The sequence below is a fragment of the Centruroides vittatus genome, unplaced genomic scaffold, assembly GCF_030686945.1.
Source record: "Centruroides vittatus isolate TY-2023 unplaced genomic scaffold, ASM3068694v2 contig_377, whole genome shotgun sequence".
Lineage (NCBI taxonomy): Eukaryota > Metazoa > Arthropoda > Arachnida > Scorpiones > Buthidae > Centruroides > Centruroides vittatus.
The window spans coordinates 220,979-333,888 of record NW_027122198.1 but is presented as its reverse complement, the minus strand read 5'-3'; the positions used below and the strand labels follow the sequence as shown (position 1 = coordinate 333,888).

Below are 112,910 nucleotides of genomic sequence, written 5' to 3'. Positions count from 1 at the left end.
TTACAAAAAAAAACAAAAAATAGATTTAAATCTGACGAAAGGTGTTAAATGTTTGATAATTATGAGTTCGTCGGGAGCACGAACAGTCAAACGCCGCCTAGTGGAAAACTATAAAATCGCGTAGAATGTATTGTGAAAAGCAAGAAATCATAAATGATAACTTTCTTATTTTTCGTCTCTGGTCCAAAAGGGTACCGTTGAACTCGTCCCCTGCGTTCAAGTATATATTAAAAGTCCCGAAATTTCATAGGGAGTAAACTATACAACAGCCCAGCAAACTTATCATGAATTCGACCAGACCCACAACGTAACGGATGAATGGTGATAGATCTAGACATATTCGGACTAACCATCCCCGAAAAATTCCCGAGGTTTTTCAACTTCGTCTGGATTCGATCATCCTGGTCATCAGAGCGGTAGGGCGCCACCTTAACCGTTCGAACATCCGGCAGTCTTTCTTGGTGGTGGTTCATATGAAGTTTTGTGGCTATTGTCTTTTACTCCGAGAGACTTGTGGGTGATCGCTAGGCGACCGAAGAGCCGGCCTTATAGAATGGCCTAATCGCGCGCGGGAAAAAAAATGCCTTCCCGGATGCTTTTTTAAATGGGAAACTGGCCTTTATTCAGACGTCATCGACATGGAGGAAACCCGGAAAACTCCATGCTGCCAGGCCGTCCGAGCAAGGCGCGAACTCCCGACCCTGAGTGGACTAGACCCTGAACTCCCAGTGTTCCGGGGTCTCGTCCACTCAAGTGCGGGGACGAAGACCGTTCGGCCACCGGTGGGCCTCCGGCAGTCTAATAGTAATGTAAAACGTAATATTTTGTTTTTCCTGAACAGATCTGATTTTGATTATTTTATAATCGAGTAATAACACACAAACACAATTAATAAATAGATAATTGTACAATTATTTTTAATTTATGAAAAAAATAATTTGGAATTTTTGAATATTCGACCATGGTGGAAAACCGAAACTAACTCGAGCATTCGTCACCGATCCACCCGGCGGTCGATAAGCGAACTAAACGTTATGATTTAAAGGGAAGAGAGATGGACGTACGGACGGAGGTGAACGTAATACATTTATAAACAGAAAAGTATTTTATCTGGAAATTGGAATAACGGTATTTATTTTTGAACACGCGCAGAATACGACGACGTAGGGTCTCAGATGTAACGATAAAATGATGTCGAATGTCGTCTCGATGACTATGGTGGAGACTCTGCGAGCGAATGAATCGACGAAGGAGAAATTGCTCACATCGATACAAACCAACCTAAAAAAGGTAAATTTGTTTAATTATTTAAAATTTCGTTAGTTAATCGTCACCGGAATCGAGTATCCGGAAGGAAATTGTTGTTTATCAATGACTCACCAATGACTTAAGTCTCCTTGGCCTTGAGAATCATTTGAGAGAAGTATTTCTTCGTCATTTTCCTATTTTTAACGCTTTTATATTCACGTTTACATTCATTTCTACCACACAAAACCGTAATCTGTAAACACAAAATGCAAATCACACTCCACTAATCAAAATAAATGCACTCGGTAATTGTAGCTGCAGTTCAATTTAATGTAAACATTGCAACAAAAAAAATCATTGAGTTACAATCTTGTTTTTGAATTAGGAAACTTTAAAAATATTCTCTCGGTTTTGTAATTTAATATTTAATAATTTTACACCTACGCCAAAATTTCCATTTGTCTTGTTTTGTAACAAATGAAATCATTTAGATTTGATATATTAAGCTGCCTGATGCCTTCAGATTCTTTTGAGTTTGATTTTTCGGATGATTTGTCTTGCAAAAGATAACGACGGACCGATACGAATCGTTTCGTTCTCTTATCGCTTGCGGTTAAAGTCGAGTCATTTTTGAAGACCGCGTCGAAAACAATCGAATTTGTCACTCGATTGTTCAATTTGCCGTATTTAAATAGAGATTTTGATTTTTATTTAAAATCTCCTTTAATGTGATAAATGATACAACTCAAACTATTTTTAGCTCCCGTATTTTTTTAATATCTAAATATGAATAATAATTATCAGAATGAGAGATTAAATTGCCATATCTGTTTGATGTGTTGGTGTTCGGTTAAAGTATTACCATTGGATGTCATGGTTGTTTAATTTAAATGCAGATTAGAGTGATGTTGCCTTTGCCAAATTTGATTTTGATGCAAAATTAATGCGTAAAACAAATTTTGGGTGATGTGCATTAATCTACATTCACGTGCATATTCATTATCTTGTATTTTATCATTAATCAATTGTTATACTTATTAAGTTTCTATTTACTTACAGATTATGATTTTAATTTTATGTTGAATGAATTAAATAAATTTTGGTATGAATTTTGTAAAAGACTGGCAGTTAATAGATTTACTTTAATTAATTTCATTTTAAATAAACATTTAAATTATGACATAAAGAATAACTAAGCTATGACAAGAGATCAGTGGCGTGCCGTCATTGGAAGCGATGGAAGTGCCGCTTCCACCTTCCAATGACCTTCCCTTGTATTTTATAAAATATAAATTTTCATATTTTAACGTACTTTGAATTAATTAAAATTAATATTTTATTATAACTGCATTATGTATCTTTTACAAATTTCTATACTACAGTGTGAAAAAAAACGATAAGATTGCTATTGTATATTCGAATAATTCAGTGGCGGAAGGAATGTCGAAACCGGGTCAGTTTCTAATCAGCAAGATTATATAGGCATTAGCACATGCGGTTTACAGTGCACCAACCTCACCCGGTTTAGCTGGTAGAAGCGACACACGCGTAAAGAGTCCGACTTTATATCCCGGAGCGGTTGTGGGCTGTTAGCCACCTGCCTGTCAACTTCCAAGCAGCCAGATTAATAGGCATTAGCACATGCGGTTTACAGTGCACCAACCTCACCCGGTTTAGCTGGTAGAAGCGACACACGCGTAAAGAGTACGCGACTTTATATCCCGGAGCGGTTGTGGGCTGTTAGCCGCCTGCTAGATATTCGGCTACCCTCGCCTGATTATGTGAATTATGAGCAGACTAGATCAACGGCGGGCAACCCCCGGCCCGCGGCCAGCTACGGCTGCCGAAAAGTTTCTATCCGGCCCGCGAGATCTTTAATAGATTATTAAATTGGAAAAATAACTAATTAATAGTTATTTTTCCAATTCTTTGTAATTTTCAAAAACGATAAGAGAAATAAATGTAGTAATTAACTTTTTATTTATTTATTTCATATTTGCAGACTAAAAAAATTACGAGTCACAAGAAGGCGTCAATTAACTACTACGGCCCGCGGAAAAAAACGTAAAATTTATTCTGGCCCATGTTATAAAAACAGTTGCTCACCCTAGACTAGATTTATAACTTAACCCAACTGATAGGAATTTACTGGCATGTTTTTATGATAGTTCTGTATAGTTGACAGGAGTTTTAAAAAAATCCATTAAAATATTTGATATATTTATTCTGCATTTATTCCGCTCTCCCATCTTATATTACTTATGGATTTCAATGTTAAACCGGTGATATTACAATTTAGTATGTCTCATCTGTAAAGGGATGCAGAAAAAAGCGTGTACAATTCTAGTACAGTGTTAAAAAATTAACTGTTACTTTGGCAGCATCATTTACAATCAAATTTAATGAATGAGACGTACAATGGTACAAAAAAAGCTCTAGAATTTATTTTCCTTAAATTTACAATTTATGTATCGGTTGTCATAAAAATTTCTTTCCACTTCTTTCCCAAGACTACAGATATTCAAATACAAAGTAACCGGTTTCAACTTATTTCTGCTTAAGAAGTAGTTAAATAATTAAGCGATTAGGGAATTAGAAACATAAATAAAACCCTGATGAAAGAGCCGAAATTTTACTTAAACAGAAGCTTAACCGAACCAATCTCTTCCCGAGTACAGTGGGGTCTGATCTCTTCATAATATTAGATGTAATAAAGACAGAAATTTTTCCCGTTCAATGAGAGTGACCGAAAAGTTGTAAATTTTGGAAATTTCCGTGAACACTCGGTCCTAAAACGAATTAGTTAGAAAACAAATGACGGACAATCTGTTAAGTTTAACATATTTAGATTTTTACAGCTATGGTGAGAAACGTTTAAAATCTACAACAGCCCTGTCACGTCCTTTGAGATATACTAGTGATGCGACAAAAGAGGCATTTGACATTGACCGGTATCGGCACCCTCGGGATTTGGCAACCTGAGTGCATGCACGCGCCGCACACCTACCAGGACCAGTAGCGTAGCAAGGAGGGTGTAAAGGGGTGTATCATGCTCCGGGCGCCACTCGCAGAGGGGCGCCCAAACGGTTTCCAAGACAAATTATACGTGTTTCTGGAAGGGGGAGGAGGGCGCCAATAAAGTGTCGTGGCCCGGGCGCCAGTTATGTTCGCTACGCCACTGACCAGGATGTCTGATTCCATTCATTAGCCACTCGTAGGGAGCTATTTCACTAAGTGGATTGTTTTAAGATTTAAAAAGTAAAGAATATTTTGTTATTTTTACGTACGTTTCTTCACAAAGTTATATTTAATTATAAGTTTTTTTAAAAGTATATTCATACAATTGAAGAATTTTTTGTACTAGGTATGTATATTCATCACACATTTTGTTTTACCAAGTAAGTTTTTTTTATAATTTTAATTTTAGCCCTTATATCGTGGCTAGTGATTAAAAAATTTATTTCAAAAAATTTTGGCTCAAGACCATATAATGAAAAAGAAAACATTATTAAAAGAGAAAGACCAAGGCCTAAATTAAATATAAATACATCAACAAAAAAATTTTGACATTTTGACAATGAAATTTATGACGAATGATGATTCTTTCGTAAAATTGAAGCAATTTGGAAGTCAAAGAATTTAACATTGGTAGACAATAGAAAATAAATATTGAAAATTATAACAAGATAATTACGATTAATAGATATATCTAAATTAATAGATGTTATATGTTTTTTCTCAAAGCAAGAATTGGTATTTAGAGGGCATAGGGAATTTATTGAATCTAATAAGAAAGTTCAATATAATTACCTCTGTTATTTATTAAGTACATCAGATAATCTATTAAAAATACATTTAAAGAAGTATACGGTTTTTACTGGCTTATCGAACAAATGAATACGAACGGACCCTGACGCGCAATTGATTGCCCCTGTAAGTCGGCTTCTTACACAAACACAGCTTCCCTATCATCAAATGTCACGGCACGCCACTGCAAGAAATAACTAAAACTTGGTTCTATGGAGTTATTCTGAGTGACGGATTAGTAATTGTATTAATAAAAATCTACATGAACATTATAGCCTGATGAAATATGCAATAGTAGGCTTATTTATAAACATTAAATAAAGGCCGGATGGCTGAGCAGTCAAGGTGGCAGCCTACCACTCTGAGGAATCCGGGTTCGAATCCAGATGGGTTGATAAATCCCCAGGTATTTTTAGGTGTGGTCCGTCCAGATCTGTCGGGCGTCATCCCTCACCATCCAACCGCCCCATTGTGGGCCTGGCCGAACTCATAATGGGCTTGTTAAAAGAGGCCCTCTTAGTGCCCACAAGGAGGAAAAACTTTAAAAAAAAAAAAAATTAAATAAAATAAAATTTACCATTTCTGGAAACAAATTTGTTTTTGTATGTAATATAGAGAACAAGACTTAACAATAACTGGAATAACTTAATTCATAATAAAGTAATCTAACATTTCAATACTATGATTTTTCTGGAAAACTTCATATCTGTTATTTTATATAATTATTAAGAAATGAATATTGGAATAATCTATTTTTAATTAATTCTTTTTATTCTCTGTAGCTTGCTAATTGACACTTCATTATTAAAATGGTTTTATACATTCTAACATAAATGTCTTTTGTTTTTTTTTTTCAGATTAACATTTAAAAATTTATATTAATTGTTTGTTTTAATGCCGTAAGTGCTAATTAAACATACTTATCAAAGTAAATAACTAGGTAGGAACTATAACATTGAGATAAATATTTTACAAAGTATCTATCAAACTGTGACTAATGTCTTAGAAGATCAGTTTTCAGTTAGTAAATATATTTATAAACAGATTTAAGTTTAAATCAAAATGAAGCTTTATTTGAATTAATCAAATTTTGAAATTATTCAAAATCAGACATGAATCATTTTTATGAATTTATCTCTATTAGGGTTGGATGAAAAGGTTCTTACTTAACCAGGAAATACTTATCACAGCTGGTAGAAAATATACAACTATTTCAACATAGTTCCTGTGAAGTGTGATGCACCTGGTTTTCCATCTTTGTAAAAACCCCACATAAAAAAAGATTTACCTTGTGTGTCACACACTACTCTTGCAGGGTGTCATTTGGATAATGTTTCATATATCTTACCATTACTGGTAAAAGATAGTGCCAAATCTGGTGAATGTTCTAATTCAAAGGTATATTTTTTAATTGTCTGTATGACCCAGTCTGCTTTGTGACTAAGTGTGTTATCTTCATGGAAGATGATTCCTCTCTCATTTTTTCCAGGTGTTTCTCTTTAATTGCATTGGACAGTTGAGCAACAAGTGCTACATAGTAGTCACTGTTGCACCTTCTTTCTACCAAAACATCAATGAGCACCCTCACTTTCCATCTCCTAAAAAAATCAAGGCCATGATCTTGCTGGCTGATGGCTGAGTTCAGAATTTCTTTGCAAGTGAGGAGTCCTTGTGCTTCTATTGTTTTGATTGGGATTTTGTTCTGGATTAAGATGATGCACCCAGGTTTCATTTCGGATGATGAGATGGCCTAGAAAGTTTTCTTTGTTGACTTTCGGTCACTGAAAATAAAATTATGACAATGTTTCTTGAATGCATTTTTGATTGACTGGCAGTCTGTGAGGAAAAGCATGCTGAAACTTTTCTCGTGTCTAATTTATCAAGATAATGATCTTCATATGTTAGTTTGATATCCTTATTTCATCTGAAATGAATCAAAAATGTTTCATGGCAATCTTGCAGAATGATGTCCATGTACTTTTGTGACATTCTTATTGACATTTGCCATTCTCTGTTTCTAGAATGCAGCTCATTTTTCAAGTGATGAAAAATACTGCAAGCTGCAATTATAGTTCACATAGACCATTGATGGGCAACCTGTGGCCCGCATTAATATTTTTTGTGGTGCGTCGCATAAAATATTAGTAAATATATATCAATTTCCCAGCTTAAGGAAGTATGCAGCAAAAATTCAAACATTATTTTCTACTTTAAAGTAAAAACTCTAAAAAATTCTTTGTAAATTTCTTAAAATTAATGAGTTAAAATTAATCTTTTTTATCCGACTTCGAAAAAATTTAAAACACAGAAATGGATCAAAACTTGAAGTCAATAATCATTTCTTACTTTATTCACACTTTTAATCACCATATACATTTTGCTTTGTCAGCCTCATCAGTGGAACCACTGACAAAGCAAAATGCATATGGTGATGAAAAGTGTGAATAAAGTAAAAAATGATTATTGACTTCAAGTTTTGATCCATTTCTGTGTTTTAAATTTTTTCGAAGTCGGATAAAAAAGAGTAATTTTAACTCGTTAATTTTTAAAAATTTTTTTGTAAATTTGTTGTTTTTACTTTAAAGTTTATAATAACTGATCCCATTACTTTAATTTTTACTTTACAACTTATGTATGTGAATAGTTTTTCCTGCAATGAATTTAGTAAAAATTAAAACAAGAAACTGGCTAACAGACTTCCATCAAAACTTATTTAAAACTAGCAGTGATTAATATTTAACCAAATATTTTTGATATATTATGCTTACATCAGTTTCAGAAGCTAAATTAAGTATACTTATGCTAATTTATAATTATATATGAATAAATAATTGTGATTTACCAGCATTTTTCCTCTCTTTTCACTTTTATATGGTCCGTGTCATTTCAAAAGTTTCAAAATACGCCCTTACATAGAAAAAGGTCATCAGTTTTAAAGAAGAGAAACAACTATCAAGAGCATGGCAGGCGATTTATGATGAAATGCTGTAACAACTAGCACAAGTGCACATCTTTTGAATATTTAAATTTTAAAACATTCGAAAAATAAATTCGAGGATAGAAAACATCAGAAACTGGAAATTTCAAAAAATTAGAATAAAACCAGAAAATATTTGTAGAACACTTGAAGAAGGCCCTAAAAAGTGGGTCGAAAACGTTAGTGATACGTTCTGAGTTTTTACCTGCAAAACTATACGAGGTTAGTGAGACGTATTTGTGTTATCCCTTTGTTCATTGGAAGGAGTTGGTAACCACTTTGTAAAGGGTTTATCTTTAACCTCAACAACAACTAAAATATTTTTTCTATCACTGCAGGCTTGATCTACATCTGGTACACAAATCCTTACTGTATCACCAACATTAGCTGCTGTGTATTTGAAATTTGATGTATCAATCATTTTTTCTGCTTGCTTTTTAAGATTAAAGCCATTTCTCTTGTTATGGACACACTTCTTATTTTTTCTTCTAATTTTGGATCAACTGTTTGAATTTTTTCTTCTTCATTCATCAATTCTGTAATACTAATAACATTCTGGTTTAGATCTTTTTCATGTGAAGATGTAGATATATTGCTATATGAGGGTGGTATTATCAAATAATCTTTTCTTGGACAGTACCTTATCTTTCAGAGTTTGAGCAACTTTGACTTACTTTGTCGATAGTTTTAAAAAGTCTCAATAGATCCTCCTCTGTATTAACGTTAGTCAATGATTCATTGGGTATAAAATTCTTTAGTCCAACTTTTAACTTTGCTTCAAACATGGCCTCATAAGGGCTGCAGTTTATACCAGTATGATGTGCTCGATTTTTTTATCAGTTGTACAAAATGTAATCCTTCCAACCATTTGTTAGTATTGTTAGTCTCCAACCAAGAACTAAGCATATTTTCTACATCTTGATTACATCTTTCTACTGAACCCTGACTTTGTGAGTGCCTGGGCTTTCCAAGCATTATTTTTAACTCAGGCCAAATATTACACATTTCTTTGATGACATTATTGGCAAATTCTCTGCTGTTATTGCTTTGTAGAATACTTTGTGCACTGAAAATTGTAAAAATGTCTAAAAGAACATGTGCTACATCTTCAGCCTATTTGGTTTTTAACAGTTGTAGTTGAACAAATTTAGTTAGATGGTCTCGATACACAAGTATAAATTTATATTGCTCATTGGCTTGCGACTGCATATCTATAAGATCGACCTGACATCTTGAGTTCATTTCATTAGCCCTACATAAAATTGGTTTAACTACCAAAGCCTTTCTTAGGAATATTCTGTTTTTTATGACAGATTTCACGTAAGTTCAAATAAATTATGATCATCTCCCTTGTAATATTTTTTTTATATTTCGTACTTAATTCTTTTTCCATACGGTTTCTATCACCATGTCCAATAGCAATATGGGCATCATGCAATATCTGAAATATTTCTTCAGTGTGAACATAATATTTAATCATATTACCTTCTTTTACAGGTATAATTAATTTTTATAGATTTCTGATAGATACAACATCATATCTATGTAAACTCTGATATTCTTCTGGTAACTTAGAAGTAACTTTCATTTTTGACTCTCACTTTTTGTATCATTGACAAATTTGCTGATTTTGTAAAAATTTGATTGTTCTGACTTTTTTCTGCTATTAACTTGTTTAATCGGTGGTTGAAGTGATTATTCATATCACTTAATGATTGGTCCATGATCATTACTTATGTCAAAGAAGAAAACACTATTTTAAGAGACAAAAGTAAAATTAAAATGTCGCACAAGATTAACTACTGGTTGCATAAATTTAAAATTTGGTACTAAACGCAATACACATGTACTGTACAACTCAGATGCAAATGCTGATTGGCTAGCATATGTTGGATGATCACTCCTCAATGTATTATTATCACTTTGACTAGGTGATAGCAGTATTCATAATGACCGGTCATTTGATAAATTATGTGAAAACACCTGAAATTTATTACAGTGCCCAATTTTGTTTGTCATTGTTCATAATGCCCATATTAATCACTTAATCCATAACATATACATACATACACAATAAAGACCCTGACAAATGTCAATAAACTAGAATGCTAAATATACATAAAAATCCTGACGATATCAATAAAATAAAATACTACATACAATTCCCAACATTATCAATATTAAAATGCTAAATATACACATTCAACTTCAATACTTTGTGGCTGCTTGCCTTATTAATTATTTAAAATTTACATGTTTTGATTATTTTAATTTTCAATGTCTTTCCTTTGTTCTTGTCTTTCTTTTCTAGAACTTTCTATCCCTTTTTAATGCTTCTTTTGTCAATGTGGGGGAGGTCTGTTCTGAGAAACATCAAGAACAATAGAGAGAACAGCAACGGGCCCAAACGGGAAAGAAAAACCGGTCATTCTTAAGCTCAATTTTGGAGAAATTGAACTTAAGAATGAGGTTAAGAGAGGTTAAGTTTTGGTGAGTACCATGTAGCTCTACAGGATATAAATTTTATTAGTGCTCCTTTCTGAACAAAAGACTTTCGATCATCACAAAGTTGGATAAGCAACAGAACTATAATTGTGATGAAAGATGGAAAATCATAAAGCCAGAAGAATTCATTGTGGACCCCATCTCACAAGAAGGAACAGTATTCCTTGGTGAAATCATGAGTATTTTCATGATTGATCTTTCTACCTCTGTCCTTCTAATTTCTATATCCTGCTTTCCTCTTATTTAGATTGTAAGGTAGTTTTAAGGTAATATTACTTTTGGTTTACTTCTGTTATGCGCAAAACATTTTTCTTTTTGTTTGATCTGTAATCATGTGCACTCCTGACGCGGGGAAAATTCACTGGTATCCAACCTTAGTTGGGATCCCGACAAAAGATCCTCTAACACTTGTTTTGTTTTGTGTAAATAAAGTGTATTAATTGTATTTTGTTATTACACTCTGTATATTGCTTTTGTCAGCATTGTATAAACATTCAATCTTCCATGGATGAATCCTCATACACAACATGAATTTTCTCTCCTTAATTTCAACAGGAAGGAAAGTCCAAGATAGTCTTTACAGTGCAAAGTATGTATTAGATCAGCATATTTTTGGCACCTTACTTCCAATGAGATTCCTTCTCTTTGTCCTCAGTGAATGTGCTCACCTTCTTCGTTCATCAATCTCCTTCAGCTTGGTGGTCACTCCAGATGAAACAAAGTCCATCAAGAAGAAAAAAGAAAGATGTCATTCCCTCAGTTAATCTGTTTTTATATCCTTTTGACATGTCACAAACATCTTTCCCCAATCAGAATGCTCCATGAAGATGGCCTGGTTGACTTTCTTTGGACACCTGGCAAACCAAGACTGTTATCGCCTCTTGTAATAGTGTTGAAATGATACATAATAACAGCTCAGGATGGAGAAAGAAAAGAAAAGGAAAAAAAATGAACATGGAATGGGAGTACCACACACACAAATCTTTTTCTATAACAATAATAAACTATGCTATTACTTTTGATAAAAATTATTGTCCTGACTATTTTTTAAATTTACAAAATTTAAGAAAATTCTTAAAAAAGACAATATAAAAATGTGTCTTTTCACTTGCACACAAGGAAAATAAATTAAAAATTATTATCCTGGCAATTCTTTATCAAATATATTTATTTTTTAATATTGTGCCATTGCTAGAGGGATCTTTTAATGTTTTTACATATTAAGGCAGATGAGTAGTCTCAAATGAAAGGTCAACTCCCTGTAGAACTGTTATTTTCCTCGTGTGTGTGAAAGGAAAAGTGAGAAGACACATTTTTGTATTGTCTTTTTAAAGAATTTTCTTAAATTTTGTAAATTTATGCTATTACTGTTCAATTATTTCATTTTAAAGATTATACTTATACATTAATAATTAATTTTTGGATACTTGTAATGATTGTTTGTTTTTTCTTTTAACAGGTGCAAAATGTAGCAAGTGACTTACTTGTAGATCAAAAACTTCAAACAGATAAAAAAGAAGTGCAGCAGTTGTGTGAAAGTTTATTCAGAGTTTTTTCTCATGGGTAAATAGTTTTCAGATTTGTTTCATTCATTATAAATTTGTATTTTGTTTTCTTAGGTTCTGTTATAAATGAATTGATTCTATGAATAAATGTAGAGTTGAAAGACATTAAAATTAATTTTAAAATATGTTATAGAATAATACTTTAAGTATTGTTCTATGATTACACACATTTCCAAAACTTAAGGATGGATGATATTTGTACATGAATAGAGAGAAATTTAGAAGAATGCAGATAAATATGGCAAGAATTGTATTACTTAGTATCTAGTATAGGGTAATAAGAAACAACTTATAGATTTTTACAAATCGAAGCAATAAAAATAAATCTTTGGTGAATGGATGAAAAGTGCTTACCAATATCCAGGCAGAGAGACCTGCCAGTATGAAATATGTCTGCCTGAAACTGAATTATGGTACTCATAATGTGACAAGCTCATCACCAAGTGATTAAGTCACTTACCAGTGACTTTTTCTAGCAATTGCATTTGTCCTTAAGTTTTGGATATATATATCAAACATGGGTAAATGCAGCTCTTTCTGAAAGTGTTAATTTCTGCTTTTTATTATTATTTTTACAATTTTATTTCCACAATTTTGTGAAAATATGTAATTATATATACAGGGTGGGCCAATGAAAACGAAACGGCAGAGTGTTCGTGTTTGTCCAAGCAAATCGCTTGGACAGGTTGATTTTATTCTTGAGGGGACATCTTTTGCAATAAAGTTTTTGCGATTCTGAATACAACAGACAACAAAAAATTTAAGAACTCGTTTATTTTGTATTAACTAAACAAACATTTATTTCGAAAAAAAATGTTTGTTTAGTTAATATTCAGATTCGCAAAAACATTATTGCATAAGATGTCCCCTCGAGAATAAAATCGACCTGTCTGAGCGATTTGCTTGAACGAACACGAACACTCTGCCGTTTCGTTTTCGTTGGCCCACCCTGTATGTAATATTTAGTAATTTATTTCCAAGTTGGTGCAATAAATTAAATTGACATTTCAAATCTATTCTTTTAAAACAAGTTCTCGACCCGGATGGGGGACACCCTATCCTTCCCTGCCTTACCATACTATCCGCCACGACAGTACAGAATTGCAGCTCCCATGCATTTTGCAAAACCTACATTTTGGCTCCCATTGAACTCTTGCTTGCCCACCTCTGATATAAATATATATTACATTTTAAAATTTTTTTGTGAATAAGAATATTAAATATAATTACTAATATGCATTTTAAAAAATAATAGTGTACAATAATACAATATACAATAATTATGTGTATAAAAAATGATTTGCAGAAAATGTTATATTCACTTACTGTTTTGTGAATTTTTAGTTATATTTTTGGATAATTTTCGTCTTTAATAGGAATTGAGTTATATAAAGATTTTTAAGTGTATTATATTAATCTATAGTAGGTTTCTAACTATTATAGATTAATATATGCTTAAAAATCTTAACTGTGATAAAACAACTGCAATTTGTTGAACAGGGTTCTGAAAAGTTACTGTGCAGTGGAAAACATTGAAGTAAAGTTTTAATAAAAGTGAAGTTTTACATATGATATTGCAGTTTCTCCTTCAGCAAATGCCAGAAATGTCCCTTAGAAGTCCAAATTTGGGAGAGTGGGGTCCAGAGACCTAATGGGCCAGATTCCGCAGAAGATTATGCAGTCAGCAAAGAAGTCTTTTAAAAACCAGAACATCAGTGAGCAAGCAGCATTGCCATCTGTCACAAAGTGGAAATGCAGCATGTACTGTACAGCTAACGGGTCTCATATGCAAGATCATACACATAACTTTCATTATAAATTTCTCATTGCCTGGTAACTTTTTGGACAACCTGTGTTTGCAAATAAGATGTAAAAAATTGTCTAATGTAAATTTTTATATTTTAGTGCTTTATAAAAAATATTCTTTGATCAATTTTTAAATTTTTTTATAGTTTCCAAGAATTTTAAATGATTGTTAAATTTTTTAATTACTGTAAATTTCATTGAAATATTTTAATTATTATTTATTTTAGTTTTATTTAAAAAATTTTTAATTAACTATTCTTAGTTATTTTTAAGATTTCTTAGGCAGGATACTAGAGGATAAGCTAATTACATAGAACAAGGAATTAAAATGATGTTACAAATAATAGATAAATATAAATTAGAATATAGAAATGAATACTTTAGAAAGGGAACAAAGTAGAATTTTTTATGATAAATATTTTTTGCTAACTGAAAATATTTTATACAATCATCAGTGATATAAAGGATGCTTCGAAAGCTCCAATATATACATGCAAAGAGTTTGTTTTATTGTGCAGTCACTTAGAAGTTACAGAATATGATTTATGTAGATATTGTGGTCACTCCATACTTGTCTAGTGTTGTGCATGCACACATATATCATAAATGCATTCCTTCACCTATTTGTTTAGTATAGAGACTTTTAAATCAAGAGAAACAAAAACTTTTAAATAATCCTATTTAAGATTTTCATATTGATTTTTTTTCATTTTGTCAATGTTTTCATTTTATTCTGGGAACCTGACTTAGAAATAAATAAGACAGATACATACCTCAGAATATCTAAGTTTTGTTGAAAGTGTAGCTATTTTTTTTACAGAAATATATTTTAAATTATTATATTACACAAAAACAACAAAAGGACACTACAAAATTTTGTTAGTTAATGTTGTAATGCTATTAATGCTAATATATATATTATCATATTTACTCGCATATAAGAAGAGGTTTATATTCATTTATCACAGCTTCAAATTCCTAGATTGTCCTATGTGCACGACTGAAAAATTCTTTTGCATTTTTGCAAATAATTTTTGTGAACTGTGTATTTGCATTTTTTACCAGATGCTTACCCTCTTGTATTTAAAAACATATGTATTTTATCTGGATCGTTTGAATTGTTCTTGTATACAGTATTGCCAGGAGTAAAGACAAATAGCAATAGGAAAAGCAAAGCTTTTGAATTTGAATTCCAGATTGAAATTCCAAAATCACACAGGAGCATGATATAAGTTTTAATCCACTCCCATGTGGAAACATTATTATTTGGAAATCAGAATTCGGAGAAACTCATAAGTGTAATCGACGGAGAGTCAATTTGACTGTTAAGAATTGGCAGAAAAGGTTCCCGATTGTTCAGCTTTACATAAACAAATTAATGTTGTCAATTTTACAAGATTTTTCCTTAAAGTTTAAAATGCCAATAATTTTTGCAGGACATTGTATGCATTTACGTTTATTTGATATTTTACTTGTGATTAAATGAAGTAAAATTAGAATTGTATTAATAAAACTAATTTTCTTTATTTTGATTTTTAAAGTTACACCTCGTCCTATATGTGAGGTCATCTTATATGCGAGTAAATATGGTAATTTATAGAAAGAATAGAAATAACATGAAAACAATTTGGTATGAACAAACAATTGTGCTGAATTTGCAAACTTTAATTTCAGCAGCTTTGTTATTTTTACAAAACTAATGACATTGGAATTCAAAATAAAAATATTTTAGCAATTTAAATGTAACAAAATAAAGTGAAATTGAACAACTGCTATAATTTATAATTGATTTTTTTTTCTTCTATCAGAAATAGAATCAGACACAACACAAGTATATATTTTTAATCATTTGTCTAAAATTATCACTTTATTTCATTAATTAAATTTTTATGTTTTGATGAAATTTAAATCAAACTGTATAATGGACATATGTAGTATATATAATTTAATAATTAGCTTAAAACATCTTTGTTTAAATTAAACTTAAACAAGTCTCTATATAAATACACAATAGACATTATTTTACTTTTTAAGAACTTTGATAGAATAAAAATTGACTTTAAGATTGAGGAAAGTGAATTCTTTAAATAATTTACTTAAATTAATTGAAAGAACTATTTTTTCTTTTACAACTCAAGATGAAGTGAAATTCTGACACTAGACTTTCTGTACATCCATTTCTTTGCTTCTATATTATGTTTATTTATCTGTCAATACATGCATGGTTATAATAATGTAATAAAAATATATAAAAACATGTAAAAAATATATGTAAATTAAATAAAAAACATAAAACATAAATATAAGTTAAAATACAATAACTACTTATCAAATAATAAAAAATTAGTAAAATAAAAAAAATATCAATTAGTCAAGAAATTGAAATAAGAAGAAAAATAAATTAAATGAAATTATAAAACAGAGTATTGTATGTGTGTACAGATGATGTAAAAGTACAAGTGTCAATCAAATACTATGTAAAAACATAAGTGGAAAGTTATCATCTTTATGTCACAAAGTACAAGTTATTAAGGTATGTGAAATACTATATTAAAATGTACACTAAATAATTTAATAGTGTAAAATTTGCAGGAAATAGATGAATATAAATTTTAGATGATATTTAATGTAATTTAAAAAAAAAAAAATGCAACACAAAGCTGTACACTAAGGCAGTGTTTTGCAACCTTTTTCTACTCGCGGCACATCCATGACTCAACACGGCACACCAAAATGTTATTTCTCTCAAAATCATATGATATGATAATATTAATAGAATTACATAATGCCACTAACCTATTATTATTAAACAGACATCAACATCTGTGAGAAAATTTATTTTACATATAATTTCTTAGAATACATAAAAATGCCTGGCTTATAATAAAGAATAAACAAACATTTTATTTCATCAGTGTTGCAACAGAGAATGAAATACATGCATCAGAAACGAAACAACTGTGATAAAAATATATAAATAAAACTTGAAATTAACAGAACATGTAAAAGTTCACATCATATGGTTGCAGAACATTGCACTAAGATATGTCAGCACTTTTAAGGAAATTTTAATAATGTTTTAATAATAACTGTACAGTAAACTGAAAAGGAGTGAAGAATATTGACGAATGAATATAAACAAGATAAATAATTAAACAGTGTATGTACATAAAATCGTTTGTCTCAGAATATCACTTCATTGTGAATTTGAAAAGAAACAAAGAGACAGTTTCAACAAAAAGAATTGAAAGAATTACTATTAATATTCTAGAGCAACCTTTCTGGCTTGTCAACCAAAATTGTCTGTCCAAAATTAGATTTAATTTTTCAACTCCTTTTTTAAGCTGGTTCAAAATGAGAATAAATTATAAATGAGGATCTCGAAAGTAAAACGTGTTAAGTGGTATTACTATTGTTTCCAGTATTACAGCATGTAAAACCTGTTAATTGTAATTGGAGGAGAGTTTACTATTAAAATCAATGATATTTGGATAGAATTTATTGAAATTCATTGATTTTAATAGTGAACTCTGTCCAAATTATAGTTAACAGATTAAGCATGCTATAATACTGAAAATGATATTAGTGTCACTTAATTAACACATTTTACTTCCTAGATCCTCAAATAAGTTAAAGAAAAATATGAATTAATAATTTTTCTATTTCTATTTTTCTATAAACATAAATTAAGATTTAAAATTGTTTTGTACTATATTTTTAAATATAATAAAAATAAATTTATTCACTTATCCTAAATAACTCCTAGTATCAGCTCTTGATAAATTGACTGACTCCCATAGTATCATTAATGATCAGGTAACTCCTGTTCTAGAAGATCATTAGAAAAATTATATAGTGGAACCTCTCTTAATGAGTATATCCCATGATTAGTATTTCGCATAACAAACAAAACAAATTGTAAAAAATTGACTTGCTTAATGAGCAATGTTTCACATAACAAGTGACAAGGAGAGGGGAAATTCCCGATTATGTGCATGCTCCACTGGTCTGTGTTTAGCACTCGTTCCGCTAGCATCTAAGTTCGCTCGTGATCACACATTTTTCCAAACTTGTGTTCACACATATTATGTATAAACATCGACAATCATAGCCCATTATATAATAAACACACCATCTTGTACTAAATTTAATGACCAGTTCCAAATTAAATATTAAAAATGTCTAAATTAAAAATTAATTATTTATAATTATTAAATTTAATATGAGATGGCAGCATAACTGCCTACCTCTAGTCAAATTAATTAATCTCTAATACAGTAGACCCCCCTATAACACAGGTTCATATAACACGGATTCGTATAACATGGTGAAAAAATTGCAATTGCGTTCATACAACACACTAAAAGAGACTTGTATAACATAGTAAAACGTCATCGCCGACTCGTGTCGTGACAGAATTGGTCAAATCTGGACCAATAGCAGACATTGCACAAACCGTTGAGTTTAAACAAGCAGTAAACCTACTAAAAACCATTTATTACATTTAACAGCCATAAAAGTTATAATTATATTAATGATGTCTCCAAAGTTCAGCAAATTTTTCGCAGAATAACAACTTATCAGGAAATACGCGCAGCCGTTCAATGAGCCGCTCTGCGACAAAAACAAGCTTAAGCAATGGCATCGTTGAACGGTACACACCCGGTAAGTAATCCTACAATTTTTTGTTTATAGCATAGTTTATATGGATTACTCCCAAAAAAATTATACGTGATTTTGTAAATGTTGAGTCAAATTAGTCTAGAATCGGTTAATTTTATGGAAGAAAACCTTTCAAACAGCCATAGCCTTTAAACTGCACATGTGCTGGGCTGTGATTTGCTCATGTATTTAAGTGACTTGTACAACACAGAATTCATATAACATGGAACGTATTTACTGTGTTAGGGGACATCCATAAATTACGTAAGAGCGATTTCAGTCATTCTAGACATCCACCCACCCCTGTGTAAGAAACCGTAATGTTTTCTTTGATTCCCCTCCCCTTCCCTATCTTACGTAATATTTAGGCATAATTTTATAGAAAGATTTTAACAAAAATAAATTTATTTAATGAAAACCTAAAAACCTTAGGTCCAAAATATATAATTAATTATTAGTTAATTAATATGTACTATTATTTATAAAAGACTTTATGTGAACAAATTTAAAAATATAAAAATTTAATGAATTCGAATGAACAATTTATTTTAAGAACTTTATTTTTTTATTGTTAACAATCTTTTTATTATCATCATCATTAATCAACATCATAATATTCAGTTTTATATTAATTTTCACAAAAGGACGCAAAATACTTTGATAGATCAACTAGCATGTGTAAACAGAAACATCATACAAAATAAAACAAGAGAGAATAGAAACCACATTCTGTTACCATATTAATTACATCTTGGCTAAGGCCAAGAAAATAAACTACATGCTGCTAAAATGTGCTAGGTGCACTGGCAGACTAAATCATAAAGCTTATAAAACTCTATATAATGGGGCAATACAACCAATGCTACTTTACGCTGTCTCTACCTGGGGTCATGTAACTAGTAAAACTTCAGTAGCAAGTAAATTACTCTCTCTTCAAGGACAGTTTGCCATCAGAATTTCAAAGTGCTGCTGAACTGTTTCTACTAATGCCTCTCTGATTCTAGCAGAGCTCCTTCCTTTGCCACTATGTATTGTAGAAAAGGTGTCTAAACTACTACATCAGAACTACAAACATCAAGACTCAACAACAGTCTCTACTCCTATCTATGGCTGTTCAAATGCTACCATATTGCAATTACCCTATCTCTGATCATGACCCTGTAAATAAGGTTATCTCCAGGGTACATTTGGTGTCATCTGCTTCCTCCATGGATACCATGCAGACATTAATATTTACACAGATGGGTCCAAAAACCCCCCTTCATGTCTGCTCAAGTATCTGTATCTTTCTCCAAAATGACATATTTTGCCCAAAATATGTTAGAAGGTACAGATATCCCCACATATCAAGCTGAAGAAGATGCTGTCTACCAAGCTGTTCAGTGGGCCACTTCACTACCAAACAAAACTCTGTCTATCAACATTTACAGTGATTCTTAGTCTGTCTGTAAAGCTCTATTAAATCCCAATTACAATAGCAATAAAATCACACATATCCAGCACCATATTAAAAATTGTGTAAATAAGATAACTTTCATGTTTGTTCGTGGCCATACTGGCATACTAGGAAATGAAAAAGCCGACTTTGAGGCTAAGTCAGCTGCAAAGGACACTGACTTGGACTACACTCGCAACCCTCTCTCACGCAGCAGCCTTAAAAATTATATTTATGACAACGCTATGCAAAAGTGGAATCAACAATAGTTGAGCAGTAAAACTGGTAGAATAACTTTATTTTCCTAGTGTTGAATGCAGGTTCTCATCACTACTTAGAGATTTAACGTTTGCTACAGCTCAACTGCTTACTGAGCATGTATAACCGGGCAGAAACTGCCTCTTGCTTTTGCTCTACAGAAAACCTAGACACCGTCGACCATATGATCTATTATTGTCAAATTTACGATAAAGATAGATTCTGAAATTAGAAATCTTTATGCTTGGTTTCAGGTGGCCATATCCATTCGATAAGCTTGTTCAGAAGCCACTGTTTGATGATTTTTACAATTATGTTAAAAAAATATGGAAGATAAGACACTTTATAATTTCTAGTTTTACATTTTAGTTTTCACTAAAAACCGAATACTAATTTATGTTTACTTTGTAACATGTATTTTGGTTTATGTATTCTTAGTGTTATACACCCATAGGAATGGTGCACTTGTTTTAATAAAAAAAACGAGAGAGAAACCATCACATGGTCTTTCTCCCAATGTAAAAAATGTGTAGAGCGTAAGTCTGCTAGAATTATTATTTTATCATGTCACAGGAGATGGCGTTATTACAACGAGCATTCTTAATAGAAACCGCCAAATTGAAGTCAAATTGAAAACTCCACCACTCAACGAGATCAAAAAATACGAATAAAAATATTAAGTAAGACGAGATCTGTTACCCCCCTACTCCTGAGTAAGAAATCGTAAGAAATCCTTGATTCCCACCCACCCCAAAACACCTTATGTAATTTATGGATGGCCCCTTATAGGTATTTAATTATAGTCTTCACATAGACCAAGAATTTGGCATATCGTTTGGCATCTTCAGACATCTGTGGGTTTTTTTTTGTTTTTGTTCTCTGCAAATCGAATTTGCATTCCAAGTTGGTTCATTTCATGCTAGAAGAAAGGATGAAGATGATTCATACTTCTTAACAATGTATATTGTGTAATTTTCTTTGAATAAACATTATACATAAAATATTTGAGTATGTTTTCGGCATGAAACGCATTATCATATTTTACATTAATTTCCATGGGAAAAATTGTTTCGCATTACAAGTAAGATTCTGGAACAAATTATGCTCATTAAGCAAGGTTCCACTATATATGAAAAACTTTAGACATAAAAAAGATGTATTAAAATTTATTAGTAATTTCTGTTATACCAATAAAAACATAGTGGTAGAAACATAGTTTATACTTTAAATAGAAATTGTATATAGAGAATAATAAAAGTTATTAAAATGTTTCTTTATTCATAATTTTAGTAACTATTTATTATTTGAGCTATTTGTAAGGAATAATAGTTTGAAGGTTCAAAGCACTGGAGAAGAAAGTTGTCTAGAAGGATAATGTTAAGTTTTATTACAATGAAATATATATTTTCTCTACATTTTAAATTGCTTAAATTACATTTTGAAATTGATTTGATTGCTTTATGAATATTGATGTGCATTCTATAATGGCTACATATAATATATACGTTTCATTGCATTACCATATTTACAATTGAACCCATAGTCAGCAGAAAGAATTATTCATCAATAAACACCCTTGGCTGCTGAGAAACATTTATTTGCTTATACATTAGGATGGAAATGTTAGTGTATATGCCATCACCAGGTGACTGATTTTTGGAATATCAGTTATAAACTGTTCCAAAATAGAATAAATTATTTAATATTTTAAGTTCTATATTTATTCTATTCAAATATTTAATATTTTCTATCCTCATTTATAATTTATTCTTATTTTGAATCAGATTTAAAAAAGGAGTTGGAAAATTAAATCTAATTTTGGACAGACAATTTTGGTTGACAAGCAAGAAAGGTTGCTCTAGAATAGTAGTTCTTAAAGATGATGTAAAAATGCCTTGTGTCTATTAATGCACCTAGTCGTGAAGATAAAAAAGTAGTTATTTCATTATTCTTTTTGTTTTTATTTCTTTTCAAACTCACAATGAAGTGATATTCTGAGACAAAAGACTATGTACGTACATCCACTATTTAATTCTATATCTTGTTTACATTCATCTGTCAATACAGGATTTTAATTCTTCTCCTCTTCAGTTTACTGTACAAATATTATTAAAACATTATTAAAATTTCTTTAAAAGTGTTGACATCTTTTTAAGGAATTTTTGTGTCGCTTTGTGTCACTATTTTTGTTTTATTATTATATGAATATAAATTTTAGATGATATTTAATCTATTTTCTGCAAATTTTACACTATTAAATTATTCAGTCTTTTTCGTGTACATTTTAATCTAGTATTTCACATGCCTTAATAACTTGTACTTTGTGACATAAAGATGATAACTTTCCACTTATGTTTTTACATAGTATTTGATTGATGCTTGTACTTTGTCTTTTACATTATCTGTACACACATACATTAGGTTAGAAATGTTAGTGTATAAGCAAATAAATATTTCTTGGCAGCCAAAGGTGTTTATTAATGAATTGCCAGATATACAGTAACATTATCAGTATAGTGGCATTCAAATGCTGTATTTATCATGATTATATAATAGTTCCAAGTCTAGGCATTTTTTTTGTTTGGTATTCAATTTTACATTAGAATAAACAAAACAAACTAAAATGAAGTTATTTTGTGTAGTAGTAGTTATGTTATTTGACTATGAAACATTTACTAAAATAATATTGTGGAGACTTGTATGTATGCTGATTGATGATACTGAATATCATTTATTTATTTGAAATTTTCAAATTAAAATTTTATTATAATAAATATAATTCAGTTTTTCAAATAAACAACAAATGTGTTTGTTGCTGAGAAGATTTTTATAACATTAATACAATTGGTTGCTAAGATTATATCTACACAAAAAAATTTTATATTTTTGCATCACGTCTGCCAGCAGCCTTTTGTTGACATTAAATCAGCCATTCAATGACAATTAATCTTTAACTACTAAGATTAAATCTTACCAGTTAATTTTATTAATGTTACAATTTGTAATTTCTCATTACGTGTTGAATTAATTTAACAAAACTTATCTTTTTCTTTTATCTTGCTTCATTTTGGAACACTAATAATAACTTTAATGATCTCAACAAAAGTGAAACTGCAGTTCTAAAATAGTTCTGTTCACTTTAATGTAAAGTGTAGAGTGAATGGAACAAATTTAACAATAAAATTAATACTGCATCTCACTAGTTATTTTAATTGCATGTTTTCTGTTCTCACTTCTGTTCTTATGCACAGAAGTGAGAACAGAAGGATTTTATTTAGCATAATTATTATGTACACTGTTTGTTTGTTTATTGTTATATCTAATTATTTCTCAGTGAAACAAATTGGCACAAAATGGAAAAAATATTAAATAAGTAAAACTTACCTTGAAAAATAATAGATTCTAAATAATAATTAACAATGTTTGCATAAATTAGTATGAATACTTTTAATAATTGTTTAGAGTTAGTAGTTTAATAATTGCATAAAAAATTATCTTTTAATAAAAGGAGTGAAACTCAAGTACAAAAATAACATTGTAAAAAAAAATAAAGTAGTAATAGTTTTTTGAAGAAGCTACAAATTTTTGATGATGATATTGCTTTATCTAAGTTAAGACATATTTTTTATATTCATGTAATGTTATAAGCATAAAACAGTGTTTATGAAGTTGCATAAAATTGCAAAATGTGCTTATTGATTAAACTTTTTAAACTAACTTTTAAGTGATTTTTATTTTTATAATTTTTAGTTAATTTTTTCTGTTATTTGAAGATTTTTCCATAGATAGATTTTTAGTTTTCTTGGTTTTTTTTTCTTCAGTATAAATGATTAAACTAATCATAATTTTCTGAATTTTTGACACTAAAATTAAAATGCTTTTTCTTAAGATATGTTGAATTTTTTTTAAAATATTCTTTGTGATTATTTTTGGGGCCACTGCAAGTGGGCACCATTGTCAAGAGGTTGCCAAAAGACATTTCTAATTAAGTGCCTGATTTGAATTATGAATGACAAAAAATGGAACAAACACTGTGTTGAAAAAGTAAAATTGCAAGCTCCAACAGTCCAAGTGTTAATGCTTGCATTACATAGTTATAAAAATTTATAGTATTGCATGATCAAATGTGTGCAAAGTGGTCTGGGTAGTGAGTTTTTCATTCGTTGAGGAATAAACTTGTAGAAAGTAGTATATAACAATGTTACCAGATGTTTGTATTAACCAAATTCAATTCAACGGAGTTTTGATAGTGATTAAAAAATAAAAATAGAAATTTATAGTATATTTTAAAATTTACCTTTTTCATTTTTATTTTGGTTTCATGTGTATTTCTTTTAACAACGAAAATAACTCATTTTTACAAATTATTAAACTGGATCTTATTTTACAAAAAGTCTAGAAAATTATCATCTACCTACATTTTCATTTTATCTTAATGATAAGATGTTATAATTTTATTTTTTTTTGTCGTTTACCTCATTCTTAAACTATAATTACATTTTTATAAGAAATAATTTTAAAACAAAGAACTGAAATTCTGATATTATGCAAAAATTACTGAAGAATGTTTACTTTCATCATAATCTTTACATATGTAATTGTGTTAACTTATTTTTCAAAAATGAATCTAATTTATGAGCTGTGTAAGTTGCCTTATTTTTGTAATCTATTTTTATTAAAATCTCAAGTTTGTGTGCATAATTATTTAATCAAAATCTTACCTAAAATTTGGATTCTAGTATTCATTATATTTTTATTGTGATTTATAACAGACTATATTTAGCATATCTTATTTTTGTGCCCATATGTCTCGAATTTTATTGGTTAATGTAATTTATAAAAGAAATTTTAGTCCTGTTTATTGTAAATTACATAATTAGTTTCTTTGTTATTTTAATAGATTAATGGTATGTTGTTGGCTCATCATCTTATAGCATCATATTTCATGGAAAAAAATCATAGTGTCAATGTAATATGTCAAAAATTTAATAATTATTAGTCTTGAAATTCAACTATTTTTATTACAATATTTTGAAGAATTATTTTAGTAACCTCTGATGTAAAAGAACCCATTATCATCACTGTATTTAGTTAGACTTGTAATAATGTTGTTTAAGTAGCATTTTTTCTTTCTGAAAAATACAATCAAAATTTATCTTTTTTGTTTTATCTGTAAACAATTTGATTTTGAAATAAGATCAATATCTTTACAGTTTTGTTTACAGTTGATTTAAAATTACATGTGTAATTAAAAAATTAATGAGTACTTTTATTATTCAAAGCATCAAACATACAACTTCTGCAAAAAATCAAATATATTTAAATTTAAAATTATAAATCATTTATTTTTACAAACTGAACTTTGATGTTTGAAAGATTAAAAAATGCCTCATGACTATTAACCACCATATTATAAATGGACATTTGTGTTCATTAAAATATTTGGCATAGTATTTTTGAAAGACCGGCATTCCAATTAGAGGAGATCTGTTGAATGATCTGTCTGAAATTTGGTGTGATAAATTTGCTTATATTCATACTATGACAGTTAATTAACAGTCTTGCATAAAAGCATTTTTTAATTATTTGAACATTAAAGTCAAGCTTGAATAATTGAATTTTTAAAATTTGAATACAATAGAGTCTGCTTATATTTTAATTATTTTTGAAGTTGCTTATACCAATAAAGATAACTGACTGATAAAATGGGATAGGCAAATAAATTAGTTAGAGGAAATTCTGGTTTTATTCACTCTGACATTAAAATAACATGTTAAAACAATTAAAAAAGTGTGTAACTTTAAGAATAATTATAATAAAAATTTTCATTACGATATTTTACAGCATATAAGATGCAACTTTTGCCCAAAAGAAAGCTCAAAAAATTGCCCTGTGTCTTTTATATGTGAAGTTGTGATTGCCTATAGGATAATGAACCTAAATAGCCTTTGTTAGGCTACAAATAATCTTTACCTAGTCCAATTCTTGAATAAAAATATTTAGTTAAACATATTATTTCTAATTTTAATTACAGGTGTTCTCTACTTACAAACAAGTTCAGTTTTCAAGGTTTTACTCTTAGTCTATATCAATTAGAAGCATATACATGAGGGCTTATGATACTAGTGAATGAGAATTAAATTACAAAATCTTTAATGATTTTCTACAATTAGGTACAGTTCTTTTTTACAATATATTATACAGAACACTTAAAATGTATTTTGGACTCAATATGTCCTTCTTCAGTTAGTGTTCATAAAATTATAATCACAAACCATAAATTTATACAAATTATAAAAATAAATTGTAACATTATATAAATCATAAAAATTTACATTAAAGAGCCATTGTAAATATGAAATGTTTACAATTATCATGAGTTATGTCTCACAATTGTAATGGTTTTAGTAACATCACTTTCTTTATTTAGCCTCTGGGAACACTGTAAATACAATTTAAAAATAATTAGTATTTCTATAATTAAAATGTTATAAATGTAAAGTGATGGATATGTACTTACAAAAACACATTATTTGAACTGGCTCATCAAAAAGACACTGATATACATTACAACAGCTTGCTAATTTGTATATTTATACCCTCTCACATGTTACTCATTGTTATATCATTAATAATGTCATTAATTTTAAATTTATTTTTGTTTTTATCAATGAAATCATACCATTCTGCATCTAATTTTATTCCTAAATTGTCATTAATTCTTTTTTCTGTTTTAAGTTTTAATATTTCTATATGTTCATATTTTTTTTTAGTATTAGTTTTATATTTTATCTCCCTTATTGAATCTTTCACTATTTTACAACCTTTAAAATTGCAATGTTTAGCTACAGCTGAATTATGCATATTATATTTAATTGCATTTATAGGTTCCTTCACCCGTACTTTTAAAATTCTCTGTTTCCCCTATATATACCATTTTTTCTTCACAACTACAGCTAAATCTATAAATCACATTACTTTTTTCTAAATCATTTGTATTCTCTTATACTTTATTTTGGGCAATTTATTTTTGTATTGTGTTATTTTGGTCAGGTACTATTACTATATTAAACTTTCTTAATTCATTTTTTTAATTGTTGAAACATGTTTTGACATATGTTAGTTTAAACTATTTTACAGAACTTTGATTATTAACATCTTTGGTATTATCATTAGTATTTTCAAATATATGCTTTAATAGACAATTCCAAGCAATAGACCATTTCGAGGTTTTGTCGTAAGTTGAAATGTTCATAAGTTGAAAACTAATTTAGAAAGTACATTTATACATGGAATAACCATGTATTGTTAGCGTCTGATCCTTCAATGTACTTAATAGTTCATTTATCTGCTTGCTACTGCTTAGTACTGGGTGTTTCATATACAGTTTTTTTTTTATCTAACACACTTAGTTTTATAATGTCAAATTAAGTTTTCACAGTAATAGAGTGAGACTTTTTGCATTTAGTTTCTATTGTTAGATTTACTATTACATTTTGTACTTGATTCCTTTTTTGCAGCACTAATTGTAAAAGTTATTATAAATTATAAACAATAGTGAAAAAAGCCATTACTCTAATGTTACCAACTTCAATGCCACTGTGGCCGCCAGCGCCAGAGATCCCGAATACTGCCTGGCAACACTTGCCAACAAGAAGTTGGCTGGCAACGTGAAAAGGAGGCGCGAAAGTTCGCGGGTTTTTGCCTGGATGTTGGCCGAGAATGTCGATGACAGTTCTCACCTTTTTAATAAAGTTTTTTTGTTACTGTTCGTGTTTGTCTGCTTAGTTCTAAAGATCAGTAGGATCGAATGACAAAGTGGTGACCCGAACGTGATGCGATTAATGAACTACCTGGACTTTCGACTGAATTGGATAGTGAACAACTCTGTGTCTATGAAGGAACATTTTTAACAGGACATGCAGGTATGATCAGTTTCTGAATCATAAATTCAATAAGATGATTAAGAGTGCGTGACTCAGGCTAAGCCTAATCAAACACTATCCTGCTTTCCTTGTACCCGCATAGTTAGGCGCTCGAAATGGCGGAACAGAACGAGTTGGAAATCGGACGTGTACAGGCAAAAATGCCTATCTTTACTAAAACCAACATCAAATTATTTTTTGTGCAGCTAGACGCAGCTTTTGCCATTAATCGGATTATAAGTGAGAACACTAAGTACAACTATTTAATCAATTCCCTGGACGTGGAGATTCTATCTAACGTCAGTGACTTAGTATTTGACCGTCCAGCCGAGGCTCCGTTTACTAAACTCAAAGATCGACTCCTCGAAATTTTTCAGAACTCCGCTGCTAAAGAGGCTAAAATTCTGCTTGAAGATCTGGCGTTGGGGGATCAGAAACCCAGCGTTTTACTCCGTAAAATGAGGGAGCTTTCAGCGGGCAAGATTACCGAAGAATTTCTTAGAAACTTGTGGCTCCAACGTCTCCCCAAAAATATTCAGACAGTTCTGGCTGTTAGCGGTGATGAACTAGACAAGCTAGCCATCCTTGCTGACAAGGTTGCTGAACTTACAGAACCAACCCAACTGGCCAGCATCAACTTAGAAGCCGACAATCCCGTAATCAAAAATCTCGATATGCAGATTTTAGAACTCACAATGAAGGTTGCAGAACTTAATGTATCACGTACTGCTCGTCCCCGTTATCGTAGTAGAGAGAGAAACCGACTTGACCCGAATTTGAGGTATCGCATTAGTTTACGCCCTCGAGGAAGAAGCCTCAACCGTCGGATATTGTTACTACCATGATAAGTTTGGATCAGCTGCTAGGAAATGTCGTTCACCGTGTTCCTTCGACCGAACTGCTGATCAGGGAAACGAGCGCAGCCAGCCGCAGTAACGGCCTGTGGGTCCAGCCTGGCTCCTAAATATAGCCGTCTGTTTGTGTATGACATCAAAACTGGCCTAAATTTCTTAATTGATTCTGGAGCAGATTTATCGATCATTCCCAATCGCACTAAGAATCAGCCTACAAAGGTTGAATTGTATGCTGCCAACGACTCTAAAATCTCGACGTATGGAACAAAGGTGCCAGAACTTGACCTCAACTTAAGACGTTCTTTCAGATGGGAATTTACCATAGCTGATGTGCAGAAGCCTATAATTGGTGCAGACTTTTTGGCCAACTTTGGACTCATTCTCGACATCAGAAACAGATTACTGGTCGACCCCCTGACTTCACTTACTACACGAGGAAGATATTATACAGGACCACCTACTTCAGTCAAAACTATAATCAGCAATTCCCCAATGCAGGATATCCTCAAGGACTTTCCACATCTCACTCGTCCTCGACCATTTTCAGATAAAGTCAGGCACAACACAATGCATTATATCGAAACACACTGTCCACCCGTATTTGCTAAACCTCGTAGATTGCATCCGGCTCAGCTGCAAGTAGCAAAGCGAGAATTCCAGCACATGATGGAGTTAGGTATATGCAGACCATCAAAGTCCAACTGGGCTTCTCCCCTCCATATGGTGCCGAAGGGCCGTAACGATTGGAGACCTACTGGAGACTATCGTGCCCTGAATAGGATAACTGTTCCCGATCACTATCCAGTGCCACACATCCACGATTTTGGTCAAAGTCTACACGGAGCCCAAATATTTTCCAAGATCGATTTGGTTAGAGCCTTCCATCATATACCAGTGAACCCAGATGATGTGCCAAAGACAGCCATTACAACGCCATTTGGGCTATTTGAATTCGTTTTCCTTCCTTTTGGTCTCTGCAATGCAGCCCAATCATTCCAACGATTCATGCACGAAGTTCTGAAAGGCTTAAACTTTTGTTTTTCATACCTAGATGACATCCTCATTGCTAGCACTTCATGGGAGGAACATAAGATGCACATGCGGCAAGTGTTTCAACGCCTTGACAAGTACAGTCTGAAAATCAATGCATCCAAGTGTACTTTCGCTGCCCCACATGTATCATTCTTAGGATACATGGTGTCTCCCCACGGCGTTATGCCACTTCCAGAACATGTATCTGCCATAACTCAACAGAAGCGACCACAGACCCTCAAACAACTGAGAAGGTTCTTAGGCATCTTGAACTTCTATCATAGGTTCCTACCCCATGCAGCCCATCACCAAGCTCCTTTACACGACCTACTTAAAGGAGCAAAGAAAAACGACCAGCGCGAGATTAAATGGACTGACAATTCGATTCAGGCATTTGAGTCATGTAAGTCACAATTAGCAGATGCCACCTTACTACATCATCCTTCACCAAGTGCTACCCTTGCACTTCACGTCGATGCATCCGATTCTGCTGTGGGCGCTGCCCTTCATCAAGTTACAGCACAAGGCCTCCAGCCACTAGCGTTCTTTTCCCGCAAACTGAGTAACTCTCAGCGTCAGTATTCTGCATACGACCGAGAACTTTTGGCTGTGTATTTGGCTGTGAAACATTTCCGGTTTATGCTGGAAGCACGACAGTTCACCATTTACACAGATCATAAACCATTAACGTTTGCCTTCCAGCAATGACACGATAAGTGTACACCCTGTCAGCTGAGACATCTTGACTTTATAGGACAATTCTCAACACACATCAGACACATAAAGGGGATCGATAACATTCCAGCTGATGCTCTTTCCCGTATTGAGTCAATTAGTAGCCCATCTATAGATTATAGCAAAATTGCAAAAGACCAACAGCAAGATCCTGAGCTCCAGTCTCTCCTGACTTCAAGTGACTCATCACTTGTACTTAAGAAGTTTAAACTTCCTGATAGTGATGTCGAAATTTACTGTGATGTATCGACAGGTCGCATTCGTCCATACATTCCGCCTAGTTATCGTCGCACTGCTTTCAACACTGTCCATAACCTGTTCCATCCAGGTGTAAGGAGCTCAACAAGATTGGTAAAAGCAAAATTTGTTTGGCCATCCATCAGTAAAGACTGCCAGACATGGTCTCGCACCTGCATTTCTTGTCAACGATCGAAGATCCAGAGACATGTCGCTAGCCCTTTGGGAACCTTTCCTATTCCAGACGCTAGATTTTTAAATATTCATATTGACATTGTTGGTCCATTGCCACCTTCCAACGGCTCAACATATTGCCTCACAATCATCGATAGATTTTCTCGTTGGCCTGAAGCAATCCCGTTGCCAGATATAGCAGCTGAAACAGTAGCTTCAGCCCTGTACTCAGGCTGGATATCTCGCTTTGGAGTGCCTGCCCAAATAACATCTGATCAAGGACGGCAATTCGAATCTGGCTTATTTAAATCCCTCACTCAACTTTTTGGTACCCAAAGAGTTAGGACAACAGCATACCATCCAATTGCAAATGGCATTGTTGAACGCTTTCATCGTTCACTTAAAACTGCCATCAAGTGTCACTCTACTGAAAGATGGACAGAAGTGCTACCTACAGTCTTGTTAGGATTGCGAACTGCGCTCCGTGAAGACACCAATACTACCGCGGCTGAGATGCTCTATGGCACCAGCCTCTGACTGCCTGGAGAGTTTTTCGTCCCAGGTTCTCAGGACGTCAATCCATGTTCTTTCGTCGAAAAACTCAGGACGATGATGGCAAACTTAAAACCAGTGCCTGTAGTGCACCACTCCTACCGCAACCCATTTATCCACAAAGAACTGCAGTCATGTTCCCATGTATTTCTTCGCAATGATGCTGTACGGAAGCCCTTGCAGCCTCCATACGATGGACCCTACGAAGTCGTGTCACGTGGTAGCAAGACATTCACTCTATGCATAAAGGGAAAAGAAACTGTAGTTTCTATTGATCGACTGAAACCAGCTTTTATTCTCGCACCGAGTGAGTCGGACCAGTTACCCCCAACGTCTCTAATGCCAAGACCAGCGCCAACTAAACGTACCACAGACAATCCAGCCCCAACGCGACAAACTACCACACGCTCTGGCCGACATGTATCCTTTCCCGCTTGTTTCGTGTCGCAGACACTGGTGGGGGAGTAGCTGTGGCCGCCAGCGCCAGAGATCCCGAATACTGCCTGGCAACACTTGCCAACGAGAAGTTGGCTGGCAACGTGAAAAGGAGGCGTGAAAGTTCACGGGTTTTTGCCTGGATGTTGGCCGACAATGTCGATGACAGTTCTCACCTTTTTAATAAAGTTTTTTTATTACTGTTCGTGTTTGTCTGCTTAGTTCTAAAGATCAGTAGGATCGAATGACAAACCACCTTATGAGCGGCAATGGAACGTCAGAGTTCAGATCATTTTTTGATTTTATGTGAATTTATTTTTATTGCTTATCATTTAATTATTCATTAAAATTTATTATTTATTACTGGCTAAAGACTGCTTTCAACACTTGGCAAGAGAATTTAAAAATCTGCACGATATTTAAATTTTAGATGTTTGATCAAATTGTTCATAAGTTGAATGTTCATAAGTAAAGGAGCTCTTGTATTTAAAATGGAGTTATTGTAAATATTAGTTAGTTAATGTGAGATGATGTGATATCAATCAATCATTCATCATCCAAAGTTAAATAGTAACCTTTTCTCAACACTTATGTTATTATCTATTTATGTCATACAGTTACCTTGCTACAGTTACCTTATTATATGAGATGGCATAAAAAATACACTCGATACATTTTCGTAAATACTCTGTGCTGAAATGGGAGTGCTTCTTATGTGCTGTAAAATACTGTGGTGTTCTATAAGAGTGTGGCAGTATGGCCCGCGAATGAAATGTACAGAAAAGGACACTGCAACGACTACAATAATAAACAATGTTCCTTTATTCCACTTAGAACAAATAAGGTTCTTGTTGTTAAGGAATCCCAACTGATTTACAATTCGAGGTGTGTTAATTTTTAAGCGCGTAACAATCGGTCCCTCGTAAACGCGTGACTAACCTAACTTAAATCTAGCTTAAATCTAACTTAATATTAAGGAAAGATAAGAAAGATAGGACAGAAGAAAGGTAGAAGAAATGAAGGGATGATTCACCTGGGGTTTTCTCTTTTTCGGCGGATACGTATTGATACTTTGTGTAGAACCTGGATCCGACGATAGTGGCTTTCTTCACTATCCTTTCTTCTCTCAATTATCGGGGTTCTCCAATATGCCGGTCTCTATATTTTGGCTCTTCACTCGACTATCGCACTTCTTTCCTCTCTCGGAAATCACGATCGAGCCTTGCTCTTGCTGTCCATCTCTCTTCGTATCTAGTCGAAAAGTGACCCCTCTCTTAGCCACTTTTTCCCCAGGCCACACTACCTGCTATTGTCCCTACCGATTCTCAGAACTGCTAATCCAGCCCCACGGCAATAACGGTCATGGAAAGTTTAAGAAAGAATAGACAAAGGAAGGAGGAAATGGCAAAAATAAGATAGGATTACAACTATATACAATAAAATATATATATACAATATGGCCGACGGTCACAATACAGTATTATGTTATTCATGTAGTATTGTTTGCCTCTCCTGTCTTTAACAATAGCTAGTATATGCAGTGTTCAAAACTGAAATTGCAAAACAAGAAGGAATTGGCCTGTTTATGCAAAAATTGGACAGTCAAAGCAACTAATGGACATACGCAAGTGATGGCAGTTCTGCAACAATGGAAAATATACCATTGAATCTAGCAGTCTATAAATGGGGAGAGGCATATGTTTTGTAACAAAGCAGGGAAGCTGTGTGTGTTTTCTGCAGTGTTGAGTATGTTACCAGACCATTATCACATGTCAGACTGAGATGCTAAAGACTGTGATAACATCAAACAAGTAATAGCAATATTTGTAATTATTAAATTACAATAAGCAGAATCTGCTGTATTTTTGATTTCTTGTGTAAGTTAGGTAATTTAAATTTAAATACTTTTAATTCATTTCTGTGATCAATCTTTAAACAGATTGTAATCTGAAAATGCTTTAAATTCTAAAAGCAAATGTACTCTTTAGTTTTGGATTATTTGTATCTTGTGTTTTTAATAAAACTAAATATATTGTGCTAAATTTTTCAGAATGCTGTGAATGTAAGCAAATAATGATATTGTCTAATAAATAATGTCAGGCTTTAAATAATGATATTGTCTATTCCGATTTTATTCAATATTACACTGTTTTGTTCTATTTGAACAAACAGTTAACTTAAAATCACTCCAGAACTTTGAATCTTTATCTTGTTACTAAACATAGGACAGGTATCAAAAATCGTGTAACTACAGGCAAATCTTGATACAGCAATTATCGATATAATAAATCTTTCTGTAATGAAGAAATAATTCCTATGCAATTTGTATTAGCTTAATGTAAAGCTTCTCCTTATTGAATAATCTCTATTGCAATAAATCTCTGACAATAATTTTTTTTTTTTACTAGGCTTGTAAAATACACAATATTTTCCTTACTGCATTATCATCATTGTAGAAAAAGTTAAATTTTAATTTATTTTTCAGTTTTGGAATTAAAATACGGTCTTTCCTATCATGAATATTACCTTTAGTCCATAGGCATCAGTACAGATGATTGCAGGTTGCCAGATTTAGTGTTTTTTTTGTATTTTAGTCTGAAAGACTAAAATACAAAAAAAACACTAAATCTGGAAACCTGCAATCATTTTTCATTTTTTAGCTGAAATGTTAGCTTTTGAAAGAGATTTTTTTGATAATATTTAACACTAAATGACAAAGGAAACTAGTTTTTATTTTTTCAAGAGCAGTTCAGCACTGCAGTTCAGTACTTTTTGGCACTCAATTTTTTCAAGAGATTATAAATTATAGTAAACCTGTATATTACAATCAAAACCCGAAATCTATCAGAATCTGATCATATTAGGTAAAAATAATTGTAACAAAGCCCTCTTTTACTTTTAGAATTTGTGGAATTTTCAACACTAAGACATCCCTATATATTGATTATTTCTGGGGAACTTTGTTATGTTAAACTCATTTAAAATAATGTTTTATTAAAAAGTGTAAAGGCATGTCTTAGTATTGCAAATAACACTTATTAAATTATAACAAAAGGCATTCTCCTTGAGAAATTATATTTTAAAATTACTTTGTTCTATATTTGGGCTGCAAGTTGAAAAAAGACTTATAAATTTCCACTGTTGTTTGTCTGTTGTCTGTCCTTCCTTAATTTCAAGAACAGTGTTAGATAGATGAAAGTTGAGACCAGATATGGAAAACTTGGGGGCAGGAGGCGTGATTAACTGTATATGAATTTCCAGTATAAACCAGAAGTCATGTTATTTCAATTAAAAAAATTTTCTTCCAAATGGAGTTAGATACATGACTGGCATGATTTCATTGTTAATAGGAAAAGTATGATGTACAGGGGAAAGACACTACTAAATATAAGTTTAGTGACAAAAAATGGCAGAAAAAGTAAAATTATTGTGACGATGTCACAGTAATTTTACTTTTAACTTTACTTAGTTTATTTTTTATATGAAGATTAACTGATTTTGGATTTTTATGTTTAACATAATAATATGCAATAAAATCACTTAAATCTTATACTAGTGAGACTAATAATAATATATGCAGTAAAATCTATCCAAAATGAAACCTGTCTAAATGGAAAAATTTCTTCAGACAGTGATTTTTCTATGTTAGAAAAAATATGTTCAAAATGAAAACCAGAAAAAATATTCAGTACCATGTGATTCAACTTAGAACAGAAAAATACAGAGTAAAAACTTGTACAAACGTTTTCTAACTTTGTAGAAATAACTCAATTTGTAGCCCAACAATGTTAAATGAAGAAGGAAATACTTTTTTAAAAACTCTTATTATAACAATAAATCTTTCTGAAATAATATTTTTTCTTGTTTCAGAGGGCTTTGACTATATTTATGATTTTTAGAGCCTAGATATTCTAGCTCTATTTATTGTATACTACAAATGTTGAAAGAGTAATATCATGAAAGAACTGCAGTATCAAGAATTTAACTTTTCATTTTTATTCAAATAGTTCAATAATTTGAACTATTTGCATACACAACATTATATTTTAACTAAAAACATGTGTTAAGATGTTGTTTATGTCCATGACAGTTTTACTTAATTTTTGATGTCTACATGGAGATGAATGGCTTTATTAAAAACAGGTACTGGTACATGAAGCCATTGTACATGCAGAATTACAAAAGTGACCATAGGAGACAGAGGAGAGCAGATGTCTACTTTTTTTTTGGGGGGGGAATATAAAAATCATTTTTTACTCTGTTAATGCATTGACTTTTTATTAAATATTTTTATGAAATAGACCTGTGTCACCACACATGTATTACAGAATATTTTTGAATTTATTTGCAAAAATTTTACATATTAATTATACAAATTACACCTATCATACTCAATTATACATTAATTATGCACACATTTTTTGCAAATACAATATTTTGCAAAAAATGTGTGCATAATTTGTGTGTAATTGAGTATAATAGGTATAATTTATATGACAAAATGTTTTTAAATAATAATTTAAATGATTTAAAAAATAACTTTGGATTACCAAAAAAATTTTTGTATATTCCCCATAGATATTATACACAAAATTTGTCTTTATCATCAAATTTTTAAAGCAAGCAATTATAAAAACAAATCTGAAAAAGTTAAATAATTAAAACTAACAAGAAAAATAAAAGAATAAAAAATAAGACAAAATTAAAAAATCGAAAGTATTCTTTAGTCAGAATCCAAGGATAAAGAACATTTTCTTTCAGTTTTTCTGCTAATGATGATTTTTTGTTTTCTGTCTGATTTTACAGTACAAATGAACTTTTCTTCTGTTTTTAACAGTGATTTTTGATCTTAAAAATTCTAACTTTTCATTGTTTTAATGTTTATGTTGTGGTCGATTTTGGTCTTTGAGCCTAACACATTGTGGTCATTTCAAAATGGCCACAAAGCAAAATTTGCATCGTGGCATTTGTAAAAATGATCACAAAATGAAATTTGTGTTGTGGCTTTCATGATATTTGACCATGACGCATTCTGGTTAGGTTAGGCTAGGTTACTCGGACAGGTTGAAATTGGTTCAAATGTTTTAGTTAGGTGCCTGATGTTGATCGGGGACTTGCAGCTCTCAGAAATGTTTTAGCTGTTGTTACGAGCATTAATCCATCAGGTCTCTTTCAGTTAAGAAACAAAGGTGTTCTTCACAATTTCTGAGAGTAACTTTATTAACATTCAGGACATACTCTCAACTTCACACTTTGCTCAGTATCCATGTTAACATCTGGAAGTAAGCAAGGGTTTATAATGTGTCACTATAAAAGATACTGTATTGATAAAAAATGCAAATGTCACTTAAAGAACATAAAATGCAACTTGAAATATCACGGTAATAGTTATTGTAAAAATAAATAACTTTGAAACATTCTTGATTCTCATAAAAAAAAGACTGATTTATTAATAAAAGTTCCTGACAAAGTAATTTTTTTTTTAGTAAATTAGTTGTTAGAAAACGTTGACATATCGAGCACTGCAACAGATTTTCACAAATGATTACATGTTGTTAAAAAGTAACCAAGTAACCTAACTAACCTAACCTAACCTAACCAGAACATGTCATGGTCAAATATGAAAGCCACAGCATGAATTTCGCTTTGTGGTCATTTTGAGTTAGCCACAATGTGTTGTGGCAATTTTTACAAATGCCACGACGTGAATTTCGCTTTGTGGCTGTTTTGAAGCAGTCACAACGCATTGTGGTTGTTTTTTTTCGCTCAGTGAATGATTTCGGTTTTTGAGCTTAACATTTACACATCTTTATAAAATATTTTTTTAAAATAATACTTCACATTAACAAATAAATAGCAATTATTTTTTAATTTCTCAATAAATTTAGCATGTACATTTTTGCACAATTATTATCTTAACTTTATCTAATAGACAAAACTTTGAAGATTATTTAATTTTTTTTTCTTATTCTTTAATAACTTTCATAAAATCAGTTTCATTATTATTTTTTAATGAGACAATTCCTTTAAATGGTTCAAATTTTAGTTTTAGTTCTTGAAAACTTGTTTTTTTTTTCTTTTATTTTTTTAGGAACACTTTTTGAAATTTTCATGTATAAATTCAGGATAGATTTGAGTAAGGTTATTATTTATGTTTCTCCTTTCTTTTTCCCCTTCAGTCTTTTACTGGCATATTGTATTTCTTCTTTTGGAGCATATTAAATTTAAATACAAATACTTTCTCTATATAGACATAAATCAGTCTGAAAGATAAACTTGAATGATAGATCTGTGAGCTCAGGTCCAATGAAAAAATTTATTCAAACAAATTTTTTGAGAGAAAAATTATCCAAGAGATGATTAAACCTGTTCCCATGGACTTGCTTTTTTTCTGGGTGATATGTTGAATGTGTTACCCAGAACCAATGATACTAAAAATCTTAACCAAGTCATGGGAAAAACCCAAGAGGAGCCCCCTAATAAAAGGGAGGGTGTGATGACTATCCGCAGCAGTCGTCGTCAACCTTTTCTTAAAGTGTATGTGTATGTGTGTGTTCCGACCCACCCTTCTAGCTGTTGTTGCTCGCCGCCGCCCAAGAAGACAAAAAGGGATTACTCTCTGAACTGAGTTGCTGAACTTTCACACCTACATCATGTCGATACATCTAGGACTTACAAGTATATTAAGGTATTTATTATCTCGCAAATTTATTGTGAGCTCTCTCTCTTGGTCAGGGTCGAGGTAGGTTTATCCCTCTCTTTTCCGTAATTGTGCTAAGCATTTATGTTAAATTTCTTAGCCATTGTGCTAAGCTTCTGAAATGTCGTAGAATTTGTAAATAATATCTATCAATAAACGGGTATTTTTGTGAGTGTTGTGGAGTGTACTTCCTCCGGTTGTCTCCTTCTGCCTCCATTCCGAATCCAGAAGCCTACAAGCGCGACTGCTCGCACAACAAAATTTGTGGCCAACTTGGTTTCTGTGTCTATCCAAAAAGACACAGTGGTGTCAGTCCAAAAAGACACAGTGGTGTCAGTCCTGACCATGTTTCAAAGAGGTGCTGACCCTGTGGTCACAGATCAAAATACACTGTAAACCTTTGAATTCTGACAGAGATATTTTAATTCAAAATAAATATTTTTGGCATGTTTTAGAGGCTTTATTTAGGTTGTAACATTCAAGGAAATGTGTAAAATGAATATTCTCTTCTTGGATATTATAACCCGAAGAAGAACTATTATATAAAAGAGGCCAAAAACCTTTTTTTTAATTAAAATGTTTTTGCCAGAATTCAAAAGTTTAGTGTGTGTTTTGAAGAAAGAAATTTACAATTGGACATTATGATTCAATTTACATTTGTTAATTAAAAAGTCCAAAATGCACTCATTTAAAAAAGTGCTAAATAAGACCTCAGATAAATATTTTTGAAATTTCTTAGCTTCAGATCTTTTCTTTTGAATCAAACAAATCTGAAAACTGAAATGATCAAATTTATTATTATATTTACTAATATTTGGTTTTTGTATGTTTTTTAAAAATGTAGATATCAAGTCTTTTTATGAGAGCATTGGATTGTTTCTTCAGGATTTTCAAATTTTTACAGCAATTTTAAAATATATATTTGTAACATTTGATTTAAAAAACAAAATTTAATTATGCAGTTTGGTAATGAATTGTGTAACTATACTCAAAAACTGTTATTGGAATCTTGTATTAAGTTAGTCATTTATTGAGGCTCTGTGGGAAATGTATCATGACTATAATTTGTAGGGGGGAAAACACCAAAATGCTATTCTTTTTTGTAACAGAATTCAGTCAAAATATGTCATGTCTCCATTCAATAAGTGTTTTTATATTTATTCTTTTATATAAATATAATTTTATCACTTACTGAATATTCCATTTATTGAATGAGGGTTTGAATGCCATAAGTATAATGAAGTTTAAGTAAATTCATACTGTGTGTACTCAGTAGAGAGAAAATACAATCTTACTATAACACCTGAGCTTTTTGCTGATAGAATTCTTTATTAACAAATCATGAATTTTACATTTGAAATATTCTTAAAATGTAAAATTCACAATTTCTGAAACATTTGCTTAAATTAAAACCTGATGATTGCCTGTGGTAGTAGGTTGAAAACATTTGTTAATAAAGAATTTTCTCAACAAAAAGTTCAGGTGTTGTAGTAAGATAAGTAAATGTTTCTGATGCCATTGTAAGAATTTTGGCGAGATGAAAACATAAACCATTGTTTTGGGTATTTTTTAATACCTTGTCAATTGTAGAAGTGCATCCAATTTGAGGAATTAAACTTTAGATTGTTCTGACTTTTAAATTCGTTCAGTTTAAAAGATAAGATCTGAAGAGAGATGTCTCTAATGTTATGCTATCTAATTTAACTACTTTAACTGAGAGATCAAAATTTTTATAAAAATTACAACTTTTGAACGGTAATTAGTAAAAGATTCTCATTGAAAAAGTTCTATTACAAACATTGGTTCAAGAGAAAGTTGAATAACTTTAGTTTGTTCTATAGAAAAGAAAAATCATTTAATTTTCTTTATTTATATTTTTATTAGTTTTTGAAAATTAAGGAAAAGAAGAAATATATATTGTTTAAAATTTAAATTTTACTTTATTAAGTAACCAATACACTTATAATAAAGTATATTGTAGTAGTAGATAAAGTTGGAGAAACACTGATGTGTTTGATAACTATCAATGGGTCATCTTCACATTAGTGTTTGTCTACCCTTGCCAACTTTAAGAGTATTTGTTACTTGATTAATATTACAGTGGCTAGTTTGACTTTAAATTGTACTAAAAACTAATGAAATATTTCATATTTTATATATTATAAAACTGAATTTTACAATTTTGAAAGTCTACAAAAGTTGTATATCTTTAATAGGCTTTTTTTAAAAAAAGATTGATTTGTATAATGAAGATTTTAATAATAAGTAAACAGTTGATTTCCTAAATTATTATATATTAAGATGTAAATGTAAATTAAATTTGCATTATAATAATTAGAAAGGTGCTTCAAAAAATTTCAAGTATTTTTTTTCCTCTTTAAATGACCATGTTATTAATTGAATAATTACAAATTTTATTATTTTAACATTATTTAAAGTTATATTTTATGTCTAGTTTATGTCATCCATCTCAAGGTTATTGGCAGTTTGTAAAAGAATTTACTCATCAGAAAACGTTAGAGCACATTCAAACGGTTGGGTCGAATAAAACTCTGATTGGATGGAGTTGGGCTTGGTTGTGCGTTGCACTTAACGAAAATTGTCTGGAGAGCTACTTCCATTCATTCGCCCAGAATCCTCATATTATCGAGACACATTATCGACAGCCTGCATTATTAAGAGATGAACAAGTACGTCTTTATAAATTTTTAAATTTTCAAAAACAAACATCAAAAATGTAATCTTAATTAGAAGTTTACATAATTCACTCATAAAATGTTTGAGTCAATAAGCTCAGTCTTATTACATAATATAATAAATTACAAAATTTAAGAAAATTCTTAAAAAGAGAATATAAAAAATGTCTTTTCACATGCTGATGAGGAAAATAACAATTCCACCACTCCATGTAACTGTTATTTTCTTCATGTGTGCATTAAACTACAACATTGTTATATTATCATCATACTATAATAATAATGTAGTTTTGTTCTTGAGTAATTAATTCTTATTAAGAAAGTTTTTGATGATTAAAATTTAGATAATTTTTTAAATGGCATTATGTAATAAGTTTTAAATTTTAAGTTTAAAATCTTTAAAACTTATATGATGTATACTTGTATACTAAGATTGAGGTTGTTAGTATGAACTATATTATGAATGTAGATTTTGAATGAAAGGCAATATATTTTAGAAATTTGAAATAATCAAAACAGTAATATTATTTAACAAATACAGTACAAATTCAAATGATATTTTATATGTATTGTATTTGTATTATTATTTTTAACTCTTAACTACTCAGATAATAACTCCTTATGATTTGTTATAATGTGAATAAGTCAATTACTTTTGACTAAATGTATAGGTAGCTATGTAATGAACATAGCTACCTGTATAGAGTATAAGAGAATTCAGTCTTTATGAAAATTATCAAAAATTGTTGAACAAGTTTACATTTTTCTAACTAAATTTTTTTGTTGTGGTATTCTGAAAGAATGTAACAGTGGAGCATTACAGTTTCATGGGGTCGAGCAAATTTGAGTTAGGGCCTCCATGTACAGTGGTGATTTCACACATTTTTCTTTGGGAAAATATTTTCTTATAAAAGATTGGTTTGGGGTCCCAGGCAATTGCCTTTTTTGTCCATAGAATAATGTGCCACTGGAAGATATGGCTCTTTGCAGACAGTACACTTTCATTCTCTCAATTGATTGAAATGGAAAACAATTTTTACTTAAAAATAATATGCTAAATAAAGAAAGATTTCTTTATAGACAACATATCTTTTTTGTAGAATATTGTAATGAAAAGTTGAAAAAGTTATGGTATCCTATTGTGGTTGTTTGTATTGAGAGATAGTAAGGTCTGCAAACAAACATTACTAAGAGGGATACATAAAACAGATTTACAAACAAAATATCCTTTATTTTTCTCTGAACTGGTTCTTTTAGTGCAGATCTCAACTTTACAGATATTAGTATTACTAATTACTAAAAGGGTCCTCCCATTTGTAAAAATTGTCCTCCCATAAGCATTTGGATTATGTGCACATATACATACAGTAAAAATCTGATCGACTTACAACTAACCTTATATCTATCTTAAACCTAAGAGAAAAGGAAAGAACCAGAGGCTCAGGAAAGTGTGTCACACAGACAGAAGAAGGTAGAAAATACCCAGGTTTCCTTAAGTTGGTAGGTGCTAATATGGAAGGTGTCTTCTCAATATTATGCTTTTGGATGTCTCTCTCCTTTACAAACTTGGTGCCTTGGAGATCTCCAGTCCTTACGATCCTTCTCTTTTAATTTCTTGACCTCTACAGTTTTCCTTGGCTTTGCAATTCCCTTTGTCCCTTCTCAAGTTCAGAGCACTGTCCTACTGTCTGTTCTGAGATCTTGACCAAGAATGACTCTTCTGTTGGCAGTTTTGCCTCTGATCCTAGCCTTCCTTTTGTTTCTCCCAAAATTTTGGAGAAATGATAATTTCCCTACCCTTTTGTTCTACCAAGAGTTCTGAGAAGAGGTAATCCCTCCTTAAGGCAATGAGATTTAAGACAGAAGCTTCTGGAAGGAAGTTATGACAAAAAGGAAGAATCGAATATAAAGATAAATAAGAAAAAAATGTAACTAAAATACATATAACAATGTGGCCAATGGCCACACTATAGTAACTAGATGATGACATTGTTATAGAAATCTTTTATAGCATTCTATTTATTCTTTATAAATAAATTTCTTATTAGCTTAGTGAAAATTAAAAGAAAACAGGATAAAGTTTGTGACACATGATCTCTAAATAAACTCATAATTTAATTAATTAGAAATATGAATTATTTAACAAAATCAAGTTGTTTTCTAATGCTATTAAAAACAAGTTCATGGATTAGAAGAAAAAAATTGGGATTCTGATAAAGCTTATTGGAACACTTGCTTTACAAATTTTAGATTATATTATCTTGAATGCTGTCTTTGTAAACTAAACTACAAGATGCCTTTGACTTTTGTACAACTTGCTCTTTTGTACATAATACGTTGATATCCCTAAATCACTTTTTGTACTCTAAATTTGTACTCTCAAATACTTGACAACAAGCAAAAATTCCAAGCTATGAAGAGGTGTCTTATTTCATTTTTAATAACAAAATCATTTTATAAATTGATTTTTGTTGCTTGTTTTTTACATAATCAATGGTTTTAACATTTTAAATAATGTCTTATACAGGGCCAGCATGACCTTTTGTGGGGCCCAGTTCAAAAATTTTGCAGGGCCAGAATACACATTCAAATCCTATACTTAAATTTTACAGTAAGGAATTATTTATTATAAATAGAAAGGATGTTACATATATTTTTTGTAAGATGAATATTGCATAATTTTTCTTGCTTTTTCCGCTGCAAAATCTTTGATTACGTCACCAAAATTGATTGAGTTTGCTGCTTCACTTTCTGTTGAAAGAATAGCCAGAGATGTAAATCAGTCTTGGCTTATTGATGATTGAAGATAATTTTTTATTCAACTGCAAGAAACTATATTCAGCTGAAGCCATGGTTGTTGGCATAGTTAACATTATTTATAATGCAATTAATAAATTTCGGTATGCTTCCGAAAGATTGTTTTTTATAATGTATTTCATCGATTAGTGGATTATGCAATTGCATTTTCCACACACACCCAAATATTCAATCTACTATACAGGGGGTCCTTCAAAATGTCTGATGAGTTTTCATCAACTATGGGGCCTTTTCAAAACATGAGACTGGGTTCTGGCAAACACGCTGAATCTGCCTTGTGCCACCTTCCCTGGTTTTATACATTATTATATATATATATATATAATATATAATATATATAATTATTATAATATATAATATATATATATATATATAATAATATTATATATATATATATTATTATATATATATAATATTATAATAATATATATATTATATATATATATATATATATATATATATATATTATAATAAATATTATATATATTTATTAACTGCAAAAATAAAAACTTTCCTATCTCTTTAATACTAAGAGATTTCATGATTTCTCTTTTAGCTGTTGGGAAAGAAACTGTCTTCATAACGTACATCTCTATTGCTTGACTTTTATACAGATTCTTAAGAATGTATTACATCTAAAAGCCAAACTGCTTATATTAGCATTCTGGTTGATCTATATTGTATTGTTTGTAATGTCTTGAGTTTCTGCATTATTACACATTCTTAACTTAACTTATTGTTGTTTACACTTTTAAAATTTACAGGGTTTTCCAAAATGAATGTTAGTATTTTAAATTACTGTAATTATGTTAATTATTATCTGAGAAGTGTGTGATGTACATCTAGCGATAGAGCAACCGTCCAAGTTTTGCCTCCCATCTACATTCAAATGTCTCATTATCAACTACCTCTAGGAAGCACTGTAAATAAAACTGTGACTCTGGAAGATAGAAAATATTTTGCATTCTGTAGTTTTCAAAGTTGAAATCACTTTTATTCGTGTAACACAAATAATCAGCAGGAGCTATGGAATTGTAGCTGTTGTGGGAGGAGTGACAATGGATATGCTGTAGTCTGTATAGGAAGAATTTGAGTATTGATTAAATGTATGACCTGTAACATAAGGTACACACATTCAGAAATTGAAATGGGCAAATGTGAAATTTGGATGGTTTTTTAATGTTTTAATATACATTACAATGTTCTTGGAGAAGAATTAACATAATTACAATAATTTAAAATGGTAGAATTATTTTTGGAAGACACTGTGTTTTGAATTGTGATTTATTTGATTCTATAAATTACATCAATGTATAAAAATCAAATATAAATGTTATATCAATACAAAGTAATGAAAGCATTAAGTAAAGACAACATTGATATATTCAGAAATTTAAATAAAAAAAAATTGGGAATTTCTACTCTAAATCATTGTCTTTAACTTTCAAATTTGATTTTGATAATTTAAAAATTGTATTAATATTTGTTAACATTATGCAATGAATTTATATGAAATTACAGTTTTGTTTATTATTTTTCAAACTGTAATATATAATCAACAGTTTTGTTGAAAAGTAGAAGTATGAAATATGCTTTCTTTTGTGAATTAAATAGTAGTAGTAGTAGTAGTAATAGTAGTAATATATTATTATTATCTATCTTTTGTAAGTAAATTCTAATCTGATGGGAGTGCTGGTTCTTTCTCTGCTGTTTTTATCAACTGAACTATTGAACTGTTTTCTTTAACTTTTAGTTATAAATAAATTTATTGTATTGAACTTTTTGTATCATTTATATTGTACATTCAGGTAATTATTTTACAGCTGATTCATTTAATTTTACCCATTTTTAGTATAATAATCTAAATATAAAGAACATAAATTTCAGTATTAAATTGTGAAATAAACACACACACAAAAAAAAATACAGAAATTGGTAAATAATCTATATATATATATATAATCAAGACGAGTTGATAATAATAATAATCAGCGTAGAGCCCAAACGCAGGGTCGGATTTACCAATCCAGGAGCCCTGGGCACAAATTCGGTGGGGGTTCCCACTTTAAGAGGGCAAATTTGATGATTTAGTAAATTTACACAAAATACTGTACTTTCAATTAGATTTGAACTAGGAAGTTGTAAATTTCGTTTAAAAATAAGGTTATTGTAAACATACATATATTTTATTGTGTAAAACTAATTATTTTAATTTAACTGAAAAATACCTATGTGAAATTTTTTCCTGAAATTTTCTGATGTTTCATAGGTTTTTTCCCGGGTTTGGTTTTCTCTGCCTGTTGCCCTCATTCCTGATTAGGCCACACTAGGCTGTTGCGGTAATAGAAAAAAAATTTGTTTAAACATAATTTTTTTTTAGTTTTGTGGGGGCCCTGGGCACAGGCCCCAAATGTCCTTATGTAAATCCAGCCCTGGGTGAGGAGTTGAAAGTTGAAATTTGGTACACAGTTAGGATACGTCACGAGAACGCACACTAAGAAGGGATTTTTCGAAATTCCTCCCCACGGGGGAGAGGGGCAGGATTAAGGTTTAATGCTTCCATCAACAATGGAAGTGTTACGTAACAATGGAAGTGTTAAGAGAAAACGACATGCAAGATGCAGATGCAGTTTTTTCGTTTTTACGGGAAATCGAACATATTTTTAGACCAATCTAAAAATTCTCTAATTAGTCTGGAAACGGGGAGACCCAATTCTTGCATTCTGTGAAAACGGGTAAAGTTGACTATAATGTAATAATGTTAATCTTTGCTATCGTTACTTTTGCCCGAGCAACGCCGGGCCTACCTGCTAGTATATAAATATTTTGCTCTTTTACAATTTTTAGATAGAAATGAAATAAAAATTGAACTTAAATTAACAGACTCCAGAGCAGGCTATTTTGTTCTGCTTTGGAGTCTGTTCATTTGAATTCCATTCTCTTATAGTTTTTTCTGAAGTTTCTTTTTCTCTTTTGTGTTTGTTTCAAAATTTAACATTGAATTTTATATTTTTTAAATTTGATTAACATCAGCATATTAACGTCATCTTACCTATTGGGTTCTATGATTCTCTGTACATTTTTATCTGATACCCTGTAATTTATAGTTTTTTGAAATTATATCTTTATACAATATTATTGAGATGTTGCTATTGCATCTCCATTTATACTCAAGTTAATTGATATTTTATGTACAAAAGAGGAATTGCAATAATAAAAGCAGACAAACTATATTTAATTTTATTCTGACAGTTTAGAAATTATTTTAATAATAAGTTTTAATTACGTAAAAAAGTTAGTTTTTTATTTATATTGTTAGCTCCCAGATAGTCTGAATCTCATTAAATGTGTGAAAAATTCAATTCATTTAAGAAAATATTTTGTTATAAAAGAAATGTATGAAATAGATCTGTCACGAAGGTACAAAATAAATAATATGGTCAACCCCATGAGGTCATGAGTTGTTGCAAACTGACAGGTTGGACTATTTACAATGTCAATTGGAAATATCAAGATTTGACTCTGATGCTTGCAGACAAGACAAAATTTAGAAATAAACAAGAAAATGTAACATTTCTTTAAAAGAAAATTATTGCATTATAAGTGATAAAAACACTTAAATAAAAATTTCTTAGATGTCAGGAACGAAAATATCATTGCAGGAGATACAAGCAAATGTTTCAAAGTTTTTTACAACACTAGCAGATGAAGTCAAACAGAGGTGTCAAATTGATTAAACAGAGCAAACTTTTTCATGCTCAATCTGGTTGTCTAATATCACCTGGAAATAGGAAAGGGACCAATTGGAAGTTGGAGAGACAGATTCAGGATTGATCAAATACAGAATTTTGGGGAGAAATCCTTTATAAACCTTGAGATTCACTTTTCTGTCTTTCAACCTGTTTGTCCTTTGTGTGAATTTCCTTGTCATCTTGGACTTCACCTTCATTGCTTCACCTATGTTCTGCCGCAGTATGCTGACTTCCATTCAGTTTGTCCTGGGGCCGCTGATTATCATCAAAACTTCATCCAATTACTCCAAGTGATTGCCATCACATCATGCAGATAAAAGACTGTGACCATAGACTGAACTTTCTACATATCTGCTCAAGAGAAGAAATTCTTGACCAGGTATGTGTAAGCATTGTCTTTTCAAATAAACAGCTTGTGATGTAAAAGTGACTGTCTCAGTGTCTACACTCACACTCACGTCACTATTGTGCCCCTTGTTCATCTTGACAAAAAGAGGGATTAACCTTCCCCTCTTCTCCCTTTTTCCCTATTGACAAATTTCACAATATTCATCTACAAGATGTGTTCAAAAAGTTCTATGCACAGATCAAAAAATTAAAATGTGTTAAAATATAAATAAATTTATTTAATATTTTTCAATCATATTTAATATTTAAAATAATCACATTGATCTTCAATTCACTTTCTCAAAGGATTTCTCCAATTTAAAAAATTAACTTCTTGGGATTGCAGGGTTGTAGGGATTGCAGAGTTTTCTTTGATTCATCTTGTACCAACACACTAAAAAAAAAAAAACTTTTTTTATATTCCAGTATGAACAGATTTAGACAAAACGAATGTTTTCAATCATAAACTTGGTCTTCATCAGGTTATTGACCAGTATAAATTTGAAACCGGAATTTGAACAACGTGTTAAAAATTATTTTAAATTCCAAAATATTTAAACATTAGAAAATAATTTTTGCCATACATGCTAATAAAGTGATAAAATAACATTACATCACCATACATAAATAATAAGATGTAATTACTGGTGTAGAAACGTTAGCTACCTGCTAGTGTATTTCCCATTTTTTTTTTTCATAGCATCACCTCCATGCATATGAAACATTAGCGGCATCTTTTGCATTAATACAGTTGCCAGTCAGGCTGGCTTTGTATATTTCTAATGCTTCCAGGTTGCAAAGGTGTTGAACCTGTTCAGACATTTTTACCAACTTGGCCTTAATGGAGTTCAGCTTGTATTTTGGGGTCACTGTCATAGGCTAGAAGCTAGGACGGTGGTATGCCTTTTGTTGATGATATCATACTCATGTTCCTGTATCATTTTGCTTAGTGAGCGCTTTGTGGATCAGATGTATACTACATCTTGCTGGAATCTGTGGTCACTGAGAGAAATCATATAGACACCTGGTGCCTGACTTTCCTCTGTCCTGTCTTTGTCATTGTGCAACAGCCCATATACTGTGTTAGATCTCTTATATGCAATCTTTGTGTCTTTATGGGTAGCAATTTCTTTATAAATGGAGCTTAGGTGCTGGTTATTTTGCACCACCGTGCGTGATTGGTTGCTGCTATGATTATGTGTGTTGTTGGGTTTTACCTGTGTGGTATGAGTGTGGCCTGCCATTAGCAAGTTTGCGTACTTGCACGATAAATTACGTATCATGCCTCTACTATACCCGTGCTTTACTGCTTTGTTTTCAATGCGCCTTAATTCTGCCACAGTATCCTCCCATCTAGTGTGGTGTGTGTATGCCCTTCTAGTTAGCGCACAGACCAAGTTTATGGTTGAAAATGTTCGTTTTGTCTAAATCTGTTCATACTGGGATATAAAAAACGTTTTTTTTTTGTGTTGATTTATCCTTTCCAGGGATTGTGTGAGAAGTTGTTTCATCTTGTACCAGTTCTATTGATTCAAATATTTTAAAGTTGAAATTGCTACTTTTTTACAACCACCCAATTTCCCCATCTAGCTTCTCGTGACCTTTTCTTCATCTTAAATTTGATTAGAAAACAACCTAAATCTTTGAGTCAATAAAATTCACATAAGATGAATCAAAGAAAATTTTGTAAACCATGAAAGAAATTATTGTATTAAATGTTTCTAACTGTTTCCTGAATTACAGAAATTGGAGAAAGTGTATTGAAACTTGGTGCAGTTATTTTGAAAAATATAAAATAAATTTATTTATAGTTCATTTGAAAACTTTTTTAACCTATATCAAGAACTTTTTGAATACCTGTTGTATAATATTATTATACTTTATTCATTTGTTGAGGGAGTCATTCAAAAAGGATGTTTGCACTGGGGAAGGAATATAAAAATTTTCTGATGGATTGATAAGGAATGGGATTGTTAGTAGAGTGATGATGTCCTAAAGATTCTCAAAAATTTTCCTATTTTGAAATAATTCTTTTACTAAAATCATTAAACAAAAGTATTTTGATCACTGATCATATAGCAGGTTCTTTCTTATTTAAATATTTGCACTTCAGTAGGATGTACAGATATTCCCAATCACCAGGGACTACCTCAAGTTTTGCCTGTTTTTAATATTTGATTTGGAATTAATTTGAATAAAACAATTTTATTACAGTTTAATATATCATTATCAATTTATAGATCAATAAATAAATAAATTCATTTATTTTTAAAATTTATTTATTAAGTTCAGTTGGTTTTCAGAATCAGTGAAAATGGGGTCTAAAAACATCCCTCATTGTATTGTAAATAATATGAACTGTCTAACTTTGGCAGAAGCACTGTACTAAATATATTTTGTTGGGACACTTAGGTAGATCTTTTAATATGAAAGGATGATGGTAACAATTTATCCTTTACAGATACAGATTACAAATAAAGATACTGCTGAAAGATATACTGGTATATAACATAATATCTTTAGTCTAGGAGTTACTCAGCTTTGTCTTAGTAGGAAATACAAATAAATTAATGTACTGTAAATCTGTTTTACGGAAATGCTTGTTTTTAAGTGTGAAATCAACTTGGGGATGTCTAAGAATTGGTGACAAAAAGTGATAGCAAAAAGAAGTTAAAATTGGTGACATTCTTATTTGAATGATCTCAGAAGTATTTTTCAGTTTTAGAAAGAGTTTTGCTTTTTTATAAATAATTTTTCAGTGCACTATTTTTAATCTTTTGCAACTTTTATGTTTTTTTTTCATATTTTATAGATTAATTGATTTTACAATATTTTAGTTAATTTAAAGTTGAAAAATACCATCTTATATATAAAATTCTCGTGTCACAATTTTTGTTACTGTACTCCTCCGAAACGGCTTTACCGATTTTTACCAAATTTTATATGCATACTCAGTAGGTCTGAGAATCGGCTACTATCTATTTTTCATACCCCTACACCATTTCCCCCTTTCAAAAATATATTTATATATGGATTAAGGCTTTTATGTCCAACAGATGGCGCTAACTTCCGACGACCTAAGTTTGCTTTTCTGTGAGGCATTATGCTTTTCTGTGAGAATGGACTGAAGCAGATCATTTTCTATCTATCTATATACATAAAATATAACGTTCGTTTGTTCCTACCGATTTCTTTGAAATTTTGACACAACATTGCATTCGAATACGCATGTGTTTTTTGTCGAAATTCCCCCCAGTGGGGGGAGATGGACGGGATTAAGGCTTACCATGAAGAACTCGGCTTCTATTATACTATTTTACATGCGGTTTTTTGTGTTTTTAATTGCGTTTTAATAGGTTACGTCAACAGAATATACACTAAAAAGGGATTTTTCGATATTCCCCAGCGGGAAAAGTGACGGGATTAAGGCTTACTGTGAAGAACTCGGCTTTTATTATACTATTTTAGATGCGTTTTTGATTGCGTTTTAATAGGGTACGTCAAGAGAATGTACACTAAGAAGGGATTTTTTGAAATTGCCCTCCACAGGGGAAGTGTTATACATTTATAATAGATACATTTTGAGCCACAGCAACGTGTGGCCGGGTCAGCTAGTTATTCTATAAATATCAAACAAGTAACTAACAACTAACCCGTTAAACATAAGGTAAGACATCAACCAATGCCGAATTATTGGGCTGTAGCCAAATTATTAATATTGCTATAGCCGTTTTCTAGCCCGATAATTTGGCATTGGTTGATGTCTTACTTTACCATTATTTTACTTAATATACTCTGTAGAAGATTTTGTAAACTTAATTATGTGTCTACTTCCATAAATACTTTTTTATTTGGTATTACTAAATTAAGCTTCATTACATTCATTCAGATTCACAAATCTATAAACTTTTTTTATGGCCTACAATATCAAGACCTTGATTGGTTGGACTTCTGGTTGATCAAATTCCAGTTAATGGCATTTCAGCTGTATTTAAATACAGTAAAACCTCAAATGTAATGAATTAAAAATAGTATGAAAGGAAAAATTGATTAAAGTTTACCTAGGGAACCCCAATGGCCGCACTTCCGGTTGCTATTTTGTTTGCTGTACTACGCACGCGTACTACGTTCAAAAAATTATGCAAATTAGTTAGTATGTATAATTTTTTGAAAAAATAATAATTACATTAGTAAAAAATAAATGTTTTAAGATTATTTTGCAAGTTCAGCTAGCTATGAAATATAAAACAAACTGTTACTCACGTGTTTGACGCTCTGTCATACATTTCCTTTCCGTTTCTTCTCGCTTTTCCTTGATTTGCGATCCCTATCGCTGATGTTTCTCTTTTTACTTGATATTTTTACACGTTTTTTAGTTTTACCACACGAATGTGCCTTACTTTTTTCCCCTTCTTACACTCGTCGCTTTGTGTAGCAGCTGGAACGGACTCCGGTTCTTTTCATTTCGGCTCGATTCCGGACCCTTCTCTGCACACACCTCCTACAACCCACCTCGTCCCCTTCAATTTTCTACCTTTCTCGTATTTTCTCTTTGCAATTGCTGTTTCGTCTATTTCCACAACTTCATTTATCCCGCTAATCTTAAAAGTACATAGGTTATTAATGGAAACCATCATAACAAAACGTAAAAAGTTTGCCCAGTCGACTGGTGTTTTTTTGGAGATTTCCGAAGCTCCAGCAGCAACAGTTAGCGAACACTCTAAACACAGTAGGTGCCAGATAAATGACAAAATACAGTCAAACCTGTTTTTATGCGGGGGATAGGGACCGCATTAAAAAAAACGCATTAAAAAAAATCTTACAAAACTTCACGAATGGCTGTAAATAATAGTTTTTGCAACACAATAAAAAAAATAATTTTTTTATGCGGTCAACAGGGACCGCATAAAAAAAGTCTCACATAGAAAATAACTCAAAACCGTACGAAATAGAATTTATTGACAACAGATGTCAGCACTTGACTGCATCGTCTGGTCTATCGTCTGTTTTACATATTTTTGTCCAGGTGGTGTTTTGTTGACTTAAAAAGTAAATTACACTCAAACCTGTTTTTGTGCGGTCTTTTTTGTGCAATTTTTTATTTGTGCGATGTGTTTTGTGCAGTATATCAATTTGATTGAAATTCATATACCGCACACAAAAAATCACACAAAACAAATCGCACAAATAAAAAATTGCACAAAAAAAGACCGCACAAAAACAGGTTTGAGTGTATTTCATTTTTCGCATATTCATGCAATAATATTACTATAATAAGTGCATTTATGCTATAATAAGTTTATTTAGCTATAATAAGTCAACGTGAGACATGACGAATCGCATGAGACTAGTCGCCAACTATACCGCACAAATAAAAACTCGCACAAAAAAAACCGCACAAATTAAAAATTCGCATTAAAAAAATTGCGCATAAAAAACAGGTTTGACTGTACTCTCCCACGACAAACGACCACATTTCCGTTTAAAGGTTCCTTGGAAAGCTGAATAATTCGTCTTGCAAACATTACATCGCATCGATACAGAGTTTTTATCTGCTCTATACATTAATTTACGACGTTTCCCACATTTGTCGCATACCTCTTCTACATGTTGCAAATTCGAGAATATTGCAAATTTCACAACACTAGGTATTTTCTTATCTATTGCCAAATCATCAAAACCAGAGTACATTAATCTAAAGAAACGACCGGAGGTGCAATTAATCCAAAAATTTTCAGAATTAATGTATGCAGTTTCCATTTTGTCGCCAAAAAAAAAAAAAAACTTCTTACAACAATTACGAATACGATAGAATTATTAAATTTGCTGCACGTTGCATCACGAAAAGTAGACGGAATAAAAACTTACCTATTTACTATTAAAAATAGCAGAAAGTAGCATTTTTTCTTCAAAAATTGTTTAACTGGTGAAAAAAAAACCACTCGCAGCAGTCGAGCCGTCACGAAAAACAAAAAATTTGCATACGATAACGTTATTTAAAAATTGCGCCACCTACACCGAATTTCTAACATCACCTGCCGTCGAGATTACCGGAAGCACGGTCATTGGGGTTCCCTAGGTAAACTTTAACCGAAAAATTAGATTACTTAATAAATTTATTCAGATTTTTGGATAATGTTTTCTGTGAGAAACATTTTCCTTATCTAAGAATGGAGTAATTTTGTATACAAATTATATTTTGGCTATCTACAGCTTGACCTATGTAAACTACAACTAAAAGGAGTTTAAAAGGATTTATGTATAAATCAAATTCATAACATATTGTTTTATAGGCATTACTTTAATGAGTAGTTAAGAGTTAATTTATAATGTAAAAAGAAGGAATACATTATTAAGAATTTATAAAAACATTATTATTTTTTAAAATTATTATTAAAACTTTATATAAATCAGACATAAAATGCATTGTTTTTATTGTTATCAATTTTATATAATTATATTACAGAATACATAACTTTGTATATTAATCTATTCTTAATGTCAAATTTTTACAGAGAATGCAAGTTTTGATTACACTCGTAGCAGGATTAGAACATGTGCCATTTGCCTTAAAATTAGTAAGAATTATTTGGAATTAATTTTTAAGAAACTTTTATTAAAATTTAATATAAAGAGAATTTTTAATCTAATAAATTCTAAGTGGGGATATAATTTATTTAGTTTCCAGTAATTATAAATCTGATTTAAATTATCATTTGGAGTAATTATTAAAAATGTAATATTCTAAAAGACGAAAAGAAAATCCCATTTTTATTAGAATATTAATGTTGGAAGAAAAATTAAATTATTATTATTGGTTTAAGGTTTACAATTACATTTTATTTCTTAAAAAATTTATTTTTTATAATAAAAATATCAAACTGTCAATAACAAACTATTCTGTTATATTTATATATTGATTTTATTCTGAGCTTTGACCAGGATTTCTTAAATTTGAACAGCTTAATTAAAAGTTTTAAAATTAATAATGCACCTACAAAAATTTTTAAAAATTTGTTTTTCTGACTACTCAGTTATTTAATTCTGTAGTCTTGTTATACAGGTACTTCTCACTTTATGATCTATCTGTTTAACGACCACTCACACTTACGACTAATGAAGTTTTGACCTGCAATTCGGGGAATCCCCTTTCTCAGCTCGAGTGTTGGTCAGTGGCAAATGGTGACATGTGCACTGAGCGTACCATAGGCTTGCTATGCACTTTTCAATCAGTTTCATTTTGACAAGCAGTCACTGTGTAACCTCATTTTTTTTACAAATTATTTGTAAAAAAAATGAGGTTACATATTTGTAACCCCAAAATAATACAGATGTTGACGAACAGAAAAAAGTATGGCATCATCTGGAGAAATTGTTGTGAACTCCAAGCACGTGGTCTGCGGGTTTGAAAGAAAGGGAATAACACCCAAAAAAGTGGAAATGAATAGTCGGTGGAAGCATGTAATTGAACAAACAAAGGTTTATTGGAGACGAAAAACACAATTAATTATCAATACACGACTCTGTCCCGGAATCCGATTGTGTTACAATCTTAATACTGCCCGATTATCACCCTCCTAAGTTTCCTTCTCTCTATGCGAGGCCCTATTTTTCTCGACAATTATTACGACTAAATATACAAACTTTCTTTTGTAATACAAAAATTGTTGACAACGGTGATACTACAGTTCGTCCTCCTCGTTGTTAGATGGTAATCCCTTATTCATTTGGTGTAATTCCTTCGATGGAAGTCGATTCCTTTTCAGTGCCATAATTCACCTATCCTGAGTTCGTCGATTTACCTCCGCTTTCTTCTTCTAACGGCCCACCACATCTTCAGGTTGCCAACCAACAAAAGTCCTCAAGAGGCAGTCAAAGAACAAAAAGGAAAAACCCTCTCGTACATGGGTTACACGTGTTTTTATAACTTCCCGCTAGCCGATGTCACTCCGCCCCACGTGACCCCATGACAGGCCAATCACCACAATGAAAGCCCAGCCAGCATGTAATTGGTGGTATCATGGAAGGAAACGAAAAGGACCCGTTCAAAAACATACACTCGACATGACATAAACAAAAAACAAAAGTATAAAATAAAACAAACAAACAAACAAAATATATATGTATATAATAGCTGCGAAGCGTTACATTGTTAAGAAACAAAGGAAAGCTATCGATCTTGAAATGAAAATAAAAATCTACAAGACTGCGAAGCTGGTAAGATGGTTAAAGAAATAGCATGTGACCTGAAATTGACACATTCAATAATTTCGATAATTTTAAAGGATAAAGTTAGAGTGAAAGAGGTGGTGAAATCATTGACAGGATTTAAAATCTTAATAACTAGGCAGTGAAAAGGTCTTAATTATGAGATGGAGAAATAATTGGTGATCTGGTTTAACAACCAGATGTAAAATAATATGCCAATAAGCCTTTTAATAATTCAAGCTAAGGCATGCAGTATCTTTGAGACTTTGAAGGCACATGAAGGCAAAAAATTGACAGAATCATTTACAGCAAGTCATGGATGGTTTCAATGGTTTAGGCAGAGATTCAGCCTGCATAATTGGAGAATCAACAGTGAGGTGGCAAGTGTGGATGTAGAAGCAGCAGAGAAAATTGTTGACGAATTAGATGGAATAATTAAAAAAGTCATTTACTGCCGGGAACAGATACTCAATGTGGATGAAACCAGGCTTTGGTGGAAAAAAATGCCTGAAAGGTCCTATATGCACAAAGAAGCTAAGGCAATGCCTGGTTTTAAGGCTTTTAAAGACAGGATCATGTTGTTGTTGGGAGGGAATTCCGCTGGGTTCAAGTTAAAGCCTTTTCTGATCTATCGCTCTGAAAACCTATGTGCATTAAAGAACGTTAGTAAACAGGCAGACTGTTTTTACTATCGTGCAAATAAAAAAGCATGGATGACTCAATCTTTATTTGAAGATTAGTTTTTGAACTGCTTCATATCCTCTGTTCAGCATTATTGTGGGTGTTCTTTTTAAAATTATTCTCTTGCTTAATAATGCTCTAGGCCACCCCAGCATCTTGATGATCTACACCCAGATGTAAAGGTAGTGTATCTTCCTAAAAACACAACTGTCCTACAGCCAATGGATCAGGGCTCTATAGCTACGTTCAAAGTGTTTTATTTGCACACAACTTTTTCACAAGCTGTAGCAGCAACAGAAAATGATGTAGTAACCCTTCATGATTTTTGGAAATCATATAGTATTTTAAATTACATTAAAAATATTAAATTGGCTTGGGATGAAATGACAAATAAGAGTATGCAAGATATATGGAAAAAATGCATAAAAAGTTTCACGAACAATATTGAATCGTTTGACAATCTTGAACAAACTGATAGAATTCAAACAATTGCGGACCTTGCCAATGCGCTTAACTTAGATGTTGAAGTGGAAGACATTGATTATGCTGATGGAAAGCTAACAAATGAGGATTTAATAAAGTTAGAAGTGATGCAGCATTTGGAAGAGGAAAGAACTGAAGAAGTGAAAAAGAAATTCACAGTACATGGGTTTGTGAAGTTAGCCAATTCCGTGGAAAGATATCATGACAATCAAGCGGTCAGTACTGTTGGGTGAGAGTGGAAAGACTCACTAAGACAGGTTTTCCATCTTAAAACCATTTAATAAAAATAGAAGTTTCTTACAACTTTCTTTGAAGCTTGGACAAAACCCAACCCTGGGAGCGAATAAAAAAGTTTTTTTTTCTTTCTTTTGATTGAGTGTTCAGTGTTCGGTCTGAAGTTCTCTTGGTCCTTCAACGATGTACATTTTAGTGGATGGCCCCAGGGTGTGTGGCACAGTTTCAAATCACAGATTTGGGAGAAGGGTTAATCTAGTAGAAATGCGATGTCTCCAGAAGCGATGGTAAGTTTGGGCATTGACTAGTTGGTCGCTGTTTGTCCTCATGGTGGCAAAATCCTGATGGTGAGCACCAACAACCAGATACCAAGAACTAAGAACTCTTTGAAACTCTCAGTTTTATCAGTTTTCCTGCCAAAGTTGCCTCCCCATTGGTCTCTCATTGTCACCTGGTGACAATTCGAAACCAAATGGAGGATGCGGGAGAGGTCAATGTTGCAACTGAATACGACGCCTCTCCAGCCACGTTTTTCTTGACTTTGGTCTTTTCTATTATTTAAATAGTTTAAAAAAAACTTTCATTGTTTGATCGAGACATTCAATTCCTCGTATTTGCATCTGAAAAGAAGATTTTTAATTTCTCGATCAATACCCCACATTTGGACCTCCCAGTCAACCCCTGTTCGATTCCTCACAGGTTAGCTGGTGTGTTCTCCAAAATTAATATGGCTATGTTGGAACTTGAGACTATGGATCCAAATACTGAATGTTGATAAAGTTGAACGTGGGATGAGTGAACTTTTAAAGTGCTGTAGAAAAATTTATCAAGAAAAAAAGAAGACTACAAAGCAAACCACACTTATGAGTTTTTTTTTCAACTGTTATATCCAGGACCTCTGCCCTCGAAGGTAAGGGAGATGACGACAATGAAACTTCTATTTTATTATCATCATCTCCCTTACCTGGACCCTCTACAGCTCTGGATAACCAAATAAACAAATGATAATACAGTATCTACATATGCATGTCTTTTCGTGAATAAATTTGAAGTTTATTGCATAATTTTCATAATTTTATGATTTTATATTCCTAGCACAAGCTCCTCGCTTATCAACCAATTCGCTTAATGATGTAGTCGTCGGAATGGAATTTGGTCGTAAAGTGAGGAGTACCTGCACTAACTTAATGTGTAGTTATCATTTTTTTACATAATTTTAGTTGTAAATTATTTCTTTTGAAATGAAATGATAATTCCATATTCCATATTTTGGTACCAGGTATAGAGGATCTTTTAAAAAGAATACTACCATTTTAAATTACAGTAATTGTTAATTATTACATGCAGAATATGTGGTATACATCAATTGATAAAGTATATGTTTGAGTTTGCCATCTCCATTCAAATGCCTTTTCTCTATCGTCTCTAGGAAGCATCCTAATCAAAAATGGTGAATCCACAATAGAGGAAGTGTTTTGTGTTCTGCAGTTCACAAAGTCAGAATCAGTCTTGGTGGACCATTTTAAAATTGTCATTTGCAGACAATTTTAAAGTGTCTACTATGTAAGGCAAACATTCTTGTTGAATGATTCTGACTTTACAGACTGCAGAACACAAAATGTCTTATTTGGTGTGGAGTTGCCATTTTTGTTTATTGCACTTTCCAGAGGCAATAGACAAAAAAGACGCATGAATGCAGATGATAGATGAAACTGAAATGGTTTACTCTATTGATGGGTAATAAATAATGTAATTATAGTTAGGTGATATTTTTGGAAGGCCTGTGTTAATAGGATGGCAAACTGAAAAGGCTAATTTTGCTATATTTTAAAACTATATCAAGAACAGGTTTCTATATATAAACTTTACACTAGAAGCAAAGGGTTTCACCACAGTAGCATTCCTTGGTTTGTTAATCCTATCAATACTGAGGTTTCCAGGATGGTATATATCATTAAAATGAATTATCACCAATATTCCCTATCAAGGAGTCCTGTCAGTTTAACAGATTTATGAATGTAGCATTTATTCTTCACATAAGAAGGGCTGCTTTAGTACTGGATCATAAATTCTATTTTTTTTTTCTTCCATTCTTATAACCTTTGCAGAAAATATGAAGTATAAATTAATATTGTGTGAAACCTCTTTTCCTTTAACAATAATGCCACTGCCCACTTTATGTAGATTGTGTTGTAATAATAGAGATAGATGGAAAAACAAAATTAGAGCAGGAGTATGTCATAATGCCAGAAACATCTGGAGGTAGACTTTTTCTATATAGTGAAACAACAGAGAAATTTAATCAAATGCATTGTAGAACATCAAAAAATGATGTATTAATAAAACACAGGAGAAAACAATGGCACTAGCCTTCTCAGAGGATAATTATGAACCAAAATGGGACAACATAAAATTAGTGTTTAGCCCAAGAAACCAGAAAATATTATTCCTGGAAGAAGCCATCCACATTAAGACTAATAATACATGCGACATTTCCACGTTAAACTTGCAACTGTATGAAATTGTCATTCCTTGTCTGTCTAAAGTATAATTCTCTTCAATGTTTTGTAAAAGAAAAGCAAATGTTAATATTACAAAATTTGTTTATTTTCATTTAAAATTTAAATTATTATTTAAATGTAATCATTTGAATTTGTTGCATATTTTCAAACTTTAACTGAAGAAGCCTTTCATGCCAAAAGATGAAAGTGCTTTTAATTAAATAATCTGTTTGTATTGTAATATTTAATCTGAAATTATTATTATTATTATTATTATTATTATTTTTTATTTTCCATGAGATAAAGTAAGAAAATTAATTTTCCATTTCATTTATTGATTTTATATATACTTATAAAATTATACTTTGGAAAGATCTACTTTTACTTTTTTTTTATTTATTCAAAAACTTTTTTTTATTTAAACACTATTGCTATTTCTTCTGGTATTTTGCATTTCTAAGTATGGCTATATTATATATTTTATATTTAATATAGTTTTTTTCTATTAATTTTTATTTCAATGTTTTCTTAATATTACTTAGGTTGAAGTTCATTTTTTAATTATATATTTTAAACGTTAGAAATAAAAAGCTGCTTAATTCTGAAAACCAAATAATTTATTGAATAATTTTTTGGTTCTGTTTTAAATAATTCTCAGTAAACAGCCAATTCCAATTGGCAGTTGTAAGTTGAGTATGGCTTGAAATAAAATCAAAATCATTACTTGATAACTTTTATTTGGTTTCCAGAATTAAGCAGTTTTTAGTTTGTGAAAATATGTTAATTTCTTTGTTAAAAGAAATACACGTGGAACCAAAATAAAAATGAAAAAAGTAAATTTTAATTTAAGTAAAAGATAATATCTACAGGTTCTTTTTGGATGCCAGTATATTTTCTGTCCCGACAGATGGAAATAAACATTGTACAAAAATTCCCCGACTCATACGTAGCTCGCGACAAAAGAAAAATAATTAAACTAATCTTATGCTAATGTTATACTATTATAAACACGAATAAAAAAATGAAAATTAAAACTAATATTAAACTAAAGGAGAAGAATAAAGGACAGGTAAGAAAATGTAAGAAGTTAGGAAAGGGGTACCCAGTGTTGGTCCTTGAGGTCTTCGAAAAAATCGGTCGAGAGTCTTGCACAAAGTATGTAGAGGGGATTCTCTTTTTCCTTTCAGTTCATTCGCTTGCCAAAATTCACAGTTAATTCTCATGAATCAATCTCAAACAAAATGGATCGATCACAACGAATTCTTTAGTTCGTCAATCAAAAGCTACTCTTTCTCTTCTGCACGCTGCCAGAACGCACCAGAAGCTCCTCTCCCCCCTTCTTTCTTGAGTCTGAATCCTTTTTGTTTTCTCCTTCACGACCCTCCTGCCCTCTAGTTTCGTCCTCAACCCCTCAGGGGTTGCGCACCCTTTCTTTGTTTTAGGGGATACACTATGACCATATAAGGAAAGGAATTTTGGAGAGACATTCCAAAGACGAAGAATAATAGGTAAAGAAAAGAAAAGGGGATGAAAGCGTGAGAAAGTAAAATTAAAAATAATAATAAAATATACACTATATACAAACACATGGCGTACAGCCACAAGTTTTCAATTATACGAGCACTAAGATGGCTTTTCTTTTTTTTTTTCTAGCCTTATTATACCATCAATAAAAAGGAGGACAAGCCATAGAAAAACTTTTTATTTCTTTGAGTATGCATTTCAGACAATTATATCCCTTTTCAATTTTTTTGTTACAACTATATAGGGAAAATTACATACAGGTTAACATAATGTATACAAGTTAGCATAAATTTATTGTAATGTTAAAAAATTTTACTCAATGTCAGATATGGTAGCTGTTATATACGTAATTTGAATGTATGTCTCTTTAATCCGAATAAATAAATAAATCCGGTAGACTTTGTCACAGCTATCAGGTTAGGTACTCCTTAATTGCAATTCACAAATGTATTTTGGGCCTATGCAGTATCTAAGCCCTTCCTCAGTGTAATTATGTCAGTACACTTATATGGTACTCCTAGCTATGTTTTTCATTATAAAAACATGAGTGTGTATTGGATGACAATAGTACAAAGGTTCAGTAAAAATTGACATTAAAATCCTTGGAGATACGCTTTTTTTATTTTTATTTTTTAATTTTTAGTCTACTTTATTTATTTATTTATTTGGATTAAAGAGACATACATTCAAATTACAAAATTGTAAAAGATCATTAGGAGACTTACATGGATTATGAAAAATGCAGGAGTTGTGACATTAGATAAAATATGGATGGTGATTGTTAGTTAACATGTACAGGTATTTTAGCTTATACCTGTTAACCAATAATTGCCATCCATATTTTAATGGGTATAAGCTAAAATACCTGTACATGTTAACTAATAATCACCATCCATATTTTATCTAATGTCACAACTCCTGCATTTTTCATAATCCATGTAAGTCTCCTAATGATCTTTTACAATTTTGTAACATTACAATAAATTTATGCTAACTTGTATACATTATGCTAACCTGTATGTAATTTTCCCTATATAATTGTAACACAAGAGCTGAAAAGCTACATAATTGTCTGAAATTCACACTCAAAGAAATAAAAAGATTTTCTAAAGCTTGTCCTCTGTTTTATTAATGGTATAATAAGTCTAGTGAAAAAGAAAAGCCACCTTAGCGCTTGTAAAATTGAACAAAAGACTAGACAAGAAGCATATCGTATAGTTTTTAGTTTGTTTTAATATGTTGGTGCCAAGTTTTGTTTATATTAATAAATATTACAATACTCTGGATCTTATCTCTCTGACTTGTTCATTATACATACTGTTTTTTCAAATATGAATATTTTGTTTTCTGAATTGTATACAACAAATTATGATTACTTAATACTTATGTATGCATACTATTTAAAACAAATAGGAAATATTGCAATATTATTTAGTACTGTGATAAAAGCCTGAATTATTTGAAGTGCATTATGATTAATTTTTAAAGATTTGCCATAATGTGACCTGAAATAATCTGGTATCTAGATTTAGACTTGATAGGTTTCTGGCCTTTTGGTTTGTAAAATATGTGTACATTACCATGAAAGACCGAAATTAGAGAATGTCAATATTCTCTGGTGAATGTTGACACATACCAAATATGTCGGTGAAAGACTGAATATTTGGTTATATTATTATACATTTGAACCATTGCTGTTATATATCAACAAACACAGGTAAGCTTCTTGTGGAGGTTGAAATGACAAGCTGAGAAGACACAGCCAGAGAGAAGCGACAAAAATGCCAAATCCTCTGCCGCAATTGAGGTCATGTGGCATCTATTGTTATACTCTCGAACACTCTGCTGTTTGTCAGTCTTATGCAATGTTTACTGGTGCAGCAACATTTGCTTAATTTTTATTTTTTTATCTGATACCCTAATTTATATTGAATTGCTACTGCAGTAAACCATGATCTTTTTTTTTGAAAAGTTACATGCATTAGTTGTAACTAAACGATAAGACAATTGTTCTTATTTTTCTCAAGAAAAGTACTATAAAATACTCTCTGAAGTGATTTCTGCTAAAACTAAGTGCAGTACACTTTTGGATTACAGACGATTAAAACATTTTAACATTTTAAAAATTAATGAAGAAGAGAAGTTAATTGGGCAATTAACACTGTATATTCATTTCTCCTGGTTTTATGTTAAGGGGGATTGTAAAAATTAATGTTAATCGTTTTTCGACATGTAAACAGCCTTGATAGGAAAAAAACGGAATTGGGTGAAGCCTCCTACCAGGGGTTTGATAATGACAGGTATGTCCGCTGAAGACAAGTTTTGTCCGCCATAGACAGGTTTCTTCTGAGGAGACAAGTTTAGGCAATTCTAGCATATATTAGTGTAAGCATGGAAGGAGAAAACCTTAGAGTAGTAACATAGGCAGTTTCATCCCGCTATTATCAGCGTTTTCTGGCAATGCGGCTGGACTCAGAATCTCTGAATTTTTTGCATTGCTGGGAGATGTTGCAAAGCTCGTGGCATGGACAAAGGTGCAAATATTAGCAGTAGCCAAGCTGAAACTTGCTGATATAGCTCGGGAATTTATCCGCAAGGACCAGCGGATCAAGCACGTGGAAGATTACGATGGGTTCAAGCAGATCATGATAGAGCAATTCGAACAAGTGCCTTTTCCCATTCAATTAAACAGATTCTACGCTTGCATACAGGGTTCAGATGAGGATGTCCAAACATACGCTGTGTGCTTACAAGCCCTTTTTACCAAAATAGAGATAAGGCAAATGGGAGCAGATTCCACTGAAGCTGCTATAATAAAGCACAAGCAAGATAAATAACAAGATGTGGTGTTAAAGGTTCAATTTGTGAACAGAATTAACATTAAAATAAGACAACGAGTAATGTCAAGGGAACCAGTGACATTCGAAGAAGCGCTTAAAACAGTAATTAGCAAAGAAACCATAGAGAGTCTGACAGCACACTCCCAATCCATCATAAGAACCATAAGAGAAGTCGAACCTGCAGCGGAAAGGTCCAAGGATAATTGGGATACCTTAGCCACCACCATCAAAGTGCTTCAAACTAGATTAGATTAAATGTCAAGCAAGTCCCCCCTAGAAAGGACAAGCTAGATAGAAGAAGCAATTATCGTCTGACTTCATACCCACGTTGACGACAAAATACATCATCTGCTCAGATCCAGAGCATACACAGCAAAGTTCTAGATTACTCCTCAGGAGACGAAGATTATTTGAAGGGCAGGATTTGAGTTATGTCCATGCATCCAAAGTATGTCTCTATCATCTTAGGTCACCTCAATAATGTCCCAGTGAAACTTCGAATTGATCTGGAAGCCAGAGTTTCCCTCATTTCCAAAGACTTAGCCAATCAATTAAAAGGGAAGGCTCCAGTAAATTTTGGATTAAAGAGGAAAGTAAAAAGAATCATGAACAGCCCAATCACAGCCATTGAAACAGTGGTGCCAACAGTCAAGCTAAGGGGGAGAAAAATTTTCTTTCTCATGCCACATTATTTGGTCTGAGGTTATGGGCCTGTGTGAAGGGATGCTTGGTCAAGAGGTCCTTAACATCACCGGATTGATGCTTTATGTAGACCACAAGCGAGTTCTTCTGCCTGACAGCAAAGTTATTCACTTTTGTTTCGGGAAAAAAACCGAAGAAGACAAGATGGTGGAAAAAGCCAACCGACTGGACGGAAGATGATGTAAACATACTCCGCTTTATGAGATTAACTTCTGCAACTCCACGCAATCAAAAGGAAGGTCGATACAGAACAGAGTCAAGTTCCACAAATGATCCGAATTATCTGGTCAGGGATCCCGGTAAGGAACAGATGACCTGACTGAGGGAATTATGTCAAAACAGAAGTAAAAAGGATCAACGTAGAAACGGGAAGCTGAACTTAATTCAGAACAACCCTCTACATCCGAGTTCAAAGAAGACACACTGGAAGAAATAGGTCAAGGTGAAGTTGTTGAACATCAGGAGACAATGCTTCAAACCAACTTAAACATTCTAGCAAGATGGATTTGAGCATTGTTAATCATCATTTCCTTGATAAGAGGACCATGCATGTCCTCAGAAGAGGAATCAATACAACTGGTATCAATTACCGATGTACCTACATTGGGAAAATCCCCGCCACAATGATGAAGTCATATACCTCTTCTGATCCGACCAACGACATTACCTCCATGAATTAGGTTAGATAGAACAATTTACATTAGCTAGAACAAAAGCTACATTAGATAGAATAATTTTTGAGAGAGAGAGAGTATCTAGGTGCACAGATCTTTGCATCATTCATTTCCGCAACCTGGAACTTAGTGTGTAGTGAACTTTGTGAACTGTGGGTCCCAAATTCAATGAGGACAATTTAATGAAGTTAGCCCCACCAAGTTAGGACTAGCTTGTCACACCAAAGTCAACATCCAACTGTCAAGAATGTTGACAGTGAACTTTGAAATTCTCTCCACGTCAACTAGCAACAATTGCTGACACAGCTGAGTCATCAACAAGAAATTGTGGTAGTAGGTCAAAGACTTCATCAAGGATAATTATCACAATTGTAACTCTTGTCAGTGGAACGTGTTACACAAAAAATTATTGTTGGGAAACCAATTGTACGTCTTAGTGTAAGCGAAAGTATGTCAGTCCTGAAGTTAATGGCAAATTAACAATGTTGGGTGAGAAACATGTTAAAGATAGAGAATATGTTAAATGTTAAAATTACACTCAAAAGTATAATTTTAAGGAAAGGCAAATGATGCAAAGCCGCGAATTTTTAAGGGGATTGTAAAAATTAACGTTAATCGTTTTTCAACATGTAAACATCCTCGATAGAAAAAATGGAGAATCAGATCGGAGGTCACCGGTTGTAATAACAAGTCAGTGGAAAAGTTGACACTTAGCTGTCAAGAATGCTTTGTCATCATCATCATTTGACGATTACGTGACCCCTTTTTTACAACAATGATATAAAAGTGAGAGCTACTGGAAGCTTGGGGCAATTGAACTGGAAGTTATAACTGGTGATAGTGCCTCCTCAACTCTTGGACCTCCATGCAATGGACCCAATCCAGCAAAAGGAGAAGACACCGGTTGGAAGGCATCTAGGTCTCCTACAGCTTCCATGCACGCCTAATCATCGCATACTGCTCTTCATATTCGTCTTTAGAGTTATTTTGGGGCTAAACTTTGTAAACTCTCTCTCTCTCTCTCTCTCTCTCTCTCTCTCTCTCTCTCTCTCTGTGATATGCAGTTTAGGCACACGACATAGCTTACAAATTAGTTGCCAATTTTGTATAAATAATATAGCTCATAATTGCATTTAACCTTAGAACTTATAATCGCACTTAACCTTAAAACTTATATAGCCTCCTGTAATCTAGATTTAGTTATACATTAAATGCTTTGTTATTTTGTTAAACCTGTCTCCTGTCACTTCCGGAAGCACAGACATCTGCCAACTTGATCAACCCTTTCGCCACTCGATTAAAACCCATCCAAAAGATAAAGTGGGCAAGTTTTACCAACTCGATGTGTAAGTGGCAATTAGGGTACTGACCCTGTGCCCTCGTATTCTCACACTAATAATGAATTGTTCAGTATACTATCTGAAACTCACGTCAGAACAGGCCATGGAGGAAGAACATGTATGCTTAAAGAATTGCAAGTTAAATACAAAAATATTACATATGAAGTTGTAATGTTGTATTTAAATTTATGTAAACAAACATCGTGCATTTAAAATAGGTATTGTTGTGAAACCAATGGTCAGTTTAGAGTTAAAGTCAAGATGTCAAGTTGATCTGATAGCTCTGCAGTCACACAGGGATGGCGATTACAAGTTCATAATGGTACAGTACATCAAGACCATTTAACAAAGTTTGTCCAGTTATGACCTTTAAAAAATAGAAGTAGCATAACACCTTCTTCAAATACTTTTAACATTTGGTGCCCCAGCTTATATTGCATTCGGATAATGGTAGGGAATTCAGTAATTGAGTCATATCTGAATTATGTGCTATGTGAAAGATGTTATGATAGTTCACGGAAAGCCTCGTCATAGTCAAACACAAGGCTCAGTTGAAAGGGTCAGTCAGGATATACAGAATGTGTTAACTGCATGGATGAACGATAATGATACAAATAAATGTCAGATGGTTTGTCCTTTGTTTAATTTGCCAAGAACACAACATATCGTGAAGGAATACGCTAAAGTCCTGATAAAGCTGTGTTTGGTGTTGAACCAAAAAGAGGCATAGCATCGTCATCTTTGCCTGGAGAGCAAATCGCAAATATTGAAACTGAAGAACAGCTCAAAGAAATTATTAATACTTTTGAAGAAAATCTGTGCAGTAACCATACCAAAAACCATATTTCAAAGAAAAATATTGTAGACATACTGCAACCTACCACGTCTTTATATTAAGCCCTGACTGAACAGCACAAGTTTATTTCTATAAAAAGGTTGGCCACAAAAGAGAATCTTCTACTGCAAGCAATGAAAATGTTACGAACCTCAAAAAGAAAATTTCCTCCTGCCAAATTGGTGATACTGTACAAGTCCCTGATGTTGATTGTGGTCGTACAGATGCCCAAAATGTGTTGGCAGTTGTTGTTGGAATAGAAGACTCTGACTTTTATAAATTAGCAAACAAAAATCATACTCTCAAGTAGCTTTATACCTATAATCAGTTTGTAATTTGTAAAGAAAAGTTACTTTCCATAGATTAGATTTCTTCTCAAGAAATGTTGCTGAAAGAAGCAGCTGCAACTAATTCAAGAACTGGAATGCAATGCTATAAACGCTGTAATGAAAAAAAGAAGTATTCCACGACTAAATGCAGCCATAAAAGCAAGGGACTCTTGTGCAATTCAAAGTGTCACAACAGTTTAAGTTGTTGCAATAAATAAGATTGTATAATGTTAATCATATAATTTGTGTGTAAGTTTATTATTGGTATTATTTTTTTTTCTGATTTAGAATGTATTGATTGTTTTAGGTTTGACTGTTTATTTACATGTACTGTTACTTAAGTTTTTTCCTATTTTGACATATATCATATATTAAAAAAGTTACATTTTTGTCTTAACATAATAATAATATTTTTATTCAACATTTACCATCAGTGCATGCTGAATGTCGACATTTGCTAGTGTAAGTGAGAAATAATATTTAGCAAATATTTCGTACATAGACCAAGCGACTATGTGAATGCCGACATTCACTCGAGAGTATTGACATTTGCCAGATATCGATCTTTCACAGTAACATATATATTATATTATTCTATTACAATATATAATATTTTCTGAGAGTTAATACAGAGCTAAGTAGTGGTAAAATGGTTTTGAGCCAAATAAAATTAATAATTCACTATTTTGATTAGGAATCTGAATATTCTGAAACTTATCTGCAAAATATATTACTGTTAAAAGAAAATGATATATCATTGAATAAAAGCTATAATAAGGAATCTCAGGTAAGATAGTTTAATTTTTTATATCTGTTCAAGTTAATAAATGATATGAACATAAATAACATTGCTAAAGATCTGCTTTTAAAATATGATTGATTTTTAAATTAATTTGAAAATTTTAATTTAGGTGTATTGCTATCTGTTGTTAATAATCTGTATGCTAATAAATTTGGAGTAGTATAATTAAGTTTAGATGAATTTAGATGTACACATTGATCAAATGAAAAGTTTAATTTTGAGATGAAGACTTGAGGACACTGATAATTGGTGTTGCCAAGTCTCACTTATCAGTGAGGACTTGGCAACATCAGTGAGGACTTGGCAACAATTATCAGTGGTCAAATGCCACTGATTCATCTTATACTACCAGTTGATTTATTTAGAATTTCAAATGTAGTTACATTTGAAATTCTTTCCTTGAATTCATATTAAGTAAATATTCAAGATTTAAATATTTCTTGTGAAACATAGTGTGGCAGTAACAAGTATGTCTAGCTTGTGCATTGCCAAGTCTCCTTACAAGTAAATTTTTTTATCTGTCTCTTGATATTGACATAATTATGGATGGCATTGCATCTGTTTGCAATCCATATTCTCAAATTAGCTTAATTAGCCCAATTCTAACTCTGAGATGTGTAATAAAATTACTAATACTTGATATTTGAATATTCAAACCTGTTATATGGTATTCCCAAAATATTTCAGATTGAAACATAATTGAATGTACATTTTCAAATAAAATGTTAAAATTTTGTAGATGAAAAAGAAGAGTAATATGACTAAATATATCATTTATATTTGGTTGAATGATCAAAATTTATATTTTTAAACTGAATTATTTATAATCAAATGCTAAACATTAATATTATTGTAAAACAATATAAATGACTAAAACAAATAATTGTAGACTTTAAAGAATTAAAACCTAGTGGCTTTTAATTCTTTAAAGTCTACAAAAAACCAGTAACAGAAACCTAATTAAATAATTGTAAGTTTAAAGATATTTCATACTTCAATCAATATAAAGTTATGAGCTCAGTCTTGCAAAAAATTTACTTTAAGTGAATGTAAAATGAGTTTAAGTCAAATATTTCATAAATTATTTAATATTTAATCTTTCAGTTTGAATAAATAGAATATTTAACAACTAAAATAAGTTATTTTTGACATGTTGATGACAAAATAGCATATTTAATATTGTGTTTTTTCATTTTATAGTGTCAAAATTAATTCATTTTGTATGATTAGAATAAGAAATAAAAAATAAGTGTATCAAAGTATAAGTAATAAAATTTAACATGGCCAATGTTAAATTTTATTACTGTGTCTACAAAGTGTAGCCTACACAGGAAGGTTGTCTCCGTAAGTTTTTTGTTTTTTTTTATGAACTGCTGATGGTGTGAATGCAGGGCCGGATTATCGAATAGGCAAAGTAGACAAATGTCTAGGGCCCGTAATTTGGAGGGGCCCGGCTTCAGTGCAGAAGATTAAGATTTCTCTGTTTCAAAAGGAGTGAAAAATTATTAAAGAAATTAGATAGGACAGAAAAGGCTGTATTTAACAATTCCTACTAAGCTCTGCTCGACTAGCCATTATCTAAAAAAAAAAGCCATCCGTGCGTCAGAAGTAATGTGCGCCACGAGATCTCTCACACCATCTAGAAATATTCCTTGGGCCGCCTCTCGTGGTAGTACTGATGTATGGTTATGATTTATTTTCTAAACTTATACGTCGCAACATTGCATATTCGATGTAGCATTCAAGTTGCTCGAGTGTGAAGATATTACAATTCAATAGTATTTTATAAAAGAGTTAAAAAGGGTGACACTACGGTGTGACTTGGGGTGACACCATGATATCCGCACCGGGTGTCACCCATGCTAGCTATGCTAATGTCACATTATATAAGATTTGTTTAGAAGCAACTTATTTAAATGGGGCCCCAATTTAAACTTTGTTTAGGGCCCGCTAGAGGCTTAATCCGGCACTGTGTGAATGACAGAAAGAAATGACTGAAGCAAAGGTTTTATTTTTTTTAAAAGTTGTACTTATATTTATTGTATATATTAAGTGTATTAAATTTATTTTTTAATAACTACAAGTAAAACAGTGAAGCCATTTTTGGGATGAGACTATGTCTAGGAGAGCCAGCAACGCATGCACAAATCTCACACTTAGGCCTGTTTGTGTAGAAATAGTCTCAACATTTCATATTTTCTTTGACCCATTCTCAGTCTCCTGACAAGTCTGATTTATTTTATTCATGCATAATTTGGGCACTAAATACTCTGTGCCAAATTGCAACTCCTGACATGTACTCCTTCATTCCTCTAAGAGGTGCAGCCGTTGACAGCAGTGCGATTTTAGAGACAAGTCATAGTCTCGTCTCTAAAATTGCACTGCTGTCAACGGTGCGCATCAATTACAAAAACAAAAGCTTATTTAGTTAATAGAAAGAATATTATGTTTAGTTTAACCAGTGAAGGATAATAAATTTCAAAGTACATTTTAATGTAAATAATAGATTTACCTAACGTAATTTCTAAACATAAAATTAAAACTATTATTTTTTCTGTAAGTATTACAGAAAGAGTGGTAGATTTTCATTCTAAAGTATTTTGCCATAAGTTATCAAATACAATAGTCACCACTGAACTTAGACCAGGCTGCAATTAATGTGTCATTTAGTAAATATGTTTAAAAAAAGTAGCTTTGATTCATTGCTTGAATGTTTTACATAATTTAAAACAAATATACAGTAATTAATCTTTATTTTTGCTAAATATCTGCTTGATATCTTGCAGGTTTAACAGGATTGAGCTAGTCAAACTTGAGTCACAGGCATCAAAAAACAGACCATTGCATCATCCCCGTCAATGAACATAGACCACTGCATGTTTAATATTTTGTTGCATCACCTTTGCAGCGAAAACACCTTCCATTCGCTTCTGCATGCTGTTGACTAGGTGTTCACATTCATATGTCGTTATGGAATTCCAGATAGTTAAGATGGAAGCTTTTAGTCCTTCAACTGTCTGAGAGCGTGTTTTTCGCGGATGTCTCTTCATAATGTTCCATACATTCTCAATTGGTAAAAGATCTGGGCTGTTGAATGGCCAAGGAAGAACATCTATGTTTTTTTCTGCAAGCAACTGTTTTGTTTTTCTGCTTGTATAACATGTGGCCTCATCTTGCTGGAAAATGCAGGTTCTGTTTGGATATAGCTTTGCTATGAATGGAAGTAAATACTGTTGTAGGAATGTTAATGTATCGCTCTGAAGCAAGTGTTCCATCAACAAATGTCAACTGACCCATACCACTTGTGCTCATACATCCCCAAACCATAAAGCTGGCAAAAAACTTCACTGAGCGGTATAACAATGATGGCTCATTAGCTCAACTGGCAGATCGAATGACACATTTGCTTTTGTCTGTTGCTGATAATTCAAAGTTTGATTTATCAGACCACAGAATTTCATGCCATTTTTGTTGAGACCAGGAAAGATGTTCTTTGGGTCACTGTATCCATTTCTTCTTTTGATCTGGGTTAGCAAAGGTTTTTCATGTGCTGCATAGAACTGGAAATGCATTTCTTGCAGTCTCTTGTATGTTGTCAAAACAGATACATTCTTTTCTGTTATATCATTCCATATTATAGTTACATTCAATATATGTGGCATGGAGGTTGTTTTTTATGATTCTTTTAAAACTCCTATCATCAACTTTTGAAGTTTTTTGCTGATGTCCAGCAGCTCTGTTAGGTATAACATGACCATGGTTAGTGTAATAAACAATAATATTGTGCACTGTTGTCTTGCTTAGCATTATCTCTTTCCTAATAGCTCTCTCAGACATGCTATGACTTTGCTTAGCAATGATAGCATTCCTTAAATCTTCTGAAACAGCTTTTCTGCTTGTCAATGTAGACAAAATGCAAAGGTTCGTAAATAAAACTAAAAAAGCACCTTATATCATTCACAAGATTTTACTGCAGGCTAAAGTGAGGCTAAAATAATCAGTTGTTTCAGAAATACTGCAATTGTAACATTATTTAAATGCAAATTATTGGCTGGTCTATGTTCATTGACATGGATGATCAACAGTCTAAATTTTTTGATACCTGTGACTCAAGTTTGACTGGCTCAATTTTGTTATAGTTGCAAGATATCAAGTTGATATTTAGCAAAAATAAAGATTAATTACTGCATATTTGTTTTAAATTATGTAAAACATTCATGCAATGAATCTAAGCTACTTTTTTTAAAACCTATTTATTGGATGGCATGTTAACTGCAACCTGGTCTAAGTTCAGTGGTGACTATGTAGTTATTTAGTAACGTCTATTTATGAAAAAGTAGGAACACATTGAATTACTGTATTTTACGGACTATAAGACGCACCTTAATTTTTAAGCAATTAAAAAAAAAAAATACCTATAAGACGCTGTGGACTATAAGACGCACCTGAATTTTGGAAGCAATTTTTCGAAGAAAAAAGTGCGTCTTATAGTCCGTAAAATACGGTAATTTTATTTTTAGTAACTACTTTTTCATAATTGTAGCATGTAACTTCCCCAAAAATAATGCATATTTTTTAAATATTTGTTATTCCAGGGGAATGAGTTAACTCTTTTTTAGGGTTGGGAAGAAACATTGGCATTACATTGTCACTGGTATTTTCCAGATAATAAAAATACTAATTTAGCAAAGATAAAAAATGATGAACTGTAGCTCTTGTATATATATTTAGTAGTATATTAGTTAAAAATATATTAAAAATATATAATTGTTTGTTTTAGGTTACTATTTCCAATTCAACTTCTCTAAAAAAGCCTTCAAGAAGCAGATTCTGGTGTAGTTGATGTTGAAAATAGTATTGAAGTGATAGGTAGTGAAGAGAAACCAGTCTGCTTTGAAGAATCAAAGCAAATAAATAAGTGTGATTGCATGGATTGTATGAGGAAACTGGATGAAGAGCAGAAAAGAATTTCACACATAATTAATCTAGATGCAGCAGATAATTCTAAATCAAAAGATTTGGAAGTTATTCATACAAGAATAGTGCGCCGGTGCAAAGTAGCAGCTAAAATGGATGACAATAAAAGTGTCGCTTTTGAAAAATGTGTGACTGATAATGACGAAACAGAAAATACGAATACATTACAATTAATGTCGGATAATCAAATAAAAAACTATAATTGTGTCAGCAATATAAGTACAGATTCTGGATTGTCAATAGATGATAAGTCTACACCCAACTGTGATGTTTCAGACAGTTTATTATTTAATGTAAATACATTTCAACCTGGTTTAGACTTTAAATTTTCCATTCCGGACACAGAAGAAAAAGAGTTTAATCAAGATAATAACTGGTGGGCAGAACGTAAAGAGCCAGAAGGTCAAGAAGATCCTTCACCAAATGTTGACTGTTTGCAAAAACAAACTGCTGTGCTTAAATCACCAGATAAAGATACTGTATTGACTGATGATGAAGTATCTATCTATGATTTAAATAAGTACTGTGATAATGAGGATTCTTCTAGTTCGTATTATAAAAATGAAAAAACAGAATGTAATATTTCATTTGATATGGCCAAAGTTCAGGATGATGACAGTGATTCTACAGAGGATAACATATCAAGCTGTACATTGCATAGTGATGAATCTGACCATGAAAAACTACTAAATGTAATTGAAAAAAGTGATGACTCATTGAGGTAAGAATAATAATTTATGTAGTTTTTATTAGTTAAATTACAAAATACATAATTTTAAAGATTATTTATAATTAAAAATATCAATTATTATTTAAATACAAACATTTAAAATATAATATAAAATGTTTTGTTAGTGTTATCATCATCATCATCAGAATTTTTCAATATTTATCAAAACTTAAAATTTCATAAGTGACATTCTAAGTTCTATAAGTTTACACGATATTCAAGTCTTTAAAAACCAGTTTATTGGAGAAACTAATAAGAGATAAGTCTTATACTTAGCTCTGGTACTTTTTGAACTTTTTAGGCACATTATTAATGGGCAACCAAAAAAATACAAAATTTCAAATTCTGTTGACTTAAAAGCATTTTAATCTTTATCTAATTTGAAAACATTAAAGCAGACAATCTCTGACATGAAATCAAGCACCCCTTCTGGATTGTTTTTTTTTATTTAAAAAATACTTTTATTTAAACTTATTTAATTCCAAACAGAATCCGTCTTGTTTCATTCTTCTTTCTATCCTCACAATTTTCCCAAATCTTTTAAGTCCCAAATTTGTTTTTCATAATCAGACTGGAAGGTGTTCTGTTTGATATCAGAGTTTGTTTGCTCTAATGTTTTTGTAAAAGTGTTAGATTATTTTGTAAAGGTGTTAGATTATTATTTAATATTTTGCTGAGCACGTTCTATATAATAATGTTTTTGTATTGGATGAAATTTGGAATGTTTTTGTTTTCTATGATGAGTCTACGAAGCTCAAAAATAATTGGACTAAATGTAAGTTTCTTTTTTATCAGTTTCTCCAAGAAAGTAGTTTTTAAATTCTTTGTAATGACATGGATTGTAATAATAATTTTTAAGAATTTTTTATTTTAAATTTAGCATAAAAGTATAAAATAAAAATAGATTTATACATAGACCAATAAGATTCCAAACATAAACCCAGTGTAAACCATATCTTCACCAAAAAAAGAGAACAAGACTATGGCACAAAATAGTATGACCCTGAGTTTTATAATAAAGTCTTAGTCTTCTAATGAAACTAGAGTCTCATTCCATTTCATTTATCTATCATTTAATCTTGTAACTCAACTAATTAGAGTATTTATTACATTATTAAAAGACATGGACTTTACGTTGAGCCAAAACAATATTTTTATATGAAATTTTCTTTGGATGAAAAATGTTGTTTGTTCTAGGCTTTATATTTTGAGTATTATTTATTAACAGTTTGTAGCTATTTTGTTAGTCCACTAAAAAAGTCCGGCAGCAGATTGTTTAACTTTTCCGGCGACATTTGGTAGCGCCATCTGTTATGATATTTTATTAACAAGAACTTTTTATATTTTTAATTATTATAAAATGGCAAAAACTTAATTTTGGTGGTAGGGATGGGTTTCATAAAAAATTTTAAATTCTAATAATGAATAAAATTTTCACTAAGTCAGATCCTAGTAGAGATATGATATGACTCCCTTTATCTCCCACCCCTTGACCTTTAACCAGCAAAATTTAATATCATCAATCTCCTAATACACAAACCTCCCTGAAAAATTTCAGAAATTTTCCACAAGAAGCACAGGAATTAAGCTTCAAAAGAGGTGAACAGAATCATTCTCTGCATGTGCGTTTGTGCACATGCATGCACACACACACACACATCAACATTTATACATACAGGAAAAATCTCTGAATTTTTTTTACATTTCTTAACCTTTCAAGGGCGTTAGAGTCAAAAATTTTTAAATATTGGGGGGTCATTTTTTGACTGATTGCCATACTATGTCTTTGTTATATATAACAGCCAGGAAAGTAATATAAACATCAGTTTATTAATATACAAATGTTTTGATAAAATAAGAATTATAGAGGTAAGAATAAAAAAAAGTTTTTTCTTCTTATTAATTATATATTATTTGGGCAATCAAATTTGAATATTATAATTAATTGTTTAATTGTAATTGTTTTAATTTAAATAAAGAGTGATTTTTTTTTTTTAAATTGATTATATTTTGTTGATGTCATTTTTCTTTAATATCATTATTATTTTAACTGTGGTTTTTAATAATATAGAACTGTTTTTGATATTTCTGTATTGAAATGTAATTTGAATTAGATGAAATATTATGAAGCTCATTTGATGAAACTAAACAATTTGTTTTTAGGCTCAGTGAGAATATGTTGTTATATTTATCATTGGAGATTTTTGAATTAGTAGAAGAAAAATTTTACAAGGTAATATTACAAGTCTTTAATGTTTTATAATTTTAATTTTGTCAAATTTAATTGGAGATGATTTTTTTAGATGTTTCCCGCATTTACCGGATACTTAGAAGGTATGCCCGAAATTATATTTATTGTTTTATCAGATAAATACTTGTATTTTCTGAGACGTGGAAACAGAGAAGAACGATTGCATAAAGAAGCCTCTTTTGTATTTTCGGAGATTGATTACATATATGTGAGTTTTTGTATTTACAATGAAGATTTTATATTAAGAATAAAAATTTGATTTAAATGTATATTAATTTGAATTTTTCTTCAGTTTTGTTTTTAGTAACTTTCTAGAATAAGTCTTTAAAATAAGGATTGTAAGATAAGATAGTATTAAAAATAACTGTAGAATATGAATAGTTTTTTTAAGGATCAATTTTGACTCTTTACTATTTATAATTGACATTGAAGCTTTTGATGTTATTAGTACTGTATATTGTGGTATATGTTTTTTATATTTCTTATTTACAAATTATTAATTGACTAACTTACATATGATCTATTTTTTAACAGGTAGGTATTAATTACCAGGAGTTCTTAATTGTCTGTACTGACAGGAAGAGAGTTTATCAAATATACACTGGAAATCATAACTTAACAAGGTAATATTTAAATTTTTATTTTTAAAAAAAGTTAAATTTGCTTTAGACAATGTTTTTGCATTGAATTTACTGACTAGGCAAATAAATTTTATTTATTTCTCATAATATAAACTCGAGTACTTTGCTTATTTAACAAGTTAAAATGAAAGTTGTTGCAAGAACATTGTCTAACAAATTGATTTGTATAAGAGTAAAAGTTTGATACAAATACAGTTCTGAATGAAGTGGTAAGGACATTATCGGAGCTGATAGACATGCAAATAATCTTTATTAGATCCTGACACTTCTAGGCATGATCAAGAATGCTGTACAAAATATACATTGAAGATACACACTGACACAAATAAAAGCAGATAATTCATATAAAAAGTAATAAAATACAAAAATAAAAACAAAAAATGTAAAAATAAGCAAAGTAATAAACAAGATCGCATATTTACAAGACAGAAAACACTGGTCAACACAATCAAAAACATGATACATATTAGGAGATGGATGGTAATACAAACATAATATACCTAGATGATACCAGTAGGGGGCCGTCCATAAATTACATAAGGTATTTTGGGGTGGGTGGAGGTCAAGGATTTCTTACGATTTCTTACTCAGGGGTAGGAGGGTAATAGATCTCATCTTACATAATATTCTTATTTTTATTTTTTGATGTTGAGTGGTGGAGTTTTGAATTTGGCTTTAATTTGGCAGTTTCTATTAAGAACGCTTGTTGTACTAACACCATCAAGTGTGACGTGATAGAATAATAACACTAGCAGACACATTTTTTTATCATGGGAGAAAAACCGTGTAGTTGTTTCTCTCTCTCTCTCTCTCTCTCTCTCTCTCTTTTTTAATAAGTGCCCCGCTCCTATGAGTGTATAGCACTAAGTATACATAAACTGAAATACATGATACAAAGTAAACATAAAATTAGTATTCGGTTTTTAGTGAAAACTAAAATGTAAAACTAGATTTTAGAAATTATAAATAATCTTATCTTCCATATTTTTTGAACATAATTGGTAAAAGCATCAAACAGTGGCTTCTGAACAAGCTTATCGAGTGGATATGGCCAGTGGCGTAGCTAGGGGGTTGCGGTAGGTGTGGTCCACACCAGGCCCCTGGAAAGCGATAGGCCCATGAGGCCCCAAAATCACAAGAAAAAAGACCCAAAAAATTTTTCGCGGCAATCAGAACAAAGCAAAATTTGGCATTTAGATGCTCAAGCTGGAGCCCCTATTACACAGAAAAATCAGCAACTCAACTGTAATCTAGTTATACACTATATAAACCACTACACAAAAATATTTTAGTCCATTTACATAAACAAAACAAAAAAATACCTAACACATCATTCATCAAACGAAAGAAATTGAACGTCTAAATGCAATGTTTTTAACGGAATAAATAAACTCAAAAGTCGAAATTTACAGAAAAAATTACTTGTTTTCATTTGGACGTTCTTGATTACCATTACGGAAAAAGAACACCCCTGCCGAAAAGTTTTTTTGGGGCCCCACAAATCTGGTTCCGCACCGGGCCCAGAGAACTGTAGCTACGCCACTGGATATGGCCACATAAAACCAAACGTAAAGATTTCTAATTTCAGAATAAGTCTATCTTGATCGTAAATTGGACAATAATAGATCATATGGTGGACGGTGTCTAGGTTTTCTGGAGAGCAAAAGTAAGAGGCAGTTTCTGCCCAGTTATACATGCTCAATAAGTAGTTGAACAGTAGCAAACGTTAAATCTCTAAGTGGTGATGAGAACCTGCATTCAACAGTAGGAAAATAAAGTTTTCTTATTCTACCAGTTTTACTGCTCAACTATTATTGATTCCACTTTTGCATAGCGTTATCATAAATATAATTTTTAAGGCTGCTGTGTGACAGAGGGATGTGAGTGTAGTCCAAGTCAGTGTCCTTTGCAGCCGACTTAGCCTCAAAGTCGGCTTTTTCATTCCTTAGTATGTTAGTATGGCCACGAACAAACACAAAAGTTATCTTATTTACAAGATTTTTAATATGGTGTTGGATATATGCTATTTTATTGCATCTTCTGTATGCAAGGGAGACATCCCGTTGCTGTGCGATCTTATTATATATCGATCTCAATACAGGATTGTAAGTAACAGGGATCCTCTGTTTCTCCATGGTTTGGCCGCCATTTTGTGAAATATCATTCACGGAACAAGGGGCCTTCATTCGAAAGATCTGTTGTGAAATTTTTTGTATAATGTTGTTGTACCCATGCATACAGAAGATGCCCATCCCTGTTTGACATGCTGCGTAATGGGAAAGATAAATCTAATATGGAGAGACTTTCCGGGAGTGTATGCTGTTCTGCTTAGGGATAACCGTTTTGATAGGGGCTTAGGATACATGGGATCAATGAAGCATGTGTTAGGGGTCAGATTGAAGGAGCATTTACACGACATACAACACAATAAATGCTCCACCTCATTATCAACCTACACATCTGATCCTGATATTACAGTGGACTTATCGAAAGCTAGATTGATTGTCACCACAATACACGTAGACCATATCAAATGGTTGGAGCAGATGGATATTTTTAAGGCTTATAGTACTTCCTCATCCATCAATTCTAGGGACGAGCTAACGCTTTCCTTGGCTTGGCAGGCCCTGATGCATATGGAGCTTTAACATTATCCTTTACGTAAAGGATGGTTTGTGGAGGAACTGGGAAAGAGTGTACGACTTGTTTCCCGGGATGCCCTGTGGCATCGATATTTTAAAATAACATTCGATCTTATGTTAGGGATATGACGATTTTCTTCCCATCATACCTTGTGACATCGATATTTCAAAAATAGCATTTGAACTTGTGTTAAAGATTTGACGGTTTGTTTCCCAGCAAGCCTTGTGACATCGATATTTTTTAAAATAACATTCGGCCACACGTAAAAATTTCCACATTTGATGCTGTTCGGTACATGATTTGGTTCCTTTTTTTTATCTTCAAAAATCATTCCAGTCAATTTTTTAACTGGAAGAAGAACCCAGGAGGGGTTTTGAAAACGTTTGTAGTGACTGATATTGTATGTTACGCACTGGTTACGGGTTTTTTGTGAGTAACATTTTATTTTATACACCCGGTGGAAAGTTGTTTGTTATTAAGATACAGATTCTTGAGCCAACAAGAAGGGTGCTTTTGACCCATCTGTGTTGATATTAATGTCTGCATGGTTATCCATGGAAGAAGCAGATGATGAATTTTGAAGATTTGAATATATTAAATTTTTATATTTTTAAATTTGTTCACATAGTCTTTTATAAATAATAGTGCGAGTACATATTAATTAACTGATTAATCTATATATATATAATCGAGATGAGTTGATAATAATAATAATAACAATAACAATAATAACAACACCCAAATTAAGGAAACAGCTCAAAAACATTTTCAAGAAAATAAAAACACACACAAAACAAGAACATCACAACATGAACATCACAACATACACATTACAGAATACATTGATACACTAAAACAAAAACTTGCTGCCAAAGCACGTAGACTTGATCAAACGATACAAAACATGTACACTACGAAAACAACAAAATAAATTATTTACAAACAATGAAAAACTCTTTACAGACAAATTAATAACAAAGCAAACACTGATACACAGCACAGTGGCACACCAACAGAAGAAGAACTCGCAACATATTGGTCTTCTCTTTGGTCCAGTGCTATCACGCACAATGCTGATGCAGGCTGGATCGAGGAGAACAACAGAAACTTGCACAACATACCAACTATGCCTTGTGCTGAAATAAACATACATGATTTCCAATACACTGTTAACAGAGCACACAACTGGAAGACACCTGGTGTAGACAACATTCACAATTTCTGGTACAAAAAGTTTACATCACTGCACCAGGAACTAGCTAAACACCTAACACACATCATCAATTTACAAGACATGCCAAATTTTCTTACTCAGGGCATCACCTACATGAAACCTAAAAACAACAATACCACAGACCCCACACAATACAGACCAATTACATGTCTTCCAACACTCTACAAATTATTGACATCCTGTATCGCAAACAAAATATACAAACATGTTGAAGAACACGACATTCTTATGGAACAACAAAAAGGTTGCCGTAGAAATCACAGGGGATGCAAAGAACAGTTACTCATAGATTCAGTCATTCTACGGCAAGCACACAAACAACACAAACATAAACATGGCATAGATAGACTACAGAAAAACATTTGACAGTGTTCCACACAGTTGGCTGCTTCATATTCCACATACGTACAAAATACATCCATCACTCATTGCATTCTTCCAAAACACTATGCAGCACTGGAGAACAACACTACATCTCAGGGTTCATAACACTTCCATACAAACAAATCAAATTTTTATTAGGCGAGGAATTTTTCAAGAGAGATTCCTTGAGTCCTCTCTGGTTCTGCCTAGCCTTGAACCCATTATCCAACATGTTAAACAACACACAATATGGTTACAATATCAGGCATGAAAAAACAACACACTATACACTGTCACATCTCATGTACAGTACATGGATGACATAAAACTTTATGCATCCACACAAAAACAACTTCATCAACTCCTACAAATCACACATTCATATACCAAGGACATACAAATGGAATTTGGCCTAGATAAATGCAAAACACTTCACATAGAAAAAGGAATCCTGAAGAAAGAAGATTTTGCACTTGGAAATAAAGATGTCATTGAATCCATGGAAGAGGGCGAGTTCTACAAGTATTTAGGATTCCAACCAGCCAAACTAACAGAACATACACAAATAAAGCAAAGATTAATTAAAGAATACCAAAGTAGGTTAAATGCTATTCTCAGAACACAGTTAAATGCAAAACACACAGTCAAAGCAATAAACACGTATGTCATTCCAGTACTCACATATTCTTTTGGAGTTATACATTGGACTCACACAGATCTCGAGCAACTCCAAAGGAAAACAAGAACTACACTTACTAAGCATAAATATCATCATCCTAAATCCGCCACAGAAAGATTAACCCTTCCACGTAAAGATGGCGGACGTGGCCTGATTGACATAGTTAACCTTCACTACAAACAAATACAGTCACTGCAAGAGTTTTTCTACAAGAAACAAGAAACATCATAATTACATAAAGCAGTAACTCTAGCAGACTCAAATAACACATTGTTAAACTTACACTCACATCATATGGACACAACACAACATATAAAAAGCATAGACACCATTAAGCAATCGTGGGCTCAAAAGGCACTCCATGGCAGGCATCCTTATGATCTGGCCCAGGATTTTGTTGACAAAACTGCGTCAAACAGCTGGTTAGCTCGGGGATGCCTCTTTGGGGAGACGGAAGGATTCATGATTGCCATACAGGATCAGGTCATAAATACTAAAAACTGCAGAAAACACATACTTAAAGATGCAACACTCACAAATGACACATGCAGAAAATGTCACATCATGCCAGAAACTATACAACACATCACCTCTGGTTGCAAGCTCTTGGCACAGACAGCTTATTTACACAGACATAATCAAGTAGCAAATATAATACACCAAGAGCTTGCAAAGAAACACAAATTAGTAGACATCCACGAACCATACTTCAAATACATTCCACAGACAGTATTGGAAAACAACATGCACAAAATGTACTACGACAGAGCCATAATCACAGATAAAACAATTTACCACAACAGACCAGACATCACACTCATTGACAAACACAATAAAATCACATACATTATAGACATATCCATTCCAAACACTCACAATATACAAAACGCATGCACTGAAAAAATTAGCAAGTATACAGAACTCGCCCAGGAAATAAGGCATCTGTGGAGGATGGATAGGGTGCTTATTGTATCTGTTGTTCTCTCCTCTACAGGTGTCATACCACACACACTACACAAAAGCCTGGGCACATTACAGATTGAATAGAAACACATACATCACACTACAGAAGGCCACTATATTGAATACATGTCATATTGTGAGAAAATTCTTGAATACAGACACACACACTGATACATTTCTTTAATTTCTGTTTTGGTTACTATGCCTTGACTTTGGTCTGGCATAGTACACAGCCACCGGTGTTAACTGAGTATATCTCACTTAATCCAACATAATAATAATAATAATCAGCGCACAGCCCAAACGGTTGGGTTGAAAGTTGAAATTTGGCACACAGTTAGGGTACGTCATGAGAACGCACGCTAAGAAGGGATTTTTCGAAATTTCTCTCCACGGGGGGAGGGACAGGATTAAGTCTTAACACTTCCATCAACAATGGAAGTGTTAAGAGAAAGCGATGCGCATGACGCAGATGCAGTTTTTTTGTTTTTGCGGGAAATCGAACATATTTTTAGACCTATCTAAAAATTCTGTAATTAGTCTGGAAACAGGGGAGACCCAATTCTTGCATTCTGTGAAAATGGATAAGGTTGACTATAACGTAATAATCTTAATTTTTGCTAAGACGGTTAGGAGTTGAAAGTTGAAATTTGGTACACAGGGTACCAAATTTAAGTACCAAAGTGTTAAGTAACAATGGAGAACAAGAGAAAGCAACGTGCAAGATTTACAGGCGCTGGAGAAAAAATAAATAAAAAAGAAAAAGAGTAATATGTTAGAACATATTCAATTTTTAAATTTAAACAGATTAGTTTGATTTTTCTCCACCTTTCTTTAGAACATTTTGATGAAAATCAAACAGTATAATCAGAACACGTCGTGAAAATCAAACAATATTAGAACATTTGATTTTCAAATTCGACCTGTCTTTAGAAATACTTAGTTTGTTGATGAAATTACTTTTTTTCTTTTGTGACTATAACGTAATAATCTTAATCTTCTCTATCGTTACTTTTGCCCGAGCAACGCTGGGTCTACCTGCTAGTAATTATATATTTTGGACCTAACGTTTTTAGGGTTTCATTAAAAAAATTAATTTTTGTTAAAATCTTTCTATAAAATTATGCCTAAATATTACGTAAGATGGGGAGGGGAATCAAAGAAAACATTACGGTTTCTTACACAGGGTTGGGTGGGAGTCCAGAATGGCTAAAATCGCCCTTACGTAATTTATGGACGGCCCCTAGAGTCTTATCAGTTCTTGAAGAAAATGAAAGTTGTTTCTTTTGGACATTAAAAGTTCCAACTTCCAAGGTCATTCAGCCTCACTATCAACAATCAGCTGGTGAAGGGGATGACAGGCATCCTCAAACATAGGACAGTGAATGAGTTATTGGTACATCATGATTATCGCACACAGGACAACCATCATGATTATCGCATCACAGGACAACAGTCCATGTTACTATTATGAAATCTGTGTAAATAGGTGTTAAAACATTCATGCTCACTTAGGAATTGAGTAAGGTGGTGATGTGGGTGAATCCAATTCCATTTCAGACAATTGCTGACATTCGGGAGGAGTTGGCTAGTAATATGTCTCTGACAAGGAATTTCAGTTATTTTGCCAGCATTCAACCTTGCTGTTTCATAGCAACTGCTTAATACTGGAGGAGGGAAGCTGACAGTAGGCAAAGACACAGACACCCTTACAATTCTCTGTAGTGGTGCAGGCAAGGAAATCTGCCCTCTTGTTGCCTGGAGTGCCCTGATGACTCCTGATCCATTTGATATGGAAGGTGTTAGAAGACAGGGAAGTGGCAGAAAAGAATGTCCCTAGCAATAGGGTCAGTGGTGTCCTTATCTTGTAGGATCTGCACAGTGGCAGCACTATCTGTGCTGATGTTGATGAGTTTCTCCTTATACTCATTATTGCAATACTGTACAACCATAAGGACAGCAAAGATTTTTGCCTTGAACACCGAGCACTCTGGATGAAGGCTGAAAGTACCATGATGTGTCTCCATGCCTAAGGAAAAGATGACAATTCACCAGCCATACCTTGTGAAGTCTTTGAGCCATCTGTGAAGGTCTCTATGTCAGTGGGCTTGTTGACCAGGCCGAGATCGCTTTTAACTGCAGGATGGGGAGATTACTAAAGCTCAATGCGCAAGGCATCAAATGAGACACATAGAAGAGTTGCACTTCTTCTTCTTGAAACACAGAACCTACCCATGGTGTAGTAGATTTGCTGTAGAATTGGAGGTTTCCCAGCAATAACTGGCAGAGCTGCATTCAAGGCTGTCCTGTAACTGTGAGTCAGACGAATCAGTGCATGGCATTGGGCAGTCCTCAGCCACTTGTGGTTATGAGAGTAGCTTGCAGCTTCACTCCAAATAGCTGAACTATTACAGATAACAGGGATGAACACACAGTCATAGATGGAGTTAATCACTTCATAGCCCCCAACTGTTGAGTGAATGCAGAAGGTTGTTAAAAATTAGATTAATCCTATTGGTGATATGTTGAATGTGAGACTTCCACGAAAGCATATGGTCGAGGACCACACCAAGCAAAGTAAGCTGCTCCACAATCTTTATGGAAGTGTTGTGAAACATCACACAAGGAACACCCCTATAGAGATTTGCTTTTCCTGGTGCAGAGATGTGTTCTCTGCACAATTCCCTTGGTTTTGTCCAGATTAAAGTTTAACTTATTTGCATTACCCCATTTGACGGTCTTGCAACCTCAATTGCCCTCTGTGAGTTTGCAGGAAAGATAAGAAAATAATTTTATAAAAATATCCTTGTAAATTTAGTAAAAACGATCACAGTGGCTACCCTCTAAATCAGCACGGATATGCAGTATGCATTTTATAGATGGGGAAAAAAGTGAAGATCCAAGATGTCCAAATTATAATCCAACAATCTATCCTGAAAAAAGAAGCAATGAAGAAATTGTCGACACGAACAGTCAATGAAGAGATATAAACACCTAATGAACAGAAGGAATATTTTATTTGAAGAAGCAGGAAGACACCTTTGATGTAGCAATTGAAAACAATTTTTTAGACTCTAAACAAAAACGTGATTTTGGAACTCAAACAGAGGTTACAAACTAATGGTTTGGAGACTTAAAAATTTTTTATTTGCATGACTAGTAACAATGTTTCTGAAACTCAAGTTTCCCATATTAAAATCATTTCAAAAGAATGTGGAGAAAATCATAGGTCATGTCATTTTAGTGGTGTAGCAAATTTTCATGATGATCAATTTTTAAAAGATCTAATATCAGTAGGATTTGATATTTTCAATTTACTTTTAGACATGCTTCCAAACAGTCCTGTTAGAATTTATGAATTGTCTTGGGAAAATAAGTTACTAATTTTTCTAATGACGTTAAAGTTGGGTTTGTGCTATTCAGCATTAGGTGCATTGTTTGGAATTCATAGAACCACCATTAAAACATAGTTTTTACAAATTTTAGAAATTATTTTTGTTGCAACAGAAGATTGGATTATTTGGCCAACAAAATTATCTATTAAGGCTACATTACCTCAATCATTTAAAGAAAATTATCCTGAAACAAGAGTAATCATCGATTGTATAGAAATTAAAACTGAGAAGCCATCATCAGTTCAACATCAAATTCAGTTTTATTCTTACTATAAATCTGCTTATACTGTAAAATATTTAATTGGAATTGCCCCATCAGGACATAACTTTTCTTTCTAGTGGGTATGGAGGAAGAAGTACAGATTCGTTTATAACAAATGATTGTGATATTCTACAAAAACCGGAGGAGGGAGATATTGTTATAGCTGATAGAGGGTTTCCTCAAATTAAATTGGGTGTCGAAAATAAAAATTCTATTTTAATTATGCCTCCTTTTTCAAAACCAAATCAAAATCAGTTTAGTGCTAATGAAATGGACGAAACATACAAAATTGCTCGTGTAAGAATTCACGTTGAGAGAACCATTGGTAGAATTAAAATTTTTGAAATATTGAACTGTAGATTACCCATTTCACTTCTTCCATATGTAGATAAAATAATGTTTGTTTGTGCAGTATTAGTAAATCTGCAGCCACCAATTATAAATGAGTGAAATTTTTTTATTGTGAAAGCACTGAAACTTAATACTATTTACAATTGCAGGTAAATAATAATTAAAGTAGAATATTTGCATCTTCTCTAATAGTGAATAAATGAACATCTCATTTTTTTCCACTTTAAGTATTACATTTTGTACAGTACATCATTATTATAGATAAATAAATAAGAAAATTGAATATTTGTTACATATAAAGCTAATTGGATTTGTGTATAATATATGCTATTTTCTTTTAAATAAAGTTTAGAACTTTTAAACTCTAAATATTTTACAAATATCTCATTTGTCTCGAAATCAACAATTTTTTTAAAAATCTTTACACGCGTAAGGGCGTTTAATTTTGAGTATGCTAAACTAAAACTAAAAGCTAAATTAAAAACAATAAGCTATTTACTGAACTAGGTACGGTTTTCAAAATGTCGCAGATATAACTCATATGCACTCTTTAGTGAACTCCTATGTGTTATGTAAATATTTGCCGCCAGGGCAGCGCACGAGTAACTTGCACTCGGACTCTATAGACAACAGGTAACTAAGCCTAAATTTAAGGCTAATACCTACAAAAATTAGAAAAACTGAAGAGCTAGGCAAAACAACTTCCTCTCTCTCCAAAGGTACAACCTCAATTTCTATTATCGGACCTTGTCCATGGGAATAAAAAAGTCAAAGGAATCATTGACCTACACATGGCCCATTGCAAGAGTTAGCTTCCTGAAACTAGCCTTTCTGGAATTTTGAAGACTCAAAAATAGGGTAAATGAGAAATGCCATTGCACCCACTACTTCTGGGGCATTACTGGAGTCATGCTGCATTCTCTATTAGGCCTATTGTGTTTGACAACCAGATAGGTTGATTTCAGAGAGGCTATCACAAAGGGTGACACGTAGACTATTGATTCTTTTGACCTTTTTACACCCATGGGCAAGGTATACAGCTCTGATAAGGTTCCAACCACTATTCAGAGTTGCAATTTTATCAAGATTTTTATAACATTAAGATGTTTATTCTAACTGTTAATAAGATGGTAGAAAATGTTCTTGAATACAGGTTGTTAAGACAGCAAAAGATTCTACTATCTAAAAATTCTAAAATATAATTATGAAGGAATTGATAGTATTAATATTTTTCATGCATCTTCCCACATTCATATTTTCACTTACATTTAAAAATTGTAATATATACAGTAGATCAATATTTTGAATAGCTGACAGACTGTACTATTAACTGCTTTGCTCGCCGACTGCTTATGTTCATTAATCCTCTCAATACCGCTAAGGGACCATAGGTTTGACTCTAAATTAGTATATATAGGGGCAACGTTGAGGAATTTAAAAAAGAGGATTAATGAACATAAGCAGTCTGTGAGCAAAGCAGTTGATAGTACAGTCCTTGCCAATTATGCCAAGCAACAGGGCATCACGGTCTTTTGGGACCAAGCCTCTATCATCAAGTCTACTAGATTGAAGCATGCAATAAAATTTTTGGAAAAATTGGAAATCCACAGGGTGCAGAAGAGCACACATTGCATCAACTATGGGGATGCTGATGGGCTTTCCACCGCTTTGGAAGTCTTTTTGCGATGGGTTGGCGTAATTGTAAAATTAGGATAATCCTGGATTATCTTTGTTTATTTTAAGCCTATTGTTAGTTTTTGTTTCCTGTTTTATTTATTTTATTTTGTAACGTATTGACGTAATTGTAAAATTACGATAATCCTAGATAATTTTATTTTGTTTACTTTAAGCCTATTGTTAATTTTTGTATTCTTCGCATTTATTGGCGATTATTTAAAATTTAATTTATGTAATATTTGTTCGAATTTCACATTCGATTTAAAGAAAGTAACTGATGATGGACGCTTAATGTGTTTGAAAACATTCTTAATATTAAAGAATTTGTGCTGAAGTTTGAATGGTTATTTATTTTACGTTATTGATTCTTCAGTAAGCAAGCATATATTTATTTATTGAAAGTGAATAAATGGTAATTCGTTTTTTTAACAGACTTCATTTTCTTAAAAATAAAATTGAAAATAATCTGTTACAAATCAGGTGTTAATTTTCATTATTACTTCTGGAACACAAACAAGATAATTTTACTCTTTATGCATGTTGATTATACATTATATATGAAATAATGAAAACATTACCCAATTTGTAATATAAAAAATTTGAAAATGGTTAAAGGAATCAAGATATTTATTCAAATTGATTCCTTTCTGCAATTTTCACTTGCCTCTTCAGATCAACAACATTCAAATAAATGGAGATAGGATTGAAAATCCCAAAGATTGCTTAATCCGAGTTAATATCTTGACTCCTATAACTGCTTTTAAGTTTCTTTTCTTACATTTATACTCATGGAGTTGTCTTTTCCAGTTTTGAATTACCCAGTTTTATTCATGATAAAATGTAAGAGCTAAAAGTACTGATAAATTTTTTTCACATTATGATTTGAATATCTAGTTATGATCTGTATTTGAAAATTATTAATATTGTGACCAGAGAGTCGAGACCTCTTTGATGCTTTGTCAGGACTGATATCACTGTGTCACGGTTGACGCAGGAGCTGCAATGGCAATTTAGTTTAGGTTAAAAAGTAGGTCAAGCGAGCGGCCACATGCGTGAGTGATTGGCATCTGGATGGAGATGGAGAGACAGCCTGACTGAAGTAAAGTATTCAGACAACAAAGTTAACAACCAAATGACCGTTTAATTTTAATGCAAAGATGATACATGATAGACCACAATATACAATATACTGTATTTTACGGACTATAAGACGCACCTGAATTTTGGAGGCAATTTTTTGAAGAAAAAAGTGTGTCTTATAGTCTGTAAAATACGGTGTGTGTATATATATATATATATATAGGGTTGTATCAATTTAGGCTATCTATCTAGACCAGCATTTCTCAACCTGGGGGTTGCAACCCCCAGGGGGTCGCAAAACAGTAATGAAATCATTTTATGAGAAAAAATCATTTATTATAAACATATAAACATTTTACTTGAAATAAGTACACATGTAAAGGAAAGAAATTAATGTGATGGTTGCATTTGTTTTTCGTTTAAAATTTTCTCCATACGTAAACCTACGTTAGAAACACACAAAAGCAAATTGTTTTCGAGTGATAAAAGACGATTCCTGTATTTAGTTTTTGACACAACCATAGATGAAAAACCCTTTTCACAGAGATAAGATGTGGCGAAAGGGATTAATATTTTCAATGCTTCTGTGACTAAATTTCCATATTCATGTCAATGAGCAAGCCAAAACATATTTAAATCTTCAGATGTAAATTGCAGTTGTAGCATTTTGATGAGCTGGTCGTGAATCTCAACTGGTAATTTAGCAGCGGCAACAACATTTTCACTAAACATTCAGTTCCCATCTCTTTGAGAAATCATTTTTATCTTCCGAGATACTCTGTCAACTGAGTTTTTCGCTCACGCAAATGCTTCTTCATTAGTGATGCAACGAATATTCAGTTACTATTCGGCCGAATACTGAATACCTAAAAACAGGAGTAAGAAATAACAAAAACACAGTAAATTAATCATTTTGATATTTAGATTTAATGTTACCGGGTTAGTGTTGTTTGTTTATATTTATTTATAACTTATAACCTGCACAAAATAAAAAACAAAATAATATTAGTCACATGTATTCACAATTTATAATTACAAAGATCAGCACATGTACACACCTATTCATTCGAGAATTGTCGCACATTTGAGGGTCTGACCCTGCCTATCCTTCTTTTTAAGAGCTCGTCTTTGCTCTTCCCTTTCTCTTTCCTCTATCACTCTAGTCCACTTATGCCTATGCATACATCATAATGTGCGCTCATAATACTTTCGATTTGTCACTTTTCTATGGTAGATTTTCCATTTTATAATTACATGACTCATAGCCTGGTGATAATGAAGAAAAGAGACAGATAGGACGTCAGTATAAGTCACAGTTATGATTTCACATATTCGAGACAGCTTGGTAGCCCGAATGGCCCCAGGCTTTCACCTGTGCACACTAAATGACTTTCATTACAAGCATTTAGCTTTCCGAAGTCTACGAGAACAATTATTTGGCATTGACAGCCGTGAATTTCGTGCCAATAAGCTGCCTCAACTTGTTCAATTATGTTATCAACTCAATTTTATATTTATTTTTACATTTTTACTTCATGGTCCTTCTCTGTTCTTTTTACGTTATTTACACGTGTAGGTCATTTCATTGTTATCCATATTTGATATCATCATTTATCATATACTGCCATGACGCTCTTGTCTGTCTGCTACAACTATCAAAAACTAACGCGATTGGCGAAGTGTAGTGACAGTAGGCCAGTAGAGAGCAGGGTTCTTGCCATAATGCAGTTTGCATGCCAATTTTTGTACATGTGTTAATCAAGCTGAATTGTTTGGCTGAATATTTGGCTATTTGGCCACGCTCCTGGCTGATTATTCGGCCTGAGGCTGAATATACTATTTGTTGCAACACTAATCTTCATTCAATCCAAACTGTGGTGAATAATAGTAATAAAACTGTGGTTCATTCAAATTTTTCTCAATATAATCCGAAGTGAGTGGGAACATATCCAAATTTTTGCTCTGAAGGCAAATAATCCAGATATCAACTTTCTTAATGAACTCATGAACTTTGTCTGACATTAATAAAATGTTTTTATCACATCCTTGTAAATTCACATTCAACTGGTTTAAATGCGAAAATACATCAGCTAGGTAAGCCAACAACAATATGAGGTTTTTCGGCAATTGTATGGGGTTTGGACACCTTAGCTATTCTTATTGCTATGAGATAAGATGCTTCAAGTACACTTTTATCACTATGGCTAAACTTACAAATAGAAGTTTGTTGATTTCTCAAGGTATGTAATTTTCTTTCGAAAAATTCCAAGGGTTTGTTTTTATGAGTTGGATGTTTAGTTTCCAAGTGTTGAACTAATTTTGATTGCTTCATGCTTTTGTTGGAGAGAACTTGAGAGCAAACAACGCACTGTGGCTTTCCATCCAATGAGGTGAAACCTTAATTTAAATAACTGTCATTGTACAACCTTGTCTTTTTACCAACTGATTCACTGGATGTAGATGGCTCACTTTGTTTTTTTTTACAAATTTATCTATTTTGCATTAGAAATTTAAAAATACCAATTCAGTTTCACAGTTGACCGCACAGTAAAATAAAAGCACCAAATGCACGCTTCACATTCGGAACTTAACTGAAGTGGTGCAATCACCAGCACCTCTTTTATACTAGTGACAGCACGACACATTCAAATGCATCCATATGCATGTTCAAACATGCTCTCACAGCAAGTATTATAGAAGGAGATCAAATTACAAAGAGCACGTACACATCAAGTTGGAACTTGTAAATTGCTCGCGTATGTTCACATCATACATGCCTGTACATACATAAGCAATTTACAATTTATGTTTTTGCCCATCACTATAAATGCAGTGACATAAAGTAATAGGAATAATTGTATTACATTTTTTATACTGTCAGTATTTTCTTAATGTATAAAATTAGTACAATGTGATTATATAATACTTTAAAAAAATTTACATTTTATAATCACAGTCGAAATTTAATTAGTAATAGTAAGGCTTACTGTTATTATTCCTTGGGTGGGGGTCACGAAATATTAATTTTATTTATATTTACTATTTGGGGTGTTGCGGAACTAAGAAGGTTGAGAATCACTGATCTAGACTATCTAGTGGTTGCAAGAGAGAGTTCACGAGATTCATGCAGGGATAAATACTTTGTAGAGGATGAAGATCTGATGCATGCCAGTTGGGTTGAAAGGAAGAAAGTTCTAGATGACAGTTCTTATTCTGGGTGTACAATATGGCCATAGGTGTGAAGGATGATGTACCCGTAAAGATAATTAAACGATGTAGCTGACTATATGATAGAATGATATATCAGAACATATAATAAAACAATGTATCCAAATGTATCTGAAATTTGAGGCACAGGGAAAATGAGTGGTTCAGTTGAGGAACTGGCAACGACTGCCTAAACCTGCATTTACTTGCTGTATTGAACTGATGAAATTGAGACAGTAGGTTGGGAGGTTATGAGAAAGTGTCACTTTCACTACTGCAAACTTAACAGATGATTTACTCCCAGGTATGAAAGTTGACAGTTATTTGACAAAGTTTTATTGTCAAGACATTATGTTGTGATTTAGTTATGTAAATAAATTACATAATGCAGAGTCTCGCAATATTAAATAGATGTTTATGAGTTTATCATTTTTATCTATGAACATATTATAATTGTCCAATATTCTTTTAGGAGTATTATTTCACATCTAGAAGTAGCAATAAGAAGGACAAAACAACCAAAGTTACCCTGTGTTTTTGTAGATGCAACTGCACATAAGATATATCTAAAGAAATTTATAGCACAGAACTTAAATTGTGGGGTAGGTACTTAAAATTTTTATTATAGAATAATTTCAATTTATTTATTAATTGTTTAAAAATATGTGAATTTGGATTACAGATAATGACAGTGCAATTATACCATTATGCGTTAGTTCATTGGGAAAATTACATTGGACATAACAGTCTTGTGTTTTCAACTCCCGCCGGACCTCACTATCAAGGTTTTCTTATGTATAGGTTTCACAAAAATACTGCTGATAGCAATGAATCTTGGGAAGCTGGATATTTTATGCTCAAGTAAGTATACCATATATATACACACACATATATATATATGTATCTATTAAATAATTATATACATCTATTCTTAAATAATACAGGTAGTCCTTGACTTTCAAATATAATTTATTCCTAAAAATGTGTCCAAAAGTTAAATATTAGTGTTGCATGTTATGAATTAAGTTCTGTTTCCAGAGAGCTGAAAAGAAAAATTATAAATTTTCTAATGGTAGCTGTGTTGTTCGTTCAGTGAATGGTTGTCTCTTTAATCCGAAAGAATTCACCTCAGTAGACTATCTTACAGCAATTCAGGTTAAGAAACTCCTTTATTATATGTTCACTAGCCTGAACTGCATATGTGAACATACAATAAAGGAGTTTCTTAACCTGAATTGCTGTAAGATAGTCTACTGAGGTGAATTCTTTTGGATTAAAGAGATAACCATTCACTGAAAAATTATAAAACTTCTTATTAATGTTAAGTTTTAGTTTTTTACAGTGAATGTTAGAATGCATGAAAAATTATTTAAAATATTAAATCGATAAATTAAATAGAAAACAAACAATAAAAATCAATTTTCATGAATGATTTTGATCTTACCAAAACCAAAGCCTGAAGAAGGTGATGATAGCTTAAAATTTTTGTTTTCTCAATTGAAAATATATGAAAGTGCAAATTTGGCATACAAAAAGCATTTGTAGGGGTATCACAGTACAAAGAATGAGTTTAAAGAATAAACATCTAAAATAGTGATATAATTTAAATTTAAATGCCATAGATGTAGATTAAAGACTGTTGTCAGTTCTGTAATATTGAATTAGAACTTTTGATAATGGTCTATAAATTAGGCTAAAAGTGTTTGAATTATATCACTGTTTTATTCTTTGATACTAGATGCAGCATAGATAGCATTTAAAAGAATGAGTTGTCTGAATGTCAAATGTCGGACAATTACATTGTCCGACATTTGACCTTCTAGTCGTCAGGACATTAGGACCCGCTCACTTTGTTGGTGGTTGGCTTTAAAATATAAGTGGGTCTTAAATGCAAGTGGGGAGGGAGTCGCAGGTAAGTTTCAATCACAAGTGGTTTGATTGTCTATATTTAACCAAGTGAACAGACAGGTTAACAAATAACTAACAAAAGTTTAATGGATAGAATAAAGAAATACATAAAAGAATAATCTATTGCTATCTAGATGCCTAACTATGTACACCTCTAAACATGGAGAGAGTTCACAATGATCTACAAAAAAAATTGCCTCTGGTTGATGCAATCCAAATAATGTAATATATGGAGAAGTCTTTCTAATATGGAGACGGAGGAGGGCTGTATAGTAATGAGACAGGATTTCAGTGCTTGACTGCTTCAGCCATGTGGGAATCTTCTTATGGCTGTCCTCTTCTATGTTGCTTCTCCCTCCGATTGTGTTGTAGTATTTGTAACATCTGAGAGGATATGTTCCTGACGCAAATGGACAGATATTTGCCGGAGATGTGTGATACCATCTCTTCCAAAGGAAGTTTTACTTCCTTCTCACAAATTTTACTAAAATATTTTAAATTTCTCACTAAAATATTACTTTAATTTCTAATTGATTTTAAAATAAAACTTTCTCTGTCCCATGATTCTAACATTTCTGTTAATCAAATAATTTTTAATGAATTAATTAATGAATGAATGAATTAGTTGTGCTTATCATGCCAAATTTTTACATTATTGACTATAATGGCTGTTTTGTTTCAGTTACTTATGAAAAAATTTGTACTAATTTTTGATTTGTCCACTGTAAGTTTTGAATTTTGTTTTATAGCTTATATTATTGAAATTATAATATTCAGATCTAAAAGTTAGAACTACAATCATGAGTTTTTTTAATTTTTTATTGAAATGAAAAATTATCATCATCTGTTTGCTAGTATTTTATTGCATATAAAATAGTACAAATAATAAGTCAAACACAGCAAGTCCTCAATTAACATCAATTTGTTATATTGTTATCAAGTAAGATACAAAACATTTGTAATCATTTACAATTATTATTATTGAATTTTCTTTATGAACAGTAAAATTTTTTTATGAGGTAGGAATTAAATGCTGGAGTAACAAACACTATTCAATCAGAATAATAATAACCAAATTATATCTTTATATCAATTAGCCTATGGTGAAATTACTTTTGTTATGTCATTGTGTTTAATGTCACAGTTTCTAGGGACCTATCAATGACATTAAGTGAGGAAATGCTGTATTTATTTTTTTCAAGCACTTAGATATTACAGTACTTAATATTATTGGAGTAACAAATGCAAAACTCATTTCAAAAAACAATTATTTTTGTAAGTTTTTATTTCAGGAAAGAATTTTTAATATCCTACATAAATTGTTATTTGAGATTAATAAGCATTATACATTCATAATAAATACTATTAATTGTATTTGCATTGAACAAATATGAACTAATTCTATTACTTAGCTACCATAGTTTCTAGTGTTTATTAATTTTACATTGTTCCCTAAGTTATTGGAAATCCTTGAATAAATACAGCTACTATTTGAGAGCCAAAATAGATACAACTTAAAGTGCTGAGAAATTTAATAAAGTGAAAGTTATACTTTTATTCTGATTGACTATATAACAAAATATCACTGTCAGCACAGAAATTATTAAATATATACAGTAATGTCTCAGTTTTCGTTGATAAGCCGTCCCAAAACAATTGGCAAAATCCAAAATTGATGAAAACCAAAGCAATTATCTTCATATGAATCAATGTAAATCCAATTAAGTCATTCTAGACACTCCAAACTACATACCAAAACACATTTTATAGAGAATAAATATAGTGTTTAATACTAAAACAATAAGTTATTAATACAATTGAATATAAAAGACTAATGTAAAAAATAAATGAACATTTAACATGGCATTTTCCATGATGGAACTAAAAGGAAAGGAAAGCAATGTAATTGGGCATATTCAAAATTCCAGCATCAATCCAGTGAGATGCTGTCGGAAGTGATGCAACTGCTGGCATTTTCTAGAGAACAGAAATGCTGACTGCTGGAAATTTTGGGAGAGAAAAACAATAAAAATGGCAAATGATGTGGACTTCCATGTTACATCAAATTTATTTTTGAACTTATTTAATGAGAACAGCTTAATGAAAAATGAAGATTTAAATTTCTGTAGGAGTTTTAAATAATTAAATCAATCCTAAGATTACATTTTAACAACAAAAAAAATTACATGATGTCTTACATAAATATACTAGTATATTAAAATATTCTATTAATGTATTAAACGAATATTAATTTATTCAGGGTTTATTCATCAACAAATAACTTAAATTTGTAATTGTCAATGCAAAATGGAACTCTTACGAGCCTCATGGTGGCTGCCATCTTGTTTGTATCAAGCAGAGCCGTAACTAGCCATTCCTGTGCCCTGTGCAAGAATTTGAATTTAGGCCCCTTAATTTATTTGATTTGGGAAAATAATAAAACAAATACATTAGAATAGATTTTTAATAAGATTTATTTTAATTGAACTTTTCTGGCTTTCATTTCAGCAAATTCATTAATTACATCAATTTAGCAATTAAAAAAAATCCCCGGGCAAATTTACTTTTGTTACAAAATGTTACCTTTACAGATTTCTAGCTCTGCACACTGTAGAAAAATCTAAAAATACGGTTTTGTATATCGTAATAATATTAGTCGTTGCCAGAGAGCGCAATAGAGAAAAATTTGTAAATTTGAAAACTATAAACATAAATTTAAATTTCTCAAAAAATAAATGAAAAAATTTCAAAAGTCGCTACTTTTGGCTGATTTGTCTGCGGTTGCCGCAACGTCACTACGTCCCTCTAAAAGTTGCCACGGTTGGGAACACTGGTGAGCAGACATCTAGGATCTAAGTAAGGCAAAATGTAATCGCCAAACCGTGCTGTAGAAAGGTGGAAAAATTTAAAATTTAAAAATATAATTTCTTGTGAACAGCAGTTTGGGCCCCCCCTTTCAAGTGGGCCATGTGCGGGTGCACCTGTTGCACCTGCCTAGTTACGGCTCTGGTATCAAGTACCAAAAAAGATGCTGGCAGCAACCAGAAGTTATCTGAGATTTTAAACAGAGGTGCTGGCTGCATGCTGAGATTTTGAATACATCCATTGTTTGGCTAGATGCACAGGGTAATAATTATACAATGAGAAACACTGCCACACTGAGCAGAAAAATGAGTGGGTCACTCTTTGCTTTTGCAAAATTAGCAGCAAGGTCACGTAGGCATGCTGACAAAATCCAAATCAACCAACGAAAACTGAGACAAATTTTTTTGTGAAAAAAATCAACAAAAATCGAAACTGACAATAACCAAAGTCAACAGAAATTGAGTTATACTGTATATATATAATATTTTGCAGAAAAACAAAACTTATAAAATCAAAAGGTAAAATAAAAGTTGAGGAAAATTTTAAGGATTAAATGATAGTTTTACAAATATTTTTATTATTTTTTATTTATTTATTTAATACAAGGTATAAATACCCTATGTACAGGGAACAAAATAAAGATGAAAACACCAAACAAACTTTACAAATATTAATTATAATTAATTTTTATTTTTTTCAGGAAAATATATATTTCAATTTATTATTGAAAAACAAATGATAGACAGTGACTTTCTGTTATCTTATTTCTCAGGAAATGTTAAATTTAAAAGATAATTATATCCTTGCTATGTTTGACTGTGTTAGTAAATAAAGGCATTTCTAATATTGTGTTATTCTTCCTGTAGCATACTTTGTACTTAATTATTTACAATACACAAAACAAGGCTACATACAAAAAAACTTAAATTTATTATGTACATGAGATATGATGTGATTGTACAAGTCAAACATAGAGGCAAGAACAGGAGTGTCTAGAATGAGGTCTGAATCCAAAGTGAGGTCAAAGGGTTAGGTTGCCAGTTTGTTAAGTTCAGGGGTCCTCCTGGTGGCGACTTTTGGATTTAGGACCAAAGCTGTTGCCACACATTCATTCTTGATTAAATATCACAAATACCAACCTTCTTTGAGAGAGAGAAAAAAAGTTCTTTAAAATTTTAAATATGGCTTTGTATAGAATTAAATTTAAAAAGTGATAGTGTTTGAATCATCAAATTATATATTGATTTCTTTTAAGATTGAAGAATAAGAATATTACTCACATATATTAAAATGTTACATAATTTCAATATTTTATTGAATTATCATATTTTTTAATTTTAGGAATGGAGTTCTGTTTTGCTTTAATTCAAAATCTGAAAAAGATGTGAAATTTTATGTGCAGTTATGGTACGCAAAAAGATAACTTGTTGAAATATTTATTTTTTTCTTTTTGAGAATTCTCAAGGCACTCTTTAATTTTACTGATATTATATTATTAGCGTTCCTCATTGCAAAGGATGTCGTCGTCTGCCTTATGCCGACAGACCACATGTTTTTGAACTGATAGTTTCTAAAGAAGACTCTTTACAATTAGCTGCTGCAGATGATTATGATGCTTCAGTGTGGCTTCAGTCATTTCTTCAAGCAGTCTGCCAAGCTGGCCATGTTTGTTAATTGAAATTATTTAAAATAGAAATTTTTAGTATTTATAAACATTAATATGTATTTTAAAATGTTTATTTCAGTTTTTTGATCCGGAACCAACTTACCAAACCTGTTGTATTGTTCTTGCCAACGACTCTATTTTGACTCTTCAAGGGAAGAATTACAAGCAAATGCATGAATTGCTAGGTTGTGCAAATATACGTGATCTGTTGCATGCATACGTGGAAGATGATGCTTCACTATGTTGCATTTTAGTAAGTTTTAATGAGGAAAAATGACTTTTTCATTTATTGACTTTCATTAAGTTAACAAACATTGTTAAATTTGTTTTAGGAATTTGAATCAGGTGAAGCAGACAGATGTAGTGGAGAATGGATTTTGTTTTTTGGATGCTCAGATGAAAGAGAGAGATTTCTGAATGTGTTGTTTTATAAATGGGAAGAAATATATAAGGTATTTTGTTTTTAATTAGGTTTTACCAGAAAAAAAATTGAAATAAGTTGAAAATATTCAAATTATAGTCATTGTAAATATACATTTGACAATCTTTATCAAATGGTATTGCTCTTTCTCCATTATAAAATTGGAGAAAGAGCAAAAATTTAATATAAAATATTTTCAAATATAAAATTTGAAAATATTTTATATTAAACTAAGATTTTTAAAGAAATTCTTTATCTAATTTACTTTAATTAAATTACAAAGTGTTCAATATTATTATTTTATATACAGTGGTGACTCGATATTTAACATGAACTCAGGATCCAAAAAATTTGACCACACTGTACATGAGCAACTTTGTAAGGAGAACTCTTCTTGTAACATGTATTAAAAACTCATATCACATAGCAATTACTGTTTATAATTTACCACTTGCCTTACTCAAACATTTTTTACTGTCCATTTTGTTCCAGCTTTTTCTGTATCAAGACATTTAAAATTATATTTGTTATTTCTTAAACACAGATTAAAGTATAGACATGGCTGGCAAAATATTGCAAATATGAGCCAACTGATTTTGAACTCTGCTGTTTCAAATTATTTATTTTAAAAATAAGATTACTTCATGACTTCTCAAAGTAAAACTATATACACATACATGATTTTCTTATCAATCTTTAACAGTTTTTAAAGTCAATAATTATATGTAAATTTAATGATACGGTAAAAACAATAAAATAGTCATTAAATTAATACACAATTATTGAGTTTAAAAAGAGGTAAGACATTTTCTTTATGAAAGTAATGATTTACATAAAATAGGATTGAATTGCATTTATAAAACATATAGTGTACTTTTAATTATAAACTGTAGCATATGTATTTAGAACTGCTTTTAATTATACCAGGTACAATTAGTAATTTCCTGGACAGAATGGCAGAAGAACTCTTTTGCTATTTATGCTTGTAGATAGCATGTAACATCATCAGTGTAGTATTTAGTGACCCAAATTGTTTTTCAAATGCAGTTACTGTAGTTTTGTAGTACAGCTTGTTTTGGATGTAGGTTAAGATATTTTGGTAAAATTGTTCAAAAATTAACACGTTTTCAATGTGCAAACTCTCGCAAACACTCAGTCTGCAGTTATGACCCTTTAATTATTTTATCAAGTTTTCAGTGATCAGGCATCGAATCAAAGCATAGCATTTGGGTGGCACTGTCGGTCAAAGGATGGTTGAGAAATGCTTGATGATAACAAGTGCATTGGTTGTCCAGTTACAGTTGGGATTAACATTTGTTAGCTACAAAGCCTCTGTGTGCAAGAATCTGTTGTCAAATTGTCAATAGTTTTGCCAAATGGCTGAACATTTCTCACAGAAGTTGATGCCATTCTTACACAATTGAACACATGTTCCATGTTCTTTGATACATGACATTAGACCAGTATGAAGACTGGAAGATAATTTGTGGAGACTTGATCATGGCAACAGATAATGATTTGACATTCTAACACTATGTATTTGCAGGTGATAAAACATGGCGTTTTCTCTATAGCCCTCAAACAAAATGCAAATCGGCAGCGTAGCATCACCGGACCCAAAAGTTGCTGCCAGGACGGATGAACAGGAAAATTCATCTTGTATAAGGAACAAAATATATATTTATTTATGGTGTGGTTTTTTTATATATCTTTTAAAAAACCAATCTTTTCAAAAAGGCTTCCCAAAATTAAAAACTTCAAAGGTTAATACAGAAGATAACCATTGTTTTTTACCTATAACTGCATTTAATCAGAGACAAAAAAATTACTAAAGATTACAACTGTTAGCCTTTATTATATTACTATGCATTCATTTTGAGTGCAAAATTTGTTTTACTTGCACCCTTCTTCAGGTAACATAACTACAATAGGAAAAGACATACAGATGTTACAAAATTATTACAAATTACAGCATTTCAAATGATTTATATTATAACAAACTAACCTCTTTTTGTAAAACATACAGCACTCCACTATGTCGATGTTCCTATCCCCAAGGCATTGTTATAACAGCCTTTTGTCTGTTTACGTGTTATTTGGCTGTTACCACTTCTCCCATACGTCATATATCTCCATCCCATTATTTAAGTTAATGATGATGTCTGCACTTACAATTGCAAAATGTTCCTTGAACCTTCGTAAACACTTATCTTTTTCTTTGTGGATTATTTTTATATTGATTACACATCCATATTTGCTACAATGATCTGTCCATGGTTATTTTTTTTAGCCAGATTGCTGTTTCATGCTCTCTTACTCTAGTCTCGAGTTGCCTTCCTGTTTCACCTATGTAAATTGCTGGTTTTTTGGCATGTACATTTTAGCTCATATACAACACCTACTTCGTCTAGTTTTTCTTTATTTTTGATTTTATTGAGATTAATATTATTTTTGAGTTTATTTTTTTAGTTTGGCTGCTAGTACAACACCATATTTTTTGAAAACATTTCTATATTTTTTGTATGTATGTTTTATGTAAGGAATGATGTATATATGATATCATCTTTTTTATTTTTAGCGTTAAATCTGTTTTTTTATAAATTCCATTATCCATTTTTTAATAATATGCTTGGGTAATTGTTTAATATAAATGTACTTATTAATTCATTTAGTTGTTTTTTTTTTCTATCTTCTTCTTTAGATGTTCTATCTATTCCATATCTTTGCTAGTGCTGTTACAAAATTATTCCTTTGAATTGTTATAGGGCAATATGATTTATAGTTTAGATTTTTATCCACATTGCAGCTTCTTTTATAAGGTTTTATATCAAGCACATTTTTCCTGCAGTTTATAGTTATGTCCAGATAATTAATTTCATTTTTAGTTTCTGTTTCCCTTTTAAATTTTAGGGTATTGCTTAATGTATTCCCATAGTTGCATATTATATTTTCATAAGTTATTAACATGTTATATACTGTAATTTGTAATAATTTTGTAATGTCTGTATGTTTCCTTATTGTAGTTATGTATTACCTGAAGGAGGGGTGCAAGTAAAACAAATTTTGCACCCAAAATGAATAGTAATATAATAAAGGCTAACAGTTGTAATCCTTAGTAATTTTTTGTCTCTGATTAAATGCAGTTATAGGTAAAAACCAATGGTTATCTTCTGTATTAACCCTTGAAGTTTTTAATTTTGGGAAGTGTTTTTTAAAAGGTTGATTTTTAAAAAAAATATATACACTACTGGCCATTAAAATTGCTACACCAGGAAGGAATGCAAATAACAGATTGATATTTATTAGACACATACATCATAATGAAAAGAACAAGTAATTAAATTTTCAGGAAATTTGGTGGTATAGATCTTGAGAAATCAGTACCCACAGCAGTCACCTCTGGCAGCCATAACAGCACTTATCCGCCTGAGCATGCAGTTGAACAGGGCCTCATAAGGTAACTCTTTCCCCTGCTCTGCCACAAGGCACTACAGGGTTTTAGAGACTATGCCTTAATCATGGGCCTTGGTCTCTTACCCGAAGGTAGTCACTGACTCTTTTGTTTTTAGTTGGGGCGCCGAGGGCATCTCCTGGGCTGCCATCCGTCCTCTTAGCCCCAACTCACTAACTTGGCATAACTTTTGTTTAACGTGCGGACTGTTCTGCACTTTAATAACTTTCGTCCCTTTTTGCTCACATTACTCGAACATTATCAATAAGATAATCAGTCAGCAGGGTCTTCCTCCCCCACAAGAAGGAGACCCATTAGTGCGTCCACTACGTCAGGGCCTAGAGATCAAAAAGATCTACGACCCGTAACCATCAATTCTTTTAGTTTCATTAGGTTTCCTTTACTTGCTGCTAGCGTTTGAAGTACTTGTTCAGGTGGCTTGGACCAGTCGACTTGGCCAGCCCCTCGGCGGAAATCCTCTGTAAGAGGACAGTCAAGTACATAGTGTCTCGTGTCGCCGTGAGGACACCCACAGGAGCAGCAACCATCTCCTTGTCCAAAAATGGACTTGAAGTGGGGAAACCTCCCATGTGCGGTCAGTATCTGCGTCAATAATCTACAACAACTCACTGGGGTAAGGCCAACGTCAGGCACGAAGGCGTAGGTTGACCTACCTACCGTACTTAGAGTCCAGCTCTCTTGCCAACTTTTCATCGATTGCTGCAGTAGAGTACCTTTTATGTATGTTGCTGAGGGTTCCACCGTCCTTGTTACAAATGGGCCCCTAGCCCCTGCCTTTGCCAGTTGGTCGGTACGTTCGTTACCCGGGATCCCGATGTGACCTCGGACCCACCTCAGGGCAACGTGTCGCTTGTGCCTTGCCCTCAGTACCCTACCTCTGATCTCTTGTACCAGCACGTCTCTATGGTACCCGTTGCTCAGTGCCTGAAGCGACGATTGGCTGTCAGAGTAAACCGTGACCGGCTCTGGACCCGGATGTAATAGGATCCACTGGGATGCCCCTTCAAGGGCCACCAGTTCTGCCTGGAACACGGACGCCTCCTCATTCAATCTGACCAACTGATAGTACACTAGTACCCCATCGGAATAGACACAATACGCGGCACCTACTAAACTATCGTCTTTAAAGTCATCGGTGTATATTTCAACACCGATTCCTGTCAGTTCACCGACATCCCAGTCTAGTCCGATCCTATGGGCCGGATGGACTTTCAAAATGTCTGCCAAACGTCTTTGTCTGGCTGGGTACATCTGATTACAATGCTTTGCCTCGATGCCCTCCACAGTTGTCCTGTAGAAGGCCGCCTCTTGGCTGACGACCAGAGACAACGGGAGCAGCCCGGCCAAGATCAGGGCTGCCTAGTCGAACAGGGACTGGATGTCATGTATGGGTACAGCATCCATGCAGCTTCAACACTATGCCACAGGTCATCGACCGTGGTGACTGGCAAGTGGTGGCAGGCCAGTTGCTCGGCAACCATGGATCAGACATTTTCAATTGGTGAGAGATTAGGAGAATGTGATGGCCAGGGCAACAGTCGGACATGTTCTGTATCAAGGAAGGTCAGGACAATAAGGGCAATATGTGGTTGTGCATTGTCCTGTTGAAATGTAGCGTTATGGAGGCCTTGACGATATGGCAGAGCCATGGGCCTTAACACATCAGAAATGTAATGGCTGTTGTTCAAAGTGCTGGAAATGCAAACAAGAGGTGATCGAGTCATGTATCCAGTGGCATCCCATACTATTACTCCAGGTTATGGGCCAGTATGATAATGTCAAATGCATGCTGGCAATGTGTGTTCTCCATGATGCTACCAAACACAGATGCAGCCATCATGGTGTTCTAAACAGAACCAGGATTTATCTGAAAAGACGATGTGAAGCCATTCCTGCATCCAGGTTCATCATTGATCACACCATTGGAGGCGTTCCTGCCTGTGATGCAGCGTCAAGGGTAGCCAAAGCCATGGTTGCCATGCTGACAATCCATGCTGCTGCAAATATTGTCGAACTGCTCCTGCAGACACTTGTTCTCTTGCAAACAACCCCATTTCTTGACTAAGAGTTCATGACATGGTTGTACAATCACTTAAGGCCATGCAGATAAGATGTCTGTCTTCTTGGCTGTTAGTGATGGGGGACTACTGAAATCCTGCACGGCATTCTGTATGACTGTCCTAACCCATAGATTTCATATTCTGCTGATAGTCATGGGATCGCAACCAATGCAAGCAGCAATACTTCAGTACGACAAACTGCAATCCCAGTAGCCTACAATTTTACCTCAATCAAAGTCAGACACGTGCTGGTAGGCATTTCTCCTTCTTACACGAGACATAACAACAACATTCTTACCAGAAAACAACGTTCAAATGCAATTTCTGTATGAGAAACCTGTCAAATCTCTTTTTTTATACACATTGTAGGTGTCACTACCTCTGCCTGCCTTGCATGAATGCATTGAAAAGTTAATCACTTGCATATTACAGCATGTTCTACCTGTCATCCAAATTTTGTGTGTGACATGTCGCCTTCCTGGTGTAGCAATTTTAATGGCCAGTAGTGTATAAAAAAAGCACCATAAATAAATATATATTTTGTTACTTATACAAGATAATTTTTAAAAAGTGATATGGAAAAAGAGACAAAAATTTGAAAACTAAAGAAACTTCATAAAAAAAATACTAAAAACAAAGATTATTCTTAGTTCTAAAACAAGTAAAAACTACTTTGACTTAATCCAACTTCAAGGAACAAATACAAGTTAAATAGACAATTTAATTATTAAATTATAAGGAAACTTCAGTCGAGATTCAAAATAGATATACAATATTTCAAATCTTTTTTAAGAGAGGAGTTCACACCGACAACATTAAGCCTACCTAGATCCATTTCAGCAACCATACAATGTAGAGACATATGGGAGATAGAGTAATATAATAAAGGCTAACAGTTGTAATCCTTAGTAATTTTTTGTCTCTGATTAAATGCAGTTATAGGTAAAAAACGACAGTTATCTTCTGTATTAACCTTTGAAGTTTTTAATTTTGGGAAGCCTTTTTGAAAAGATTGGTTTAAAAAAAAAAGGGAAAATTCATGTTGGAAGTGTAAAAATATTATTCACATTGTGGACAAGATTTTTAGTCTTTGTGATGTGTTGCTACCTGTTAACTGTTGCTCTTTCTGATATGAATTCCACGACAGAATGCATCCTAGGAGGAACAAAAGTCAACAAAGAGCAATTTGTATAGATCTTGTGCGGTCTGTGCAAGATCATACACCGAAAACGTCTAGAGTGGTTTGGCAGTTTAGATGGCATTATCCAGGCTTCAATGCCAGTACTCCAGCAGTTTCCGAAGAATACTTAGAAATGTTTCTAGCAGTTGTACATAAGATGACAAAAGTGCACCATAGCAGAGGAGGATTATTTTAAAAGGAGCAAGTCTAAATAAAACTTATATTCACTTTATTTTGTATACTGCCATTATTCCAGGAATTTATTGCCTATACCTGGTAATAATAATAGAGAATTTAATTTTTAAAATAATAAATTTTGATATAACTAGTGTATTTAAATCTAAATAAATAAATTTACTAATTAATATAAGATTATATTCTTAATTGTTTATTATTTTTCTGAAATTTGCACAGAGAAAACTACCAGTGTCTCCTATAAAAGATCTTTCTCTGTTAGAAAAGTGTAAAGAAATGTCACACAAACTGACTAAAGAAAGACTTCTGTCTCATTGTATTTTTGAAGAGTTAGACTAAATATTCTACTCCTAATTCTGTACGATCTTCTATGGATTAAGTATTTAGCAAACAAATAATACTTCAGTTTTAGTAGATGTCAAACTCACCTGTACGGAGATAGACGGAGACTCCCGATTCTTTAGGAATAAAGCTTAAACTCCGCTTGCTTTTGCCCAAGCCTAACTATGTACATAGATGTTGCCATTAGAGGCATTGTTTACAATTTTATGTTTGTGTCGTTGCCATTACTTTTTGTAATTTTGTACAGTTAATCGAGAGTCCGTGTCATTGTAGTCATGTTCATAAATGAGAAATGTTCCTAACAAACTGGCCATGTATCGGAGTTGTTTTCGAATACAAATTGACATAAAAAAATCTAGTGACGTATACACATGTAACAATGGAACAGAAATACGACGATTGACAAAATTTATTGTATCGTTTCTTTTTTTAATTAAGAAATAATTTTTAACTTGACAAAATACTTGATTTTTAATCAGTTTCTACGTAAAGTAATTGCTGATTAATAAATTTTCATGGCTACACATATCTGACAGCATGTGGCCATAAATAAGGAATGAATCAAGTCAGTTAACCGAGATTTATTTTAATGTTATTTTACGAACGGTTAAAACTGGTTTGGAACAATAATGTGCAGTTGTTTCTAAACATGTTTTAGCCATTGTTAAAATAATTTAAAAAATATATCTGTTAATTGAATTTTGGGCCATCCTATATATTTTGATGTAGATTACTGTTACAATCTCTAATTTTAGTAAATAACGTGTATTTTCTCTAAAAATTATCTTAATCCAGCACATCTTTACCAAAATAAAGATATTTTTGGATCTTTTAAAGGGCTTATTACTATTAAATAGCCAAATTATACCTATTAAACTGTAATTTAGCTGTTTATCTAAAACACGCTCTTTAGAAGAAGAGAGAATATTTATTATTTTAATAAAATATGCTGGATTGTAAAGTGTATTTCTTTTTTTAATTAATTAAATTGTAATTTTAATGAAATTAATTAATTACAATTAAGTATTTTCGTTTACTAATACGTAATCCATTGTAATAAGTAATACAACGATGAATGAAAATTCAAGAGAATAGTGTAGAGATAAATTTATTTTATGTATTCTTGTTTGCTCACAATTTAAATGTAAAATGCTCTTAACATTTATTTACGAATTACTCGAACTGAGTGCAAAAAAGCGAACTCTGCTCGAGATTAGCAATGAATGGAATGTAAGTTAAATATACGATAGGTTTAAATTGTTATTGAGAAGAGATTTTATCTTTAATAATAATTTTTTCGGAGATAACATAAATATTGAAAGCAACATTGTAATATATGTGGAAATTATAACATTTGCAACGAAAGGTAATGATGCGCGAAGACTGGAAACAACCTCTTGAAATATTCTAGTTTGTTACCAGACAGAAATTTATGCAGCTCGATAACTTACATAAAGAATTACTTCCTTTTATTTTACACACGTATTAATATTGTTTCGAATATATATATATATATGTAAAGATGAGATTAATGGAATGATTCCTATATATATATACTCGTATGTGGATAAAAAATGTTAATTTTATATATTAGTAAATATTTGTATGTTGTTATTTAATTATACTTCTTTATTATTTACTAAAAAAAAAAAAAAAAAAAAAATTCAATAAGCGAATTATGCATACTTAAGTTGTTATATAGGATCATATGTTCGTGTGCATAATGGGAGAAACCGAGCTTCTTATTTATTGTAAATAGGTGTAGTAATGTACATTTTTTATTATTTTGTTGCACTTATTAAAATATATTAGAATATATTGTTAATTAATGGAGATGTTTACGGCAAATCTAGAAAATGCTGATTCCTTATTATTTGTAAAATAATGGTGCTCCGTAGAAATATTATAAAATGGCACATTAGCGAGACGGCTACGCTATCATTGTTAATCATTGTGATATTCGTCACCCGAAACAGTTCAGTCATTTTTGCAAAGTTTAGCCGTCTGGCCCGCGTATGCTTTCGCTTTTCTACCGGCGTATGTGTATAGTAGTGTATATATATATGCGTACGTTCCGGTAATTTGGTTACTATTTCCACGGTTAAAATTGGTGACAGGCATAGGTTTTGTAAATAGGTTACATCCCTAATGTTACGCTTTCGAAAAATTCACTCCGATCTTCTGAGAAGCAAACATGAAAACTGTGTATAAAAAAAGCTTTAAAATGTCTAGATATATTTCTATGAAAATATAAAATGATTATTGATTGTAAATGTAGATCTAAGTAAGATTATGTTTGTCTTCCCTCATAAATAGTATCACGTTTTCTTTCTTACGATTTCTAACGAGACGATTGCAATTAGTAATTTAAGAATTATTTCAGTATTAGAAAATGTCGGTTCAAACCAATGAATTTTATAATGTATTTTCTTAAGCTATTCCATAACTATTGATATTTTCCACCGGTGTTACAAACAAGATATTAGTACTACGTCGATGTTCGCTTCTGTCGACAGACACGACTATTGCTGATATTGCTTTGATTTTCCAAACAAAATAAATGTTTTTAAAACCGAATCGTTTGTCGTTTTTGAGTCAATTCGCGTTACAAAGAATTATAATTTCTTCAAAAAGAACGTGGAAAAACTGTAACACTACGACTAAACTAAAGTGGAAATAAGTTAATTCAACAAAACAGTAATGGAAGGAGAACTTTGTAAAAATTATACCGTATGGTGATTTTTATGTCAGTTCGTTAAAACTAAAACCTCACTAAGTTAGGATTCAGAGTGTTCGGGTTAGAGAGAGATGTCCAACTTTTGAGGTTTTATTCTATTATTATTATTAAATTTTTTATTTTTTTTTTATTCTTAGAGATTGGTATTGGTTTTAAAGCCTGACATTCGATGGCTAGAAGCAATTAAGGCATCAACCACCACTGTTGAGTCCCGGGATCAAATCCGGGTGGTTGAAAAATCCCAAGAATTTTTCGTGGGCGGTCTGTTCCGGATATGTCTGGCTCCGTCTCTCGCCATCCGGTCACCTTCGTGACCCACGATGTGTATGAAAAAAGGCCGCTTTCCCGCGGACCAGAAAGAGTTAACCCTTTCCCCCTCTAAGGAATTTCCAAAAATCCCTTCTTAATGTGCATTCTCATGGCATCTGCTTCCACTACGTACCCTAACTGTGTACCAAATTTCAACTTTCAACTCGTAATCGTTTGGGCTCTGAGCTTATTATTAGCGAGGTTGAGGCCAAAGTTTCAAACGCGAAAACGTGTACGTCAGACGTTCAGCGCCGCTTTCCTGTAAGCCTAAAAGTTTGACAATGGCGTTTGGAATGTCGAGCATGATTTCACTGACTTTTCAAATGCCATTGTTAAACTTCTAGGCTTACAGGAAAGCGACGCTGAACGTCTGACGTACACGTTTTTCGCGTTTGAAACTTCTGCCTCAACCTCGCTATTATTATTATTATTATTAAACAATTTCGATTATATATATAGATGACAGAAAATTAATTTATATATACTTTATATAGATTGATTGAATAAAAACGACAGAAATATATAGGTTAATTTTCTATAATTTTTATTGTCAAATATTCGTTTTTTTCCTTTAAGGATTACTCCGAAGAACTCTGCTTATACTGTACTATTTTAAATGCCAATTTTTTCTATTTTTGCAGAAAATCGAACATATATTTAGACCCTTATATAAATTCTCAACGATATTTGTGTTCCATCGCATTTAAAGTTGACACGGGGAGAGCATGCGCATAAGTTCGCTTTATTCGAACTCTTCGTCTTAAAGTTCGATTTTATGTTCGAATTTTTATTTATGAATGATTCTGGAAGATCAACTTATTTTTGGAATTAAGTAATCCTGAAGAAGAACTCGAAAAGAGAGTTACGGAAACGTTTGTTATTCATCACTTACAAGGGAACTGTCGGAGTGTCTTTTAATAAATTTTAATAAAATTTAGGGTGCACTATAGATTACTCCCTATGGAATTTCAGGACTTTGATTATATATTTGAACTCGGGACCGAAACGAGTTCAACGGTACCCTATTTTTGGACCGGAGACGAAAAATAAAAAAGTTATCATACTTTTTCCCGGCGATCGCGCGATGATAGGGAGTCGCGTCGCTCTCCGCTAAGTGGCCTCGCTATCGCGATCGGGAGTCGCGTGCTTGCCGTTAAAATTGCCTTTAGTAGACGTTTCCCCCTTTTTTTACTTTGTTCAAGAACTACCGTGAATCGATCACTAGTTTAGCACATGGCGGCGTGTGGTGGCTCCCATACGAGAGGTCAGTCGGAAGCACGAACAGTGGGAACGGCCGCCATGTTCGCGATCGCGCGATGATCGGAAGTCGCGTCGCTCTCTCCGCTCTCGTATCGCGTGTTTACCTTCCGGAAGATGACCGTAGTCCGACGTCATGGTTTGCAGACTTTACCGCAAGATGGCAATACTAGCAACTACGGTGCCGTCTGCATGAGAGCATTAAAAAAGTATGGTAAGTGAAAAAGTATGATAACTTTTTTATTTTTCGTCTCCGGTATAAAAATAGAGTACCGTTGAACTCATTTTGGTCCCCTGAGTTCAAATATATAATCAAAGTCCTGAAATTCCACA

The 112,910-nt window shown here is 32.1% G+C and overlaps 1 protein-coding gene across 1 annotated transcript; it reads left to right on the top strand.

Annotated features, from left to right (window-relative positions):
- The first annotated feature begins 968 nt into the window (after positions 1-968).
- On the top strand, positions 969-110,851 carry prd1 (pruning defect 1). The gene is given in 18 exon segments (XM_067270775.1): positions 969-1,072; positions 1,153-1,290; positions 11,997-12,100; positions 41,363-41,597; positions 55,075-55,137; positions 69,605-69,697; positions 74,493-74,546; positions 74,548-75,410; positions 77,583-77,652; positions 77,723-77,878; positions 78,205-78,293; positions 94,638-94,767; positions 94,848-95,026; positions 100,280-100,345; positions 100,438-100,603; positions 100,684-100,857; positions 100,937-101,056; positions 108,152-110,851. Coding segments are annotated over 17 exon segments (2,757 nt in total). The 5' UTR covers positions 969-1,072; positions 1,153-1,215; the 3' UTR covers positions 108,272-110,851.
- Positions 110,852-112,910: the final 2,059 nt, after the last annotated feature.